Source organism: Aquarana catesbeiana, linkage group LG05 (assembly GCF_042186555.1).
Source record: "Aquarana catesbeiana isolate 2022-GZ linkage group LG05, ASM4218655v1, whole genome shotgun sequence".
Classification (NCBI taxonomy): Eukaryota; Metazoa; Chordata; class Amphibia; order Anura; family Ranidae; genus Aquarana; species Aquarana catesbeiana.
Window position 1 is genome coordinate 589,918,309 of NC_133328.1, and position 144,179 is coordinate 590,062,487.

General features: G+C 44.4%; 1 protein-coding gene across 1 annotated transcript; it reads left to right on the forward strand.

Annotated features, from left to right (window-relative positions):
- Positions 1-18,314: 18,314 nt before the first annotated feature.
- On the forward strand, positions 18,315-110,433 carry TRHR (thyrotropin releasing hormone receptor). Its single transcript, XM_073632154.1, has 3 exons — positions 18,315-18,869; positions 28,788-29,731; positions 106,034-110,433. The coding sequence occupies exons 2-3, from the start codon at positions 28,943-28,945 to the stop codon at positions 106,457-106,459; spliced, it is 1,215 nt and encodes a 404-aa protein (XP_073488255.1). The 5' UTR covers positions 18,315-18,869; positions 28,788-28,942; the 3' UTR covers positions 106,460-110,433.
- The last annotated feature ends 33,746 nt before the right edge of the window (positions 110,434-144,179 follow it).

Sequence of the window (144,179 nt, forward strand, 5' to 3'; positions counted from 1 at the left end):
GGGTCTGGGGTCAAAAAGACCTCAGATCTCATATTTACACTAAAATTAAATAAAAAAAAGAAAAAGAAAAAAAAAAAGTCATTTAAAAAAATGACATTGAAAAAATGTGGCTTTAAAATGTATGGGCGGAAGTGACATTTTGATGTCGCTTCCGCCCTGCAGTGTCATGGAGATGGGTGGGCGCCATCTTCCCCTCACTCGTCTCCATGCACAGCTAGGGAAAGGACGCGATCACCAGTAAGCGGCGGAGGGCACGGGATCGCGGCGGGAGGGGGGCCCCTCTCTCGCCACCGATAAAAGTGATCTTGCGGCAAATCCGCCGCAGAGACCACTTTTATCTTGTAGCCGGCCGAAAACGGGGTTACTGGGGTTATGGCAGCTACCTGCTGCCATAACAACGATATCCGCCACCAAAGTTAGGACGTATATGTACATGCGGCGGTCGGCAAGTGGTTAAAGAAACCTGTCCCGAGACCATTCATTTTAATCTTCCCATAAGATTATGTGTGTATTTGATGTATTTTGTGCATGTTATTTACCTGTTAAAGCCTCCGTCGTGTTTACATCCAAAAGCCTTGAGAGTGCTGGGCACCACCATATCGGATGTGAAGTCAGTAGCCCCAGCAGACACATAGTTGACACTCTGTAGCAACCTATCTTACTCATTTACCCCTAGAGGAAAATTCTTGCTAAAACTAATTAGAACTACAGTTTACAGTACATTAGCATGATCACTTGATTGTAGAATGTTTTAAGTATAAGAATAAATAATATGGCATACCTAGCATATATGACACCTTTGGAAGATATTTTTTTACATCCTCCTACTCAGTACAACAACGTTTTTCATAATAATCTTAAAATAAAAGAATAATAATAACAGAAAAGAAATTCAGACTGTAAGCATTGTGGTGGCCCCTAACATTAGGGGTCAGTGTAGAGGTGCTCTCTTACCAGTGTCAGCTGGTGAAGTTTTAGGATGGGGGGGCACTAGACCCCACTCTTCCTTTTTGACCCCTCCCATCTGGCAAAAATGGGCGTGGTTTCAGTGAAATTGTGAGTGTGACTTAAATGGGTGTGGCTCTGAGGGGGTGTTGTTAGCGTCTGAGATGAATGAGGGATGGAGGGAGAGAGGAATGGAAGCACAGCAGGCCCAGATCCTACACAACAATATAAATATGTGTATTCCAGAAAGTTTAAAACTCAGCAGATAAAGATACTCCAAACACCTGGTGTTAGCGCTTCAATCATCCCGGCACCATGGTTGTTATGGTGTCAGGATGATTGAAGCGCATTATTTCTATTTGAAGTACAAACTTAAAAATCAATCCTGTAACCCTTTAGTTGCAAGGCTAATTATGCAGGTTCTATCACAACTTCTGATATAATTTGTTACAATCTTCCCTCTACACTCTGCCTCATGCTGATATGACTCTATGTCCCCTTCTCCCCTCCTTGTCTCCTTTTTGTCCAACTCTTTGAGCGATATCCTGAAATATGAATGTCTTAAATCTCTCTGATACTACCTTTTTGCTCATATATTTGTGATGTATATTGCAGAATTGTTGATAAACGTTCTATTACAGTTTGATTTTTTTCATACATTTTTTTCTTCTTTTTTCCCTTTTAGATGTTACTTGTTTCAACTATTTCTGATTTTGGCTTTCTGTCTCTGAAGCCTGCAGTGGAGATCCTTTGGGCATCACTTCTTGAGCTCCTTTGGCGTGCCGGTGTTGCGGGCTATACATGCGGCCGGGTAGCCTCAGTCTAGTCCCGATCGGGACCGACATTTGTGGCTTTTGTTCGCTATTTTGATATATTTGTACTTCATTGATGCCTGGCCATTAAGGCATTAAGGCGTTCTATCCATTTTGTCTCATGCTGGAGTATTCTCCTGTCCCAGTCCCCTCCCCTTGGATCCTGTGGAATAACTGCCAAAACAATAAAATAAGCAACCGAAGTATCAAATCTATGGCATAAATCAAGATGTTTACTTATAGGACTGAGCACCCTCCCATTGGCAGATGAATAGATGTTGTCTTTAATTCTCTGTCATAACTTGCGTATTGTTTTTCCGACATAGAATATCCCACATGTACATGTCATTAGATAGATTACCCCCTGAGTACCACAGTCAGCCCGAAAGTGTGAGTAGAAGAGTTCCCCATTGGGTAATTTGAGTCTCTGACCTGAGGAGACCCAAGGACATATGGCACAATGTCCACATTTGAAAATTCATGAGGAGTAGTTCGGGTCAAACATGAGTTACACGGCTCGAACATTGGCTGTTCGCCTGTTTGCCAAATAGCGAACAATTTGGGATGTTCGCGGCAAATTTGAAAGCCGCAAAACACCCTTTAAAAGTCTATGGGAGAAATCAAAAGTGTTAATTTTAAAGGTTAATATGCAAGCTATTGTCATAAAAAGTGTTTGAGGACCTGGGTCCTAGCCCAGGGGACATGTATCAATGCAAAAAAGTTTTAAAAACAGACGTTTTTTCGGGAGCAGTGATTTTAATAATGCTTAAAGTGAAACAATAAAAGTGAAATATTCCTTTAAATTTCGTACCTGGGGGTGTCTATAGTATGCCTGTAAAGTGGCTCATGTTTCCAGTGTTTACAACAGTCCGAGAGCAAAATGACATTTCTAAAGGAAAAAAAATTATTTAAAAGTACTAGCGGTAGCACCGGCTGCTATAATAAATTGTCGGGTCTCTGCAATACTCCCCGAGCCCCCCTCTCCTGAACCGTACCAGGCCACATGCCCTCAACATGGGGAGGATGCCCCCATGTTGATGGTTATGTAACGGGTGACCCCGCCCGCCTCTGACACCATGGGGAAAGCCATAGGGAAGTCCCCGTGAAGTCTCTGTGCGTCAGAAAGGGCGAGGTCACCGGGTGGCCCCACCCTCAGTTATATAAGAACTGTCAGAAGAACAGAAGCGTCACACTGCGGGAACCCCCCATGGATGCGGATCGTCCGATGAATGAAGTGGGGAAGAAGAAGCCGGAGGAAGATGCGGACGAGTTTTTGGGGGGGCTACCCCAAAGCACCCTCTCAATCTTGAGGGCATGCGGCCTGGTACGGTTCAGGAGGAGTGAGGCGCTCTCTCATCCCCCCTCTTTTCCTGCAGCCTGCCAGGTGGCGTGCTCGGATAAGGGTCTGATATGGATTTTTGGGGGGACCCTGTCACGGAACGCCCCACACTCCGCTTGAGTGCTTCCGTCATATACCGCTTCCTAAGTTCTGGAACACGAGTCCAATGGATCTGGCCATAGGAACCCCAAGAACTAGACAACACCAGTCTTGGAGTACATCAGAACTACCTTTATTTTGAGATCTCACAGACCTTTATACAGCAGGGATGACTCAAAGCTAACCTAATTAACATGACCTAATTTACTACAAAATGTACCCAGACCAGATGACAGTCTTGTGGGCACCGAGCTTCACACATTAATACAATTAACAATACAAACAACAATCTCCCCCTCCTCAGCCTAGACCATTCGTCTATTAGCCAGTGCTGGTGGCTAATGTGATCAGCTCTCTCAATTAACATAAACACATGTTGATAACACCAGCATCTCCTCACAGGATGTGTCCCAACAGAATGAATCAGTCTTATCAGCGGGGGCTGCTGGAGGAACCCCCCCTCCCTCTTCAGGGACACAAATCTACAGTAAGGAGTCCCCATACAATATATACATGACTGAGTCCGATTAATACAGTTCAGACTGGATTTCTCATTCACCTCAAATGCTAGGGCCCATAATCGGTGGGCAACAGGCTTGCATACAGTCCTCTCCAACAGCCTCTGCTCCGGCCAGGTCCGTGACAGACCCCATGCCATCTTTTCTTTTAATTTTGGGGCAGGGTTCCCCTTAAAATCTATACCAGACCTGGTGGGTCTGGTATGGTTTTTAAGGGGGACCCCCCCGCCATTTTTTTTTAAATTTTGGTGCGGGTTTCCCCTTAAAATCAGGTCTGGTATGGATTTTGAGGGGGACCCCCACGCCATTTTTTTAAAAAATTTGGGCGCGAGGTTCCCCTTAATATCCATAACAGACTTGAAGGGCCTGGTATAGAATTTTGGGGGAACCCCCAAGCATTTTTTTTAAAAATTTTGGTTTGGGGTTCCCCTGTGGGGGAATCCCATGCCGTTTTTATCAATGAACTTTTATGTGTATTGCCGGACGGACAATTCATTATAGCCGCGAGTAGTTTTAAATTGCTTTTTTTTCCTTTAGAAATGTCATTTTATGCTATACCACGGCCCATCAGCTACAGTACGTACCAATGGATGCCTCTCAGGGAAGTTCCAATTGTCTCGAGGCACGCGACAGGGGTGTCCCCTTTCCCCGGGTCTATTTGCTCTGGCAGTGGAGCCCCTGGCTATATTGTTGAGGGGCGACCCAGGGGTAAGGGGTCTTCAGGTGGGACCCATTGAGGAGAAGTTATCACTTTACGCGGACGATGCTCTGCTTTATTTAGCGGATGCGTCATCCTCTTTGCAGACTGCACTCAATCTGATTGATCGATTCGGTGGGTATTCGGGGATTCGCATTAATTGGGACAAATCGATCCTATTCCCGCTCCATCCCTCGACCCCAAGGGTACCACACCCACAGCTTAAATGGGTAGATGATTTCAAATATCTGGGGATAAAAATTAGCGGTAAAGTTCAAGATTATATTGACAACAATTTACGTCCACTCATGACACAGCTTACGGCTAAATGCTCTGCTTGGCGTTCCCTTCCATTGACTCCGGTTGGCAGAGTCAACTTGCTAAAAATGATTTACCTTCCCAAATATCTATATTACCTTCGCAATACACCCATACCCATCCCTGGGACCTTTTTCCGGAGGCTGGAGAGCCTGTTAATACACTTTGTCTGGGCTGGGAGGCCACCCAGGGTGGCCAAGCAGATCTTATATCTCCCTCTCTCGGGAGGGGGATTGGCGCTACCGAATTTCCAAATCTACTACTGGGCCGCAGTTCTGGTCACGATTCGGTGGTGGTTCTCCCAGCCCACGCAAAATCCCGTGGTCACTCTGGAGGCAGCCATTCTTGGTTCCTTTGCTGCCTTGAGTGACCTCCCGTTTCGGGTTCTCAGGGCCAGTTTGTCCATGACGACCCTGATGCGTACCACTGTAAAGGTTTGGCAGGAGGCTAGGAAAATATATGGGAAACAAAATTGCATTTCACCTCACATGCCCCTGTGGGGCAATCCTATGCTACCCCATTTTTATACTTTACCGGACCCCTCTCTTCTGGCAAAAAAGGGAATTCTTACACTAAAGCATATAGTCAAGGATGGCAGGCTTATGACTTTTCAAGCCCTTAGACAATCATTTGCTATTCCTGCCTCCTTCCAGTTTAGATACTGGCAGCTGAAGCACGCCTTTGAGGCTCAGTTCCCTGCCCCCCTCACTCTGGAACCGGACTCTATTGAAAGGCTCTTGACTTCCAGCGTGATGGGGAAGCCCCTTTCCACACTATACCTGACAGTGGAGTATGATGCCAAACTAACTAAAACCTGGAAAAAGTGGAGGGTTAATATTCCCTCGTTAGATGAGGAGGAATGGAAGGAGTGTTTAATATCTTACATTCCTTCCATGATCGCTGCAAAAGATAGGTTCATACAATTCAAGTTCCTGCACAGGGCGTACTTTACTCCACAGAGGTTGGCGCGCATTTACCCTCAGAGAGACCCCAATTGTCAGAGATGCAGACAGGAAGTGGGTACTTTCTGGCATATGGTCTGGTCGTGTCCCTGTCTCCGACTCTTTTGGTCAGCGGTGGCATCCACACTGAGCAATGTCATAGGATCAGACTTGCAGGCGGATCCCCAGATACTACTGCTCAGTCACTTGGAGGATGTTGTGGGTGATAGGTATAGCAAATTGTGTCTAACCTTCGCATTGTACTATGCTAGGCGGGAAATTCTATTGCGGTGGAAAATGGTAGAACCTCCTACCCTGGCCTCGTGGATAAGGTCTGTGAATAAGGTACTCCCTCTGTATAAATTAACGTATAAAAGTAGGCAATGCCCGGGGAAGTTTGATAAAATCTGGTCGTCCTGGGTCGACGCCTCCGGAGACCCTGATCCCCCCACCCCATAAGCAGGATGGGAAAAGTAATGGAAGCTATCCTATACCTCACGTCTCTTCTCTTTATGCCTGTTTTCTTTCATCCCGCTCCTTCTCATGCCTCCCCCCCCCCCCTCTCTTCCTTTCTTCCTCTCCCCCGCCTCCCCCCCCCCTTTTTTTTTTTTTTTTTCTTCCCGCCCCCCCCCCCCCGCTTCCCTCCCCCCGCTGTCCCTACCAGGTTTAGTTGAATATTGGGCCACTCATTTTATACTATCAAAAATGTATGAAGATTTGAGCTTTGAGAGGTCTGGTTGAGTGAAACTTCTGATGTTTGCACGCCTGGAACTCCTGATAAATAATGGCTATTGTTTAAGTGTCAATTTTACTGTTTTTTTTTTTATTCTCACTACAATGTCTGTATTGAATTTTTATATTGTACTGCTGATTTGTTCAATAAAAATTTTCTGTTAAAAAAAAGAAATGTCATTTTGCTGTCAGACTGTTCTAAACACGGGTAACATGCGCCACTTTACAGGCATACTATAGACATCCCCCAGGTACGAAATTTAAAGGAATATTACACTTTTGTCGAAGGTAGAGATACTGCACTGTCTAGTGAGCCATTCTGAATAAGGTCCTGCTGCAGCTTAAATGTGAGATACACACAATATAATAATTTCAAAAAGGTAAGCTGCGCAGCATGAGACTATAAAGATATGGTAACATATGCCCACATATAATCAATGTCCATATCAGATGGAGGATATGATCACTCCCAATCAAATGATAAAAACACCAAAATACAGGGATCTAAATGTAACCATGTGAATCAAAATAATTGAACGTAAGTGCAATAAAAATTGGTCACACAACAAATATCAGAGCTGAGAATTTTGGTGTTTTTATCATTTGATTGGGAGTGATCATATCCTCCATCTGATATGGACATTGATTATATGTGGACATATGTTACCATATCTTTATAGACTCATGCTGCACAGCTTACCTTTTTGAAAATATTACACTTTTATTGTTTCACTTTAAGCATTATTAAAATCACTGCTCCCGAAAAAATGTCCGTTTTTAAAACGTTTTTCTGCATTGATACATGTCCCCTGGGGCAGGACCCAGGTCCCCAAACACTTTTTAAGACAATACCATGCATATAAGCCTTTAAAATTAGCACTTTTGATTTTTTATGTTCGTGTCCCATAGACTTTAACGGTGTTCGCGTGTTCGAACAAATGTTTTGCCTGTTCGCATGTTCTGGTGCGAACCGAACAGTTGGGTGTTCAGCCCATCCCTAATGAGGAGGCACATAATGACTTTTAGTCAGTTTGTCACAAAGAGAGGTCGCCCTTTTAAAGACAATCTCAGGGTGATCACTAACGTATTTGCTCAGGATGGGGTCCTCATACAAAATGTGCCAGTGTTTATCCAGCACATTCCGTAGCTGGTATTGTTGATAGGAATATTGCGTGATGAATTTTACAGTAGAATGATCATCTGGCTTAGTTTTGTGTTTGTAAAGTAGGGTATTTCTAGATTGTTTAAAGGCTTTGTTGAAAGCTTTACATAGAAGTGATTTAGAATATCCCCATCGAAGGAGTCGATCACTTAAACAGTCTGCATGATATCTAAATTCATTGTCATTAGTACAGTTCCTTTTTAATGAAATGTACTGGGCATAGGGAGTACTCCGAATGAGTGTCGGTGGATGAGCGCTGGAGGCACGCAGAATCGTGTTTTCGGCTGATTCCTTACGGTGAAGTGTGGTAGCAAGGCAATTGTCTCAATCTTTCAAGATTGAGAGATCAAGAAATGAGATTTTGTACAGGTCACTCTTTACTGTGAATTTCAAATTATAAGTATTTTTGGTGAGGAGATCAACAAAGGTGTCTAGAGCTTGCTGTGAGCCTACCCAGATAGCAAATATATCATTGATATATCTTAGCCACACCAATACATGACAGGTGTGGCTACTGAGTTCCTCATTTGAAAAGATGTCTCGCTCCCACCCTCCCAGGTACAGGTTTGCGTAGGCCGGGGCACAACACGTGCCCATGGCCACGCCCTGTACCTGGAGGTAGTGGGAGCCATTGAAAATGAACCAATTATGTGTCAGAATAAAGAAAAGTAGTTTTAGAAGAAATTCACTGAAGGGCCAACAGTGGTAGTCTTCTTCTCTGAGGAACGTGTGCACCATCCTGACACCCTGCTCATGAGGGATGCTAGAGTACAACGCCTCAACATCCAAAGTCACGAGCAGGGTGTCGGGAGGGACCGCAACTCCCTCAACGTGTTTGAGAAGATCTAACGTATCTTGAACATAAGAGGGGAGTCGAGTAACATATGGGGTCAGAAGAAAATCAATAAATATACTGGCATTCTCAGTTAATGAGCCTATGCCAGAGACGATAGCATGACTTGGAGGAGCATGTGTGTTCTTATGAATCTTTGGTAGCGAATAAAATGTGGTAGTTCGAAGAAACTTGGTGTCAAGGTATGCATGGGTATCCTGATCAATCAAGCCCGCATGGTAAGCATTTCCTATTAGGGATTTGTATTCAGTGATAAATCATTGGGTCAAACTAGCTGCAATTCGACGATACCAGGACTGATTGTTGAGGATATCCATGCACATGCTGACATATTGATCATTGGTCATTAGTACGATATTGCCACCCTTATCTGCCTGTTTAATGACTAGATAGGGGTGGTTACATAATTTCTAAATAGATTGTAGTTGGTCAAAAGATTTTTTGGCATAGGGTCCTGTCATGAGAAGGTCTACCCGTTGGTGGCGCTATCGGTCTCTTGGATCGCAGTACCAGTGTCCATCAGCAGGTGTCTTCCAACACCTAGGACCTGCAGTAAGAGGTCTTTCCTGCTGGTGGCACTGTTGCATCCTCGGGCCGTAGTACCGGCGTCAACCAGCGGGTGCACTCTGGCAGTGTGGAGCAAACAGCTCACACTGCGCTCAGCTGTAACGTGAGGTCAATTACCACAGCCTTACAAATACCCGGCAAGCCCTCATAGGCTTGCCTTGGTATCTCTCTCTCTCTCCCTGCGTTCTGACCTTGCTGCCTGTTTGACCTTGAGCCTGCTATCTGCCTTGCCCTGATCTGATCCAATCCCTATCCTGAGGCCTTCCTAGTCCTGTCCCTTCTGTTCCTGGCTCCCTTGGATCCCTGCCCTGAACCCCATCCATCCATCCTCTCCTTGTCCTGTTCAGGTTCCCGTCCTTACCCTTCTGCTGACTTCCCTGTGTATGACCTTGGCTTGGCTTGTTTACGATTACGGTATCTCCCTTTACTTATATATATATACATTGTTGTTTGTAGTGGGTTGTTGTGTGGGTTTTTGCACTGTTTGTTCCTGTCACTTATCACTTGTTAATAAAACACCATTTCACTTACATGTGTTTCTGGTCTCCTCTGTGCAGTCCACACAGTCTGGTCTACTAGTCTCCTGACAGGTCCAGTGTAAGTTGTCTCAATTCCCCAATTGTAGCCATCAAAAAGGCCCACACTTGGTAGTTAAATCAGGAAATTTTCTAGATTTAGGTTTAAATTTCGTGGCAGGTCTAGATCCTACAGCTGGTAAGGGACTAGTGGTATCAATAGCAGATGTTAATGATTTTGAGGTATCACTTTCCTCCAATAGGAGGATAAGGTCTCTGAAGACCCGGAACTCATACGTGAAATGTTTGATACTTTCAGATAGATCCCTATCTTGTTTGGAATTAATTCGATCATGGTCAAAAAGAAATTTGTAAGTAAGCTTTCTACAAAAAAGGTAGACATCTTTAATAGAGTCGTATTTGTCCAGCTGGAAAGTAGGGCAAAAACTTAGACCATATCTTAAAAGATCAAAATCCGTTTTAGAAAATATATATGGAGTAAGATTAATGATATCGAGTTCTACGTGTGCGAAATCCTTGTGGGAGGCATGGGAAAATTTGAGGGTAGTGACCCCATAGATGCCAAGTGTTGATCAAGTGTGCTCTGTTTTGTGGGAATCAACAAAGGTGTCTTAGGATGCGGTACAAGAAGTGTCCTACTTACTAAGGAACGTGTAGAAGAAGTGTCAGTGCCTGAATTGGCACCATTGGTGAGATTCGTATTAGAATCAGATGGATTGTGTAGCAGGTTGAGTGCCTGTGCTGCTACAGATCCTAAATGCGAAGTTGTGTGCAAATTCGGACCCATTCGGGTCTGTTCAGAATGTGCTCTCGAAGCATGTGAGTTATGTTTAGTGGCTTCTTCCGGACGTTTTTTGGGGTGGGGAGTGAATGGTTGACTCCCATTAAGTCTTCTTTTACGTGCTCCTAAATTAGGGTTAAATCGTGTATTAATGGGTTGAGAAGGAGTTTGGTGAATATATGAGGAAGAAAGGGAGGAATCAGATTCAGTATCCTCTTCCCTAGAAGAGTAGCTTGGGCCATAGTTGGTAGGTTTAGTGCCTTGTCTAGTCATTTTATTTGGTGGTGTCAAATGCCAAGGGTAAGCATAGCCCTCCAAGAAGGCCATTTTATTTCTATACAATTTGGTTTGATTTTTCGAAATGATGTCTTTGTTCAATCTTGTCAGAGGAGGTCTCAGAATGTACAGGCTTTTGGGTACTCTGGTGTGCGCCGGTTCGTGCCGGTCCGCATCGGCGTGCGCGGGCGCGCACCCGTTCGCGCTGTTGTGCGGGTGCGCGCCTGGGTGATCGGCGCGGGCGCGCGCACGGTGCTTGGTGCCAATCGCTCTATTTAGTCTGCTGAGACCTTCCGCTCGGTGCTGTCCGATCTGCAGTTCCCAGTTCCTGAGTTCCTGTTACCTATCTGCTTGTTTGATCTCCTTGTGACCCCGGCCTGTCTTTGGATTCTTCTCTGTTATCTGCCTGCACCTGACCCCGGCTTTCCTTGACCACGAATCTGCCTGCTCCTTTGTACCACGTTGTCCGGCTGCTGCCAACCCTGCCTGTGACCCAGACTTTGAGCTTGCCTGTTCCTCTGAACCGTGCTGACCGCTTGTTGCCAACTCTGCCTGTGACCGGACCTGCCCTTTCTGCTCCTGCTCTGCACCGGCTGCCTACGCCCCAGCCTGCTAAGGACTTCCAGACCATTTGCATCAGGATCCTGGGCCCTACCTCCCCAAGTCGCCCGCCAGGCTCTCTTACCACTCTGCGCTCCTGTGCCTTCTGTTTACACTACCAGGGGCCGGGAACCAGATACGTACGAAAGGCCTCCCCTGCTACATCGGGTTCGTCAGTCAGGTACGTGCAAGTCTGACAGTATCGGACAGCCATGTCCGAGCCCGAGCAGGGGTCCTCTCCCATGGAGGAATTATGCAGACACCTGGCGGGTCTCACACAAGCTGTAAAGAGCCTTCAGGAAGGCTATACTAGGCTGGAAGAACGAGTCCAGGTGCTGTCCTAACCTGCTAACCCTCAAGCTGCTTCTGCTGCTGGACTCTCATCTTCCCCCTCCGTGGTTATGCTTCCTCCTGAGCCAAGGGTTCCTACACCCGACAGATTTTCCAGTTAGCGTAGTAAGTACCGATCCTTCCGCAATGCCTGTGGACTTTACTTTGCTCTGCAACCACGTACCTTCTCCTTGGAGGCGACTAAGGTGGGCTTCGTGATTTCTCTTTTGTCCAGTGAACCACAGACCCAGGCCCACCGTCTCCTGGAACAGAAGTCAGCATCTCTAGACAACCTGGATGCATTCTTTGCCGCCATGTCTCAACTATATGAGGACCCCCAGTTGAAAGCCACCGCTGAGTCCGCCTTGCATGCCCTACAACAAGGGCGTAGACCTGCAGAAGATTATGTCCTGGAATTCAGGCGTTGGAGTTCGGACACGGATTGGAACGAAGCGGCCCTGCGTTAGTAATTTCGTATGGGCGCGGGTTGGATTATCACAAATGTTTAAAGGACCTTATCAATCTGTCCCTTTAGATAGATCGGCGCCTCCGGGAGCGCCGCTCCGAAAGATCCACCAACCAATCCTGTCCCACCTGGGTCCTCCCAAAGGTCCCTAGTGCTACCAGCTCTGTCGGCCCAAGCCCTCATGTACCACCTACCTCGGTCCTTGATACCCTGGAGCCGATGCAGCTTGGCCTTCTCTGACCATCTCTCACACCAGAAGAACGGCGACGGGCCAACAATCTATGTATGAACTGCGGGGAGTCAGGTCACTACGTGAGATCTTGCCCTAACAAGACACGTAAGTCCCTTTAACCTCTACTAAGTGTGCATCTGCCTTGCGTAACCCCGCTAATCATCTTGCTCTCCCCATTGTTCTACAGCTTCCAGGACAGGATCTTACAGTCTCGGTCATAATTGACTCCGGAGCTTGCAGCTGCTTCATAGACCTTACTTTTGCCGCTAATCACCGCATTCCTCTCCAAGCGAAATCACAGGGACTTGCGGTCCACCTCGCTGATGGTTCCACCCTTAGCTCTGGTCCCGTCACCCAGGAAACTATTCCTCTGCTGGCCATCATGAACACTCATCACCGGGAATTCCTTCGTTTGGATGCTATCTCTTCTCCACTTTTTCCTATTATTCTGGGAATGTCGTGGCTACAGGCTCATAATCCTAGTATTGACTGGGTCTCCGGAGAAATTAAGTTTTGCTCCAGCTATTGTCAACAGTGCTGTCTGCACAGTACCTCTGCAGAATCCCCTCAACTCATGTGTCTGGACATTGACACCGAATCGCAGCAGGCGATTCCCGCATCGTATCGGGACTTTCTTGATGTCTTCAGTAAAAAGGGGGCGGAAACCCTTCCTCCTCACAGACCTTATGATTGTCCGATAGAACTTTTGCCTGGATCTGAAGTTCCCTTTGGAAGAATTTTCCCGTTAACAGAGCAGGAGCTGGACACTCTTAAAACCTATATTGATGAGAATCTAAAGAGAGGGTTCATCCGTTCATCCACCTCACCGGCTGGGGCCGGCATTTTCTTCGTGGAGAAGAAGGATCACTCCCTTCGCCTTGTATCGACTATAGGGAACTGAATAAAATAACCATCAATAATCGTTATCCCTTACCTCTTGTGCCCGAACTCTTCCAAAGACTAGGTTCTGCAATAATCTTTACTAAACTTGATCTCCGTGGTGCCTACAATCTAATCCGCATCAGAGAGGGAGATGAATGGAAAACTGCTTTCCGTACCTGGTTCGGGCACTTTGAATATCTCGTCATGCCCTTTGGTCTGTGCAACGCGCCTGCAATGTTTCAACACTTTGTTAATGATATTTTCCGTGACCTCCTGGACTTATATGTAATAGTATATCTAGACAAGATTTTGATATTTTCCTCTTCAGTCTTTGAACATCGCAGGCATGTCCGAAATGTATTAACCCGGCTCAGGCAGCATGGACTTTATGCCAAATTAGAAAAATGTGAATTTGAACGCCAATGCATCCAGTTCCTCGGCCTAATCATTGCTAGCGATGGCATTAAAATGGATCCGCAAAAAGTGGCAGCTATCCTAGACTGGCCCGCTCCCTCCGATAGGAAAGGGGTCCAACTCTTCATTGGCTTCGCCAACTCTTACCGAAAATTCATTAAAGGCTTTTCTGCGATTAATACTCCAATGACTGAACTAACAAAGCAAGGGAACCGATTTTGTTGGTCTACCGAGGCGCAATCTGCCTTTGATAAACTTAAGGAGTTATTTACCTCTGCTTCCATCCTGAAACATCCAGACCCTGCCTTACCCTTCGTCCTTGAAGTGGACGCTTCAGAGGTTGCAGTAAGGGCAGTACTCTCTCAGCGGCAAGGTGCCAAGGCCCTACTCTATCCAGTGGCCTTTTTCTCACGGAAGCTTTCCACTGCTGAGAAAAACTATGACGTGAGAGATCGAGAGCTTCTGGCCATTAAGGCTGCATTGGAAGAGTGGCATTATCTTTTAGAGGGTGCTGCACACCCCATTTTGGTCTATACCGACCACAAAAACCTTGAGTACTTGAGAACAGCCAAGAGACTGAGACCTCGGCAGGCAAGGTGGGCTCTGTTCTTCTCTAGATTCCAGTTTCACATCACGTACAGACCTGGCTCCAAGAATATTAGATCTCCTTGTGACCCCGGCCTGTCTTTGGATTCTTCTCTGTTATCTGCCTGCACCTGACCCCGGCTTTCCTTGACCACGAATCTGCCTGCTCCTTTGTACCACGTTGTCCGCCTGCTGTCAACCCTGCCTGTGACCTGGACTTTGAGCCTGCCTGTTCCTCTGTACCGTGCTGACCGCTTGTTGCCAACTCTGCCTGTGACCGGACTTGCCCTTTCTGCTCCTGCTCTGCACCGGCTGCCTACGCCCCAGCCTGCTAAGGACTTCCAGACCACTTGCATCAGGATCCTGGGCCTTACCTCCGCAAGTCACCAGGCTCTCTTACCACTCTGCGCTCCTGTGCCTTCTGTTTACACTACCAGGGGCCGGGAACCATATACGTATGGGAGGCCTCCCCCTGCTACATCGGGTTTGTCAGTCAGGTACGTGCAAGTCTGACAAGTCTATTTAGATACTCCTTGAGTTCCTGCCATTTTTTATCAAATTGTACATGATTTTTAACAGACTCTTGTGTCTGAAGGGAGATGAGTTCCTGGTCTAAAGATAGAAGATCCGCTTTGTATTGTGTAAATAAGAGCTTGATCAGTTCAGTACTACATTTGGTCAGTTCCTGTTCCCACTCATGTTTGTACTGTATACACTGCCTGCACTGTATTAGAAACTGTACTACAGCTGCACTGTATTGTGTACTGTGTACACCACCAGAAGTGTAGTAGAAACTGTACACACTGCATTAGATACTGTGTACACCACCAGAAAAGTAGTAGAAACTGTACACACTGTATTAGATACTGTGTACACCGCCTGCACTGTATTAGAAACTGTACAATGGCTGCACTGTATTTTATACTGTGTACACCACAGAATGCACTTTATATATAGGCTACACTGGATGCAGAATATATATATATGCAGGAGACTATATATATATATATATATATATATATATATATATATATATATATATATATTAATACTCTGCCTGCACTGACTGAATATCGAGGAAACACTATAGTCTATGCTAAGTGCAGAGTATATATATATATATATATACTAGACTGACTATATATATATATATATATATATATATATATATATATCCAATACACTGCCACTAACTGAATAACCTGCCTGCTTTATCTAAATCAACAAAACAACACTACACACGGCCACCGTGTAAGCAGCCTTATATAGTGTGGGGCGTGGACTTGACTTTGGTCAATTATGCCTCTCTTAGCAGAGCATGCTGTGATTGGCCAAAGCATGCACTTGACCTCATCATACAGCAATGCACTGCGACCTCGCAGTGCATTATGGGGTGTTACGCGACGTTCAAATTTTCCACAAACGCACCATAATGTTGCTGTTCGGCGAACGGGCGAACACCCCGACGTTCGAGTCGAACTTTTGTTCAACCCGAACATCGACCTCATTCCTACTCTCAAGGAACCCCTAGCAACCTCAAGAGGAACCCTAGTTAAAGATTATATTACCTCAACATTTAATATTCCTGATATGTGCCTGCTGTACCATGTACTTGTATGAAAAAGTATCCTGTTCTCTTTGTATTGCTGCCTTTGCAGACATCTCAAGTCTCACGCGAGCCGCGGGAGTCTCCCGCATTTGGTTGGGGGCTCCCATCAGTATCACCAGAAAAGCAGCTTCATTATTATCCCATTAAAGAAGGAGAGAATGTGCGCTGCATTTCGATATTTCATAATTTGCCACGTCACGATTGTTAATTCTCCATTACAGTTTTAGTAAATCAGTCCCATTGTGTTCATGAAGTGGCTAGCGAACAGAAGCATGTACCCACTGGTCGGAGGAGTGAGGGGTATCTAAACTATATTGTCAAAAGTATTGGGATGCCTGCCTTTACATGCACATAAACTTTAACCCCTTCCCGACCAGCTGCCGCAGTTATACTACAGCAGGTTGGCTCCCCTGGGCGAACCATCACAGCTATACATTGGCTCGCCTTTTGACCACTAGGGGGCATGCCGCTGGAGCCGATGCGCGCGCCCGGCAGTCGCGATGACCGCCGGGCACCCACAATCGCTCCACACAGAGACAGAATGGAAATCTGTCAATGTAAATAGACAGATCTCCGTGCTGTCAGGGGTGAGGAGAGTGATCTGTTCTTCATACTAAGTATGAACAATGATCTCCTCACCCAGGTCTCCTCACCCAGGCAGTCCCATCCCCCCCACAGTTAGAATCACTCCCTAGGTAATTCGGTTAACCCCTTGATCGTCCCCTACTGTTAACCCCTTCCCTGCTAGTGACATTTACAAAATAATCAGTGCATTTTTTATAGCACTGATCGCTGTATAAAAGTCAGTGGTCCCGAAAAGGTGTCAAAAGTGTCTGATCTGTCCGCCATAATGTTGGCGCTGATCACTGCCATTACTAGTAAAAAAAAAAAATAATAATTAAAATGCCATAAATCTTTCCCCTATTTTGTAGACTCTATAACTTTTGCGCAAACCAATCAATATGCGCTTATTGTGTTTTTTATTACCAAAAATATGTAGAAGAATACATATCAGCCTAAACTTAGGAAAAAATGTGCTTTTTTTTAAAAAAAAATTGGGGATATTTATTATAGCAAAAAGTACAAAATATTGTGTTTTTTTCAAAATTGACGCTCTTGTATTGTTTATAGCGCAAAAAAATAAAAGCCGCAGAGATGATCAAATACCACCATAAAAAAGCTCTATTTGTGGGGAAAAAAGGAAGGTCCATTTTGTTTGGGTAGAACATTGCACGACCCCACAATTGTCAGTTAAAGCGACGCAGTGCCGTATGGCAAAAAATGGCCTGGTCATTGAGCTGCCAAATTTTTTCGGGGTCTGAAGTGGTTAATGGCATCTCAGTCTTAGTCCGTAGGGTTCAATATTGAGTTGGCCCACCCTTTGCAGCTATAACAGCTTCAACTATTCTGGGAAGGCTGTCCACAAGGTTTAGGAGTGTGTCTACGGGAATGTTTGACCATTCTTCCAGAAGCGCATTTGTGAGGTCAGGCACTGATGTTGGACGAGAAGGCCTGGCTCACAGTCTCTGCTCTAACTCATCCCAAAGGTGTTCTATCAGGTTGAGGTCAGGGCTCTGTGCAGGCCAGTCAAGTTCCTCCACCCCAAACTCACTCTTCCATGTCTTTGAACCTTGCTTTGTGCACTGGGGCGCAATCATGTTGGAACAGAAAGGGGCCATCCCCAATCTGTTCCCACAAAGTTGGGAGTATGAAATTGTCCAAAATGTCTTGGTATGCTGATGCCTTAAGAGTTCCCTTCACTGGAACTAAGGGGCCAAGCCCAATCCCTGAAAAACAACCCCACACCATAATCCCCCTCCACCAAATGATTTGGACCAGTGCACAAAGCATTTCTAACATCAGTGCCTGACCTCACAAATGCGTTTCTGGAAGAATGGTCAAACATTTCCATAGACATACTCCTAAACCTTGTGGACAGCCTTCCTAGAAGAGCTGAAGCTGTTATAGCTGCAAAGGGTGGGCCAACTAAATATTAAACCCTACGGACTAAGACTGGGATGCCATTAAGGTTCATGTGTGTGTAAAGGCAGGCGTCCCAATACTTTTGACAATATAGTGTATGTCTGCAAAGGACCAATACAGTATTTTGCTCACTAAATCCAAGTGTACAGACCCATTCTCACTCACTGAATGCAGAGCCCAAACACACCTACCCTAAATCTAACCATTAATATCTACTAATGACATGATCAGTTCTTCCATATGAACACTGGTATTATTCAAAGAAGTATTCTTCATTTTTATATTGTAGTAATAATAATAATAATAATAATAACTCTGTATATGCATGTTATCATTATTATTATTATTATACACGATTTACATAGCTCCAACAGTTTACGCAGCACTTTACAATGTAGAGGGGGGACAGCACAGTTACAGTACAGTTCAATACAGAAGGGACAGGAGGGCCTCGCTCGTAGAGCTTACATTCTAAAGGGAGGGGGTGGTGGTACAAAAGGTAATAGATGCGGGGAATGATTTGATGGGGGTGGGTTATCATCACCGATTACTTCCCAGCGATAGCAAATACTGCATTTTATTCTAGGTAATAATATCTTTTTTTTCCCCTCTTTTTTATACGAAACCTGTTATTAATCAAAGCGGTGTTTTACAAAGCTATGTTCTGATGTTTTCTCTCTTTACTAATCATATAGCTTCATTTCACTGGTGAGTGCTGTAGAGGAAGGTGGGGAGGAAAGGGGTTGGTGAGGAGGCTGCAATTCCTCATCACTCTCAGCCTTGTGCCAATGGGGTTTGTTTCCTTTGGCCTCTGTGCTGATCAAATAAATGACAGAGCTTTTTAAGATCTGCCAGAAAGCCAACTAGCATTCTATAAGCTGCTGCTGCTGTTTAACTGAGAGCTGAAGGGTAATTTCCAATCTCCGCTTCAGAGGACCTCTGCGACAATGAAGAGTCATCGCAAGATCAGTGAACTGTTGGCTTAGTTTCTTGTAACTGTTACCTGCAAATGATGTACTTTTTCTGCTTGTAGAAGATAATGGAGCTGGGAAGGATTTAAAAGACTACAGTGTGTCGGGGGATGCCTGGTGCTTGCTGCAGCTGTGTTCATGTGAATTAGCTTACTTTCTAAGGGAAACCCTGGAGTGAGCGTCTGCCAGGAGACTAATAATCCGCTGAGCTCTTTGGAGAGGTAAGACTCAACTCTTTTAAGTGAGAGCAGGTAAAACCGTAGCTATCGATAAAATAAATAGATAATGGGGGCTTATTACTTTTTTAATTCAGGATAAGAGCTGTAGATTGAACTTTATTGTCTGAACTTAAAAAAAAATGGGACATCGGTCCCGATAATACTATAATATATAATAATATAATATTATATAATATAATACTATAATAATATAATAATAGTATTGGAATGTATTCTAGACTGGTAATAAATATGTTAAATATACTAAATTATAATAAGTAAATTGGAGTAATCTTTAGCAATCAAGGAGATTTCAATTTTATATCACATCTGTAAGGTGGCTTACTTTTTATGCTATGTATAAAATATTTTTATTATATGTAAATTGGAGTAATCTTTAACAGCCAATGATATTTCAATTTTATATCAAATCTGTAAGGCGGCTTACAATTTTCTATCAATTTTGTAAGGTGGCTTACTTTTTTTTTTTAATAGTAAAGTCTGAGGGCTCATTCAGATTCATGTGTTGCAGAAACGCACATATTGGGGGTTATTTACTAAAGGCAAATCCACTTTGCACTACAAGTGCACTGAAAGTACACTTGGAGGTGCAGTCGCTGTAGATCCGAGGGGGGCATGCAACGAAAAAAAAAAAAAACAGCATTTTAGCTTGCACATGATTGGGTGATAAAATCAGCAGAGCTTCCCCTCATTTCAGATCTTCCCCTCAGATCTAAAGCGACTGAACTTCCAAGTGCTCTACAAGTGCACTTGTAGTGCAAAGTGGATTTGACTTTAGTAAATCAACACCTCATCACGTGTTATTGTAACGCACGCCACTTTGTGCATTGCACTGTGGGTCTGTTCACTTAGAATGCAACCCAAAGCAAAAATAGAGTAGTGGCAATGCAATTTAGCTGCAGCGCAGCACAACGCACATGACGTGCCCTGCATTAAAAGAAAGGGTCATCAACATTTGTTGCTCTATTGCCCTGCAATGGTCGTCCATCCAATGTGAACTAACGTAATGCACATCCAACATATGCGTTAATGCATCGCAACAGACTGCAAAAGTCTGAAGCCCGCCTAATTGTATTTGTGGGTCTTTTTTTTGATGATGGTATATGCTTTTTGTTGGCTTTGATCAAAATTCCTGTAGGAAAGCCCATAGAAAACAGATTGCCTTTCTATTTCCTTCATTATTTTTGTCCAATTTCCCAAACTGCAAGTAATATAAACCAAAGTGATAATTTATTTATAGTACATACGGTACATTCCTCTGGATGTAGGAATTTTGCAACCTGTTTGTTTCCTACAAATTGGCCAAAAGTAGTTGAACACAATTCCCACACATGCTTCTGTTTTTCTTACAAATCAAAATTAGAAATTGGACTGAACTGTTTGTGGGCACCTTCATATTGGTAGATAATGTGCTTTGTAAATCCTCTTAGTATGAATAATCTGGAAGAGTATGAAGACACAGCTAAAGGAGGCTACAGCTACCCAAGGGATTTGTAATAGTTTAACGGTGCTACTGAAATCGCTAAGAGTAGCAATCCATAACTACACAGCTGTAACAAATAGGTACCAATCGTGTAAAGTGGGCAAGTACCAAATAGCAAATAGTAACAATTAATCTCACACTGTCATACTATGTATATTCCAATTGTGTGCAATAGATTGCTAATAATGCTATTTGCATAGCTTATATGATAGATGGCCAGTTGTTATATCTGTGTGGTGGTCATACGCTACTTGTAATGACTAACTGCAACTGATTATAGTAGCAAGATTGAGGTATTAGAAAGAATTTAGCAATATTGAGCTATTAGCTTTAACTTAAAATCTCTGCTAGTCATTGAATCCCAATGGGGTTGATTTACTAAAACTGAAGAGTGCAAAATCAGGTGCAGCTGTGCATAAAAGCCAATAAGCTTCTAGTTTTTTTTTTTTTTGTTAAAGCTTACTTGAACAAGCTGAAGTTAGAAGTGGATTGGCTACCATTCACAACTGCACCAGATTTTGCATTCTTAAGCTTTATTAAATCAACCCCAATGTGTCATATGTGAGCAGGCATAATGGCTAACCCACACTGTAATCTGAAGGAGGAGTACAGAACCTGTTAATTACAACAAGACCAAACAAAGAAGTCCACCTTGTTGAAGGATGATAATTTCACTGTCAGTGACCGGTAGTCTGTGAAGACCAATTTAATGCTATATTTGGACGAGGGTAGCATTAAGAGTTGCTCTAAAACAGTCTTTCACAACCTTTTTAATGTGGAGGAACCCTTGAAATAACTCCCAAGGAACCCCTGCTGATAATATCTACAGCTCACTGATTATTGGTATGAAGGTCAGTGGTAAGAATGCTCCTTACATTTGTGGTCAATGTGAATAACCCCCCCCCCCCCCCTTACAAATAGATAAAAAGAAAATTACTGTTAGTGATTACTTATCTGAGAGGTAGAAATTGCTCATTGTGAGGAACCCCTAGCAATCTCTGGAGGAACCCTAGTTGAGAAAGGCTGCTCAAGAATCTGCTAAAAGTTGTTCGCTATGGAGCTTATTTAGTTCAAATAATGATAATAGTGATGTGCAATCCACAGTGACAGTGAGGCTTAAAGTGATACTAAAGTCTTGTTTTTATTTGTTTTACAATAACAAACATGTCATACTAACCTGCTCTGTGTAGTATCTTGCTATGGGGACACCCAAGCCAAGTCGCTGCTCTACGTGTCCATTCAGACATGGAGCTGTGCCTCTGCCCCACCCCCTCTCTCTCCTCATTGGCTCACTGACTTTGACAGCAGCGGGATCCAATGGTGCCCATTTCTGTGTCTCAGCCAATCAGAAGGGAGAGTCCCAGGCAGCTGAGTCTCTAGTGCAACATCGCAGAACCAAGATGGGGCTCAGGTAAGTATTAGGAGGGCTGAGGGGGGCTGAGGGGGGCTACTGCACACTGGAGGTTTTTTTTATCTTAATGCATAGAATGCATTAAAGGGGTTGTAAACCCTTGTTTTTTGTTTTTTTTTAAATAATAAACACATCATACTTACCTCCACTGTGCAGTTCGTTTTGCACAGCGTGGCCCCGATCCTCTTCTGGGGTCCCCCAACGGTGCTCTCAGCTCCTCCTCACATCGGTAAACCACCTAGGAGAAGCGCTCTCCCTGGGGGCTACCTTGTGGGTGCGCTCCCAAGTCCAGCATTTGCATCCATAGAGACAAAATCACTGTGGATTGCTGCACATCACTACTATCATTATTTGAACTAAATAAGCCCCATAGACTCAGCCCCGCTCCCTGTCGCCCGTGTCATTGGATTTGATTGACAGCAGTGGGAGCCAATGGCTGCGCTGCTATCAATCTATCATAACAAAAGCCGAGAACCCTGGGCAGAAAGATACAGCGTGTTTCTGCCGAGGGAACGAACAAGCTCAGGTGTGTAAAACGGGGGGCTAGGGGGCCAATCAGTGTCAGAAGTATTTTCACCTTAATGCATAGGATACATTAAGGGGAAAAAATCACGAGGGTTTACAACCCCTTTAAGATAAAAAAAACCTTCTGCTTTTAGAACCACTTTAAAGTATATGTGAATATGTGGACCCTTACCTTATAAAACAACCTATTCAGTTTAAAATAGAAATGAAAGGCAAAACATTTATATATATTATAAATATATTTTTCTTTTTTTGAAGTGATCACATAATCTCTGTTCTCAGCAACAAAAGAGGCTTAGAGAGGTGGGGGTTAAGAAACAGCAGTAAACTGATCTTCCCAGTGAATGATTGTGGGGGGGGGGTGGAGGCGTGTGAGCACAATTCTGATTATTGGAGGACAGGAAGGCTGCACTCTCAGCACACCCAGAAAACTGACCACACTGGGATAGATCTGCTCTCATGCCAAGCGTGGTCAGTTTGAATTAGGAAAGCAGACTGGCAGGAACACCAGGTATATCACACAAAGGAGGCAATACTTTTTCATACAAGTACATCCTAGATTGAAAGCCCCTTGAGGGTAGGGACTGATATTAATGTATAATATACAGTATATGTAAACCGCTGTGTAAATTGATGGCGCTATACCGGTAATAAATAAATAAATACACAGGACAGCGGACACATATCAGAAATATTACATTTTGTAGTAATTATTCTTTAACCTCCCTGGCGGTTCTCGAGTGTGACTCGGGGTTAAAATTCAGGACCATTAGCGGTAACCCCGAGCCACACTCGGGATTACATCGCAGGATCCTGGTGTGGCTTTACTTACCTTGTCCCCGGGATCCTGCGATGTCACCCGCAGTGTCCGTGGGCTCTGTCTCCTCCGAAGCCTCTCCGTGCCAGGCTCCGTTCCCTGCGAGCGGCGCGACGCACAGGGGCGGAGCCTGGCGGCAAATTCAAAAAAGTGTAAAATCATAACACAAACAGTACTGTAATCTTACAGATTACAGTACTGTATGAAATTATTTCACATCCCTTTTGTCCCCAGTGTTTTGTCCTATGCCCTGCATGCAGTTTTATGTTATATATACTGTTCTTTCTGCCTGGAAACTGGAGATTGTCCATAGCAACCAAAAAGTGTCCCTTTACATCAAAAGTGGCTTTAGACCAGCTAGAAAACAGCGATAGTAAATTAGAACACTTGCAGAATTGAGCGATAGTGAATCGTGGGGAAATTTATTTTATTATTCATTTTTTTTTTTTTTAATTATTTATTTTTTATATTATAATTTATGTTTTTGTGTTTCAAACTTTATCATACCCGGGATATCTACTAGACTCTTGTTTGGACAGATATAAGTGAGTTATTGTTAAGAATTACAGACCTACAATATAAAACGCCAAATTTCCATGCAAAATAATTGTACCGCTTTCAGCACCTAAAATCCGAAATAATCATACCGCCAGGGAGGTTAACCACCTGCTGACCACTCACAGTAAATATACTGTACGGCAGGTACAGGCACAGTCATGCACCTGCACTCCGGCTGATTCTTCCGGGTTGGGCGGTGCACATGAATGGGACGCCTGGCGACTCGTGCTGTGATTGGATACAGCACGAGTCTGGCAGCTGATTTCAGTCAATGATTTTGGCTGAAGTCAACTGATTGGCTTTGTTCAATCACACATAGAGTTCTGTGTTTATCAAAACACAGAACTCTGTGTACAGTGAACAGCAATCTGGCTGTTTCTTCTCCCTGCTAAATAGCCAGGTAGAAAAGTAAATGCAGCACACATTACATATTGTTAAGCACACAGTGAACCTGTTGATTGCCCCTAGATGTTAACCCCTTCCCAGCCAGTGTCATTAGTACAGTGTCAGTGTACAAAATTATCATTTATCACTGTATTGGTGTCATTAGCGATGTCAGTGTCAGTTAGTGACTATCCCAGATAGTGACTGTTAGTGCCAGATTATCCGCCACCTTATCACAGTCACACTATAAGTCGCTGTTTACCTCCATTACAGTATAGCGTCTATAGCTGTGTAAATCCCAGTATATATATACCATCGTTTGCAAAAGCTATAACCGTCGCACAAACCAATTAATATACACATAGCAGAATACATTTTGGCCTCAATTTATGAAGAAATCTCATTTTTTTAATTGCATATGTTTTCCAACGGAAGTTAGAAAATATTGGGGTTTTTTTTCAATATTTTCTGACTTTTTTGTTTATATAATAAAAATAAAAAAACCCAATGGTGATTAAATACCACCAAAAAAAAGCTCTATTTGTGTGAAAGAAATGCTAAAAAATGTATTTGCGTACAGTGTTGCATGACCGAGCACTTGCTAGTTAAAGTTGTGCAGTGCTGAATAGCAAAAAATAGTCTGGTCATGAAGGTGGTATAACCTACCCGAGGTCAAATGATTAAAGGAGGGAACACTGCAAGTTTATAATTTTTTGCATTAAAAAGTCCAATCAAAATTGATACCTAAGTTCTTTGTAGATGCCTGAGAATTAAGTTGCCTGACAGTCCCTTATATCTCTTAGGGACTCTAATGGTGAGATCTGAGTTCCCAGATCTGCACTCCTGCTGTGGCTTTTGTGGAGTTACAGTAGTTATTGGTTTTATGGAATATGGCAGGAAGTGTTAGAAAAAGTAAAGTTGGGCAGGAACACTCAAAACTCTGAGGTGGACAGGAACAGGGTTATGGCAGGGAGATGTCACTTTTGGCGTATCCAACACATACAAAAAGCCACTGGCTGGCATAGCCTATCAGGTTCCAGCTCTAACTAAAATATCACCTGGGCAGACTGAGTCTATATAACAAGAAATATTAGTAATAATTGCACAGTTTAGGACATTTATTTCAGCACTGGTAATGGCCAATAAGAGTTGACACCGTGTGCTACAGGGTGACTACTGAGCATACCAATCACCTAAGGGTTCCCACAGTTTTCTATTTTGGAAACTTTGCCTTATTCAGTAGTTTCTTTTCATTCATGGCCCCCAAATATCTACTCTTGATCCACAAACCTAGGAACTCAAGTTTAGACATCTTACCACCAGAATTCCTGTGAATATAACGAAAACACCTTGAGATTTACCTATCCAGCAAACACTAAAAAATATGAGTTATTAGCAAATTAAGTGTACAGCAGCATGCCAAGGTTTACACAGTAATCCACAAAGTAACTGCCATCCTCTGTTCTCCCTTAAAAAATGTTCTGTATATTTGAGGTGCATATTTTTCTAGATTTTAGACATAAAACCCATTTTATAGGTGGCCAGTTCCATGAATAATATAAATCTTCATGTGTGAAGTGTGTGGACAACATACATCTAATGTACTTATTTTTTGCACTTGTCCATCTGTGGTATAAGTCTAGGACTCAATTTCTATAAAAATGTACAACTGTGCAAGACTGAAAGTAAGGCCAGGGTTCAGCTTTAGGATTTCCCTTCACTTTTCTTCTGACAGTCAGATATACAGTAAGGAGAAAGTTCCCTTATTGGGGATATAAACAGCTTGGCAAAAACCCTAAACCAGTCTTTCTCAACCTTTTTAGGAACCTCCAAAATAACTTTACAGTCTCAAGGAACCCCTGCCAATAATTACGATATCTACAGCTCACAGTACTTAGTGTGATAGTTACTGGGAAGAATGCTCCTTACATTTGTGATTATTGTGAAGGATCACCCTTATAGATAGCTAAAAAGGTAATTGGGTTCAGTGGTATCTTAACTGAGAGTCACAAAATTGCTCATTGTTCAAGGAACCCCTAGCAACCTCTAGAGGAACCCTAGGCTTGCAATAAATGATGCAATTATGCAATTTTCTTTCCTTCAACCACGGTTGAAGGAAAGAAAATTGAGTGATTCCCCCATCAACACAGTCAGTGTTGATTGGGGAAATCCCTTCTACTGCGTTATTTTATTCTGACAGCAGGAGGTTAGCCCCACCATCAGAATACAACGGTCACTGTTGGCGGCTGGTTCCGTAGATCATTAGATCTGGTTCGATAGATCAACAGATCGCCTTCAGTACAAGCAGCCCGCCTATACATGGATCGAAATTTGTCCAATTCCGGCTGAACCGGCTGAATTTCAATCCGTCTATGGCCTGCACTAGAGTTGAGAAAGGATGTTCTAAACTAAAGCTTCATTGAAAATGTATTTTTTTTATTGAAGAGTATCTCTGTTGGGGAATTTCCTCACATTCTCTTTTTTTGGCACCCATCAAATAGACAGAAAGTGGAAAGATTTTCCTTCGCTCCCTGTTCTGTTACCCATTTAATATTAATACAAATTTATGAGAAATCTTTCAAACTGAGAGTAAAAATCTAATAGTGGAATGATGTGTATGTGCTTGATTTCCATGTGTATGATTGTGTGTATGTACAGTATCTCACAAAAGTTAGTACACCCCTCACATTTTTGTAAATATTTTATTATATCTTTTCATGTGACAACACTGAAGAAATGACATTTTGCTACAATGTAAAGTAGTGAGTTTTACAGCTTGTATAACAGTGCTTTCTCCTCAAAATAAGTCAACACACAGCCATTAATTTCTAAACCGCTGGCAACAAAAGTGAGTACACCCCTAAGTGAAAATGTTCAAATTGGGCCCAAATTGTCAATATTTTGTGTGGCCACCATTATTTTCCAGCACTGCAATTAACCCTCTTGGGCATGGAGTTCACCAGAGCTTCACAGGTTGCCACTGGAGTCCTCTTCCACTCCTCCATGACGACATCACAGAGCTGGATATTAGAGACCTTGCACTTCTCCACCTTCCCTTTGAGGATGCCCCACAGATGCTCAACAGGGTTTAGGTCTGGAGACATGCTTGGCCAGTCCATCACCTTTACCCACAGCTTTTTTAGCAAGGCAGTGGTCATCTTGGAGGTGTGTTTGGGGTCCTTATCATGTTGGAATACTGCCCTGCGGCCAAATCTCAGAAGGGAGGGGATCATGCTCTTCTTCAGTATGTCACAGTACATGTTGGCATTCATGGTTCATTCAATGAACTGTAGCTCCCCAGTGCCGGCAGCACTCATGGTTGCCTCCACACACGCTTGACACCATCTGAACCAAATAAGTTTATCTTGGTCTCATCACACCACAGGAGATGGTTCCAGTAATCCATGTCCTTAGTCTGCTTGTCTTCAGCAAACTGTTTGCGGGCTTTCTTGTACATCATCTTTAGAAGAGGCTTCCTTCTGGGATGACAGCCATGCAGACCAGTTTGATGCAGTGTGCGGCGTATGGTCTGAGCACTGACAGGCTGACCTCCCAGTCCTTCAACCTCTGCAGCAATGCTGGCAGCACTCATATGTCTATTTCCCAAAGACAACCTCTGCATATGACGCTGAGCACATGCACTCAACTTCTTTGGTCGACCATGGCAAGGCCAGTTCTGAGTGGAACCTATCTTGTTAAACCGCTGTATGGTCTTGGCCCCTGCGCTGCATTTCAGTTTCAGGGTCTTGGCAATCTTCTTATAGCATAGGCCATCTTTATGTAGAGCAACAATTCTTTTTTTCAGATCCTCAGAGAGTTCTTTGCCATGAGGTGCAATGTTGAACTTCCAGTGACCAGTATGAGAGAGTGAGAGCAATAACACCAAATTTAACACACCTGCTCCCCATTCACACCTGAGACCTTGTAACACCAACGAGCCACATGACACCGGGGAGGGAAAATGGCTAATTGGGCCCAATTTGTATATTTTCACTTAGGAGTGCACTCATTTTTGTTGCCAGCAGTTTAGACATTAATGGCTGTGTGTTGAATTATTTTGGGGGACAGCAAATTTACACTGTTATACAAGCTGTACATCCATTACTTTACATTGTAGCAAAGTGTAATTTCTTCAGTTTTGTCACATGAAAAGATATAATAAAATATTTACAAAAATGTGAGGGGTGTACTCACTTTTGTGAGATACTCTATATGGGAATGTGTTAGGTGTCAGCAGCTCTCATTAGATTCATTAAATATTAATCGCAGTTGCTCGCAAGACTTTATATATAATTGGACTTAATTTTTTCTTTAACTCTGCCTAGAGTGTAGCTTTACATTTTTTTACATCTGATATCACCCAAGTGTCAGTGAGATAGCATAATAATTACATTTTATGTGTGTTTGGCTCTTAGGTTCATTATTATATAACAGCTTAATAAGAAGTGTATGTTTCAGGAACAACTGGGAAGAAAGCACAGGCGCCATTCTGAGTGTAGAGGGTTAGATCATTTAAGCAGAATATGGATACTGGTACTCACAAAGGTAATAGGGTAACAGGCATTTAGCACATCAGTGCAATGGTTTCCATGAAGCTGTACTGTCAGGATATGTTTCACATCAGTTGAGTTAGTCCATGATTTGTATACTTTAACTGCAAGTGTACTGATATCTGAGCTTTCTATAATGCTGTCACTGATTCATGGTTACTTTTCCCTACAGGAGGACAATTAATGAAGCAGGGAAAAAGTTGCTGGCTTCACAGGCATTACCTCTGACATAGCCTAGAGGGCACAAGAGATAAAAAGGAACCATCCTTATAAGATAACTTACCAAAGGATGGTCTTTAACCTAAAAGCACCTCCAGCTCTGTGAACATGGAAAACCATACCTCCACTGCACTCAATGACACAGCCCTCCAGGACAGAGAATGGATTGGTCTGGAATATCAAGTTGCCACTATATTCCTGGTGGTTGTAATCTGTGGACTTGGTATAGTTGGAAACATTATGGTGGTTCTGGTGGTTCTAAGGACTAAACATATGAGAACCCCAACTAATTGTTATCTCGTTAGCCTTGCTATAGCCGATCTCATGGTCCTGGTGGCAGCAGGGCTTCCCAACATAACTGACAGTCTCTATGGCTCATGGGTATATGGATACATGGGATGCCTGTGCATTACTTACCTTCAGTATTTGGGAATCAATGCTTCATCTTGTTCCATAACTGCATTTACAATTGAAAGGTACTTGGCAATTTGTCACCCAATCAAAGCCCAGTTCCTGTGCACTATTTCCAGAGCAAAGAAAATAATTGTGTTTGTCTGGGTCTTCACATCCCTCTATTGCATGATGTGGTTTTTCTTACTTGACCTCAACACCACAGTCTACAAAGATGGCCCTGTTGTCAACTGTGGCTATAAGGTCGACCGGAGTTACTACTCTCCGATCTACTTAATAGACTTTGCTGTATTCTATGCTGTGCCAATGACATTAGCAACTGTCCTGTATGGACTTATTGCAAGAATTCTGTTTTTGAACCCTATACCGTCAGACCCCAAAGACAACCTGAAAACTGGGAGAGGTGAATCAACAAATCAGAACAAGACATACAACTCCAAAATGTCTACTAGATGTTCTAATAATACCATATCCTCCAGGAGACAGGTAAATAGTTTCCATATTATATTGACTGTGTTTATATAATGGTTCCAAGCTGAACAGTAGGGAGAAATGTACTTCAAATGGCTTGCTCCACAGTTACACAAAGATAGACAGAAAGATCAATACCAGACAATATACCATAAAGTTATGACAATTCCTACATATTCTCATACAGATTACACAATAATGGTCTTCTTTAATAAAGAATGGGACTTTTTAAAGCGGTAGTACACTTTTGAAAAAAAAAAATGTTTCCTCCTGCAAGGCAATATCATAATGCGTTAGAATGCATGGCATACTAGCACATTATGAAAGACTTACCTTGAAAGAAGCCCTCCAGCGTCACGCTAACACCGCTGCAGAGGCTTCCATCTTCACCAGATCTTCCTTCAAGGTGGGCAGACTGCAGCTGCTTAAATGGCTGAGCCATGATGATGAGTCTCGGCAGTGACACACAGCTCTGAAGGAACGGCACGGGTATGCCACTCCTTCAGAGCACATGCGGCAGTGATGTCACTGGCTACTGCTTGCTTGAATATCTTCTAAACGGTGCATGTTTAGGAGACATTCATTTTATCTGCTGAGTTTACTACCGCTTTAAGCAGCAATCCTTAAAGTGGACCTTTTGGTAACTTTACAATTCTGCATGAATGGTTCCCTGACAAATCATAATATACAGGAACAGTATCAGTTTTCAAAAAGCTATTTCTTTTATAGGTAAAAATCAGTCCTTGATTTCCAGTCAAGTGACTGTTCCCAAGCTGTGAAGTTGCCATCAGTCTGCTGCAGGCAGGAGGAAGTATTTCCTTGTCTTCTTCTCCCCTGTGATCAGACTGCGGCATTGTAATTTTCTAGTAAGCCACAATGTGAGAGGCTGCAGTGAATTTGTGAACACAGCCAAAGACTGCATAGACTCCAGGATTTACATAACTGGGTCATTTCTAAAGGATGGATATTAGCGTCCAGTACAAAAGTTCAGTCAAATAGAAGTGTTTATTGAATGAAGGTATCTAATGAAGCTAACATGTTTCAGGGGAAATACCTATCCCTTTCTCATGATGAAACACAGTTCGGAGACTTATGTAAGGACTTCATCCAAAATTTTAAACCTGGACTTATTTCAGACTGTCAGCATAGTTACATGTCTAACTATACCAATAGATCCAGGCAGTGGCGTCTCCAGCTTTCAAATTTAGGGGGGGCACATGGGGGGACAGGGACAAAAGTAGGGGGGCAACTATAAAATGCATATATATATATATATATATATATATATATCCTGGGGCCCTTTACTACGACCCCACAACGGGCCCTTTCACATGTTCTGCAGTGAGCTCCCTTCCTACTGTATTGGGGTCCCCCAGGGTGGCAGAAAACAAGAGATATATGTCACCAGCATATCAAGAAAATATAAGGATCCAAAGCAGTGGGAGAACTATCAGGGTTGCAAAGGTTGTCTTGCCTCCGGGCCCTGGTGTTCTGCCACTGTGGGGTTCCCAGCCTCCTCTTGCTGTCCTGCCCCTGCTATTGACAGCGCTGGTCTGGCATCTCTTGGAATTTACAGGCTGGTCCTGTCCTAAGGACGGGAGAAATCAGTCTGTTTTTTCAGTAACTGAAAGTCCTGGTGGAGTCCTTCCTGCAACTCGCTCTTCTCCCTGCCAATGAGGATACAGGTGAAGGAGCAGATCAGGCGGCCGTGGTTGTGTGAGCGCTCGCATTATGCAGTGTCAGCGAGCAGAGGGAGGGGGGAGGAATCACCCGCAGGAGCTGACTGGGGACTCTCTCCCTCTTAGACATTGATTTTTTGTAAAAAAAAAAAAAAAAATTTTTTTTTGGGGGGGCACATGGTGGGGCACAGCATAATGTTGGGGGGGTCAGGGCCCCCTCTGGCCCCCCCCCCTAGGGTCGCCATTGGATCCAGGTTTGACAGTGGTCCCCTCATGAGTCCAGTCATACCCACGATTTCAGCCCTGAGGAAAGAGAAGGCATTTCTCCCAAAGCGTGTTGGATTCATCTAATACCTTTATTCAATAAACACTTTCATTTGACCTTTTTGTGTCATGTTTTTTTTGACCTGATGAAGGGGCCCTGAGTGCCTCCGAAATGTTGCACTTTGTCCATTGTGATGTGATCATTCTTTAATAAACCTTTCAGACGATATTGGGTGATCTGTGGTGTGCTGGTGAATTTATGCAGTGAACCTTTGTGCTGGGTGCTGCTCAATACCCAACCCAGAGCTTTGCCATTCACTGAGTTTTCTCCAAGTGACCATTAAAGAGGTAGTAGTCCCAGACCAGAACAAGGTCTATCTACATGGCAACTTTACTGCACATCAGCCCCAGTGAAGAAGGACTAATTTATCCAACCATATCAATACCTCACTCCTAATAGTACAGTGCTATCACACCTACACACCAGCTGTGTCATTTCTGAGGCAACCTCACAGTGCAGAAAGTAGACACAGACCCTGGTTGATGCCTGAACAAAGATGGCAGCATCCTTGAGAGAAAAGCAGATGAATTGTCAGGGAGAGTACAGTGATCAATAAAGGCAATAAACTCCTGCAATGCCGTGTACACGCGATTGGAAATTCGACCAGCAAAAGACCAATGAGAGCTTTTGGTCGGAAAACGCGACCGTGTGTATGCTCCATCGGACTTTTGGTGGCGGAATTCCCAATTTTTCTCAGTTTTTCGGTCGGAAAAAGTTCCTATCCGAAAATGCGATTGTCTGTACGAATTCCGACATGCAAAATTCCTACGCATGCTCGGAAACAATTCGACGCATGCTCAGAAGCATTGAACTTCATTTTCTCGGCTCGTCGTAGTGTTGTACGTCACCACGTTCTTGACGGTTGAAAGTTCAGAGAACTTTTGTGTGACCATGTGTATGCTAGGCAAGCTTGAGCTGAATTCTGTCGGAAAAACCATCCAAAAACCATCCGACGCAAAATCTGCTCGTGTGTATGCAGCATTAGTGTTACGCTTACACTTGGCTAAGCATACATGCACTTAAAGTATATCTGTTGTCAAAATGTAAAATCATATACAGTATTCATTTCCACATTGTATTTAAATTATTTATAGTTTGCTCCTATGAATCTGAATGATCTTGAAGTTTGTAACTTACTTTGTGAAGACCAACTGTACAAAAAAATGGCAACCACCCCAACCTATAACTTGCCTTTGCCATAAGGTACACATGGAAGTTCACACATCGCAAACAAACCAAAGATTTCCTAGCACACTTACCAGCCAGTCCTGTCTAAAAGCGTGATTTAAAAACAGAGGGTTTTGTTTGCACACATTTTCAAATACATGTGTAAGTCACAGTGCCCATGTCAAGGGACTTCTGTATATACTGTGTTCCTAACTCTAAAATTTCCAGAGCCTCCATAGTAGGAGCACATATGACAATGGATGGGTTAAGGGCAGGTGTGCCTGGAGGAAGCCCACCCCTCCTTAAATGCACAGGGATGCATGTGAAGCTCAGCAATAGCACAATGGCAGCGAAGGCATCCAGTATATCCCTGTACCCAATTCAACCAACTGTACAAAAAATGGCAACCACCTCAATCTATACTTAGCCTTTGCAGTAAGGTGCACATGGAAGGGCAAAGCACATTACAAACAAACAAATAGTTTCCCAGCACACTTACCAGTCAGCCTACAAAAAAATCAAATTGGCCCTGTCTAAAGCCCCGTACTCACAGGCCGAATGTCGGGAGATATTGGCTGGTTAAAAAAAAAAAGGCCAACATTTGGCCCGTGTATACAGCACCCTGACCAACAGAAGCCAGCTTCTGTTGAACGAGCATGCTGGAAAACCAGAAGCTGACTGACTCCTGATTAGCTCTCTCAGCCAATGCAGAGAGCACCGATCAGAGTGTTCTGGCGGGGGGCATCCCCCTGTCAGAACACAACAGCTCAGCAGGGGAGATCATTGTACTAAATTTGCATAGTTACTACAATGGCTCCGACCGGAGCCGACAGTTTTTTAATTCAACCTGCTAGGTGTGTACCGGGCTTAACAGTTTGCATTAAAAACAGAGGGTTTTGTGAAGATCCCCACACATTTACTACCTTGAATTCTGTGACAGGTAATCATTATGTCCTGTGAGTAGGCACTGCTGTGTCACACATTTCACAGAGCCCGCCTTCTGAACTACAGAGGAGCTGAGAGGAGGAGTTTCAGGAGGAGAAGTCAGTATAGGAATCAATGCTTGGAGGCCGTAAGGTACCATGGGATATGTAGTCCTTAGAAATTGAATGTAAACAGCAGGAGAGAAGCTGCAAATCATACAGGGAATCCAGGAAGTTGTGGGAAGAGATGGCCAGCAGACAGCAGCAATCACAACACGAAAGAATATTTTTTAAGTACGCTTGTATCGATTGTCAATAATAACTATTATTTGTATTGTTATTACAAACTGATGTTATAAAATTATAAACTCCTTTAACACGGCAATAAAATATCTAATGTTGGGTCCACTTTATGAATTAGCAATCTATATATTGAATATAATGGTTGTATAAGGGTTTCTGAAGTGATGCAACCAGTTTACCATGTGTAGCATGTGGAGCTAACAATCCCTAATAGAAAACTGGAAAAATGTATGATGTTTAATAGAAATCATGAAACTTCTGCTAGATAGAGTTGTGGTTTATGGTATTGTAGCAAGGTCCCAGGCCTCCTTTGATCCAATGAGAACCTCCAGGGCCAGAGATAGCTGACATCCTTCTGTATATGGTAGGTTGTATGGCATAGTGGGTATAATGCAAGGTAGACTGATTAGGCGTCAGACACTTCTTGAATGCAAAAGAGATTTTATTTCTCTTAACAGGACTTTGGGAGATAATTAGGACCAGGGCACCCTTAGGTAGTTGCAAGTTCAATTGGCAGACTCTGAGACTTTAACAGGAGGACAGCCATGCAGGGAAAGGCATCCAGCAAGACGCCACATCTGCATGTGTAAGAATGCTGTCACCTATGGCAACAGTCTTTAACAGTTCCTAACACAAAGCGTAACAGTTCCTTCGCTTTCACTACAATCACTTCTTGTAGTTCTCCAGCTCACTGAGCTCCAGGTCTCTCACTAGACTAGACGATTCACTGCCACCGAATCCCTTGAGCTCCTCCAATCTTTGCGGCAGTATCTTCCTCAAGTGTCGCCCCCGCTTCTCTGCTGGGTCCCTAGCTGGGCACTCAAGATACCTCTCAAGCTTCACCCCACTGGCTTGCTCGGTCCCTGGCTTGACACACAAGGCTGCTCTGCAAGCGTCCCCTCCACTGGTTGGGTCCCTGGCTTGATACCCACTGAAGTTTCCAGATTCTTCAACATCCCCAGTTGGTGAGAATACTGCTCCAGTACTTGCTTCAGTTACTCACTGTGGTCCCTGGTAATAAGGCGGATAGTCCCTTACTGGTGACAGCTTTCCCTCTACCTCCGACCACGACAAGTTCACCGGCCGGCAGAACCGTCACTTCTGGTTGGACTGCAAGCCGCAATCCCAACCCTGTGCTGCTCTCTTGCTTCTGAACAGCCTAGCAGCCAGATGTGCCCGGGATAGGCCCAAACTCCGGCCTAGCAGCCTGGGGCAACACAACACACGTCCACCCAGACAGCTGTCTAGGTCGCACAGAACACTGATCACCTGACTCCACCCAAATATATAGGTTCTCCCAGCAGGCCAAGGGATTTAAGAAAACCTCTGCCCATTGGCTGAGATACCCCATATACCCATAATCTGACCTTGCATTGCCCTTCTCATATCTAATGCCACCAGGTACCCCGCCACCTAGCAGCAAAAGAGAGAAGTGCAGCAATTACAGACTTAGAGTGAGAGTGAGATCAATTGATCCTCAACAAGTGGCCAAGGCAGCTATACCTGGCAGGTAAATTTAGGAGCAACCCTGCCTAAACCCCAGGGTGCTACAGTATAAACATCCCTTTTGGTTATTCCCCCACTATAGGTTTTTACTGGGTTAACATGTCTTTTTCTCCTGGAAAAACAAAAGATAAACGTGACACACGTATTTCACCCCTGTTTGACATGAACACGCAGGAAGGCCAGGCAATGAGCCTGAGAATGACAATGAAGAAATACGTTAAAGCGGTTTTAAACCCAAAAGTAAACATTTATTATATTGCAGCTTACCAATTCTTAGATATGGTGGCTGCATTACTTTTCTTTTCTTTATTTTCACCTTGTGATCCAACAGTAAGTCTGTTGTTTTTCAAAAGAACATGTTCTGCAGGTGTAGCAGTTACAGGGTTGAGACAAACCATTTAACACTGACAGGGGTGCTTACAGTGATCAGCATTTATTTATGAAAAGCCTTTATCCTGAAAGGAAAAAAATCTTTGCTGTGACTGCTTATAAAGTGTTAGCTGGAGTTCAGCTTCAATTTGTTAGTGTATATAAATCTGCTAGTACATCTAACATTCCCCTCCCCACAGACTGACAAAGCTGTTGTCCAAAGGTGCCGCCTGTGCTCCTTTATCCACAGTGAGAGCGCTGTAATACAGGAGGTGTGCTACTGGCAGATCACCAGGTAAGAACAGAAGAGTAAAAAGGCCTAAAAAAAAAAATGGATGCAGTCACCACATTTAAGGATTGGTAAGCTGCAATATATTACATTTTTGGTTTTAGGTTTAATATCGCTTTAAAACAAAAACAAAAAATTCTGTCATAGGTCTATCGAGGTGCAGGAGCACAACAGTAGAATATCATGAACTTCCAACAGAAGCCTCAGGAAGACTGATGAAAAAGAATAAGACAAGAAAATAACTTTTGTAGCTATAATTATATCCTGGAGTGTGGCTGCAAAACCGCATAGCAGCATCAATATCCTCAACCAGCTACATAAGCCAAGGATGAGGAGACACAGAAAGGAAGAATTATTTTACAGATCTATGGAGTCTACTGCACGTGACTGCTCACTCAGCACAGATACAACTAACTGTGGACTGAGAAATGTTTGAGCATCTCTGAAATCAGAGACAACCATCAGCAGGGCAGCACAGTGGCTTAGTGGTTAGCAATCCTGCCTAGCAGCACTAGGGTCTTTGGTTTGAATCCAAACCATGACACTACCTGCATGGAGTTTGCATGTTCTCCTGTGCTTATGTGGGTTTCCTCCGAAGACAAGATAGATGGCAAATTGACCTTAAGGCCCCTTTCACACGAACGATCCGTTCCGGTCCGCCTGTCAGTTTTTTAGGCGAACCTGAACGGACCCTCCATAGATCTCTATGGAGCGTCGGATGTCAGCGGTGACATGTCCGCTGACATCCAACCCGCTCCGATCCGAAAAAGTGTAACGGAGGAAAAACCTACTTTTCCATCCGTTTTCAGATCGGATTGGGTGACGACGGACTCTACGGTCCGTCATCATCCGATCCCCCCATAGGGGAGAGCGGGGCTCTGACAGGTCCGTCGCTGCACACTGTGCAGCAACGGACCTGTCATCTGCCTGCTTAGCGGGGATCCACGGAGCGATCCCCGCTGAGCGGATGTTCACAGGGCGGATCATCATGGATCCGTCCCATGTGAAAGAGCCTAAAGTATAGCTGAAGGCAAAACTTTTTTTTATAGTTTTGGATAGAGTGGAGATGGATTAGAACCCCTGACAGTTTTTATTGCTCTCTGTGCCCACGTTAAGGGGATTCACCCTCTCTAACCGCCCTGTTTACCATTATCATTGAAAGTGAAAGGAAATCCCAAATTTTGGGTTGTCCCTAGAAAAGTAATAGATGGGAAATATTCCAATGGGAATACTAGTTCCCCAAGGAATTCCATTAATTTGTTGGGATTTCCTTCCATTTCCTGTTTGGCTATGGGGCAGAAAGTAATGAAAAATCTCCGCAATAGAACACAGATGATGAAAAAAAATAATCTGACAGAGGTTATACCCCTCCCCTTCTCTATCAAAAATGAAAAAAAAGTTTTGCATATAATTTTACTTTAAAGGTTAAGTTTACCTTTTTTTTTTTTTTGTACAGCTTCCCTATGTACTAATATACCATTGATACCTCTGTTGCATAAAAGAAAATGGTTTCCCTATATTCTAGGGCAGGCCTCGACCTCCAGTCTCTTCTACTGAAAACTCCTTTATGACTTCCTGGAATACGTTGCTGGTGGGGGAATCTTTTGTTGCTGGGGGTGGATCTTTTGTTGCTGGGGGGATCAGTTGTTGCTGGGAGGGATCTACTGTTGAGATAGGGGTCTACTGATTTTGGCGGCGGGGAGATCTGTTTGTAGCTGGATAAGTATTTTGCTGTGGGTGGTCCATTGTTGCTGGGGGGTCTATTGTTGCTGGGGGGGGGGGGTGTCTATTGTTGCTGGTTGCAGGGGATCTATTTTTTTGCTTTTCTTGTTTTCGTTAACAAATTCCGTACACATTACTTAGTACCACAAATGTTACTTGGTTCTGTATTCTCTAAAAGGGGCAGTACTGGGAGGTACCTTACCGCCTCAGTTCCCGGTACAGACATTTGTGATGTTCTCCAGCTGTTCAGTACCCCGCTCTGGCATTCTGAACTATTATGTAAGTAGGGGGATGGATATTTTCCCTCCTACTGTTCCCCTTTTTGCTCTTTCTTTCTTACTTTCCCAGACACTGGGGTTAATATACGATCATCATTTTATATACTGTACATATTTTTTTTCTGCAGAAGTGTCTTGTGCATCTGCTCTTGATGAAGCGGTATAATCCCCCGAAAATCATCAAGCTTTTCAACATGCATACGTATATGGCTTGATCCATGATGAAATTTATGCTTTGCAATTCTGTATTATATGATACTATATATAGAGCAAAATTGGCTTATGATAGTATACACTATCCAGTATCATATAAACCACGCTATATCAGATGTCATGCATTGTTTCATGGTCATTTTATCAATATAACACTTACATTGTAAAATTCATTATTGGATATACCATGTTGTGTATACAATTGTCTATTAAATGTTTTTGCTTCTACATCCAGTTCCTTTATGTGCCTCATTCAAAGTCCCAATTCCCCTCCTCAGTACTGGGAGGTGGGTATGGGTTGGAGCCAAGGAATGGTGCTCGGAGGTGGGTAGAGGCGGAGACAAGGGATGACTCAGAAAGGGGAAGTTCCTGTACTTATCCTCTGAGAAAAAAAAGCCTTGGGTAAAACACACCCTATTCTGTGATGCAGTATGTAGTGCATGATGGGATATAAAGTTTTCTGGATGGTCACATGATGCTACATGAAGTCAGGGCTCAGGATGCATTTTTTGAAATTTTGAACAGAGAAGTGCAGACTGAAGGCTGCCATGGGCTAGGTAAATGTGAGATAAGCACATTGAGATGGCTTGGGCAGAAAATACATTAGAAAAGGCTTCTATTCATTATGAAAAGTGAAATTCTGCCTGAAAAGGTGAACTTAGTTTTTAATGTGCATATGTATGTGAGATAGGGACCTTAGACCCTAAGCTACTTGAGGGCAGGACTGATGTGAATGACCAAAAATTCGTAAAGGGCCGTGTAAATTGTTCGCTCTATATAAATACCAATAAGAGAAAATTCTGTTATTGAGCTCACATGATGACAAAGAGCAACACAAAAGTTTTTATTCAGTGGGGGAGTAGCTCTTTACCTGGTGTGCCCGGTTTCAACTTGTTGCCCACGAGTTTCCGTCATGCAGTCTCCAATGCTATCAGAACACCCCAAGAGGCAGGAACAGTGACACTGGTGCTACAGACCTGCAGATAATGTGAGCTTTTTTTTGGAACCATTTACTAGGCCAACCTTCTCTTCAACATCATCATGACTTGTGAACCTGTTACTATACATACATATTGAGTTGGATTTACTAAGGGCAAATAGACTGTGCACTTTGCAAGTGCAGTTGCACACTTTTTTAAATGTCAATGTGGTAAAGCTTTACTTTGTAAGGAATACCCAATCAGGTCCAAGGAAAATAAGAAAAAAAGCATTTTGCTTGCACATAATTGGATGATGAAAATCAGCAGAGCTTTAACACATTTACTACGTTCTGGGGAAAATATATGTAACTGCACGTGCAAAGTGCACAATCTATTTGCCTTTAGTAAATCAACCCCATTGTCTCTCTAACAGTCAGATACGGCAAGCCATAACTAGCATTAAAGTGGAATTCATTATGCCTACAGAAACAGCTTACACAAGGCCAACCCACAATCACAACTACCAACACCAAAACCAAGCATGAGGGTTTATATTTTAAGCAGTGGCGGCCCATCCATTAAGGGCGCCACTGCCCCCCGCCCCTGCCCCTAATCTCCATGCAGGGTGCTGGACGCATGGCTTTCAATGTGGCTTTTTTTTTTAAGCACGTTATTAGAGCCGGAGGCTCTAATTGGCTTAAAAAAGGGTGGGCTCGGGGCACTGTGCCCTGAACCCACCCACTTGTGTTACATTAGCCAAATTAATATTCGCTAATGTCTTTCTGCTTTTCCCCCCTGGCCTAATAGGAAGCCGGTCCTGAGACCCGATTGGCTGGGAGTCTTAGGACAGGTCTTAGGACCCGCCTCCTGTTCGACCCGGAGGAGAAGTAAGGACCTCGGCAGTCTTTCCTAGCCCTACCCCAGATTCAGCAGAGCATCGCCACCTCGTCCTCCTCCCTGCATTTCTTTTGGCAGTAAAGTAAGGCCATGGATCTCACGTGCTGGGGAAGGGGGGGTGTTAATGCAAGAGAATCGCAGCCTATTGAATGTCGGGGGGTGGGGGAATTGTGTAGTGCAAGTGGATTGATCAAGAGGCATGGGGGGTGCTAGTGTGAGTGAGGGGGCCGAGTCTGCTTGCTGCCCCCCCCAAATGTTGACCACCAGCCGCCACTGGTTTTAAGATTTCAAAAATTAATGAAGATTTTAAAAAATTATGACAGTTTGATATATTACCACTAGCATTATAAACAGCGACCTGTTAGACTTTAAGCACAAAAAAAAAGAGAAAGCACCATGGCTTACTATCCTGATATAGACTCTGCACAGTCTCCCTGTTCCTTTAAAGCATGTTATACAGCACAGTGCTTGAGCTGTGTAATTTGGCCCCCTGTATCACCAGAAATACTTGGCTAATCCCGCCTGTTTCTGCCCTCCCCCCTGTAAACTGACCACTATTTATCATGGCTGCTGAGCCCTGACACCATGGTCAGTTGACGTGTCTCCATCATCCGCAGTTCTCCTCTCTGCTCTCCTCTGTCCTCTCCCCTCCTTGCCTGTCTGTCAGCTCATGACAGTGCCGCTCGGCTCCCCACCCCTTCCCTTCCTGCTGCTATAAAAACTATGTTATATTAATACCATCTCATCTGTTAAATAACGATATGTGTCCCAGTGTCTGCTCTATATAAAAACTATGTTGATTTCTACTATATCAGAGCTTCTCCCAGTGCTCACGTGACTGCTCGTCTCTCTCTCCTCTCCTCCCCTCCTCCCGGCTGGCATCAGTTGGAGTTCTTGGCCCCTCCCACTGTAGCTGTTAGCCTGGGAGAGGAGAGTGACGAGAGCACCGGGAGCCACTCTGATATAATGTAGAAATCTGCATAGTTTTTATAAAGCACAGACACTAGGACACATATTGTTATTTTTTTTAATATAATTTTTTATTTAAAGATGAGACACAGATACAAACATAAAGACAACTTCGCAATGCATATAGACTGTAATGAACACCTCAGGTATAACAACCATACAAAACAGTTGCATGTAAGTGAAGGTCGCAATTCGGTCAGACTCCTACCACTCGCTGAAGTTTAATATAGGGTAAACATAGACATCTGTGCCCATCACTTTTTGTTTCTTTTTTATTGAGAAAGAGAAATAGGAAAGGGAACTAGAGAGAAAACTAGGGAAAGAGGGCAGGGAGAAAGAGAGAGAGAGGGCAAAAAGATAAAAAGAAAAAAAAGAGATACACAAAACCCTCAAGGGAGGGGGGGGCAATTACCCCCCAGGGAGCCCAGATCGGTAACGCTGAACTGGCGATGGGGATCTTAAACAGTGGATCCTGTCATGTATTGGTGGAATTCGTCGGAGAAGCCAAAGAAGTTCCAATGAAACCATCTGAACTTATGTTCCTCCGACTTATCTCGCAACGCAGGAGGTCAGATCTTCCATTGCTCAATGTCCTTCACCCTTGCTAACCATTAGGCTACCGTTGGTGCAGACTGTTGCTTCCAAAGAGGTGGGATGCTGGCTCGAGCAGCATTAAGGAGATGCTTGAGGAGGGATTTATGGTAACGTTTCCTTGATAAGGGGGTTAGGTTAAGGAGAACCACCGCTGGGTTGCCCTGAAGGGAGATGTCCATGAGTTTCTGTATGAGCTTTAGCACTGGCTGCCAAAAAGTTTGGAGCACAGGGCAGTCCCAAAAAATATGTAATAGGGTGCCTGCGTGTAAGCCGCACCGCCAACATCCATCAGTTTGTAGAGGAAATATCTTAGCCAGCAGGGAAGGAGTTCTGTACCAGCGCATCACTATTTTGTAAGAGGTCTCTTGATATTTGCTGCATAGAGAGGATTTCTGTGCGAAAAAGACTATGTGGTCTTTTTGGGGTTCTGTGAAGGTGACTTGCAAGTCTCTCTCCCATTTTGCTAAGAATGGGGGCCTTAGTGGCCTGAAGGTCTAACAAGGATTTGTAGGAGGTTGATATGGACCTCCGGATTGGTCCCTCACCCAAGCAGAGTTTCTCAAAAGAGTGGAGCTTTCTGAAAAAGTGGGTTGGTTTGGGCAGTGAGCCGGGAAAGTGAGATAGTTGGCTGATCCTCCAGTGATCCAATGAGAGTGGTGCCTAACCTGAAAGCAAGTTCTCCGTAGTTAGCCAACCTGAGGAACGCAAGAATGAGGAGGCCCTCATGAGTTCCTGTGGGGCTTGCGAGAGAAAGGACGGGTCTGTGAGGCCAGGTATAAAATCCGGATGAGCAATAAGTGGCGTTAGTGGGGATGGGAAATTTTTTAGTGAGGCTAAATGGAAAAAACCTTTTCAGTTCCATAAGAGTTGGCCCATTCAGTGGGTGAATAATCAAGTGGGTGGCGGGAGTTTTTCCTGCCCAAGATAGACCCACTATGGGGGGTCCTGGCTGCCTCCTGTTCCCGCGACACCCAGAGCTTCAGATCACTGTGTCGGCACCAGTCTACAGACCTGGCCATATGTGCCACGGTATAGTATAGGGCTGGATCTGGAAATCCAAGACCGCCTTTAAGCTTTGGTCATAGTAGCAGTGCTCTGCCGAGACGTGGGTGTTTACCCCACCAGATGAATCTGATGAATATTGAATGCACGGCGTGAAATAATGTCTGAGGTATCTTGACGGGCAATGCCTGCAATAAATACAAAAGTCTGGGCATTGCATTTATTTTAAGTATATTGCAACGGCCGAACCAAGAAAGGGCCAGAGAGTACCACCTCCCAAGATCAGCCGTGAGCGTAGATAAAAGGGGCTGGAAGTTGAGGGCAACAATGTCTTGTAATTTTGCTGAAATTTTCGTTCCTAGGTATTGAATTGAGCGAGCAGCCCATTTGAATGGGAAGAAGGGGCGTAGGTTAGAAATGGTAGAGTCTGACAAGGAAACACTTAAAGCCTTTGATTTTTGTAAATTAACCTTAAAATTAGACAGGGTGCCGTAGCACTTCAGCTCCTGTAACAGGGATGGTAAAGAGGTGAGGTGCTCGGTAATGTAGAATAGAAGGTCGTCAGCATAAGCGGCAACATTGTGTTGACATTGGCCCGACTGGATGCCTCTAATGGACTGATTGCCTCTGATATGGCGCAGGAAAGGTTTTAGGGAAAGGACGAACAGCAGTGGAGATAGGGGGCAGCCCTGTCTGGTGCCATTCGAGATAGAGAAAGGGCTAGAATCATAGCCATTTACCCGAACAGTCGCTGTGGGATTATCATAGATGGCCAATATCCATGACAGGATGGGATCTGGCATACATATTGTTATTTAACAGAGGGGATGGGATGAATTTACTTTAGTGGTTTTACAACCACTTTAAGTGTACAATTAGTATAAAGAAAAAAGAAAACTTATTGATCTGCCAAAAATCTTCTAATCTGTTAACTTCCTGTGCTCTCTGGCTGTGTCGCATTATCATCAGTTAGAATTGTTTTCAGCTAATTCTACCATAGAACACCTTCCCATATTTCACTATGAAGAAGAGTGCAGGTATTGTTCTTTAGTCCCATCCTGGGGTGACAAAGCTACAGTACAATGAAAGAGTGCTATCAACCTAGAACAAAAAGTGTGTTACTGGCAGGATCAAAAGTTTAAAAATTAGAGAATAAAAGTATGAAAAAAAAATCAATACAGTCTCTACATCTAAAGACTGGTGAGGTGAAAAATATTACATTTTTAGAAGCATTAGATTGTTTTAATACATGCTTATGTGTGTGACTTCCTAAATTAAATCCACATCAAGAGTATGAAGCAAGCATAACCACAAAAAATTGATTTTGCATATAGGTGAATATCTTCAGTGAACATTTTGCAGTTTAACTGTGTAATTCAATGTCTCACCCACCAGTGGCTAAATTGAAAAAAAAAAAAGTGCTTACCTTTGTGTAAAATCTTTGGAAAAATACACAGCATGGTCTGTATTCATCAGTCAACAGTGGTCTATAGGACTGGCAAGGACTTTGTATTTGCAAGTTAATATTGTCTGATTAGAGAAAAAAGTCAAAAAACGAAATTGCTGCCTGCAGAAAAACAATTATCACAGAAAACTAAAAGTTGAATAGTAAAGTGTATATCTGGTCAAAATAAAACCAAGAAAAACATATCTAATACATCTCCGGGGTACATGTACGATCTTCCATGTTCAGCCCTTAATTAAAAAAATTGAAAGAGAAATGATTGATCTGCCACAAATCCAGTGTGCTCCTAGCTGAAGGGGACTAGATTTTATAACTGAAATCCAGGGACATCCTACTGAGCACACCCACTTTTAATGGGGTAGGCCAGGTGCAGAGTCAGAGGCAGGGCTAATTGTAGCAATTGTCAAAAATAGGCAATGCACATGACGGGTAGTTCAGATGACTTACTACCCCAACTCAAAATTGTACCTACCACTCCCACTTATTACTAAATAAAATATAAACATTATTAAATACTCCAGCTCCAATCCGCATAACTGGTTGCCGGTCCCTGATGACCCCATCTTCCCAACTTTGGAATCTGTGGTACCTCTAAGTTAGATTCTGTCCCCAGCCGCCAAATACCGCCTCGATGACTTGCTAACTGACCACAGACCCCTACCATCTTACTACCCTGTAGTCTAGACTGGACCCGACCAACCGGGAGGACTCCATACCTGAGATGGGTCCCACCATTTTCTCAAATACCTCATGTTGTATACCCATCGTCAAGGACCCAACCGCCACAGCAGCACAAGTGTGACACCTTACACTTGTGCCCACCGCCACACAAGAAATGCCCTCTGGATACCATCCTGCAAGCCCAAAGCCCATAGGTCAATCCCGACTGCATTGAGACCCCTCTCAGGTACCTTCATGTATCAATCTACAGCTCTAAATGCCTGACAACCACCCCGCCATTACGGGCAATAAACCTGCCCACCTCCTTATTCACCTTTATATGGGCCTTTTCAATCGATTGGCCCCTCTCTATGACCTGCGGGCCACAATGTCTGACCACACAAAAATCATGTCAGAAAAAGAGGACCTCAATCGAAGGAAATTCCACTGGATATCCTTAAAGACCTGCTTCAAGGGACGTAGTCCCAAATAATGGCTTCCCACCAAAATGTCTGGTGGCTGGTCAAGACGTGAAAAACGATGGATCTCTGGTATAACTCTGTGCCACATCATCCCAGGCACACCAATCCATCTAACCCTACCCTCCCTCTTGCCACACCCGGCTGCCTGCCCTCTGGCCTGACTTTCGACCTCTTAGCCCTCAAAAAACATATGAATGTCCCAATATCCAGATGAGACATCGTGGGGTATCTGAAAAGACACAATAAGAACCTTGCACAGAAAGAAACACAAAACATAAATACCAGAAAGACAAAACACACAGATGTGGTAGAAAATTCACAACAAGTGGGGACGAACATATATAGGATATCTAGTGGATTCCCATCTACCAATGTGCTTTATCACTTCCTCAGGAAGGTCCCACCGAAACCGCCTCAGTGGCCGCTCCTATGAGAAACGAATGTGCTGCATAATCCCCCGCCCCTAAGCATTTGCGAAAAAATGCAGTGAATTGGAACAGGAATTGGACAGAAATGAGCCATCCAGGTCAACGAATAGTGCCCCATCCACCTTCGGGCGAACTCGCAGAAACTGCCCCAATGCTGTTACCGGACAGAATTGAGTGCAGTTGCCCTTGAACAATTGCACTTGCACCCCTCTCCCCAACTGATCGGTTTTGGATCGCCTGATCCAAATCTTAACTGATGAGTCACAACACTGAGCGTCCCCCAACCTAAGGCCCCCCCACCACCCGTTTTGAAGGGGAAACCAGTTCACTGATCCTCAAAGTCCCAAAGAAAGCCAACAAAAAGGCCGCCCGGAAGAGAATCCACTCAAAGCCTGAGGAACAGATCTTTTGTTAACTAGCAAGAACCGAACCCAGAACTTGGAAGGAAACCGAGCGTCTGGAATCCTTGTTGGTACTAACCTTACGGTAACCTTTAAGCGCCTGGTGAACCACAAAGGACTTAAATAAAAATGTAATAAAAATGCCAGGGCAGCCAGTTTCCTGACCATCATGGACCTGGAGACACCCCGCTTGTAGTTACTGCAGATGAAGAACAACACCCAGGATGACATATCCATTCCATCCGATACCCAACTTACCTCCTCCAGCAAAGAGAACCATTCTTGCCAAACATTGGAATTCGCCGCCCAAGTTCCAGCACTGAGCGAATCCCGTATCCACCCAGCGGCAAGTCCAACGCAATGTCCCACAACTGTTGAGGACAGGGCACCCCCAACTGTTCCGCCTCCAGTGCTAGAGCATGGAAATTGTCCCATTGAAAACGAGACAGAGCATCTGCTAATTTGCTGGTAGCCCCTGGGATATGCACCGCATAAATAAAAGTATTCATCCTCAAACAACTTAACACTCGTAACAATTGAACTACAGGAGGAGAAGAAGCCGATATGCTGGTAATGGCCGACACCACCCCCATGTTATCAACACTTTCTTGTTCCGAAAGGCCTCTCCCCAAAGCTCCACTGACAAAACTATGGGAAACAGCTACAGCAGAACCAAGTTTTTAGGGAACCCAGCCTACCAACAAGCCGCTGGCCATGGTTCTGCACTCCATTGCCCTTGAAAGTAAGCGCCGTACCGACCCTGCTGCGTCTGTGAAAAGGACCAAATTTGCATTGCTGACCGGTCCAGACTGCCACAGCGAGTGACCATTAAAGGATTCCAGAAACAGGTCCCAGATCCGAAGATCATCCTGTAGAGCCCTGGACAGCCTCACATAGTGACTGGGGACCCGGACGCTGGATTCGGCCGCCGACAACCTCCAACAGAAGATTCGGTCCATGGGAATAATTCTGCAAACAAAATTCAGCTTGCATAATAATGATTGCAACTCTTTTAATCAAATCTTCCGCGGGCCACTAGCCTGACTCACTTCCTGCCTAAGAGCCACCAATTTATCATTAGGCAGTCTACATTCCATGGCCACCGAATCGACTCTGTGGTTGGTCCTTCAGTCTTGTCTGCCTCGAACGGAATACCAAATACCTTGGCTAGGTGCTGCAACATGCCTAGTAATATCCTGCAGCATCTGGACTCCGGTGGACCAATGCACAGGAAGTCATCCAAATAATGGATGATCGAGTTCACCCCCGCTACCTCCCTAACGGCCCGTTCCAGAAATGAACTAAAGGCTTCAAACAAGGCACAGGAGATGGAACAGCCCATCGATAGGCAACGATCTACAAAGTAAGACCCTTGCCAACAACACCCTAACAAGCGAAAACTTTGGGGATGTACCGGCAGCAGCCGGAATGCCGATTCAACACTAAATTTTGCCATGAGGGATCCCTTACCATACTTCCTAACCCAAGAGATGGCAGCATAAGCACACAAACCTACAGACAGGAAAATCCCGCTTCAGGTGTCTGATCCACAAATCTCCTCCCCGGTTAGGTGCAGGTGCTGGCTCAGTATGCAAGTGGCATACAAAGAAAAATTGAATCCGGATGGCCGCACTCCAACGATAATATATTTATTGGTAAAAATCCATACAGTAGCGATCTACTTCATCCGGATTAAATTTTTCTTTGTAAACCGCACAAACCTGCGGGTCAATACCATCATTCACGGATCCGCACTTGGGGTAAGAAAGATGGTGAATCATCCTAAACTGCCTCAGCTACTTCTTTGGAACCACACCCAGCTCTGGTAACGGCGGATCAGGAAATGGGCCCGCCATGCGACCCAACGCAACTTCCTTAAACAGCTTGGCCGACACCACATCCTGATGCAAAAGCACCGACCGTAAATTCTCGGAAACAGGAGGAACCTCCTGCACTGCACTTGGAATGCGAAAACCTTCCCTAAACCCTGACTCCAAAAGGCCCGCCGCCGCTCTATCAGGATACCTACTTAGAAAAGGCAGCATCTTTTCCAGCCTCACTGGCATCATCCTTTTTCCAGTGGCATCACCGGATTGACCCTTTCCCTGTTTAAAACAACGCATGAGGGGATGGGCTGCACCCTGAGGATTTGTGCTTGTATCTGCACGAGCTACCAAACCGACATGTTCCCTCATTAAACTGCCAGCAGACCCCCTTTCTCCTAGGGACCGGCGATCCTGAGGAGGAAGCTCTGCCGACTCCCCTGGGAAAAAACTGACCCATAGCCCTGGACGAAGTCATCAACTTCATCCAGAGACTGATATCTTTGTGATCCCACCGGATGGAGGGACGAATGGCCTTCTCGTCATAACGGAGCCATGCTAGGCCCCCATACACCCTGTGCGCTTCACTGATGGCCTCTAAGTAGCAAAAGAAAAGCCAAACAATTCTATGGGGCTTTTTCTCCTATCACGCTCGCAAAGATCGCAAACAATAACCAATTTGTAACCAATTTGCAAACATACGTGAAATAAGCCGATACCTCCTCTTTTCTTCCTCCTCCTTTTTGCTTTCATTCGGCTTCACCCGATCTAAGTTTAATTTTTCAAGCGGGAGCAGAGAAAATATTTCCACAAACTTGTCCTTCCAAATCTTTTCCCAAACCTCAGGTTTTAGATGAGCCCCCATCAGTCCCTCGAAGCACAAGTATACTTCGCACCTCGCCGCGTCTGCCAAGCGGACTCTTTCCGCATCCTTGTCTTTGGTCGCCGCCACTGGGACCACTTCTGCAACGTCCTTATCCGTCTGCGTGCCCGTGACCACCCCCACCAGCTCCTTCTGTGGGGCAGTACCAACTGTGGCAGGAGACTCCCTAACCTGAGGGGGGAGCCCATGGCCTAACCAGGGCAGAGTCCTGCGACGCTCCACTCTCCAAGTGGCGCAGTAACTCCCGCAGGGAATCCCATAGCCCCACTTCACCCCCCCAGCCCCAGGTACCCCCCTCTGTCCCATGGGACACTGCTCACTCCCACCCCCCACAGTAACACTATGCATTGGAGACACCATATTAGACATAGAAGAGACAGAAAGAACAGCTGACTTACCAGGCTGCAATGGGCGAGAAGACCCTCCAGCCGCTGATCCCGACACCCCCGCAGCCTACCAGGGGATCCACCGTCAGCTCCCCCTCCTACGAGCTGCAATTTTCCACCATGATTTATGCCTCCAACTGATGTGCCTCTACTCCACCCCCACAATACTACCACAGGGCTCCCCCCTTCTCCCCGGGACTCCTCCAATCCGGTAAGAGCAAGTTCCTTTAATTTGACCAGCATCTGACTTAACCTATCCCTGTCTGGTAGTTACTTCCACCCTGTCATGTATATCCTGCGCTTACATTTCGAGTAAGTAAAGCATGAAGTACAGGAGACAGGAGTAAGTAATCCCCCTCCCCCACAGAGGTCATGAGTGTGTAATGCACAGAGTGCAGGAGTCAGTAAAATGACTAATGCAGAGAGTGCAGAGGTCAGCAATAAGTAATGCAGAGAGTGCAGCGGTTAGCAGAAAGTAATGCAGAGAGTGCAGATGTAGCACCCTGATGTTTAGGCAGGTGTAGTTACCTTGGCTCATTGTTAGGGATCAATTGAGTTCACACTAAGTCTGGAATTGCTGCACTTCTTTCATCTACCGCTAGGTGGCCGGGTACCTGGTGACATTAGATAAGACAAGGGCAAAGCAAGGACAGATTAGGAGTATATGGGTTATCTCAGCCAATGGGCAGGGGTTTTCTTAAATCCCTTGGCCTGCTGGGAGAACCTATATATTTGGGTGGAGTCAGGTGATCAGTGTTCTGTGGCACCTGGACGGCTGTCTGGGTGGACGTGTATTGCCCGAGGGGCTGCTAGGCTGGAGTTTGGGCCTATCCCGGGCACATCTGGCTGCTAGGCTGTCTAAGGGCCTATCCAGAAGCAAGAGAGCAGCATAGGGTTGGGATTGCGGCTTGTAGTCCAATCAGAAGTGACGGTTCTGCCGGCCGGAGAACCTGTCGTGGTCGGAGGTAGAGGGGAAGCTGTTGCCACTAAGGGACCAACCACTTTATTACCAGGGACCACAGTGAGTAACTGAAGCAAGTACCGGAGTAGTATTCTCACCAACCAGGGATGGTGAAGAATTGGGAAACTTCAGCAGGTGTCAAGGCAGGGGACAAGCCAGCAGAGGTGACGCTTGCAGAGCAGCCTTGTGTGCCAAGCCAGGGACAGAGCACGCCAGTGGGGTGAAGCTTGAGAAGTATCTAAGGACCCAGCAGAGAAGTGGGGGTGAGGCTTGAGGAAGATACTTACAGTAAGTGAGGATTAGAATAGCTCAAGGGATTCGATGGCAGTGAATCAGCAAGTCTAGTGAGAGAGACTGGGAGCTCAGTGGGTTGAGAACCTACAAGAAGTGACTGTAGAGAAAGTAAAGGAGTTTGTTACAACTTGTGTTAGGAACTGTTCTAAGACTGTTGCCATAGGAGACAGCATTTCTACGCATGCAGATGTGGTTTCTTGCTGGATGCCTTTCCCTGCATGGCTGTCTCGGAGTCTGCTAATTAACATTGCAATTACCTAAGGGTGTCCTGGCCCTAACCCTCTCTCCCAAAATTCTGTTCAAGAGAAATAAAATCTTTTTGCATTCAAGAAGTGTCTGGTGCCCATGAATCTATCTTACATTACACCCATTATGCCTTACAACCCACTCTATACAGAAGGATGTCAGCAGCTCTTGGCTCTGGAGGTTCTCATAAGACTAAAGGAGGCCCGGGATCTTGCTACACAGAGATCAGCAGAAAGTAATGCAAAGAGTGCAGAGGTCAGCAGTAAATAATGCAGAGCGTGCAGCGTTCAGCAGTAAGTAATACAGAGACTGCAGGGGTCAGAAGTGTGAAATGCACAGGTCAGGAATAAGTAATTCACAAAGTGCAGAAGTCATGAGTAAGTAGCACACAGACGGCAGAGGTCAGGATTAAGTAATGTAAAGAGTTCAGAGATGAAAAATAAGTTGAGCACAAAGTGACTCTGCAGCCACGCGCCAAACCCCCCCCCCCCTTCCAACACAATCACCCACCCCAACACACACCCTCAAAATTCCACCTTCTAGCACAAATTCATAAATTATCCCCTGAATTCCCCCCCTCTTCTCCTCAAAGCAAGACCACAGGAGATAAAGGGAATATGCCCTGGGTGCCTATCACTAGTGATCACTGGTGGTTAGTGGGACAAATGCTCCTTAATTTAATAGTCGGCTAAAAAACATGATGAGCTCCATGGCAGCAAAGATGGCTACAGTAGTCATCCACAGGTGACTCCTCTAACTTCTTTGGGAATGCTGGTCTTTTAAGGCTAGCCCAATGGCACAATAGTAAAGCAAACACGAGAAGCCACCAACAGGTTAATAACATGAGTGAACAGGCAAAGTATTACTTTGTGCACCTGTTATGCAGAGTACTCCCTGTGGGGAGCTCAGGGTATGCATAGTGGCTGCATGGAGCAAGGCACAACAATACCCAGCAATGCAGCATTTACTTGGATACAAAGCATTTTTAATTTGAGCTCACCCAACCTCCGCCATCTGACTGTAAACACCAGCACAGCGCTGGTGTGCGTGTTTAGGTGAGACTCTGCTGACACCCCTGCCCACTTCACATGGACCCAGCAGACCCTAGACAAGAGTGTTAGCTATGAAAAAAGCCGCTCTGAGGACCAGCAGTGAGGCTCACTGGAATATGGGTAATTTATCCGAGACACCAGGGAACGCATCCAGCCTAAACCCACATGCATGGATGGACGTCCAGCCCTTTGGACCAGCCAGGTAGAGGAGCAGTCCTGCACATAGGAGGAAAAAGGAATAACTATTGTGTCATTGTGCCAACCCCCTCAAAAGACCAGCATTTCCAAATAAAGATAGAGGCATCACCTGTGGATGACTACTGTAGCCATCTGTGCTGCCATTGAGCCTTCAGGAAAGATCATTGGTGTCTGTGGTAACTTATCTGAAAGGCAGAAATTGCTGAAGGAGCCCCTAGCAACCTCCGGAGCTATAGGGACCATTAGATTGTGAAGTCTAATGCTTCACAGCTGGAGACAATGAGGCAAGTCTCTATGGCATCTGATTACCTTGTACTGATGCACAACTGCTGGTACCCAGAGCAATCTCCAGAACACTGCACAGTCACGGAGTTTAGTTTAGGGTCTTTATGCACAAGTTCCCAGGACAGCTGCTACCTTCCAGCTTCTTCTCGACACAGACCAGCCCTCTCTAAACCAGATCCTTTGTGGTGAGGTTCTGCAATCAGCTCCTAGAAAAGTCCATCCACATCCTCAGCCCTCTAGAGCAGCTGTTCAGTCCATGGGCGGCCTGAGGGCAGCAGCCCCTCCAGTTCTGGAACCTTCCTAGGGAAAAGGAACACCGCTTTCCAATGCTTCAGACTATTTATCACCATTCCAGCCCCCTTCTGGACACTCCTCTCCAGGGATTAGCTTAACTTGATAAATATTCTGGCTGGTTATTATTAATCTCCTGCCCTAAGTTCTGGAAGCTTCTTCCAGAGGCAGGAGAAGCAATCAAACTCCCAACCTGTAAAACCCTGAACAGATCAGGACAAATGATCATTGCTCCCTTGATTGCAGAAGGAGCCAAAACTAACTTTACAGTACCTAGCATTCTACACTAGGAGGGTGCTACATTAGCAAGAACAATGCACAGAAAACAGAGTTAGCCATGGTCACATCTTTACAAATAATTCATCTACTGTACTTAATACTAAGCCATTTTTGAATAAGATATTTTTCAATTTCTTGTAGAGCAAAATGAAAAGCGTGAAGAAAAATTTGATTTAGGATTTCCATAGTAACCTGTTTCTGAACCAAGTTCGTATGAATAGGAAAATTAAAATATGAATAAAGGTAGCTAAAAGCAAAACAGAAGACCCAATATTCACAACTATAATTGCAACTAAGAAGTGAGAACATGCTTGTCGATAGTTATGTGGCTTCCATAGAGCAGAACAAATGTAATTATGCCATCAGCACCAAGTGTAGTGCTCTGCAGCTTCCAATATATTTTCAGTGCTGTAAGTATGGAAAGAAATTCTCTACGTAGTACTTGAGATATGCTCTTGTTTACCATTTAACAGGTAGATACAGACAAGTCCCCGAGGCTAGCAAAGCAAAAACACATACAGATGTGTTGGAATGAGTTTTGGAAAAATGTCCCAAAGTAAGTAAAATAGCTTAAATTTAATAGGTTTTGCCAGATACTGCTGAAAGTACACAAGTGCCGCAGGGTATGATGAAGTCTCTGATGTAAAATGCGGAAAATCCAAGAACTTAATAAGTACTTACAAACATTTTTGTAATGGGTTACTGCATCTCATGATTTAAAATTATATTTCTACATACCTTCCAACTTTTTGAGGGGCACTTTTTAGCACAAAGTATGTAGGCAATGGACCCATCCTCACCAATCCCTGGGGACCAAGAAAAATAAATATGCAAAAAACGTTTGGTTAAATCCACATGTTCTTATTTTTTTAACACTTCTTTTCCTTTACTGACTGACTGGCTTTTCAAAATAATATAAAAACAATAAATGCAATTATTTATAGGTAGTTTTTATAGAGGTCTATACTTCAGACCAAAATGAGGGACAAGTGAGGAGGATAGAGGGATTGGGCTTTAAAAGAGGAACAGTTCATTCTAATGAAGAATACAAAAGTATATAATACTAATAATATATACCGTTTACGGCTTTGTTCCAGTCTGTGGCTACCCTGTTTCCCCGAAAATAAGACCTAGCGTGATTGTCGGTGATGGCTGCAATATAAGCCCTACCCCCCCAAATAAGCCCTAGTTAAAGTCCTTGTAGGTCTTATTTTCAGGGTAGGGCTTATTTTTGGGGAAACAGGGTAGGGCTTATTTGGGGGGGTAGGGCTTATATTGCAGCCATCACCGACAATCACGCTAGGTCTTATTTTCGGGGAAACAGGGTAGACGCTGGAAGTGCCGGATCGTGGATCAGGTCTACCGGTGGGACAAGAGGGAGGCGGTGGGAGGGAGGAATGTCCCCTCGGCGAGTGGCGGCGGGAGGGGGGGATGTCCCTTCCTGCTCCTCCGGGATAACAATCAAGCGGCTTTTAGCCGCATCGGTTGTTATCCCTGGGAAGCCGATCGCCCACTCTAAAAAACGTCACCGGCTGCGGGCATCATCTCGGTATAACTCCCGAAAGCCGAGGCCGCATATATGCGTACGCTCGGCGCAAAGGAGTTAAAGCAGCATCAAATGTAGATGTAAACATTTAAAAAAAAAAAAGAAAAAAATGCCTCTTTCTCAACTAACAAATCAAACTGAAACACACACATGTATATACAGTATATCTGTAAAGAACATAGAATACAGAATGTATTAACTTTTTTTAAGCCTTTTAATAAAGTACCATAATTTGCGCTTTAACCATTTCAGCCCTGGAAGGATTTGCCCCCTTAATGACCAGGCCATTTTTTGCGATACGGTACTGCGTCATTTTAACTGACAAGGCGACGCTGTGCCCAAAAAAAATTGACGTCCTTTTTTTCCCACAAATTGGTATTTGATCACCTCTGCGGTTTTTATTTTTTGCGCTATAAACAAAAAAAGACCAACAATTTTGAAATGTAATAACATAGTGTAAAATGGCGGGCTTTAGGTTACATAATCTAACGTTGAATGTCCAATATATCAAAAACCGAACAAACAGTGATTTTGTTTTCATGGTACAAATCAGCACAAACAAATTGTATAATTGTTTTTAAAATGTAATAACATGTGGTGCAAAGTGGGAGAGGTTTCATCAACTATAATGAGCAATATCTCTGAAACCAAACCAGCACATACGTTCATTTTTGCAGCACAAATCGGCCCAGATGCAGTGCAAATGAATGCATCTTTATTTTTAAATTTTAATAACATTGGGTGCAAAGTGGGCGGGGCTTGATGTTACCTGATCTGAATTTGAATTCCGATATCTCAAAAACCGAACCGGTTGAAACATTCATTTTTGTGGCACAAAATAGTTTTTAAGCAGCTGGCAGTCCCTCACCCTGCATCTTGATTGCGTTCTGCCTCATGCAGTAAGCGCAAACTTTGCGTGCGCACAAGTTATTTATCTCAATAGGTGTGTATAATGGACGTATATCCATTTATTATAAATATATTAATCTGCAAAGTAAAATAAACATTTTGGATGGTATGTTAAGCAACATTGAAAGCATGTGAATGATAATTTATTCACTCTTACCTTTCAACGCATTGCATGGCTTTGTAGTGACTTGTAAAAATTCTTGTCAGTGGTGGCACTCTTTTGTCCTGATGGGCCTCAAACATATGGGAACTGCCTTGTGCAGGCTTTCAAAGTTCCAAAAGACGTCAAACTCTTTAAAATGTACAGCATCAGAACTTGTGCGGTTGAACGTTTGACAAACACATGCGTGCCGCAATTTCAGTCAAATGAAAACATAATTTTTTTTAAGTAAATGTAACTCAATTAGAATATGGAAATGCACATACCTTAAAAGTTTTGTCTAGATTACTCAATATTATACATTGTTTTTGTAAATGTAAAAGGTGTGTTTTAAGAACAAATGAAAATTAAGTAAGGTACGTAAAATATCAAAGTAGATTAAATAACATTTATTTTTATGTTGAAAATTATAAAAATGTTTATGTTAAAATTACAAGTCAACAGAATCATTTTTATCAGTGTATCCCATTCCTCCATCTCTCCGTCTGTGGGTCTGTCTGTATTCAGCACTTGCCACAAGTCATCCAAGCTAAAAAGCATTTCCAGTTTAAACTTCCACAGCTGGTAATTGGCATTGTTCAGCTTTGCAATTGCAAACTTCACATCTGAACCACTTGCCATCTTTCAGTAGCTTGTATACAGTATTCACTGACTTGCTGTACTCACTGTACCAAAAGAAAAGTCACTTATATAAACTGACAATATATATATATGCATTATACCCTTCTACCCATCAGGTGGCACTGCAGTGTTATAATGTGTATTTTCTGTGGTAATATAATAACAGGATGTATTGTCTGTCTCTAAGCATGCATTTGTATCCTCCTTGTTCCTGTTTCTGTTCCCCATGATGTAAAGACATAATTTAATATTCTCCATAAAAGTAAAGCTGTTTGCTGTATCCAAGAAGCCTCCAAAGCATAATTATCCAATAACCTGCATAATACCCTTGAGATATTGTTTAATATTGTTGCCAACTAGGGATGAGCCGAACGCCCCCCCCCCCCCCCCCGGTTCGGTTTGCACCAGAACTTGCGAGCAGGTAAAAAATTCCATTAAAGTCTATGGGACACGAACATGAAAAATCAAAAGTGCTCATTTTAAAGGCTTATATGCAAGGTATTGCCATAAAATGTATTTAGGGACCCGGGTCCTGCCCCAGTGGACATGTACCAATGCAAATAGAAGTTTTAAAAACAGCCGTTTTTACGGGAGCGGTGATTTTAATAATGCTTAAAGTGAAACAATAAAAATGAAACATTCCTTTAAATATCATGAAAGGGGGGTGTCCTTAGTATGCCCGTAAAGTAGCGCATTTTTCCCATGTTTATAACAGTACTACAGCAAAATGACATTTCTAAAGGAAAAAATGTCATTTAAAACTACTTGCGGCTATAATGTATTGTCGAGTCCCGGCAATATAGATGAAAATCATTGAAAAAAACGGCATGGGTTCCCCCTCCCCCAGTCCATTACCAGGTCTGGTATGGATATTAAGGGGAACCCCACACCCAAATTTAAAAAAAAAATGCGTGGGGGTCCTCCCAAAATCCATACTAGCCCCTTCAGATCTGGTATGGACTCGAACATTGGGGCTCATCCCTATTGCCAACCTACAAATCAACTAAGGAAACAGGTCAGCTTATAGAGGGATTTAAAAGATAACTACTTTCATAATATTGTTTAAAGCAGAGTTCCACCCAAAAATGGAACTTCCACTTTAAGTGATGGTGACCACCTGACATGCCACATTTGGCATGTCGTTTTTTTGGGGGGGAGCGTATACCCTCTTTTTAGAGGCATCCAGCTCCCACTTCCTCCTGGAAGCTGAAAGGAATTTCACCTCTCCCCCCTCCCTCCCTGCAATCTGCTGGGACACGTCACAGGTCCCAGAAGATTGCCGGCCATTTACAGCGCGCAGTGTAGCTCGCACATGCGCAGTGTGTGCCCGGCTGTGAAGCCACAGCCGGGCACCCACAGTTGCAATGCCGGCACTGCAGAGAGGAGGGGGAGAGGAGCGGGGCTTCATACGCCCGCATCGCTGGACCGCGGGATAGGTGAGTGTCTGATTATTAAAAGTCAGCAGCTACACTTTTTGTAGCTGCTGACTTTTAAATGGGTGGAACTCTGCTTTAAGTTACACTTACACCCCCCAGTTATACTCTAATATTAGTTTATACAAAACAAAAGAGAGACTCTTTCATTGTAAAGATAAATTGGATATTCCAAGCCGTATTGAACTCCTATAGGTTAACCAATCATGTCCTTCAAGTCCTCATCTTCTCAGATTCTCAGACCACTGTCCACAATTCATCTTTCTCTGCTATGAAGATGTCACTGTCTGCTTCACCACGTCTTTTCAAGACTGAATTGTGGACAGCTGCAGCAGAACTGTCTGTGACTCTGAGAAGATGAAGGTTTGAATTAGATGACTGGTTAGACTGGCCAAGTTTTTTTCCTGCAACCACGGGTTTAGTGGAAGCCATCCCCGCCGTGAAAAGATGATGGTGCTTATTGCTAGCGGTTATGCCAGCCGGTAGCGATAATTGCAAGTAAAATCCAGCAGGCTGGTTGTACCCAAGTTGATGGATGGATCAACCTTGTACATTCAGCCTGCCCATACATAGTTCAAATATAGGCCAGTTCTTGCTGAACTGGCCGAGATTCAAAAAGTGTATGGCCTGCCGTAGAAGATCTATGAAACCTGTGGCAAAATACAGCCTGCAATAGCACTCTTTCACCTTTTTATTAACTTAAAGTGGTTGTAAAGGCAGAAGGTCTTTTATCTTAATGCATTCTATGCATTAAGATAAAAAGCCTGTGTGCAGCAGCCCCTAATACTTACCTGAGCCCCATCTAGATCCAAAGATGTTGCAGGAGTGTCTCAGCCCTATAGGACTCCCCTCCTCATTGGCTGAGACAGCAGCATGGCGCCATTGGCTCCCGCTGCTGTCAAAGTTAGTCAGCAGTATAAAAATAAGTTGCGAAATAAACAATCACACTTAAAGTGACACAAACTGAGAGTAACAAATATTGCAATGATGATCATTCAAACAAATGTCCATATGCACAGTTAAATTCGAACGGTGATGAGTGCATAAATTGATTAATATATGGAGAGATGAATATAGATGAACAGGAAAGTCCTCTAGGGTTGTGTATTCCAATGTCCATCACCATTCACTGAGGAAAAGGTTTGAATGGAAAGAGGAAGACGGGACTGAATCTGAAGAAAGAAACTCTATAAGTGGGAACGCTTACCAGAGCAGAGTCAAACGCACAAGCAGATTGAGCCCTCTGCGAGGACAGGATATCTTCGGATGCCTCTGAACCCTCTGCGTCTTCAATGATGAACAACAATCGCTTCAGCGAGATGCGGAAAAGTGAGCCTTTAATACTAAAAGAACGAACAGTGACATCCGAAAAATAACATATACAGAAATATAAAAAGCCGGCTAGTTGAAGACAAACACCCGTGTTCCGGGGTCACATGTGGCGTCAGCACAAAGCTCTGCCCTACATGTTTCGTATTACCTTACGTCTTCCTGGGGCACAGGTGATGTGCTGATCCATCACTTAAATATCATAAAACTACACCCAAGCCTCAATTTCATCTTGGGCGCCATGTTGTGACTCTAAGATCCAATGCAACGCAAACAGGAACCAGCCCTCGATCCGAAGTTCGTGACGATCGCATACTAACAAAGAGCCAGAGAGGTAGATGAATGCAATGAAAATGATAGTAATAAGTACACATAACTGGTCAGGACTTATGATGCGATTTAATCGCATACACACATATATAGCACTATTTTAGTGCAAATTTGATAATTATTATAAATGTGGAATAAAAAAAGGAACTAAAAAAAAAACAAGAACAGTAGAATAAAAAATAGTGGAATAAAAAATATATCAATGAACATCGCATCGAGGTTGAGCCCTCTCCTGGGTGCATACAATGGTAAAAACATAAAAACACTAACATTTACAAAATTAGTAATCTCAAAAAACACAATTTCATAATTTCTCAGGAGTTATCAATAAAAGTATTGATTCACGCCTCTTTGGCCCACCTCTCCAGGATAATCTAAGCTTGTCCTCTAGATAGTGTCTAGACACAGGATGGCCCTTAAAGCCTCTCCTAATGTTCCCTATGTGTTCGTTCAACCTGACCTGTAGTGGGCATACAGTACGGCCCACATATTGAAGCCCACGTGGGCAGGTCAGCAGATAAACGACACAGGTGGTAGAACATGTTATAAATGATTTAATGGCAAAAGTATGATTAGTACTTGTAGAGGTAAATTGTATAGTTTTCCTGCCTCTAATAACATTATTAGAGCAAACCGCACAATTGTTACATCTATAGAAGCCTACTAGGTTCTGAAAGAACATTGGCTTATTGATAGGCGGATCACAGACACTGGGTGCCACGAGTTGTTTTATTGAATGAGCCCCCCTAAACACCACCTGTGGCTTCTCAGGGAGAGTGGTACCTAACACATGGTCGTTTTTGACTGTATGCCAGTGTTTACGTATGAGTTTTATAATGGAAAAATGCTGTTGGGAATAACCCGTAATAAAAGAACATGAACAATTATTAGAATTCTGTGTCGATACTGCAGGTTTATCTGCCAATAGAAGGTCATGGTCCATCATTCGTACTTCTGTAAGTGTAGAGATGTCATAACCCTTATCCATTAATCTATCTGTGAGGACTTTAGACTGTGCATCAAAGTCCTCAATTCGGGTACAATTCCGTCTCATGCGTATAAATTGGCTCTTGGGAACCGAATTTAGCCATGAGCTGTGATGATAGTTGTCCCACGATATAAAAGAATTTTGATCGGTAGTTTTGAAGTGAGTAGACATCACCAATGTATTACCTTCACTACGAATAGTCAAATCTAGAAAGTCAATTGTACATTGACTAGCTACATATTTTAATTCTATGCCTCTGTCGTTAATGTTTAGACTGGCCATAAACATTTGTAGGGATTCAAGGGTGCCATCCCATAGGAGGAGGACGTCATCGATATACCTAGCCCCAAAGACTAATTCTGGTCTTCTATTGGCATAGATGACATCCTCCTCCCATTTCCCCATGAAGAGGTTGGCCAAACTGGGTGCAAACTTTGCCCTCATGGCCACCCCCTTTCTTTGAAGGTAATATTTATTACCATGCCAGAAAAAATTGTGCGTAGTGGCATACTCAAGAAGTTCCATAATGAACCTTTTTTGCCTCCCAGACAGAGTGAGTCAGCCAATAAGAAGAGAAAGGGGCAGGGCCAGGCCACGGCTCCATCTCTGAATGGACACATAGCTGTGACTTGGTTTGGGTGCCCCCATAGCAAGCTGCTTGCTGTGGGGGTACTCAACAGGAGGGAGAGTCCAGGTGCACCGAAGAGAGTACCCGAGAAGAGGAGGATCTGGGCTGCCCTGTGCAAAACCACTGCACAGAGCAGGTAAGTATAACATGTTATTTTGTAACTAAAAAAAATAGACTTTAGTATTACTTTAAGTGCTCACCTCTAACCGGTAAGTTTGGTTCCATTGGGTGGAGTGTTTTCAAGGTGGAGCACTAACTGAAGATGCACTCATTTTGATTATAAGAAGCACTTTGCAAAAAGTCTGTCGGCACTTTGTGATTAGTGTTTATAAAGCACACTTTTTTTTATATCATTATTGATATATAGTATTGTAATATTTATTTTCCACCTTCTATCTTTAGTTTTAGTTAGGGATGAGCCGAACACCCCCCCCGGTTCGGTTCGCACCAGAACCAGCGAACGGACCGAAAGTTCGCACGAACGTTAGAACCCCATTGACGTCTATGGGACTCGAACGTTCGAAATCAAAAGTGCTCATTTTAAAGGCTAATTTGCATGGTATTGTCCTAAAAAGGGTTTGGGGACCCGGGTCCTACCCCAGGGGACATGTATCAATGCAAAAAAAACTTTTAAAAACGGCCGTTTTTTCGGGAGCAGTGATTTTAATGATGCTTAAAGTAAAAAAAAAAAAAGTGAAATATTCCTTTAAATATCGTACCTGGGGGGTGTCTATAGTATGCCTGTAAAGTGACGCGTGTTTCCCATGTTTAGAACAGTCCCTGCACCAAATGTCATTTTTAAAGGAAAAAATCTCATTTAAAACTGCTTGCGGGTTTAATGTCATGTCGGGTCATGGCAATATGGATGAAAATCAGTGAGACAAACGGCATGGGTACCCCCCAGTCCATTACCAGGCCCTTTGGGTCTTGTATGGATATTAAGGGGAACCCCGCACCCAAATTAAAATAAGGAAAGGTGTGGGGCCACCAGGCCCTATATACTCTGAACAGCAGTATACAGGCGGTGCAAACAAGACAGGGACTGTAGGTTTGTTGTTAAGTAGAATCTGTTTGTAATTTTGAACATTTTTAACGTGTTTAGCTCCAGCCAAAAAATCTTTTCTAAGCTTTTTGGAAAACATAGGTAAGGGTTATCACCCCTGTGACATTTGTTTTGCTGTCTTTCCTCCTCTTCAGAAGATTTCACCTCACTTTTTTGTCCCAATGAAAAATGTTTTTTGAAAATTTGGGTTTTTTTGTGGAACAAGGATTGGAAAGCATCAGTGGAAAGGAGAAATTGTTTTCCCATATTAACTCTTACAGGAGAGAATTTCCCTTCCTAGGGGTAGATTTCATCTCACTTCCTGTTGTCTCCTTCCGTTTGCAAGTAGGAGTCGTTTGTAAGTTAGATGTTTGAAAGTAGGGTCCTGCCCTATATACTCAGCAGAAATTTGGGCCTTAGGTGTTGCTGTGGCCACAACACTGTAAGCCCTCACAGGGCCCTGCTGTGAAATATTAGATCAAGAATTGTAATTACATGCCCCTGTTGAACAGGAGCTGAAAAATTAGGCCTTAGGCACTGGTGCTGGTGCCACAACACTGCAACCCCTCACAGACACTCTAGTTGGAACGCAGGAACGAGCCCTGCTGCAAAGTATTGCTTCAAAAATTGTAATTACACGCCCCTGTTAGACAGGGGCAAAAAAATTGGGCCTTAGGCACTGGTGCTGGTGCCACAACACTGCAACCCCTCACAGACACTCTAGTTGGAACGCAGGAACGAGCCCTGCTGCAAAGTATTGCATCAAAAATTGTAATTACACGCCCCTGTTAGACAGGGGCAGAAAAATTGGGCCTTAGGCACTGGTGCTGGTGCCACAACACTGCAACCCCTCACAGACACTCTAGTTGGAATGCAGGAACGAGCCCTGCTGCAAAGTATTACATCAAAAATTGTAATTACACGCCCCTGTTAAACAGGGGCTGAAAAATTGTGCCTTAGGCACTGGTGGTGGCGCCCAGAACCAAAAATGTTCTTACAACCTATCAGCGTGATGATTGAGGAGGAAGAGGATAATTACTCAGGGATAGTCACTCAGCATCAGCATAGGCAGTCTTTGAAGGGATCTGAGATTTCAAAAAAAATTATTCGGTTACATCAGCATCAGGTGCTTGGTAGCTGGTGGTGATCCAAGACTCATTCATTTTTATGAAGGTCAGCCGATCGACCGAGTCGGTGGACAGACGCACCCTGTGATCGGTTACCACGCCTCCAGCAGCACTGAATGTGCGTTCCGAAAGAACGCTGGATGCAGGACAGGCCAGTAGCTCAATTGCATACTGTGCAAGCTCTGGCCAGTGATCCATCCTCAAGACCCAGTAACCCAGAGGATTTTCGGTGGGAAAGGTGTCCAAGTCTGATCTTGCCCCTAGGTATTCCTGCACCATGTAAAACAGACGCTGGCGATGGTTGCTGGAACCGATCATACCTTGGGGCTGCGGACCAAAAAATTGTCTGAACGCATCGGTCAGACGGCCACCTTCTCCACCGCTCCTTCTTTGACTGACCGAAGCCTCAGCAACACGTTGTCCAGAAACAGGAGTTTGTAACCTCCCAGTCTCTGGGAACGCGTTGCACAGACCTTTTTGCAAGGCCTCCCGAAGATGTTTCATCCTCTGCTCCCTCTGCGATGGCAAGATAAGGTCCGCAACCTTACCCTTGTAACGTGGATCAAGGAGGGTTGCCAGCCAGTATTGGTCCTTCTCCTTGATACCACGAATACGAGGATCCTTACGCAGGCTTTGCAGGATCAGGGAGGCCATGCAGCGTAGGTTTGCTGAGGCATTCGGTCCGGAGTCCTCTGGGTCACTAAGAACGACATGGTCCGCAGCCACCTCCTCCCAGCCACGTACAAGTCCATGTGTTTCTTGGGACTGATCCCTTAAAGACTGCTGCTGATGCTGAGTGCCAGGCTCCACCTCCATACTGACACAATCTTCCTCCTCCTCCTCTTCCTCCTCCTCCTCTTCCTGTGTGATCGGCGGGCACGCAGGAACACTGTCTGGATAAAGGGGGCCTTGAGAGCTAAGGAAGTCCTCCTCTTCCTGCCTCTGTTCTGCCTCAAGTGCCCTGTCCATTATTCCACGCAGCGTGTGCTCCAACAGGTGGACAAGGGGGACAGTGTCACTGATGCATGCACTGTCAGTGCTCACCATCCTCGTGGCCTCCTCAAATGGTGACAGGACAGTGCATGCATCCCTGATAATGGCCCACTGGCGTGGGGAAAAAAAACCAAGCTCCCCTGACCCTGTCCTGGTGCCATAGTCGCACAGGTACTCATTGATGGCCCTCTGCTGCGTGTGCAGCCGCTGCAGCATGGCCAACGTTGAGTTCCACCTGGTGGGCATGTCACAGATTAGGCGGTTCTTGGGCAGGTTAAACTCCTTTTGGAGGTCCGTCAGCCGAGCACTGGCATTATATGACCGGCGGAAATGCACACAGACTTTCCTGGCCTGCCTCAGGACATCCTGTAAGCCCGGGTACCTGCCCAAGAACCGCTGCACCACCAAGTTAAGGACGTGAGCCAAACAGGGCACATGGGTCATTTGTCCCTGTCGGAGGGCAGAGAGGAGGTTGGTGCCATTGTCGCAAACCACCATTCCTGCCTTAAGTTGGCGTGGCGTCAACCACCTCTGAACCTGCCCCTGCAGAGCTGACAGAACCTCTGCCCCAGTGTGGCTCCTGTCCCCCAAGCACACCAGCTCAAGCACCGCATGGCATCTTTTGGCCTGCGTACTTGCGTAGCCCCTTGAACGCCTACGGAGCACCGCTGGTTCCGAGGAAGAGGCCATGGAGGAAGAAGAAGAGGAGGGGGTGGAGGAGAGAGGTGTGTCACAATCAGCATTTTGGAGGCGTGGTGGCGGAACAACCTCCAACACTACTGCACCTTGTCCTGCATCCTTCCCAGCTGCCAGCAGAGTCACCCAATGCGCCGTGAAACTTAGGTAACGTCCCTGTCCATGCCTGCTGGACCATGAGTCAGCGGTAATATGCACCTTACCGCTGACCGCCCTGTCCAGCGAGGCATGGACATTGCCTTCCACATGCCGGTAGAGAGCCGGAATCGCCTTCCGTGAGAAAAAGTGGCTTTTGGGTACCTGCCACTGAGGAACCGCACATTCCACAAACTCACGGAAGGGGGCAGAGTCTACCAACTGAAAAGGCAGCAGTTGAAGTGCTAGCAATTTTGCCAAGCTAGCATTCAACCGCTGGGCATGTGGATGGCTGGGAGCAAACTTCTTTCGGCGGTGCAGCAGCTGGGGCAGGGAAATTTGCCTGGTACAATCTGACGTCGGTGTACCAAAATCAGATTGCCCACAAGTACTTGGCTGTGACACACCTAATTCTACACCTTCATTCCTCTCACTGCAGGTCTCAGAGAGGACTGAAGGTCTAGTGGGGTTGGAAATCTCAGCTGATGAGGAGCAAGGAGAGATCCTCTTTGTTCTTTGGTGTGGGTCTTTTAGATACGCTTGCCAACGAACTGCATGGCAGGTCAACATATGTCTGGTCAAGCATGTGGTACCCAAGCGGGAGATGTTTTGGCCACGCGAGATACGCTTGAGACATATGTTGCAAATAGCAGCGGTGCGATCTGATGCACTCGTCTCAAAAAAGGCCCACACCAAAGAACTTTTTGAATAACGCGCAGAGACTGCAGCGCCCTGCACATGTGGAGCTTTGGGGTGTGATGCAGTCAATGTGCTGCCCTTAGGCTGGCCCCTGGAGGGCATCCTGCCTCGTTGGTGATGTGCCGCCGCCTCCTCCTCCTCCTCCTCCTCTTCCTCCTCCTCCTCTCTCCTATCAGGCACCCACGTTGAGTCAGTGACCTCATCATCCCCTCCCTCCTCATCACTGGAGCAAACCTGGCAGTATGCTGCAGCAGGGGGAGCATGACTGCCAGATTGCTGTCCTTCTTGGGCACCCCCTCTGTCCGTGCTCATGTTACTGCCTTCATCGAGCTCAGTATCGTCATCAGAGCCTTCCAAACGCTGGGCATCCTCCTGGAGCATGTACCCAACACTGTGGTCAAACAGTTCGAGGGAATCCTCATGAGGACATGGTGGAGCTAGGGAAGGAGTCACTGATGACATTGAGCTGAGGGAAGAGGCCGCTGCTTTGCCAGACAAAGCACCCTGGGCATGGGTGAGAGAGGATGAGGAGGATGAGGACGGCTTGGTCATCCACTCGACCAAGTCTTCCGCATGTTGCGGCTCAACACGGCCAGCTGCCGAAAAAAAGGCCAAGCGTGTCCCATGGCCACGTGCTGATGAGGATGCACCGTCTCCACGACCAGCACTAGACACAGAGCCTGCTTGCCCTCTCTTATTGGCTTGTGACTGTCTGCCTCTCCTTCTTGGCCTTCCAGACATACTAATGGCCTGTAGCTGCACTAAGCTGGGATAGAACACCTGTAATTTTCTTCAAGTAGCTTTATATACTGTAACCAGACAAGCCTGCCTGTCAGTAGGAAGATAACAGGAACGGATCTAGCTGAACACTGTGAGCAGGACGCACTGTACTAAATGTAAATAGTCTAGCTGCCTGACCGTGGTACTAATAGGATCAAATAGAACACCTGTAATTTTCTTCAGGTAGCTTTATATACTGTAACCAGACAAGCCTGCCTGTCAGTAGGAAGATAACAGGAACGGATCTAGCTGTACACTGTGAGCAGGACGCACTGCACTAAATGTAAATAGTCTAGCTGCCTGACCGTGGTACTAATAGGATCAAATAGAACACCTGTAATTTTCTTCAGGTAGCTTTATATACTGTAACCAGACAAGCCTGCCTGTCAGTAGGAAGATAACAGGAACGGATCTAGCTGAACACTGTGAGCAGGACGCACTGTACTAAATGTAAATAGTCTAGCTGCCTGACCGTGGTACTAATAGGATCAAATAGAACACCTGTAATTTTCTTCAGGTAGCTTTATATACTGTAACCAGACAAGCCTGCCTGTCAGTAGGAGGATAACAGGAACGGATCTAGCTGTACACTGTGAGCAGGACGCACTGTACTAAATGTAAATAGTCTAGCTGCCTGACCGTGGTACTAATAGGATCAAATAGAACACCTGTAATTTTCTTCAGGTAGCTTTATATACTGTAACCAGACAAGCCTGCCTGTCAGTAGGAAGATAACAGGAACGGATCTAGCTGAACACTGTGAGCAGGACGCACTGTACTAAATGTAAATAGTCTAGCTGCCTGACCGTGGTACTAATAGGATCAAATAGAACACCTGTAATTTTCTTCAGGTAGCTTTATATACTGTAACCAGACAAGCCTGCCTGTCAGTAGGAATTTAACAGGAACGGATCTAGCTGAACACTGTGAGCAGGACGCACTGCACTAAATGTAAATAGTCTAGAAGATAACAGGAACGGATCTAGCTGAACACTGTGAGCAGGACGCACTGCACTAAATGTAAATAGTCTAGAAGATAACAGGAACGGATCTAGCTGAACACTGTGAGCAGGACGCACTGCACTAAATGTAAATAGCAGGAACGGATCTAGCTGAACACTGTGAGCAGGACGCACTGCACTAAATGTAAATAGTCTAGAAGATAACAGGAACGGATCTAGCTGAACACTGTGAGCAGGACGCACTGCACTAAATGTAAATAGCAGGAACGGCTCTAGCTGAACACTGTGAGCAGGACGCACTGCACTAAATGTAAATAGCAGGAACGGATCTAGCTGAACACTGTGAGCAGGACGCACTGCACTAAATGTAAATAGTCTAGAAGATAACAGGAACGGATCTAGCTGAACACCGTGAGCAGGACGCACTGCACTAAATGTAAATAGCAGGAACGGATCTAGCTGAACACTGTGAGCAGGACGCACTGCACTAAATGTAAATAACAGGAACGGATCTAGCTGAACACTGTGAGCAGGACGCACTGCACTAAATGTAAATAGCAGGAACGGATCTAGCTGAACACTGTGAGCAGGACGCACTGCACTAAATGTAAATAGCAGGAACGGATCTAGCTGAACACTGTGAGCAGGACGCACTGCACTAAATGTAAATTGCAGGAACGGATCTAGCTGAACACTGTGAGCAGGACGCACTGCACTAAATGTAAATAGTCTAGAAGATAACAGGAACGGATCTAGCTGAACACTGTGAGCAGGACGCACTGCACTAAATGTAAATAGCAGGAACGGATCTAGCTGAACACTGTGAGCAGGACGCACTGTACTAAATGTAAATAGCAGGAACGGATCTAGCTGAACACTGTGAGCAGGACGCACTGCACTAAATGTAAATTGCAGGAACGGATCTAGCTGAACACTGTGAGCAGGACGCACTGCACTAAATGTAAATAGTCTAGAAGATAACAGGAACGGATCTAGCTGAACACTGTGAGCAGGACGCACTGCACTAAATGTAAATAGCAGGAACGGATCTAGCTGAACATTGTGAGCAGGACGCACTGCATTAAATGTAAATAGTCTAGATAGAAGATAACAGGAACGGATCTAGCTAAACTGAATACAGTGTATATATATATATGCAACACCTGGGATGCATATATATACACAATACACTGTAAGTGCAGCTAACTGACTGACTGTTCTGCCTAATCTATCTAACTCAAATCAAATGACACTGTCTCTCTCTCTCTCTCTATCTCTCAGCACACCGGAACACACACTACACAGGGCCGCCGTGCAGGCGGCCTTATATAGTGTGGGGTGTGTACTAAATCCCCTGAGCCATAATTGGCCAAAGCCACCCTGGCTTTGGCCAATTACAGCTCTCTCTACTGACGGCGCTGTGATTGGCCAAGCATGCGGGTCATAGTGCATGCTTGGCCAATCATCAGCCAGCAATGCACTGCGATGCCGCAGTGAATTATGGGCCGTGACGCGCCACACGAATTTAGCGCGAACGGCCCATAACTTTCGCAATTCGGCGAACGATCGAACAGCCGATGTTCGAGTCGAACATGGGTTCGACTCGAACACGAAGCTCATCCCTAGTTTTAGTATGTAATATCAATATTTAGTTACAGTGCTCTATATATACTGTTTATATATCATACCTCCCAACCGTACCTGAAAGGGGGACGCAAATGCAGGCAGAATCCCGCAGGCTGAGGCTGGTTTTCTCACTGTGTGTGAAAACCTTCTTTGATTGGATCTCCTGGCTGCTTTTGATATGGTGATTGGCTGCAGCTCATAGCAATCAAACTGTACTGGCCACTCACTCTGTGCTGTGGGAGCAGGGTCAGTTGCCGATCTGTGCTGAAGACGAGGAGGCACTATCCAATGGAAGAGAGCAAATGAGTGTGTGCCTTATAGAAAAGTTGCTGCAGTTACACTGTTGCAGTGTCCTGGCAGATGGCAGATGGATCTCTGGTGAAGCCTGTGCCCAGAATCGTATCAGATAATTGTAAGACAAAAGCTGGGCTCAGGCTGCAGACACAGATCACCACCAGTTCTGTCTGCTTCACCTGTACAGGACTCTGCAGCAGGAGATAAGGACAGTGATTGTGCTGAGAACAGGGTAAGCTTTCTTTGTCTCAATCTGAATTGCACTGTTTTATGCTTTCTCTCCTGAGCTCTCTGTCCACCCCCATTCATTCTGAATCCTGAGGTCTTCCTGTCCAGTCCCCCCTCCCATCCTGCTATCTCCCCATCCAATCCTGCAATCTCCCCGACCAATCCTGAAAACTCCCCATCCAATCCTGAAAACTCCCCATCCACTCCTGCAATCTCCCTATCCAATCCTGCAATCTCCCCGTTCTTTCCAGCGTTCTCCTCGTCCAATCCTGCGATCTCCCCGTCCAATCCTACGATCTCCCCATTCTGTCCAGCATTCTCCTCGTCCAATCCTGCGATCTCCCGTCTCATCCTGCGATCTCCCCATCCCATCCTGCGATCTCCATCCTAAAGTTCCAAAAAAATGGAAGATCGTTCATCGGACAAAATTTTTCTTCCGATTTTCATATCGTGTGTACGGGCCTTAAGTGTCCCTCATTGTCAAGTTCAAAAGTTGGGAAGTATGTATATATATTTCAGTCTTAAGTCTTTTTTTTGTCTTCTAGCCTTTAGTATTTTTTTAAGTCATGCAGCTGCTAGCTGCATTTAGGGATAGGTTTTGAGTGCAGACTATATTTCTTTTGTTTACCCTTTTTGAAAATGTCAGTGAGCATTCTGAAGACCCAAGAAAAAAAACACAGCAGGCTTACATCAAAAGCCATTCAGAAAACAATAGCAATCACGGAAGTACAGTTATTAGGAGAGCCACTTGAAAAAAAGATCAATGTCACAATGAAACTGTTACTCAATGGGTAGACAATTATAGGCAATATTTAATGTTTGACTAGAGTGCATATTTCAACAACTGCTACATCCAAGGTTGGATTTCAATTTTGCATGGCTACTAACAAGTTTCCATGCTGATTTTCTATGTTTTCCAGGGCAGACTACCCCAAAGAAAATGTTTCTGTTGCGCTACGATCTGCTAGTAAATTGCCTTTACTGAGATTCAATATGTTATCTGTGAATATACCAGAAATGAGATAGGTTTCAGTTTTATAAAGAACATTCATTACCAGTTCCTGAGCAATTCTAGACTTGTCATCTCTCCCCAGGGGTTTAGGTTTGTTTCTAGATTTTCAAACTCTACCTTTTTAATTTTATTCTTCTTTTATCTTTCTCTTTGCCATGGCACTTTTATCTTTGTCTCTTATCTCTGCTGTATGCTCTGGATGTAACCAACCATCTAAGCAGGTAATATATCACATGTTTTACTCATATGACAATGAAAAGTATATTTTATTGAAACGCACTGCAACTACAGTGAATTTGCCAAACATAATACAATACACTGTCTGTTATTTGAAGATTACAATGAGCTATCAAAATGCAAATATCTAGATTGTGCTTTTATAACTTGGCTTTTCTGATGCAATGGACAATTCACAAAGCTGGAACACAAGGATAGGAATCGTTGTTTTCAGCCATGGGACTTAATGTAATTTTCAAATCTTATCAGACTCAGCTGAAAATAACTGTCACTTTTTTATACTAGGATCCTTATCCTGGAGTGATAGATTTGTGAATTGAGCCTCATGTCAGAAAAGAAGACTGTATCAAGTATTTTATTTTATATCATGTTAAAGCTTCAAAATTCAAAAGCCATAACAATATGGTTAAACAGAAAATAAAGACAACCCAGGGGGATACCAGTTGTAGCCATTTGTTTGAGAGTTACATTTTTCATTAGTTATCTATAATATATAATATTATATACAGTTGTATGCAAAAGTTTAGGAACCCCTGACAATTTCCATTATGTCATTTATCAATATTTGGGTGTTTGGATCAGCAATTTCATTTTGATCTATCAAATAACTGAAGGACCCAGTAATATTTCAATAGTGAAATGAGGTTTATTGGATTACCAGAAAATGCGCAATATGCATCAAAACGAAATTAGACAGGTGCATAAATTTGGGCACCTCAACAGAAAAATCACATCAATATTTAGTAGAGACTCCTTTAGCAGAAATAACAGCCTTTAGATGCTTCCTATAGCCTGTAATGAGTGTCTGGATTCTGGATGAATGTATTTTGGACCATTCCTCCTTACAAAACATTTCCAGCTCAGTTAGGTTTGATGGTTGCCGAGCATGGACAGCCCGCTTCAAATCACCCCACAGATGTTCAATGATATTCAGGTCTGGGGACTGGGATGGCCATTCCAGAACATTGTACTTGTTCCTCTGCATAAATGTCCGAGTAGATTTTGAGCAGTGTTTTGGGTCGTTGTCTTGTTGAAATATCCAGCCCAGGCGTAACTTCAACTTTGTGACTGATTCCTCAACATTATTCTCAAGAAACTGCTGAGTGGAATCCATGCGACCCTCAACTTTAAGCAGATTCCCAGTACCGGACTGGCCACACAGCCCCACCTGCATGATGGAACCTCCACCAAATTTTACTGTGGGTAGCAAGTGTCTTTCTTGGAATGCTGTGTTCTTTTGCCGCCATGCATAACGCCCCTTGTTATGACCAAATAACTCAATCTTTGTTTCATCAGACCACAGCACCTTATTCCAAAATGAAGCTGGCTTGTCCAAATGTGCATTTGCATACCTGAAGCGACTCCATTTGTGACGTGTGTGTAGAAAAGGCTTCTTTCGCATCACTCTCCCATACAGCTTCTCCCTGTGCAAAGTGCGCTGAATTGTTGAAGGATGCACAGTGACGCCATCTGCAGCAAGTTGATGTTGTAGGTCTTTGGAGGTGGTCCGTGGGCTGTTTTTGACCGTTCTCACCATCCTTCTCCTTTGCCTCTCCAATATTTATGTGGCCTGCCGCTTCTGGCCTTAACAAGAACTGTGCCTGTGGTCTTCCATTTCATCACTATGTTCCTCACAGTGGACACTGACAGCTTATATCTCTGCGATAACTTTTTGTAGCCTTACTCTAAACCATAATGTAGAACAATCTTTGTTTTCAGGTCATTTGAGAGTTGTTTTGAAGTCCCCATGTTGCCACTCTTCAGAGGAGAGTCAAAGAGAACAACAACTTGCAATTGGCCACCTTAAATACCTTTTCTCATGATTGGATGCGCCTGTCTATGAAGTTCAAGGCTTAATGAGCTCACCAAACCAATTGTGTGTTCCAATTAATCAGTGCTAAGTAGTTACAGGTATTCAAATCAACAAAATGACAAGGGTGTCCAAATTTATGCACCTGTCTAATTTCGTTTTGATGCATATTGCGCATTTTCTGTTAATCCAATAAACCTCATTTCAATACTGAAATATTACTGTGTCCTTCAATTATTTGATAGATCAAAATGAAATTCCTGATCCAAACACCCAAATATTTATAAATGACAATCATGGAAATTGTCAGGGATTCCTAAACTTTTGCATACAACTGTATGTAGCAGGCATTTTGTAATGCAATTTCTTCTTTTGGCCACAAGATGGAGACAGAGAGATGCTGACTTGTCCTTCCAGAACATTCGGAGACACAAAGCACACTGGGAAAAAGGGGCGTTTCAGGAAGTGCTGAGGTGATTGAGGAGAGGGAAGTGCTGAGGTGGTTGAGGAGAGGGAAGTGCTGAGGTGATTGAGGAGAGGGAAGTGCTGAGGTGGTTGAGGAGAGGGAAGTTCTGAGGTGATTGAGGAGAGGGAAGTGCTGAGGTGGTTGAGGAGAGGGAAGTGCTGAGGTGGTTGAGGAGAGGGAAGTGCTGAGGTGATTGAGGAGAGGGAAGTTCTGAGGTGGTTGAGGAGAGGGAAGTTCTGAGGTGGTTGAGGAGAGGGAAGTGCTGAGGTGGTTGAGGAGAGGGAAGTTCTGAGGTGGTTGAGGAGAGGGAAGTGCTGAGGTGATTGAGGAGAGGGAAGTTCTGAGGTGGTTGAGGAGAGGGAAGTGCTGAGGTGATTGAGGAGAGGGAATTTCTGAGGTGGTTGAGGAGAGGGAAGTGCTGAGGTGATTGAGGAGAGGGAAGTTCTGAGGTGGTTGAGGAGAGGGAAGTTCTGAGGTGGTTGAGGAGAGGGAAGTGCTGAGGTGATTGAGGAGAGGGAAGTGCTGAGGTGATTGAGGAGAGGGAAGTTCTGAGGTGGTTGAGGAGAGGGAAGTTCTGAGGTGGTTGAGGAGAGGGAAGTGCTGAGGTGATTGAGGAGAGGGAAGTTCTGAGGTGGTTGAGGAGAGGGAAGTGCTGAGGTGATTGAGGAGAGGGAAGTTCTGAGGTGGTTGAGGAGAGGGAAGTTCTGAGGTGGTTGAGGAGAGGGAAGTGATGAGGTGATTGAGGAGAGGGAAGTTCTGAGGTGGTTGAGGAGAGGGAAGTGCTGAGGTGATTGAGGAGAGGGAAGTTCTGAGGTGGTTGAGGAGAGGGAAGTGCTGAGGTGATTGAGGAGAGGGAAGTTCTGAGGTGGTTGAGGAGAGGGAAATTCTGAGGTGGTGGAGGAGAGGGAAGTGCTGAGGTGATTGAAAAGAGAGAGAGAGACAGGTTTTCCACACAGCACTACAGAGAGAGTGCTGACAGAAGATTTAAAGAGGGCTGTCTGAGGAGAGTGAGGAGAGCGGTCTGAGGTACCAGCATCAGATTGAGGGGAGAGACACACGCTGACACCAGGGACTGTGTGACCCAACAGAGGGAGAGAAAGCCACATTTCTCTTCAGACTACAGGGGAGAGTTACCGTGAGGAGAGGGGATAGAGAACAGGAGTGGTGAGGTGATGGGACTGTGTGGTGGAACTCCACCTAAGAGAGAGAGCCACGCTGTCTACCAGCATCTGAGAGAGAGAGACACACACTTTTCCAGATACTGCTGCCAGGAGGAGGATAAAGGAGCCAGAAACAGTGTCACTCACACGGTCCTACACCGTTCAGCCCAGGGACCCTGCTCAGCAACTCAGCGCCATCTATCCCAGTGAAGACAACCCGCGCACCGCTTCAGGGATCACTGAAAGGAAATAGTAGGTATTCTGGATCACCACCCTTCTTGTAGGTACATCAACAGGTCCCTCAGATATATGGAAACACTTTATGAACGAGAGGCAGGTTGTGTATTCAAAAAATGTCTGAGTTTATTGAGCTTGAAACTAGCTTATATTCAGTATAGAACAAAGGAGGGGGAGTGGTTAGTTTAATGCATATGTATCTAGGGTTATGCAAGTTTGTTACCTGATATATATCTGTCAGGGGTTAGATAGGACATCTGGTCAGGATATACATTCCGAGGAACAGGTTTGACCGCAGTGAGCAAATGAAGGGGGAGATACTGTGCAAGCATTCTTACACAAGTTTGAACTTACACAATAAGGGACTTTATCCCTTTCATGACTAAGCCTATTTTTGAAATTTGGTGTTTACAAGTTAAAATCTGTATTTTTTGCTAGAAAATTACTTAGAGTTCCCAAACATTATATATTTTTTTTTTAGCAGAGAATCTAGAGAATAAAATGGCGATTGTTGCAATATTTTTGATCACACGGTATTTGTGCAGCGGTGTTTTAAACGCAAATTTTTGGAAAAGTGACACTTTCATGAATTTTAAAAAATCCAAACAGTAAAGTTACCCAATTTTTTTGTATAATGTGAAAGATGATGTTACGCCAAGTAAATAGATACCAAACATGTCACCCTTTATAATTGCACGCACTCGTGGAATGGCGACAAACTACGGTACCTATGAATTTCCATAGGCGACGTTTTAAACATTTTTTACGGTTACAAGGTTTGAGCTACAGAGGAGGTCTAGGGCTAGAATTATTGCTCTCGCTCTGACGATGGTGGCGATACCTCACATGTATGGTTTGAACACCGTTTACATATGCGGGCGCAACTTCCTTATGTGTTTTTTCTTCGCTGCGCGAGCTCGCGAGGACAGGGGCACTTTAAAAAAAAATTTTTTTTTTTTTTTATTTATTTTATTTATTTTTTTACTTTATAAATTGTGTTTAAAAAATTTTTTTTTTTTTTTTTACTTTTATTGCTGTCACAAGGAATGTAAACATCCCTTGTGACAGTAATAGGTGGTGACAAGTACTCTTTATGGAGGGATGGGGGGGTCTAAAAGACCCCCCATCCCTCCTTTACACTTCAAAGTATTCAGATCGCCGAAAACGGTGATTCTGAATACTGTGTACTTTTTTTAATTCGGCGCCATTGGCAGCCGAGTAAACGGGAAGTGACGTCATGACGTCGCTTCCGCGTTTACAACGAGAAGGCTGGAACGAAGCCGCTCACAGCTTCGTTCCAGCCCGCCCCCAGCCGCCGAAGGCAGCCGAATAGACACCGGGCCTCCCGATCGCACGGGAGGCCCGGTAACAGCGGCGGGAGGCGGCGGGAGGGGGGGGATGTCCCCTCCCGCTCCTGCGGTATAACAACCGAGCGGCTTTTAGCCGCATAGCTTGTTATACACGGGTAGCCGATCGCCCGCTGTAAACAACGGTACCGGGATGATGCCTGCAGCTGCAGGCATCATCCCGGTATAACCCCGGAAAGCCGAGTACGCACATCTGCGTACGGTCGGCGGGAAGGGGTTATACAAAATGGTGGGGGTACAGTGGTGTATTTAGGTATTGTGCTGCCCTAGGCCTGACTAAACTCATGCACCCCCCCTAATTTAAATACGACCCACCCCTTGCTGCTGAGGCACACCCCTTCCTGTTTAAGACCCACCCTATCATCTGTAAACCACACCCCTTCCTCTTTAGGCTCATTTGGCACCTTTCAAGGGGGAGGGGGAAACAGGTACCTGTTTTTGACAGGTACCCTTCCCCACTCCCTGGAGGCTGCGCTGCCCCCTCTGAAGTTCGGCCCGCCTCCTCCTTCCTCCACTGGGGCATTCAGAAAGTGCAACGTGCTTCACACACGTGCAGTAGTGAACCGTCCGGTTTCTCTTACCATGAATGATGGTGGCAAAACCCGAGAGCCAATCCGAAAATCGGCTGAGATGTCGACATCGCGGGATCCCTGGACAGGTAAGTGTCCTAATATTAAAAGTCAGCAGCTACAGTATTTGTAGCTGCTGAGTTTTAATGTATTCACGGGGTGGGGGCGGGACTCCTCTTTAATGAGTTTGCATTGATTTCAGCATTGATGGAGCACTTTATTGCAATATCATGATCTGCATATTAATGCATTTTCACTAAATGTGGACTGTTTAAAGAGTTTGCATTGATTTTAGCATGCATGGAGCACTTTACACATGCCAGTGGCGGCTGGTGCTCAAAATTTTGGGGGGGGGTGCAAACAAACTAAAAAATTCAGAAAAAAGACATCAATTGCAGCCTCACTGTGCCCCATCAAACGCAGCCACTGTTCCATCAAATGCAGCCACTGTGCCCACCAAACGCAGCCACTGTGCCCACCAAACGCAGCCACTGTGCCCATCAAACGCAGCCACTGTGCCCCATCAAACGCAGCCACTGTGCCCCATCAAACGCAGCCACTGTGCCCACCAAATGCAGCCACTGTGCCCATCAAATGCAGCCACTGTGCCCACCAAATGCAGCCAATGTGCCCACCAAACGCAGCCACTGTGCCCACCAAACGCAGCCACTGTGCCCACCAAACGCAGCCACTGTGCCCATCAAACGCAGCCACTGTGGCCATCAAATGCAGCCACTGTGCCCATCAAACACAGCCACTGTGCCCCATCAAACGCAGCCACTATGCCCACCAAACGCAGCCACTGTGCCCACCAAATGCAGCCACTGTGCCCATCAATTGCAGCCACTGTGCCATCAAACGCAGCCACTGTGCCCATCAATTGCAGCCACTGTGCCCATCAATTGCAGCCACTGTGCCATCAAACGCAGCCACTGTGCCCATCAATTGCAGCCACTGTGCCCATCAATTGCAGCCACTGTGCCATCAAACAGAGCCACTGTGCCCCATCTAACTCAGCCACTGTGCCCACCAAATGCAGCCACTGTGCCCATCAATTGCAGCCACTGTACCATCAAATGCAGCCACTGTGCCCATCAATTGCAGTCACTGTGCCCATCAATTGTAGCCACTGTGCCCTCAAACGCAGCCACTGTGCCCTCAAATGCTGTCACTGTGCCCCATCAATTGTAGCCACTGTGCCCTCAAACGCAGCCACTGTGCCCTCAAACGCTGTCACTGTGCCCCATCAATTGTAGCCACTGTGCCCATCAATTGTAGCCACTGTGCCTTCAAATGCAGCCACTGTGCCATTAAATGCTATCACTGTGCCCCATCAATTGCAGCCACTGTACCCCATCAATTGTAGCCACTGTGCCCTCAAACGCTGTCACTGTGCCCCATCAATTGTAGCCACTTTGCCCTCAAACGCTGTCACTGTGCCCCATCAATTGTAGCCACTGTGCCCATCAAATGCCAACACTGTTCCCATAACACTGATATAATTTATTAAATGACTTTACCTGCTGTCCTGGGGGATTCCCTTGTGCTTCTCTCTCTCCTCCTGACGTCACTGCCAGATCTCGCCCCAGTGTCGAGTAGAAGCAGTGCAGAGGAGGGTAGGAGGAGCATAAGGCTCCACCTCTGCCAGTCTGCGGCTGCTTATGGGGGCATGAGTCACACGCCACCCCCCGCATTAGAGAAAGTCCCGCCACCCGATTCCCTGCTCCCGCCCCCCGCACACATGCAGCCTACAGTGGCCACCTTGCTGTAGCGGGCGGCGCTACTGTGTATGGGCATGCTTGGCAGAGGGTGGAGGGGCGTGAGCTCTGCTAAGCACGCCCATACACACGCCCCTCCACCCTCTGCCAAGCACACCCATACACAGCAGCGCCGCTACAGCAAGGCGGCCGCCGTGGGCTGCATGTGTGTGGGGGGCGGCCGCGGTTGGTGGGAATCGGGTGGGGGGACTTTCTCTCATGCGGGGGCGGCTTTTTTTGCCACCCCCCGCAAAGTGCCGCCCTAGGCCTAGGCCTTGTCGGCCTAGGCCAAAACACAGCCCTGTGGGGTATACAAAATGGAGTCATGATGGTTCATTCATATTATTACAAAAGGCGCAGTTCGTATATTAGATTACAAAACACAAGGGGCTTTTTACATGATCCTTTCAATCACAAGACCCATCCAGGTGTCCTGTTGGCCGTTGTCCAATCACCCTTCCAGTTCAGCTACCAGCCATCCTGATCAGGGACAGGAGGTGATCCAGTGCTTTACAACATTGCCAGGAGCCTGAACCACCATTTGGGACTTCCGTTGTGTCATCACCCAGAGGATTGGTGAACAGGTGTAAACCCAACATCTTTGTTAGCACCTATTCTCCTTTCTACTGTCAGAGGATGCGTGTTTGGAGCTGCCACTTTTAGCCATTTTGTTCTTACAAACCACTACCTAACAGGATTTCCTAGAGGATTACTGTCTCACTTTTATTGATTAAACCTACTCTCTGTACAAAGGGCCCCAATGTTTGCAAGCAGAAGACACTAGTACCCTTCAACTCAGGACCTGTAACGTTACAGATCTGCGCTTACTGTACCTTTTAACCCATTTCTTCTTTCTGTATTGTTACTATCAATGGTGTTTTTGGCCCAGAAGGAGCTGAGAAGTTCATAGACCTTCTCTCCTCCCTCTCAGTGCCTGTGCAATGGACATATAGATTATTATGCTTTGTTTTCTATATTTGCCGTTGCTAAAATATTAGAGATTGTCATTTCTATTGTATTGATACTGTGCAGCAAGGTTCAACAGTGCTGTAAGTTTCCAAGTATTCTTTTCGTGATAATATATTCACCTCATTTATCACTACCAGTTGTGTCTGTTTGTTTCTGGTATCAATCTACAGCCAGGATATTGGTATTTTCTTTACTTGCATTCTTGAAAGTGTTTGCAGAAAGGTTATATCTAACCAGGTGTGCCAGAGCAGCTGAGGCCATTCTTGGAGTTGAGGCAAAGAACAAAGAACCCAAAATCACCAAGCAGCTCCTTCGGGGGTGACGCAAACCATGGGGGCTCGTCCGGGATATCCTGTTCTGCTACAAACCACCAAGACAACACCCTCAAAAGAATCAAGATGGAGCCTGTCAATGTGAGCCCAGAAAGTTCAGGCCAAGTAGCCTCGTCAGAAGAAGCTACCTTACCGACACTTGTAGCCATGATAGGGCCGGAATTCATTGCCGCCTTGGAAGAGTTTGTGGCAAAGTGTCAGAAGAGCAATCCACTATACACTGGGTTCGAATACCAAAAGCTGGAACCTTTTCTGGAAAACCGCGAGTTCCTATCAGTGAAGAGAGTTCCGAGGAATGGCTGCAGCCAGCGATGCAACCCTTAGATGAGTGGGACATCCCAGAGGCTCAGAAAAAGCAGAGAATCACAGAGAGTTTGAGGGAGTCAGCCTCAGAAGTTATGTGCAACCTGAAACTTAGGAAACAGGACTGTACTGCTCACAACTACTTAGATATCTTGCAAGACATGTTTGGGAGAACAGAAAAGGCCTCTGACTTTGTGTACCAGTTTGAGCATACCTACCAAGATGAGGGGAAGAAACTGTCTGAATACACAAGGTATCTTGAGAAGATAATTCACTAGATACTGCTAAAGAAAGGTATAGATCCCAGGTCAGTTGACAGGGTCCAGGCACAACAGGTTTTAAGGGGGCTCAGCCCTTAGATCCTATTATGATTCAGTTGAAAACCCAAAGATGTGGTGGAATTTTGAAGTACCCTAAATTAATCCAGGCGGTGTGAGAACAAGAAGCTCTGTTGGAGAGAAAAAAGAGAAACCTGAAGCCAGAATCTGTCACTGAGGTCAGAGTGATTAGTGCATCTAGTGATGACACAGAGATAGAGCTCTTGAAATCCCAGGTGTTGCAAATGATGGAGATGATGATGCTGCCAGCAGCCAGGATCACCCCACCAGCTAACGAGAATGTCTCATAGCCCAAGCAGACTTTGAACCCTACAGTCGTTTCTGCAGAGAAGCCTATGAGTCAAGTAGTCTGTCTTAATTGCGGAGGAGTGGGTCATTACCAACACAACTGCACAAGTCCGCTAACACATGTCATCTGGTTCCGAGAAGCCATCAGGAAACCTCTGAGGGCCCTAGTGAAGAAGCCAAACGGGTGCCCACCTACAGCAGTTAGGTCAAAAGGCAAAGACCCAGGGAAGCCACAGCGGAAGCCTAAAATGTCACAGAGGGCCCTCACTGCTGTTTCTGAATGACCAGACAATCCACTCCCATTGACCTCAAGTGCCCAGTCGCGGAGAGTCGGTGCATACCAGCCCTCTGGAGCCCAACAGAGACGCCAGCAAAACACGAATCACATCAAGAAGAGGGCGCGAATACAAACGTCAGGACAAAATAACTACCCTACTTCTGGTAGATTCACTGACAAACTAGTGGGACCTTATCCCATTGTGTCAAGTAGAAGGCATCTATACAAAGGCCCTTCTGGAGATGGGGGTGCAAGTTACCCTGCAATATAGAGACTTTTACGACTGGCACCTCAAACACTTACCCATATGATGGATACTTACCGGTCAAGTTGACTTTTGACCCCTCTGTGACCGAACCAACAGAAACGTTTGATACCTTAGCCATTGTATGCCCTCCCCCATCAAGAGCCAACAAGAGTTCTCTGATAATAGGAACGAACACAGACCTTGTCAGAAGGCTGCTCACTCCTCTTATATTGAAGTCTGACACCCCAACCAAAGGCATATACCGTATGCTGAGACAAGTGTATCAGCACCTAGTCGAAGAACAGGGAGCCCCAGCTGAAGGAGTGGAGAAGATTTGGTGATTGGACAGAAGTGAGAAGATACTACAACCTGGAGAGGTGGTGTGTCTACAAGCTTCAGTCAAACTCGGTTGGGAACAACTGGGCCCATTTATTGTCCTTGAAGCTGACTGCCAGGGAGAGGACACAGGAGTGGAGGTAATCCCAGAAGTCATATCAGTTAGGGCTCTGCAACTGAGTCATGGGAAGATCCCTGTCAGCATCCAGAATGTTATGGCCTCGCTGTTGAAACTGCGAGCCCGAATGCTGTTAGGACATGTAATTCCAGCCACCCCAGTCTCACCATCTGATTTGGAGAAGGGAAGAGAAGGACGGACTCTTCATAGAACAGTTTTACCCACAAAACACCACACTATCACCTGAGAGGAAAGAAAAGGTCAAAGCCCAGCTCCTGAGATGGCAGAATATGTTCTCGAAAAATGAGTTTGATGTGGGGTGTGCGAAAAATGCCCAGCACCGGTTTCGCCTTCAGGAAGACAAGCCATTCAGGGAAAGAGTCAGACAGATCCCTTTGGGGGGACCTAGAAGATTTACATGAGCAGATGGCAGAATTGAAGAGATCAGGCATCATCAGGGAGTCCAGGAGCCCTTATGCCCAGGGCCGTCTTTAGCGCAGGGCAAACAGGGCACTTGCCCTGGGCCCAATCTTTGTTGGGGGGCCCGCGCTAGCCGTGAATTAGGGCCCCGATGACAGCTTAGCAGAGCGCACAGAGGACATGGGAGGATGTATTCCGCACTAGCCAGCTGAGAGGGGCGGGGCCGGGAGCTCCACTTACGCTCTGACCCCGCCCACGTGCAGCCTGTGTACTCGGAAAAGAGCTTCTGTAGTGAGAGCCAGTGATCGGAGTGGGAGTGTCAGTGGAGCTTCCGGCCCCGCCCCCCTCTATACTGGCTGGTGAATACAGAGGTCTGGGGGCGGGGCCAGGAGCTCCAATGACACTCCCACTCCGATCACTGGCTCTGACTACAGGCGCTCTATACCCAGTACACAGGCTGCACGTGGGCGGGGTCAGAGCGTCAGTGGAGCTCCCAGCCCCGCCCCTCTCAGCTGTCTAGCGCGGAATACATCCTCCCATGTCCTCTGTGCGCTCTGCAAAGCTGTCATCGGGGCGACCATTCACGGGTGATGTGGGCCCCCCAACAAAGCATCAGTGGAGCTCCCAGCTGCTTTAGTGACAGCAGAGAGTGGAAGCCCCGCCCACAGTCCTGAATGTATGTAGTGAGTTTGGCTGGTCAGGTATGTCCTTACAACCATAAAATGCCTGAATGTTTAAACCCTGAGCTGTGTTATTTAACTGTAAAGCTGTGCATTGCTGAAAGTTCTCTGACCATCACCTGTATAATGTCCGCAGTCTCTGATTGTCTCCTGCAGTATTTCCGCAGTCTCTGATTGTCTTCTGCAGTATGTCTGCAGTCTCTGGTAATCTCCTGCAGTATGTCCGCAGTCTCTGATTGTCTCCTGCAGTATGTCCGCAGTCTCTGATTGTCTCCTGCAGTATGTCCACAGTCTCTGGTAATCTCCTGCAGTATGTCCGCAGTCTCTGGTAATCTCCTGCAGTATGTCCGCAGTCTCTGGTAATCTCCTGCAGTATGTCTGCAGTCTCTGGTAATCTCCTGCAGTATGTCCGCAGTCTCTGGTAATCTCCTGCAGTATTTCCGCAGTCTCTGATTGTCTCCTGCAGTATGTCCACAGTCTCTGATTGTCTCCTGCAGTATGTCCACAGTCTCTGGTAATCTCCTGCAGTATGTCTGCAGTCTCTGGTAATCTCCTGCAGTATGTCCGCAGTCTCTGGTAATCTCCAGCAGTATGTCCGCAGTCTCTGGTAATCTCCTGCAGTATGTCCACAGTCTCTGGTAATCTCCTGCAGTATGTTCGCAGTCTCTGGTAATCTCCTGCAGTATGTCCGCAGTCTCTGGTAATCTCCTGCAGTATGTCCGCAGTCTCTGGTAATCTCCTGCAGTATGTCCGCAGTCTCTGAGTGTCTCCTGCAGTATGTCCGCAGTCTCTGATTGTCTCCTGCAGTATGTCCGCAGTCTCTGATTGTCTCCTGCAGTATGTCCGCAGTCTCTGGTAATCTCCTGCAGTATGTCCGCAGTCTCCAATTGTCTCCTGCAGTATGTCCGCAGTCTCTGAGTGTCTCCTGCAGTATTTCCGCAGTCTCTGATTGTCTCCTGCAGTATGTCCGCAGTCTCTGATTGTCTCCTGCAGTATGTCCGCAGTCTCTGATTGTCTCCTGCAGTATGTCCGCAGTCTCTGATTGTCTCCTGCAGTATGTCCGCAGTCTCTGATTGTCTCCTGCTGGATGTCCGCAGTCTCTGGTAATCTCCTGCAGTATGTCCGCAGTCTCTGATTGTCTCCTGCAGTATGTCCGCAGTCTCTGAACCTCTCCTGTAGTATGTGTATTAATGTGCCCCTTTACTTGCTCAATTATTTGGGATTGCTCCACTGCTCAGTGAGAGGTAATGATGTGCATGAACCTCTAGCAACCAATCAGCAAACAGTAGTGATCTGCTTTAATCTCTAGCAACCAATCAGTAAGTGCTAATGATGTGCTGTAACCCCTAGCAACCAATTAGTGAGCGCTAATAATGTACATTAACCTCTAGCAACCAATCGGCAAGCAAAAATTATGTGTTGTAACCTCTAGAAACCAGCCATTGAGCAGTAATGATAGGCTGTAACATCTGGCAAACAATTGCAATCGCTGCGTGATCTGCTGCAGTAAACAGATTTTGAGTCTACCTGCTATTTTTTGTATATCTCAGAATGGACGGGGGGCCCCAAGAAAATGTTTGCCCAGGGCCCAATCAAAATTAAAGACGGCCCTGCTTATGCCCCCCCAATAGTGGTGGGGTGGAAGAAAAATGGGTCCCTGAGGCCGTGCATCGATTATCGGGCACTCAACAGGAATACCATCAATGATCAGTACACCACTCCAAGGATAGAAGATATCCTGCAGAGCCTATCGGGGGCAAAGTGGTTCAGCGTGCTGGACCTGAAGAGCAGGTACTATCAAATCCTCATGCACCCTGAGGACAGGGAAAAACTGCTTTTATCACCCCAGTAGGGCTCTTCAAGTTTGAGAGGATGCCTCAAGGTCTGTCCGGTGCCCTAGCAACATTCCAGAGACAGATAGAGAAGACAGTAGTAAACATGAACCTAATCGAAGTGTTGGTGTATCTGGACGATATCATTGTCTTCTGCAAAACTCTTGAAGAACATGAAGAGCGTCTGGAGAAGGTTCTGAGGAGACTCCATGATGATGGATTGAAGCTGTCCCTGGAAAAATGTCAGTTTTACCAGCCTTCAGTTAATTACCTTGGCCATGTTGTCTACGCTGAAGGAATAGCTACTGACCCCCAGAAGCTGGAAGCTGTTACCCCTTGGCCAACGCCTACCAATGTAACTGAGCTTAGGTCATTCCTTGGTTTTTGCTCATACTACAGGAGATTAGTTGAGGGATTTGCTAGAATAGCCCACCCCCTTAATGAGTTACTGAAGAACAAGGATGAGAATGACGACCCAGACCTAACGAAGCCGGTCAAACAACATGGAAGGCCTAGGAAGCCTCGGGAGTCAATCCAAGAACAGTGGACCGTGTGAGTGGAGTCTAACAACTGCTCCTGTTCTGGCCTATGCCAAACCAGCCAAGCCATATGAGCTGCATGTTGATGCCAGTCGAGATGGGCTGGGCTGGGCAGGGTACTGTATCTGGAGCACAATGGACACCTGCGGCCTGTTGCTTATGTGAGCCGAAGTCTTGCACCTGCTGAGAAAAACTACCTACTCATGAGTTGGAATTCTTGGCTCTGAAGTGGGCAGTGGTGGACAAGTTCAAAGACTACTTGTATGGTGCAGACTTCATGGTCAAAACTGACAACAACCCACTCACGTATATATATACTCACCACAGCAAAACTGGGTGCCACCGGGCACAGGTGGTTGGCCGCCCTATCAGGGTTCCGCTTCAGCTTAAAATACCACCCAGGAATAGGGAACAGAGATACTGGTGCCCTGTCAAGGAGACCCTATGACTTGGAGGTTTCCTCTGAAGAGTGGACACAACTGACTCCAGAAGGGATAGAAGCCTTGTGTCAGTGAGCAGAACATCAGACCAGAGGAACAACTGGGGCCGAAGCCATCGGAGTCTCAGTTTCAGGTATCCCCAAATACTACTGTGATTTGTCCCAGGTCAGGGATAACGTCCTACCTATGCTTTCAGATAGGGACTTAAGAAAGGACCAGATAGCAGATCCCTTCTGTAGTTTAACATTGAACCAATGCCCAAATCTGCTGCTAACTGACTCTCCAACAGGAGAACGACTAGTACACAAGGAATGGGATTAACTGCAGTTACACAATGGGGTGGTCTACCGAAGGGGCCCCTCAGATTATCCTGAAGTTAAGTGGCAGCTATTCTTACCAAGAAAGCATACAGAAACTGTGCTGACTGCCTTACATGACAATCATGGCCACCTAGGGCCTGAGAAGACATTCAAACTGGTGTGAGACCGGTTCTATTGGCCCTGTATGCGGGCTGAAGTTGAGGGATACTGTCACTCCTGCATACAGTGTATACAGAGGAAGACTCTGCCCCACAGAGCTGCCCCAATGGGCCATCTTCAAAGTCAAGGACCACTGGAATTAGTGTGTATTGACTTTCTGTTTCTGGAGCCTGACTCGAGTGGACAGGAAAATGTTCTGGTGGTGACCGACCACTTCACCCGGTACGCCCAGGCATTCCAAGCTAAAGACCAACAAGCATCTACAGTGGCCAAAATTCTGGTAGAGAAGTTCTTTGTCCACTATGGCCTACCTCAGCATATTCACTCTAACCGGGGAGAGACTTTGAGAGTAGACTCATTAAAAGACTGTTAGACCTGTTAGGTGTTCAGAAGTCAAGAACCACCCCCTACCACCTTAAAAGAGATCCCCAGCCAGAACGCTTTAATCGCACCCTCCTGGATATGCTTGTGACTCTTTCTCCCTTGATGTAATGACGTGCGGCGCCTGTATGTCTATTAGCGCCGCACTCGATCATGCCCCTTTGAATACTATATTAAGCCGCACCGGACCGTGAGACACTGACACTGTCCTGGTCGGCGGCGGCTCTATTCCTATGGATGAGCATCATGTCCTAAAGAGCAGTGGGTGGTAGCCTTGGATTCTTTATGGTAACTTTTCCCTACCTTTTTTTGTTTGTGGAATTGCAATATGCTGAGGGCACAATTTGCTGCCTGTCATCGTTGCTTCTCCTTGCACTCACAGACTATGTAATGTAATATGCTGAGGGCACAATTTGCTGCCTGCTATGATTACTTTTCTTTTTCACTTGCAGACTCTGCTTTTGTGAAGTAATCACCTTCTCAATAGATCCATCAGAGCTACCTATCCGTATAGGGCGGTTTTTTCTCCCCTGTGCTTTTTGGCTTTGTTTCCACCCATTTTTTGCTAACCTCGAGGTTCTGTGCTATTATCGGGGTAAGACATACACATTTACTCATTTTGTGTTTTGCTTGGATACAGACCCATATGGCAGTTAGACAGCCTTGTGTCCACGCTATTATTATTTTATTTTATTTTATTTTTCATATATAGATATTGGTCTACCCTTTTTGTTCCTTTTTAGATACCAATCTGCTTTCCCTCTAAGACATTACCATCCTTCCTCTGGTGAGCCTTGCCGCTTTGGCGTCATACAGGTGGACTAGTGTGGATAAGGTGGGGCCAGCCATACGCCCCGTCTTCCTTTGGCATTTCGGGGTGCTTATGATGGATTTGCCTCTGGGACCTGGCAGTGAGCTTCTTATATTGAATATGCTTGGGTATGTTGTATCTTTTGATGGGTTAACTGGACTAAATGGTCTAGGATACAAGCAATTCCTGTAATGCATACGATTTCTAATTACTTAAACTTATATTCTATTATGCAGTGTGACTCTTCCCACAAGTTGCCCCTGATGAAGGGACTTTCTATTCAGTCCAGAAACGCATAGGCCCACATGGAAGATTGCACGAATATACATTCGACTACTACACCAGCATATTTATATTTCTTAGCGGTTTTATACATTATTTGATTTATGTGTGTATTTCTTTATTTTTGTACATTTGTATATCTGTATCAATAAAATTGTTTTTTACTACTCCGTTGCCGTTAAAGTCCCACCAACTATCTGAGGGGGTTATCTTTTTTCCTTGTATTAGGGATGGTGGCAACCTCTATGGCCTAATTGGATGGTATCTCTTTTTTCATCTTACGGCTAAAAAAAAGCATTGGAGCAGGCACATTGCAGCTATTGTACATGCCGATAATAGCACTCAAAACTATGCCACGGGCTATTCACCATATAGGCTGTTGTTCAGTAGGGAAGCTCGATTTCCGGTGGACTTAGCATTTGGCACCTCTTTAGATCATACCTCAGTGGTGTCACACGGAGGATATGTGGCCTGCCTGAGGAAGAGTCTGAAGACAGCATATGAGAAAGCCCAGGCTGCATCAGACACCCGGGGCCAGCGAAACAAGCGAAACCTAGATCTAAAAAGGTGAGAGTACATGATTTTCAGCCTGGTGACAGAGTGTTACTGAGGAACTTGGGTGTCCCAGGGAAACACAAACTGGTTGATCGGTGGAAGTCACAGCCCTACATAATCTGCAAGCAGCTGCCAGGATTGCCAGTATACCACATTCACCCAGAAGGAAGCACAGGCCCATTAAAGACCTGGCACCGGAATCATCTGCTACCTTTATCAGAAGCAGTTCGTATACCTCATCAACCAAATCAACAGCCTACTCAAACCATCTCTTAGGAATCACCTCCAGTAACCAGGTCCCAATCCTTGCAACCAAACATGGATGCAGAAGACAGTGAGGATAAAGAAATGGGCATGGATTGGCTGTGGCAGTCTACTCTGGCAGAGACTGCCACTCCCCTTTAATCCTCAGGCCTGAGGCTCCAGAGTTCACCCCACAGAGACAACTCTTGGCAAGCCAAGGAGACTTTCCGAGTTCCCCAACTGTAGAGGATGCAAAAGCTCTTCAACCTTCTATTGTGGAAGAGGAAGAGGCTGCTATATCAGAACTATCTGAGCCCAAAGAGCAAAGGGAAAAAGAACAAACAATTCACCCACCAGAAAGACTGACTTATGATACTCTAGGTGAAAGTTCTGAGGAAGCTATCTATACCTCTCAAAGAACTCACAACACGCCGACCCTTCCCACTACATGTTTAGTGGATGGCGACTCCAACTCACCCCCTGGCACATCTAGGTGGGTCATCCCAATATCAGTGGCTTGTGGGCAAGACAACCTCACCTCTTATGACAAATGATGGGAGGTTCCCTTGCCAGGTTCATATGTGCATGCCAATTGCTTGTTTTCTTACATGTACTAACCTGTTTTTGCCTCCCATTGTATTTTGAAAGCATGTAACAGGTTGTGGACATTATATGTTGATAGACTTTGTTCTTCCTTTGGGGACCAAAGGTTCTTTGGTGGGGGAGTATGTAGCAGGCATGTTGTAATACAATTTCTCCTTTTGGCCACAAGATCGAGACAGAGAGATGCTTACTTGTCCTTCCAAAAAACTCAGACACAAAGCACACTGGGAAAAAGGGGCGTTTCAGGGAGTGCTGAGGTGATTGAGGAGAGGGAAGTAGTGAGGTGAGAGAAAAGAGGAAGAGACAGGTTTTCCACACAGCACTACAGAGAGAGTGCTGACAGGAGACTGAAGAGAGGGAAGTGCTGAGATGATTGAAAGAGAGAGAGACAGGTTTTCCACACAGCACTACAGAGAGAGTGCTGACAGAAGATCTGAAGAGGGCTATCTGAGGAGAGTGAGGAGAGTGGTCTGAGGTACCAGCATCTGATTGAGGGGAGAAAAACACGCTGACACCAGGGACTGTGTGACCCAACAGAGGGAGAGAAAGCCATGTTTCTCTTGAGACTACCGGGGAGAGTTACCGTAAGGAGAGGGGATAGAGGACAGGAGTGGTGAGGTGACGGGACTGTGTGGAGGATCTCTACCTAAGAGAGAGAGAGCCACACTATCTACCAGCATCTGAGAGAGAGAAAGCCACGCTTTTCCTGAGACTGCTGCCAAGAGACTGAGGATAAAGGAGCCAGGAACAGTGTCACCCTCACCGTTCAGCCCAGGGACCCTGCTCAGCAACTCAACACCATCTAGCCCAGCGGAGGCAACCCACGCACCGCTTCGGAGATCACAAGACCCATCCAGGTGTCTTGTTGGCCATTGTCCGATCACCCTGCCAGTTCAGCTACCAGCCATCCTGATTGGCCGACAGGAGGTGATCCAGTGCCTTACAACATTGCCAGGAGCCTGAACTACCATTTGGGACTTCCATTGTATCATCACCCAGAGCATTGGTGAGCAGGTGTAAACCCAACATCTTTATTAGCACAGTACAGACACTGCATGCCAACACCTATTCCCCTTTCTACTGTCAGAGGATGCTTGTTTGGTACTGCCACTTTTAGCCATTCGGTTCTTACAAACCACTACCTAATGGGATTTCCTAGAGGATTACTGTCTCACTTTTTATTGATTAAACCTACTCTCTTTACAAAGGGCCCCAACGTTTGCTAGCAGAAGACACTAGTATTGTATTGGTACTTTCAATGGTGTTTGTGGCCCAGAAGGAGCTAAAAAAGTTGATACACCTTCTCTCCTCCCTCTCAGCACCTGTGCAATGGACATATAGATCATTATGCTTTGTTTTCTATATTTACCATTGCTAAAATATTAGAGATTGTCATTTCTATTGTAAATTTCCAAGTATTCTTTTTGTGATAATATATTCAACTCATTTATCACCACCAGTTGTGTCTATTTGTTTCTGGTATCAATCTACAGCCAGAATATTGGTATTTTCTTTACTTGCATTCTTGAAAGTGTTTGCAGAATTTTTATATCTAACCAGGTGTGCCAGAGGGGCTGAGGCCATTCTTGGAGTTGAGGCAAAGAACAGAGAACCCAAAATCACCAAGTAGCTCCTTCAGGGGTGGCGCTATATGTATAATAATAAGTTATTTATGTGCGTTTTCTAACAAGGAACATGATATAAATAACAATGAGAGCTCTTCCAGCCAGATGGTTTCTGATTGTCACGCTAAGTCTTTGTTCTCCTTTCTGTGCATATTTTCTTCTCAGCTTCCTCTGTTCTTGGTCCTCCCAAACTACTAACTGCCCTCCAGAGTTCACACATAGAGAAGAGCAGAGACATTTTGACAAAGTAGTTTTTTAGTAAAATTCCAGAATTTGCAGTTGGAAAAAAAATTGTCAAAGCAAAAACTTGGTCCATTCATTCAGCTGTTTAGGTGAAATCTGCTTGAAAAAGTAAATCAATCTACTTTTTTTTCTTTATTTAGGTTGTATATTTTAGGGAAGGGTGTATTTCACTTAGTTTAGATAATTTCATTTCGTTTTTTTTGTTTTTTACTTTTTACACTGTATGTTTATTTCTATGTAAAAAAAAAAAACCTGATTACTAATGAGGGGGCACATGAATAGATGCAAGGAGCTTCTGTAACCCTTAGGAACCATTTTAAGCCCATTGAATTAGGACTCTGTCATGAGAGAAGTATGAAGGCTGCTATTGCTGGCCGCCTACTGAGAATACCAGTTGCCTGGTATTATGCTTACACATGCTCTGAGTGAGCAACAGATTTGAAAAAAGCAATCGCATTTGGATTTCTGATGCTCCATTACAGCATGAATGTTGCAGGACAATGACTCAATGCATTGGAGCAAGACAAGGCCAGGCAACCATAATTCTGAGAAGGAGGCCAGCAATACTACACCCAATACTTCTTTCTTGACAGAGTTAAGCACGTCCTGCCCGGCCTATAGCAGATTGGCGGCTGTGAGGGGGTTTCATCATTGTTCTGAGTGGATGTCATATGATGTCCTACAGAACAAGTCACTCATGCGCGCCCAGCGGGGCGATCAGTGGTGGGACACACCGCATCTCCGATCACAGTAAAAAGTCCATGACATAGCTGTGTCCATTGTCTGTGGTGGTTATCAGCATTCCTCTCCTCACACTGACAGCTCTGTGAGGAGAGGAGAGCCAATAAGCGGCTTTCCTCCCAGGGGAAATCTCCTCTAATTATCACTGCAATGATTATCAGTGCAGCCCCGCCAGTGATGGCCATCAGTGCCTACCAGTGATGTCAATCAGTTCCCATCAGTGCTGCATTTAATGCCCATCAGTGCGCATCATTGCTGCCCATCAATACCACCTATCAATGCACATCAGTGCCTCATCTTCAGTGCCACCTATCAGTGCCCGTCAGTGCAGCTTCATCAGCGCACACCAGTAAAGAATAAAAATTACTTATTTACAAAAAAAATTAACAGAAACTAAGAAAACTTTTTTTGTGTTTTTGTTTTTAGTAATTTTCTAGCTAGTTTAGCAAAAAACAAAAGACCCCAATGGTGATTTAATACCACCAAAAGAAATCTCTATCTGTCTCAAATATGTCCTTTGGGTACAGCATTGCATGATCGCGCAATTGTCATTCAAAGTACGACAGCGCTAAAAGCTGAAAATTGGCCTGGGCAGGAAAGGGGTGAAAGTGCCCGTATTGAAGTGGTTAAAGGATAAGTTTACCTTAAAAATAATAATTGCACATATTTTTTCAGGTAAGTGCATTTATTTTATTTTTTTACTGGAGCCTGCAGAGCATTGCACCTGTGATCAGCAGACAGCAGGTGCAGTGGCAGGCTCCTGCACAATCTTCCTCTAGTTTTGTGACCATATCACCATACGGGCTTTCAGTTACAAAGCTAGAGAATTAATGCAGTACGAGTGTATTGAGCAGCACATTCACAGTCCATTAAGACTAAAAGTATGTTTGCCACGGTGGCAGATGGTACTTTATTAATTTGCAGAACTGTGTGAAATAATAAAATGTTTTCAAAAAGTGACAGCAGGTGCCGGGAGAAGAGTGGGGAGTGCTGGTGGCGGAAGGTGGGTGCATAGGAGCATGTTACATGTTAAACCCTAAGAATGAGTATAAAATGTAACACGCTCCTAAAGATGAACTTAAAGCAGTTGTAAAGGTTTGTTTTTTTTTTTAAATAACAAACATGTCATACTTACCTCCTCTGTGAAAGGGTCTTGCACAGAATGGCCCCGATCCTCCTCTTTTGGGGTCCCTCAGTGGCGCTCCTGGCTCCTCCTCTTCTCAAGTGCCCCCACGGAGAGCTGCATTCCATGGGGGCACTCGTGCGGGCGAGCTCCTGAGTCCTGCTGTTGCGTTCATTGACACAAACAGCAGGACTGGGCCCCAGCTCCCGTGTCACTGGATTTTATTGACAGCAGTGGGAGCCAATGGTTGGGCTGCTAATAATCTATCAAATGAGGACCCAAGACAGCGGCTGGAGCTGCTGTGCTTAACCCCATCGCTGAAACGATCGGGTTCAAGTAAGTAAAGGGGGGGCTCTGGGGGGCAGCTACAGAACTATAGAAGGTTTTTCACCTTAATGCATAGAATGCATTAAGGTGAAAAACCTTGAGGGTTTACAACCCCTTTAACCTTTAAAAAACACTCAAAATCTCTCTAAATTCGCCTTCCCTATTAACTCCAATGCATTTTGCCAAATTTCACTGAAATCTGAAATTTTTTGCTAAAATTTTGGGGAAATTAAAACTCCTAATCTCAATCATCACTATTTACATGCCTGAACCAGCATCCTCTTTATGAACTCCAGCCGCAGAGGTGTGACTGAGCATGCTCAACTAGCTGCAGGCATTGGCAAGCCTTTTAATTGGTCCAGCTCCTGATAAGACTACTCGTGACAATCTTTATGGTCTTTGTGTTCATTAATTTTTATTGGGAGTATGACTTTTTTTAAACTTAGTTGCTCTTCTTGTTTTTCCCGACATCTCTTATGCTCAACCCGCCCTGCTACCCTTTGTAATAAGAGACCATGTGTATACCCTTATTCTGGTTTTCAAATTTGATGGATACCCATAACACTTCTCTAACACTTCTCAATAACATTACCATCTCACCCTGTGGCACCAATGCCATCCTGCTGGATATGACACTGGCCCTGGTCTTCTACCAGCCCAATTATTGGTACTCTTCTTTAGCCTATCTAACTATCACCTTCCACTATCAAAGCCATCAAAGGGACTTCTTGAAGTACACCCATAAGTTACCAACCCCACTATTCATAGGGGCTTTGCTAAAGTTTAAGTACTCCCAGAGCCTGGACCATGGTGAGGGTCTAGCTCCAATGTGCTGGTGGCTCTGAGTATCCTCTTGACTTCTCTGCTTGGATTCAATCTGACATCACTACGAACAAAAAAAATAGAAGAATATAAAGAGAAATTCTGGGGAGGATGACTTGAATATCATGTTTCATTTCATTAAATTTTTTAAGGCCATGCTCACTCTAATTTGGGGGAGTTTCATCCCTTGGTCATACTTTGACGTCTCATTTAATTGAATTGTTAAATGTTATTACTCTATGTGTACATTAGAACTAAAAAAAAGCATCTGTATAAAAAGTTTTTGAGCTCTAATCATGTAGGCTGAGCCTGAGAGGTGCAATCTAGGAGAATTATGTTCATCAGTCCCCCCCTACCCCAGTAATCACTCACATGGACTGAACATTTTACTAGACAACCCTGCCAGACAACATGGCCAGATCAGTGAGTTAATGTTTTAACGCCGCAGTTAAGCATTACAGTTTGGTAACCAACTCAACAACAACCTGCTGATTGTACAATGCAGGACCATAACCATACTGATAATGTTATTACTCTACTCTCTTTTCTTGTCAGCGAACTACCAGTGTTAGATTGGTATCACTGGGAAGCACAATGATACCACATTTGGCTCTCTATTTTGCTGTGCAGGGGATTACATGAAGCTAGTTTAAGTAAAAATTCAGAGGCTTATACTAGGTTAATTCAAACATACATTTAAGGCTTATTAAGTATTTTATTATCTGCCTAGAGTTCAGCATGAATGTTTATTGCTGTAGTGGATAACATTGGGAAAAGCAGGACAAGCATTGGTTCAGATATTGATATGATGGTTATTTTCAGCTCCAGTTGTAATCAAGTTTAATGAAGCTTGCCATTGCTGGCCTCTCGTGAAAATGCTGGTTGCATGCAGGGCCAGGCCACAGCAGGAGAAGCATCTGTCTACAGTGTCATGCTGCATGGGTGAAGTTAGAGCAGGACCTCTGCTGCCTCTGGCACCTTACCCTGTACCCCCACTGGCCCTGTCTCTGACAGCCAGCAGTTGGGATGTGGCTGGGAGAGGATAGAAACACTGGACAATGTAGAGAGGTTAGAGGTGTCCCCAGATGGGCTGACACTGAACCCCTATCAGGAAGAAGAGTCACCACAGGAAAGGACAGGAGAAGGAGGAAGTCAGTGGAGGAATAAGCTGGACAGCTCAATATGGAGCAGTGCTGGGGGTTCAACCTGGAGGAGTTCTTCAAAGGAGAGATGCTTAAGGAGATGAGAGACCCTGTACTGCTGTGTGTACTGTAGAGGCTTATCCCATTTCATTACACTGTGAGACCCCATCTTGTATGACTATAAAGTAGGACCCTCTACAGCTTTGCACCAAGGGCACCATATCATACTATGGGGCCTCTCTCCTGTCACTGCCCCATCATTCTCTTACAACAGTACTCCACTTTTTCCTATTACTCTACCCCCCCTCTCATCCCACTATCCTCTTACCCTGCTCACCATCACCTGCACACCTCTTGCTGTCCAGTATCCCCTGAAACTTTGAAGGCCTATGACTGTAAGGACAGCAACCTCATATGGGAGAGAGGGTGAGTGCCAAACACTTGGTTATAGTTCAAATTAAAATTTCAGTTAATCCGAATGTTTTTATTTTTTTAACTGCTTCATTCCTCTTTTCTTTATTTTTTTACCATTAGCATGTAAGTGCACACCCTAAAAGATGCATTAAAGATGGTGCAGCCATAAGACCGTACAGTAGAAGAAAATATTACAGCGCACACATGCAAAAAAGACATTTACCTCCAGCAAGGCTAGTTTAAAACACTTAAACATTTTCAAAAAAACATTATAAAAATATGGGGATTTGGTCACACCATATTGCTATATGGTGCTAAGCCCACTTACTGCGACAAAGTACCCCATGATTAGTGGGTCCTACACTATCCATAGATTGGGAGATCCAAGCAGTCGCCCAAGCAAATTGCCCAAAGCAGTCGCAATTTTTTCCTTATGTCTATAGCTTCAGTTCACACAAACAGGCTGTGTTAAGGGTGTGCTGAGAATAAAATAAGATATGTTTTATTTTTACAGCACAGAAGGAAAAAAAATAATAATAAGCATTTTAATTACACTCTGCAAGGCACAGCAACACACGTTCACACCTCACAGCAGCGCACACATTATATGCATCATAACGCACAATGAATGGTGTGAACGAGCCCTAAGTATTTTAAGTTTGTATTTATTTGTTTTTTTCGTAAAGCATAAAAAAATCTTATGGGGGGGATGCAGTTTTACATGCTTGCCTTGGATGCCAGAACACCTTGTTCTGTCACTGGTTGCTTGATTGCTATTGCTTACTTCAGTCTTCTCAGTCAGGGAATCTGAAATACTTTTAAACTGTACAGACCATTGACAACAGATATGAGATATGATTTTAATTTTTATGAACTATACAGAGCCATCTGACTTCTCTCACCATCACCTGCATCCCTACTGTGAATGTCCAGAGATGGGGAGAAGAAATAAACAAAATAAGGGAAACATTATATTAAAATTTTGATCCTTGGTGCTGGTCCCTCTGATCCTATTGCCCTATGCACTGGCCTACTATTGATCCATCTGCGCTAGGCACTGGCCCACCATTGATCCATCTACGCTAGGCACTGGCCAACCATTGATCCATCTGCGCTAGGCACTGGCCCACCATTGATCCATCTGCGCTAGGCACTGGCCTACCGTTGATCCTACTGCCCTAGGCACTGGCCTACTGTTGATACTACTGCCCTAGGCACTGGCCCACTGTTGATCCTATTGCCTTAGGCACTGGCCTATTGTTGATCCTATTGCTCTAAGCACTGGCCTACTGTTGATCCTACTGCCCTAGGCACTGGCCCGCTGTTGATCCTATTGCCCTAGGCACTGGTCTGCTGTTGATCCAACTGCCTTAGGCACTGGCCCATTTTAATTTTTTATCTTAATAAATTAATCATTAATCATTTTAATATACTGCACTCAAAGCGCCGCTGTTCTCCACATTATACACCTACTGTTGATCTAGCTGCCCTAGGCACTGGTCCACTGTTGACCCAACTGCGCTAGGCACTGGTCCACTGTTGATCCTACTTTCCTGGGTACTGGCCTACTGTTGATTCTACTGTCCAAGGCACTGGTCTACTGTTGATCCTAGTGCCCTAGGCACTGGCCTACTGTTGATCCCACTGCCCTAGGAACTGGCCCATTGTTGATCCCGCTGAACTAGGCACTGGCCCACTGTTGATCCTACTGCCTTAGGAACTGGCCCACTGTTGATCCTAAAGCCCTAGACACTAGCCCACTTTTGCCATTATGGTAAATAGAGTACAGTAAAACCTTGGATTGCGAGCATAATTTGTTCCTGTAACACGCTTGTAATCCAAAGCACTCATATATCAAAGCGAATTACCCCATAAGAAATAATGGAAACCCAGATGATTTGTTCCACAACCATTTATTCAGAAGTCCTTCAGTTTATAGTCCATATAAAAAAAGTCTAGCAATGTTACCAGGTTGTGTAACCATAAAATGTCCATCCACAAATGGAAGCCTCCACAAGGGGATTAGAAGCAAAATCCAGCAGGAGCTACAGAGTATAAAAGAGAAGAGAGTTACCTCTAAGTGTAGCAATATGGTTACATTTAATGAAGGTACAACATTTAGCAACTCACATTGTTGATGATTAAAACAGGCACATCTAAGTATGCAGGCATCCGGGGTAAAGCTGTCCACAGAGATCATCCTCCGCACCGCCAGCTCTTACTGCTGTCAGTCTGCAATTGTGACTGGGAAGACTACCCTGCAGTAGAAAGATCTGAAAGCGAGGCTTGAAGAGCTCGTGGAGCTCAGCGGGGAAGGGATGAACTTGATGGCGGTGAGGAGGATGGTCTATGTGGACAGCTTTACTCTGGATTCCTGCATACTTAGATGGGCCTCTTTTAATCATCAACCGTGAGTTGATAAATGTTGTACCTTCATTAAATGTAACCATATTACTACACTAAGAGGCACCTCTTTTCTCTTTTATACTCAGCTGTGACATGACGCTACTTGTATATCAAGACATCGCTTGTTTATCAAGTCAAAATTTATTTTAAAAAAGGGGTTGTCTTGAAAAACACTCTCAGACCAAGTTACTCTCAATCCAAGGTTTTACTGTATTTCTTTTATGAAAGGTTTACTTTACTACAGCTTCAGGTTCTTCTTCCCCAGTTGACACTGTGGCTTTAAGTATCCCATGGGGGCATAGGATCAGCTCACTGTTTACACTGTCGAGGTAGCAGCCTTTATGAATCTGCAGCTTTTTCCAACTGAAGGATAATTAAGTGTGACTGTTTCTTTCCCTGAAAATTACAGTGAAATCTGTGAAATTATATTTGTATTGGTTAGTGATATAAATGAAACACCTAACTGTACATACAGCCAAAGAAAAAAGGATGATAACGGCATTAATTCTGCCTTGTGCTGAAGCGTTTCACTATGGTGGGTATAAATGGAAGGAGATTGACAATCAACAGAACTTTTTACCTTTTATCCTTCTACTGCTGTAGTTTAAGAGTACTGGGATCATTATGGGTTTTACCAGCCTAAATTGCTTTGCATCTTTCATGATAATGCTGTTGGGGATGCAGATGAGGCACTTTATCTATACTGAGCTATAAAAAAAAAGAAAGTGTGCCCAGGATCCCATCAGATGAGGTATTTTCTCACTATTGGTTGTAAGGGATCAGTAAAGTGTTGGCAGGTGTTAGTGCCCCTTTACGTTTTGTGCCTGCAAAATGGGTGCAAAATACAGTGGGTGTAGGTAGTGCCCCTATAATAGCCAACTGTGGCTGGGGCCCTGGGAAAGAGGGGTATGGGAGCAGGACACCCCAGCACAGCACCATGTAGAGCAGCATCTTGTATGAGAGAGTGAGAGTGCCCGGCTGAGCAGCACTGCTAAGTGGGACAATTGTACAATTCACAAAGAATAAATAGAGACACCTTGCCTACCCTGACCTTCAATTGCAGGTCTGTGGCTTGGTTCTGGAAGGCCTTGGGGCTTGAGACTCGAGGATCGAGGATCTCTATGGTGAGCTGAACCAGCTCTGTGGGGCTTATTATGAAATGTTATTATGAGTGGGAAAATGGTTGAATCCAGATGACTAGAATTCTGTACTGACTTGGAATCACTGTCAGAACTCTGGATGTAATGTTATGTAGGGATGAGCTCGATGTTTGATGATGGGCCAAACCATGCACCATGCTTTGGTCAATCACAGCACGCTCTGCTAAGAGAGCCATAATTGGCCAAAGGCAGGGTGCCTTTTGCCAATCGTGGCTCAGGGGAACTAAGTCCATGGCCCACACTATATAAGGCTGCTTACAGAGTGGCCATGTGTAGTGTTGTTGGCGTGGACAGAGAGATAACTTGAGTTAGATTAAGCAGGTTATTCAGTTAATGGCAGTGTATTTGAGATATATATATATATATATATATATATATATATATATATATATATATATATATATATATAATGCAGTGCAGGTGGTGTACACAGTATCTAATACAGTGTGTACAGTTTCTACTAATGTGGTGTTGCAAAACAAAAAATACATCATGTCCGGAAGGCCACCAAGGAGAGGCAGACGCTCACAGGCCACTAAAAGAGGGCAAGCAGCCTCTGTGTCTACAGTCAACAGTGGTGGTCATGGACATGGTGCATCCTCTGTAGGTGGTCGTGGGGCACGCTTGTCCTTTTTTGCTGCTGCTGGCCCTGTTATTGAGCCACAACATGCAGAAGAGTTGGTGGAGTACATAAGGAAGCCGTCCTCATCCTCCTCATCCTCTGTCTCCCAGGCTCAGTGTAGTTTGCCTTCCAACGCAGCTGCCAAAGTGGCCTATTCCACCGGCTCCTTGTCCACAGTCATTCCTTCAGTAGCCCCACCACCATGCACGGAGGAGTCCACAGAACTATTCGACCACAGTGTCGGGTACATGCTGCTGGAGGATGCGCAGCGATTTGAAAACTCCAATGTTGGTTTACAGGTTGAGGAAGGGAGTAACGTGAGCCTAGAGAGAGGGGGTGCCACAGAAGGACAAGAAACTGTCAGTCATGTTCCCCCAGCTGCAGCCTACTGGCAAGTTTTCACCAGTGATGGGGAGGGAGGGGATGATGAAGTCACTGACTGTACTTGGGTGCCTGAGAGAAGAGAGGAGGAAAGTGAGGCGGAGGAGTAGGCACAAGTCCTACGAGGCAAGATGTCCTCTAGGGGGCAGCTTAAGGGCAGTCACCCTATTGCATCACATCGCAGAGCTCCTCAGGTGCAGGGCGCTGCTGACTCCCCGCTGACTTTTAAAAGTTCCTTGGTGTGGGCCTTTTTTCGACACGTGTGCAGCAGATCTCACCGTTGCTGTTTGCAACCTATGTCTGAAGCAGATCAAGCGTGACCAGAATAGCAGCCACTTGGGCACCACATGCTTGACCTTACATATGACAACCTACCATGCAGTTCGTTGGCAACAGCACTTGAAAGATCAACATCAAAGAAAAAGGCAGACTTCTCCTTGCTCCTCATCTGGGATCTCCAACCCTACTATACCGCCAGTCCTCTCAAAAACCTGCACTGAGAGGAATGAAGGTGTAGCAATAGGTGTCCCAAGTACTTGCAGTCAATCTGCTAGCAGTATACCACCAATTGATTTTAGCAGGCAAATTTCTCTACCCCAGTTGCTGAACTGTAAAAAGAAATTCGGTCCCAGCCATCCACATGCTCAGCCCGGTGACAGCTGAAGAGTCATCAGTTGTTAAGGATGCGGTGGCTGGCTTCGTGGCCCTCTGCTTAACAACCAGCTATCCTTCACACAAAATTGGAATGGGTCGATCATTTTTCGACTGATCTGAACTCGAATCGTTCCAAAAATTTGGAACCTGTTAGAAAATAGTGAAAAGAAACTAAATGAATTCCAAAATGAATCAACGAAGCAAAATTAGTAACATAATGATTCTATCAGAAACTAAATGAAATGCATTTTTCTATTCTGCACTGTCTACTGAAACCACTTCACTTCGCTGCCCGGCCAGTAACAGTTCTCTGATGTCATCACTTACAATGCAGGATCAGCAGTTCTGCTATTTATGGGAGGGTGGTGAAGGCCCACCCACATTCCAAAGCATTCAAATTTCTTCCCCCTATCCAAACAAGCATTTCATCCATGCAGTGTGGTGGGGACCCCACTGCATAAGTAAATAATTTAACAGCACGGCTTTAAGAATTAAGGGTCAGGGGTTAGCGTTTTTTTTTTCAGCAAAATGTTAAAGCTTAGGTAAGCGGTAATTGTTGGTGGGGATAGGAGTTAAGTACTATTTTAGTATTCAGGTTTATTATTAAGCCGGCCATAGGCTCAGTATTGACTGGACAAGATTCGATCCATCCCCAGGCAGAATGGTTGTACTGAAGTCAATATATCGACTTCAGAAAAACAGCCTGTCAGATTTTTGCATGCAATTACTGCTATAACCGCCAGCCGTAGTCATTGTGTTCTGCCGGCAGGGAAGTCTCCCTGCTGGCAGAACACAATAGCACTGCGAGAGGGATTCCCCCTTAACATGTACTATGTTGATGGGGGAAATCATCTATGGCTTGCCTTAGTGGTTCAGGTGGGGAAGGGGGTGCCTCACACATACACAGTAGGGAGCTGGCTGTGAGACATCACAAAGTCACAGTCAGGTCGCAAATCCAAGATGGCAGCTCCAGAGAAAACCCAATGAAGAATCAACCGTGGGGAAGATAACACTGGACTCCATGGGCAGGTATGTGTCTGTTTCTAGTCAGCAGCTATAGTATTTGTAGCTGCTGACTTTTATTTTTTATTTTAAACCAGAGTGAAGTTCCTCTTTAAATACTATGCATTTGACTGCAGTAATGCAGTACTTCTGAAATCCAAGTAATTAGTCTTTTTAAACATGACCCCTGGAAGCTTATTATTTCAGCTTGTGACAGGGTATGATGCTGAAAGTCACTAAATGCACAAATTACTCAAGCAATGATTAGCTCTCTGTATGTTAAAGAAACTGGCAGACTTTATTGTACACTGTACCATATGCCCCAGCATTTGATTACCTCTGCTGATTTGATGATTAGCTGGTTTTAAGGAGCTATCCCAGTGATCTGTAGGTCCTTGCCTAATGAATTCTTTCAGAAGATTCATACTATAAGCGATTTAAAGATGCCTATAAAGAGATGAAAGTGGTTGGCTTTACTGCTTAGATTATTAAAAGCTGCCTATTTTCATTAACGCTAGACTGAAAGTCCAAAACTTTCACATAAGACTTAGCTTTTGCAGGTTTGATAACAGTAAACTGTAATTACGTGCAACAGCAGCACACATTGGGGAATTAGTAATTGCTTATCTCTCCACTTTCTGAGATGGGTGTGCTTTGCCAAGATGGTACACCAGAGCAAACATGCATCCAATCCTCGTCAACTCTTTTCCACCCTTAATTCCCTATTTAACCCTCTGCTACCACCACCCACTAACGTACCTACTGCCCAGGATCCAATCATTTCAAAAACAAGATCGATACAATTTGTGGTGAGATCTTCAGTATCCAGCTTTCTTCTCCAGCCAGCATACCAGGTCCAACACCATGCTCAATGCCTTTTTCCTTTGATCCTCTTACCACTGAGGAAGTTGCCAGACTTCTTTCTGAGGTCCACCTCACCACCTGTCCCCTGGACCCTGTCCTCTCACAAATATTATGGTTCCCTTCCTGCTTTGTCCTACACTCTCTAACCCACATCTTCATTCCTCCTTCTCCACTGCCACCTTTTCCTCCCCACTCTGACATGCACTGGTTACCCCCATATTCAAAAACTCCCCCCACTGGACCCCTCCTGTTTGAACAACTTAAAGTCCATCTCTCTCCTGCCGTTTGCCTCCAAACTTCTTGAAAGTCTTGTCCACAACCATATGAGTTGCTACCTCACTGATAGCAACTTTCTTGACCCCCTACAGTCTAGCTTCCACTCACAACATTCTACTGAAACTGCTCTACTAAAACTCACTAATGACCCACTAACTTCTAAAGTCAACAGCCATTACTCCATACTCATACTCTTGGATCTTTCTGCTGCCTTTGACACAGTTGGCCAAATACTCCTCCTCAATAAACTCCACCCCCTTGGCCTCGTCCTCTCCACACTTCCCGAAACATTCTGCTCTCTAGCTCCCTTTTTACCTCCTCCCATGCTCACCTCCAAACAAGACTTCTCCAGGAACTCCCTACCACAGAATGTCTGGTTAGTTCCTACCTTGTCCGCCTTTAGCAATCCTTGAAAACTCATTTATTCAAGGAAGCCTACCCCTCCTCCACCCAAAAACTGTGCTTCAGCCAACTTCCCCTCCCTTTAGATTGTAAGCTCTATGAGCAGAACCCTCCTATTCCTTCAGTATTAAACTGTATTGTAATTGTACTGTCTCCCTTTATTTTGTAAAGTTCTGTGCAAATTGTTGGCACTATACAGTGCCTTGAAAAAGTATGTATTTTGGGGGGGGGGGTTATGTGATAGACCAACGCAAAGTGGCATATAATTGTGAAGTGGAAGGAAAAAGATAAATGGTTTTTAACATTTTTTACAAAAAAAATCTGAAAAGTGTCGCGTGCATTTGTATTCAGCCCCTTTACTCTGCTACCCCTAACTAAAATCTAGTGAAACCAATTGCCTTTGGAAATCACCTAATTAGTAAATAGTGTCCATCTGTATGTAATTTAATCTCAGTATAAATATAGCTGTCCTGTGAAGTCCTCAGAGGTTTGTTAGAGAACCTTAGTGAACAAACAGCATCATGAAGGCCTAGGAACACACCTGACAGGTCAGGGATAAAGTTGTGGAGAAGCTTAAAGCAGGCTTAGGTTATAAAAAAATATCCCAAGCTTTGAACATCTCATGGAGCACTGTTCAATCCATCATCTGAAAATGGAAAGAGTGTGGCACAACTGCAAACCTACCAAGACATGGCCGTCCACCTAAACTGACAGGCTGAGCAAGGACAGCATTATTCAGAGAAGCAGCCAAGAAGCCCAAGGTAACTCTGGAGGAGCTGCAGAGATCCACAGCTCAAATGGGAGAATCTGTCCACATGACAACTATTGGTGACAGCATCATGTTGTGGAGATGCTTTTCTTCAGCAGGGAAGCTGGTCAGAGTTGATGGGAAGATGGATGGAGCCAAATACAGGACAATCTAGAAAAGAACCTGTAATGCCCTGTACACACGACCGGTTTTCCCGTCGGAATAAACTCTGAAGGTCTTTCTGACGGAGTTCCGACGGAATTCTGCTCAAGTTGTCTTGCATACATACGGTCACACCAAATTACGACCGTCCAGAACTCAGTGACGTACAACACGTACGATGGGACTAGAAAACGGAAGTTCAATAGCCAGTAGCCAATAACTTCCGTCTCGTACTTGCTTCAGAGCATGCATAGTTTTTGGTACGTCGGAACAGCATACAGACGAGCGGTTTTCCTGATAGGAATTGGTTCCATTGGAAAAATTTAGAACATGTTCTCTTTCAAGGTCTGTCAGAATTTTCGACGTAAAAAGTCCGATGGGGCATACACATGATCGGAATATACAATGAAAAGCACCCGTCGGACTTTTTCTGTGGGACATTCCGCTCGTGTGTACGCGGAATTAGAGTCTGCAAAAGACTTGAGACTGGGGCAGAGGTTCACCTTCCAGTAGGACAATAATCTTAAACATACAACCAGAGCTACAATGGAATGGTTTAGATCAAGGCACATTTATGTGTTAGAATGGCCCAGTCAAAGTCCAGATCTAAATCCAATTGAGAATTTGTAGATTGTGTGTAGATGAGACATCTCTGTAGATGTGCAAAGCTGGTAGAGACATCCCCAAAAAGACTTGCAGCTGTAATTTTAGCGAAAGGTGGTTCTACAAAGTATTGACTCAGGGGGATTGAATACAAATGCACGCCACACTTTTCACATATTTCTTTGTAAAGAATTTTGAAAAACATTTATCATTTTTCTTCCACTTCACAATTATGTGCCACTTTGTGATGATCTATCACATAAAATCCCAGTAAAATATATTTACGTTTTTGGTTGTAACATGACAAAATTTGGAAAATTGTAAAGGGTATGAATACTTTTTCAAGGCACTGTATAAATCCTGTATAATAATAATATTAATAACAATGTACATTATCCATAGCTGATAATAACAATTTACCTAATCCATAGCGGATAGCACATAGTAGGCACCTCCAGCTTACTGCATGTCAGTTCCATTTGCCGGCACGCCTTGGATCTTGGATCTCAAATAAAAAGTTCACTTTTTATTTGAATATAAAAGTTCACCCCTTAATCAGGCTTATAGTCTATACATTACACATCAACACCATGCCTTGAGTATGTTTAAAGGGTCAGCATGTCAGAAAATTATATTTCATTTATTGATGAAATGTGGTGTGCCGGATAATCTGCTGATCTTTTGGGTACCTCCACAGTGAGTTGTTCCTTCTAGTTTCTCCTCATTTCAAAATCTCACTCCTGCTAGAGCATGGCATTCCCAGGTTTTGTCACTCTTTCAGTCTCCTTAATATCAAATACATTTCATGTAAACAGCTGGAGAGTTAAAGCACCAGTTTCTCTGAAACTCGTCAGCTGTACCCTGTGTTATGGTCCTGCACATGTTCATACACTGTGTGATTTTTATGGCTCAATTGAGAGTTGCACTTTGTGGGTACCCACTTTTTATGGATTTTATCATTTAATAAATTGTCATTGGTAATGCACTAGGATGTGCGCGGCTTCAATTTTGTCTTTTTTGTAGTTTCCATCGGATCACCCCGTCTGAGGAAGGCAGCATCCACCCAGTCTTAGGATACTGATGTCCCTGTTGCCCTTCACTTTAGAAGACCCCTTAGCGCTGGAAGTGACTGTTTTTTTATTTTCTTGTTACCACTAGTCTACTCTGCAACCTAATGCAAACTTAGTTTGCCGCTTAGGCTCTGTTGAAGCAGGGCGTGTATAGATCTTTGAGCATCGGCTGCTGGGAGTGAGTGCTACCGCGGGATGGAGCTCATCCCAGCTCCTGCTATGGCTTATACAGAAAGAAAGGATTCCTATAGCTGCACATCCATGCAGTCCCTAGACTTCAGCCAGGTCATGCCCCCAATGCATTTCGCTCCGCTCCTTGGAGCTTAGTCACGGGGAACCACTTACCACTAGGCCACTCTCTTGCAGTTGGAATCCACAATTAATTGATTATTCTTCATTATGGACAATGTACTCAGGTAACATGACCCCCAGCTTTTAATCATGTAGTGGCTGTAGCATTTGGAAATCCAGGTGGAACATTTTACCACGTGCGCCTTCCTTAATTTAACTTGATAGGAATTGTGCCAGACAGAAATGTTAGTATGGTTTAGACTCCCCTGTATTTAGCATGCTTTATTTAATTATGTTCTTGACAGTCCTTTTTTTCCCTTGTTTTATATATACAGGTTACAAAAATGTTGGCTGTCGTCGTGGTTCTGTTCGCCTTCCTCTGGATGCCATACAGGACCCTGGTGGTTGTGAACTCCTTCCTGTCCAACCCCTACCTTGAAAACTGGTTTGTATTGTTCTGCAGAATCTGCATTTACCTAAACAGTGCCATAAACCCTGTCATCTACAATCTCATGTCACAGAAATTCCGAGCCGCCTTCAGGAAACTTTGCAAGTGCAACAAAAAGCGTTCAGAGAAGCCTGCAAATTATGGAGTGGCACTTAATTACAGCGTTATCAAGGAGTCGAGCAATGGAGGAAGCCCTGATCATTTCAGCACTGAGTTGGATGACATCACAGTAACTGATACTTACCTGTCTGGTACAAAGATGTCCTTTGATGACACCTGCCTACCCGCTGATGTCACATACAGCCGGTCATAGCCAGTGGCCAGAAAATCATAGCCAGATATTGATTAATACAAGGGAAAGTATAATCTTGTCATGTTATTTCACTGGACAGAAAGATTTTTCTTGTTCGTTAGAAGATTAAAAATGAATACTTTCACAATTTGTTGGGAGGAGCGTAAAAAAGGTAGACGGCCTACAAAACCTTCAGATGTATCTCAAGTTAAACCTCTTTTTTTAGTTTTGAATCGAGGAAGGGCTAGATCCACTATCAGGTATTTATTGATCTCTGTTTCTTCATCAGTGAGATCTCCCTGCCCCCAAAAATACAACAGGAAGTGAGAGTAAATCTTTCCATAGTTAATGTTTTGATAGATGTCACCAGAACAGGTGTCCCTATTAGAAGATCTAGATTCCTTCCACTCCTATTTTGGTGACAGGTGTAACATTTTGGATTCTACTTCAATTTCTCCAGGTGACAAAGGTCTTCATGACAAATACTGAGGTTATATCTCCTGAATGGGGACACAACATGAATTGGAACTCAACAGAGCTTCTAACCCTTTCCCACTCAACCAAAATTAAAAAAAAAAAATGTTTTAGCTGGGGTTATTCTAAAATGTAGAGGACAAACCTCCACTCCTCACTTAAACGTCAATCCCAACTGCAGCCAAACATTTAGTTTTGGTTAGAGCAGGGGAAAGTTATATGTTCTGTCATGTTTTATTGCCATTTAAGTCCCTGCTGGGGAGATTTTACCCAAATTTAAAATAAGACAGAAGTTTCAAGACCTGCTCTATCCAAAGCTAAAACAAATGGAGTTGTTTTTAATGATAATCTGACCTCCTCTTAAAATGAAGATGAAGCAACACGGAGAGAGAATCACCAGAGGAACTGGTGCTAAAGCAGATGTTTTACTAAAAGAAAAAAAAATGTTAGGAGAAAGACCTCATTCAAGTCTATGAGGAACTTGAGAACATTCTGGGTCAGAGCAGGCCACCACTGTCCAGTAGAAGTAAATTAACACCTTGGAAGGGGATGTCTATGTTAAAATAGATTAAGTGACCATAGAGGGTGGGCTGGTGGTTTTTCTGGACAAAAGTGAACTGTAAAATATCTTCTGAGATTCCATTAGGCCCATGATGGCACACTTATGGTGCAGTTACTGGTGACAACTCATCAACACCAGAATCAAAACCTCAGAACTGCCTTTAGAACATTTACAGAGTAACTTCACTTATGTTTAGAAATAAATATTCCCAGCTGGGTGATTGATGTACATTGCAGTGATTTTAACAAACTTTGTTGCAGAATGCTCCCTTTTGTTATTCTTAAGAAATAGCTGTTTGTTTCTCTGTGTCCATGTGTAGAGTAAATTTGTTTTGGAGTGATTTTAGAAATACCAATCAGCATCTGCAGGGCTCTAATGAGGAAAGTGGCTGGGCCTGCATCCCTTTAGACATGATTTCCCTTGGGGAGTATCTCACCAAAGCACACATACGTAGCACAGTTTACTTATACTCCTGACATCTTATGGATCTTACAAGTAGAGCAGGGTGCCAGAATCATGTAACTCCTGCACACAGAGAGTGAGAGAGTTACATCATCAGTGGCCACCCAATGGCAGCAGAAATAAGACACTGGGCCAGAAGAAGACTGGGAGGAAATGGCAGAGGTGGCCTTGGAGTAACAAGGGGGTGCACATACGGGGGCACAGGCTTGGAAGTACTCATCAGAAGAACCTACAGTGGATTTATTCAAATCCATCAGGCTAGGTTCACATCTGTGCAGTTTTTAGTGCTTTTGCAGATCTGCAAACATTATTTCCTATGGGTCCTGTTCACATCTATTTTCTACATCAGTTTCCTGTAGTGTGTTTTTGGAATAGTCGCAGAGACTTTTTTTTTTACATGCAGCACAGTGCATTTCTGGGTCCATAGACTTTAATGGAACCACATTAAAATTGCATGTACATTCATTTTGGTAGGGCCTTGTGTTTAACCACCAGTCTCCTCCTACAAAAAAAATGCAGCAGCATGAAAACGCATCAAAAACATGCCACAAAAAGGCATAAAAACGCATCAAGCGCACACACATGGATGTGAACCTAGCCTGCCTTATAGTTTTCCTGTAAAAAAAAATGGAAGTGCTTGAACCTCAAAGAGACATTTAAAGACCAAAACTCTAAATACATTCCAGGGCCATCAAAACAAAAGATGTGCACTGTGCAGTCTTACTACTGATTTTGCTAAGAAAGCAACCACATCTTGAGAATAAAAGCCTGTCCCCTGCCAGAATGCTGTAGATAAGGACCTTTGCAAAGTGGTCGCTTTTCAGAATTTGAAGACACTCCCTGCGGAAGGGGGCATGTGCAACATCGGCAAAGATTCTGTTGCTTCCACATGGAGAGCAAGGGTCCTTCTCTACAGCATGCTGGCAGTGGACAGGCTTTTCTACCTAGGCTGTGGCTGCTTTCTGAAAAAAAAAAGACAGCTTTGTTCACCTTTTGTTTTTCTTCATCTGGAACATATTCAGCTGATCAAAATGAAATTGGGCTTTAATGAATTGATAATGAATGCATAAGTAGACTTTACTAGGTTTTCCTTTTTTTTCAGTCTTAAAGCAAATATTTCTCTATGGCATTATTAATTCACAATTTTAGTTATTGTCTTGATTTTTTTCCAATTGCAAAATCTGCGAGATGGCAAAATTTTAGGTTGCTCTGGGCTTCTGACAATATTACCTAAACAATAGTGAGTTCAGTGGAGGCTTTGATGGCAAGATATAACAGTTTTCATCTGTAGAGGAGCATGACAAAAAGCTACAATGGGCTTATTAAAATAACTCAAAGAGCATTGTGCAGAAGCCCTCAGCAACAACCAATAATAGGACAATCATCTTTTGCACATTATCATAGCAATGCCTTACGGAGTAGGCTTGAGCCCAAGTTCACATCGTTGCGGGTTAGAAAGTTGAACTCACATCATTTCAACCCGGCAATGCAGTCCGACTTCGGGAGCAATTTGAAGGAATCTGTGTGGGTTCCTGCACAGATGTCTATACAAATCGCACCCCTGAAGTCACCAAAAGTAGTACAGGAACTACTTTTGGGAATTGGTGAGAAGCCGCAAAGTCGGTGCTGCACCGATTCGGATGGTACCATTGCCGGCAATAGCCGCCGATTTGGAATGCGATTTGCCAAATTGGACCAATGTGAACCTAGGCTGAAAGTGTTTTTACTAACTCTGTGTTGTTCTCCACTGAAACAAACTGATTTAAAACAGTACAAAAGATGTGTATGTTACATACATACATATACTTGGGGTTTATTGAGTCTCTAAATAGATGTATGAATTTATATTTATACATAAATGTGATAAGTGCTATGAAATATATTGGCTTGTTTTTATAGTTCTGTGGTTATTATTACCTATTGCTCATGTCATTTTTTTTTTTTGGTCAGAGTATTTCTGGGGAAAAAAATATGCTTTTATCATCAGCTGTGATTACTTTGTAATGATACTATTTGCTTTTTGGTGCAATTTATTTGTGAATAGAACATTCTGCCAGTGAAAAATAATTGTATTTAGTAAATCAACAGCAGGTTGTTTGATGTTTCTTTTTATGTCTAAGCAATGTTACCTCATTTACCCGCCTTTAAATGCTTCAAAAATATTTTTATGATAAATGTTGTTCTATTTTCTGCTTTTTGTAAATGCCTGGAATATAGGTTTAAAGCCAGAATTACAGATACAGTACACGGTATCACTAAAAGCTCTAAGAGGTCCCATTTGGATAGGAGGTTTAAAGTGTATTCAAACCCAACAAAAATAGAATATATTGCAGCTTACCTGTCCTTTGATGTGGTGGCTGGGTTGGCTCTTTTTCATTGTTTTTCCTTGCTTTTCCCCTAGTAATTCTTTCAGTAACATACACTCACCGGCCACTTTATTAGGTACACCTTGCTAGTACCGGGTTGGAAGCCCTTTTGCCTTCAGAACTGCCTTAAGACCCCTTTCACACTGGGGCGGTTTGCAGGCACTATTGCGCTAAAAATAGTGCCTGCAAACTGACCCGAAACAGCCACTGCTTTGTCTCCAATGTGAAAGCCCCGAGGGCTGGTGCGCTGGCAGGACTGCTAGCAGCATCTTTGGAGCAGTAACGGAGCGGTGTATACACCGCTCCTTCACTGCTCCTGCCCATTGAAATCAATGGGGCAGCACGGCTATACTGCCGGCAAAGCGCCTCTGCAGAGGCGCTATGCGGTGGCTTTGAACCCTTTCTCGGACGCTAGCTGGGGGGTAAAACTGCCCGAATACGCGGCTAAAACGACGGTAAAGCATCGCTAATAATAGCAGTGCTTTACCGCCAACGCACCTCCCGCCCCAGTGTGAAAGGGGCTTAATTCTTCGTGGCATAGATTCAACAAGGTGTTGGAAACATTTCTCAGAGATTTTGGTCCATAGTGACATGATAACATCACGCCGTTGCTGCAGATTTGTCGGCTGCACATCCATGATATGAATCTCCCTTTCCATCACATCCCAAAGGTGCTCTATTGGATTGAGATCTGGTGACTGTGGAGGACATTGGAGTACAGTGTCCTCATTGTCATGCTCAAGAAACCAGTGGTGAGATGATTGGAGCTTTGTGACATGGTGCATTATCCTGCTGGAAGGAGCCATCAGAAGATGGGTACACTGTAGTCATAAAGGGATGGACATGGTCAGCAACAATACTCAGGAAGGCCGTGGCATTGAAAGGTTGCTCAATTGGTGCTAAAGTGTGCCAAAAAACCCCCCCCCACACCATTACACCACCACCAGCCTGAACCGTTGATACAAGGCAGGATGGATCCATGCTTTCATGTTGTTTATGCCAAATTCTGACCCTACCATCTGAATGTCACCGCTGAAATCGAGACTCATCAGACCAAGCAACACTTTTCCAATCTTCTATTGTCCAAATTTGGTGAGCCTGTGTGAAATGTAGGCTCAGTTTCCTGTTCTTAGCTGACAGGAGTGGCACCCAGTGTGATCTCCTGCTGCTGTAGCCCATCTGCTTCAAGGTTGGATGTGTTGTGTGTTCAGAGATGGTAATCTGCATACCTTGGTTGTAACGAGTGGTTATTTAAGTTACTGTTGCCTTTCTATCATCTTGAACCAGTCTGCCCATTCTCCTCTGACCTCAACAAGGCATTTTAATCAACACAACTGCCACTCACTGGATATTTTCTCTTTTTTGGACCATTCTCATTAAACCCTAGAGATGGTTGTGTGTAAAAATCCCAGTAGATCAGCAGTTTTTGAAATACTCAGACCAGCGTGTCTGTCACCAACAGCCATGCCAAATTCAAGGTCACTTAAATCCCACTTTCTTCCCTATTCTGATGCTCAGTTTGAACTTTGGCAAGTTGTCTTCACCACGTCTAGATGCCTAAATGCATTGAGTTGCTGCCATGCGATTGGCTAATTAGCCATTTTTGTTACCAATTGAACAGGTGTACCTAATAAAGTGGCCGATGAGTGTATTTCCTATACTAGGGTGACACCCATTCCTCCACTGTATCTATGGAGGAGCAGCATAGTCTGCTCTCGAGATTTGGACTACAAACATATCCTCCTCACTTCATTTTTATCACATGGGAATGGTGAGATGGTATTTTGCAGAAGATTGCAAAGGAGATAACATTGTTTGAGATTTAAATTCAGTGCACAGGAAGTGACAAGGACACGGCTGGCAAGATCAACAGATATTTTCTGTACTTGCTGAAAGTGTATTTAGCCTGAAAAAAGAAAAGAAACCAAACACAGTCACCACATCTAAGAACATGTAAGCTGCAATATGTTACATTTTTGTTCTTGGGTTTAGATATAATGTAGTACTACCACCATGGCTTAGAGGATAAATAAGAGTTCATCCCTTTCTCTAATTTCAATATCCCAACCAACAAATGCCAGGAGTACTACCTATAATGTAATAAGACATTGAGATCACAAGGTGGGGGGGGGTCCTCAATAAAGTATAACTAAAGTCATAGCAATGGGGTTGATTTACTAGTACTGGAGAGTGAGAAATCTGGTGCAGCTCTGCATAGAAGCCAATCAGCTTCCAGGTTTTTTGTCAAAGATTAATTGAACAAGCTGAAATTAGAAGCTGATTGGCTACCATGCACAGCTGCACCATATTGTCGTGTCCCAGTTTGAAGATTTACCTCCCTGACTCACCTGTTATCACCAACAGTAAAAGTAAAAGAAAATCCCAAATTTTGATTTGTCCCCAGAAATGGAATAAAGTGGAAATCTTCCAATGGGGACACTAGTTCTGGTGACCCTGATGACAACCACTGATTCCTTCAATATGGAGGGATTTCCTCTCACTTCCTGTTTTGACTATGGGGCAGGAAGTAAAGGGAAATCTCCTCAATGGGACACAGATGGCAAAAAAAAAAAAACTGCCAGGGGTTATAACTCTCCCCTTTTCTATCCAAAATGAAACATATTTTTCCTTTAGTTCTACTTTAAGAGCTCTATAAATAAATTATGGCATATTTAAAGTGTTTGTAAACGATCACCTTGTAAAACAACCCATTCATTTTAAAATAGAAATCAAAAGCAAACAATTTTTGTATAGATATAAAAAAACATTATAAATACCTTTTTTTTATAAGTCATCACATTCCCTCTGTTTTTAGCTGAATAAGAGCTGGAGGAGGAGAAGCAGCAGCACACTGAACTTCCCAGTGAATGGCTGTACAGGGGGGGGCGTGTCAGGACAAGTCTGATTATTGGAAGACAGTACACTGAGTTCCCAGCACAGCTAGAGAACTGACCACGGTGTGTTCTCCTGTTTAGTGTGGTCAGTTTTTAATAGGAAAGCCGAGGGATTACAAGGAAGCAATACAAAGAGAATAGGATACTTTCTCATACAACTACATGGCACAACAGGCACATACCAGGAATAGGAAATGCTGGGGTAACAAACACTTTAACTTCCTCTGGCAGCAGCCATTTTAACACATAGTTATGGACCCTTTTTGCATTAAGTTTTACTTTGTACACATAACACGGGGTCTTTGGAATTGTTCGAGTGACTTGTAATCCTTAGCTCATGCAACACTAACAACTTTCTAGCAGCTACAAATTTCTCCCCTTATTTTCTCTGGACATTTGTAGTTTGTAGTAGTACAAAGTTGCTGATGCATTTGACTACAATATGAAAATAGTGTCTGGCTTTGAAATAAAAGCATAAAGGAGCCAGCACTTCTAGAAATGAAGTCTTGACAATCTTTATTCCAGTATGACCATGTAAAACAACGGTGAAGGCACACAATATAAAACTACACATATACAGTATATACATATGCAATAAAAAAAAAAAAAGATGGGCAATCCACTCCCTCTAATTAGATGATATCATCAATCGAGGTAAAATGGGAAACATGAGTCGTTTTATACTGTGTGTTGTGCTGTGAACAAGGCTCCTGCCGAAATGCGTTAGCCTTCACCGTTGTTTTACATGGTCATATTGGAATAAAGATTGTCAAGACTTCATCTCCAGAAGTGCCAGGTCCTTTATGCTTTGATTTCATTACTTCGGTTTGGGATGCTGAAAGGATGTCCTGAGCCAGAGCACCTGGATTGTGTGTGCCGTTCATTATCCTACTAACCGCTACACTGTTCAGAGCGGTGTTTTTCTTGTGCTGCACAGTGTCTGTTTTTTTTTAATTTTTGGATTCAGCATTGTTAGAGCTGTTCCAAAAACAATTGAGAACTGCCTGTGATTTTTTTTTTTATTTGCACTAACATCCAAATTTTGGATGTTAGAAGTTGGAAGCTTTTGGGGTGTACCCCCTTCTTTAACCACTTGAGGTCCGGGCCACAGCCGAATGACGGCCACAGCGCGGACCTCAATTTCCAGGAGACCATCATGGGACGTCCTCCCCTGTGCACGAGCACCGCGCGCACCCTGCAGGGCGCGCGGTGCGGGCGCTGTGATCACCGAGTCACGGAGACTCAGATGATCACAGATCCGAGTAAGGGGCTGATCCCGGCCCCTTACCATGTGATCAGCTGTCAGCCAATGACAGCTGATCACATGATGTAAACAAAAGCTCGGTAATCGGTTTCGTTTTCACCTCACGCTGACAGCGTGAGGAGAAAAAAAAGCCGATCACCGGCTTATGTTAAAGGGACATCGGTCCCGAAGAGAAAGGAGGCACATATGCCTCATCTGAGCCTACCAGTGCCATCTGTCATTGCCACCTGCCAGTGCCACCTATGAATGCCCACAAGTGCCACCTATCAATGCCTACCAGTGGTGCCAATCAGTGCCACCTAGCAGTGCTGCCATCAGTGTAAGCAATCTGTGCCCATTATTGCCACCCATCAGTGCCCATCACTGCCACCCATCAGTGCCCATCACTGCTACCTATCGGTGCCCATCAGTGCCGCCTCATCAGCGTACATCAATGAAGGAGAAAAATTACCTGTTTGCAAAATTTTACAACAAAATATAAAAAATATATATATTTTTTTTTAAATTCGGTCTTTTTCAATTTTTTTAACAAAAAAAAAAAAACTGCAGAGGTGATCAAATACCACCAAAAGAAAGCTCTATTTGTGGGGAAAAAAAGATAAAAATTTCATTTGGGTACAGTGTTGTATGACCGCGCAATTGTCATTCAAATTGCGACAGAGCTAAAAGCTGAAAATTGGTCTGGACAGGAGGGGGGTTTAAGTGCCCAGTAAGTAAGTGGTTAACCACTTAAGGACTGAGCCTCTTTTTGAGATTTGTTGTTTACAAGTTAAAAACATTTTTTTTTTTTGCTAGAAAATTACTAAGAACCCCCAAACATTATACATTTTTTTTTCTAACACCCTAGAGAATAAAATGGTGGTCGTTGCAATACTTTCTGTCACACCGTATTTGCGCAGCAGTCTTACAAGCGCACTTTTTTGGAAAAAAATACACATTTTTGAATTAAAAAATAAGACAACAGTAGCCCAATTGTTTTTTATATTATGAAAGATAATTTTATGCTAAATAAATTGATACCCAACATGTCACGCTTCAAAATTGCGCCTGCTCGTGGAATGGCGACAAACTTTTACCCTTAAAAATCTCCATAAGCGACGTTTAAAAAATTCTACAGGTTGCATGTTTTGAGTTACAAAAGAGGTATAGGGCTAGAATTATTGCTCTCACTCTACCAATTGCGGCAATACCTCCCATGTGTGGTTTGAGCACTGTTTTCATATGCAGGCGCTACTCATGTGTGCATTTGCTTCTGCACGCGAGCTCAGCAGGACGGGGGAGGCGTTTTTTTTTTCTTATTTATTTTACCTTTTATTTTTTACATTGTTCTTTTAAAAAAAAAATGTGTCACTTTTACTCCTATTACAAGGAATGTACACATCCCTTGTAATAGAAAAAAAGCATGACAGGACCTCTCAAATATGAGATGCGGGGTCAAAAAGACATCAGATCTCATATTTACACTAAAATGCAATATAAAAAAAATGGTCCTTTAAGAGCTGTGGGCACGTCCCTTCCGCCCTGCATTGTTATGGAGATGGGTGGGGGCCATCTTCCCCTCACTCGTCTCCATGCCCAGCAAGGGTGAAGATCCAATTGCCTCCGCTGCTACCGATGGCTCCGGTAAGCGGTGGAGGGCACCAGAGGACGGCGGGAGGGGGGGCCCTCTCCCGCCGCCGATAAAAGTGATCTTGCGGCGAATCCTCCGCAGAGACCACTTTTATCTTAAATCGGACCGCTCACTGAAGAAGAGTTACATACATAGTTACATAGTTACATAGTAGGTGAGGTTGAAAAAAGACACAAGTCCATCAAGTCCAACCTATGTGTGTGATTATGTGTCAGTATTACATTACATATCCCTGTATATTGCGGTCATTCAGGTGATTATCTAATAGTTTCTTGAAGCTATCAATGCTCCCCGCTGAGACCACCGCCTGTGGAAGGGAATTCCACATCCTTGCCGCTCTTACAGTAAAGAACCCTCTACGTAGTTTAAGGTTAAACCTCTTTTCTTCTAATTGTAATGAGTGGCCACGAGTCTTATTAAACTCTCTTCTGCGAAAAAGTTTTATCCCTATTGTGGGGTCACCAGTATGGTATTTGTAAATTGAAATCATATCCCCTCTCAAGCGTCTCTTCTCCAGAAAGAATAAGTTCAGTGCTCGCAACCTTTCCTCATAACTAAGATCCTCCAGACCCTTTATTAGCTTTGTTGCCCTTCTTTGTACTCGCTCCATTTCCAGTACGTCCCTCCTGAGGACTGGTGCCCAGAACTGGACAGCATACTCCAGGTGCGGGCGGACCAGAGTCTTGTAGAGCGGGAGAATTATCGTTTTATCTCTGCAGTTGATCCCCCTTTTAATGCATGCCAATATTCTGTTTGCTTTATTAGCAGCAGCTTGGCATTGCATGCCATTGCTGAGCCTATTATCCACTAGGACCCCCAGGTCCTTTTCCATCCTAGATTCCCCCAGAGGTTCTCCCCCCAGTGTATAGATTGCATTCATATTTTTGCCACCCAAATGCATTATTTTACATTTTTCTACATTGAACCTCATTTGCCATGTAGTCGCCCACCCCATTAATTTGTTCAGGTCTTTTTGCAAGATTTCCACATCCTGCGGAGAAGTTATTGCCCTGCTTAGCTTAGTATTGTCTGCAAATACAGAGATTGAACTGTTTATCCCATCCTCCAGGTCGTTTATGAACAAATTAAATAGGATTGGTCCCAGCACAGAACCCTGGGGAACCCCACTACCCACCCCTGACCATTCTGAGTACTCCCCATTTATCACCACCCTCTGAACACGCCCTTGTAGCCAGTTTTCAATCCATGTACTCACCCTATGGTCCATGCCAACGCACCTTATTTTGTACAGTAAACGTTTATGGGGAACTGTGTCAAATGCTTTTGCAAAATCCAGATACACCACGTCTACGGGCCTTCCTTTATCTAGATGGCAACTCACCTCCTCATAGAAGGTTAATAGATTGGTTTGGCAAGAACGATTCTTCATGAATCCATGCTGATTACTGATAATGATATCATTCTTATTACTAAAATCTTGTATATAGTCCCTTATCATCCCCTCCAAGAGTTTACATACTATTGATGTTAGGCTAACTGGTCTGTAATTCCCAGGGATGTTTTTTGGGCCCTTTTTAAATATTGGTGCTACATTGGCTTTTCTCCAATCAGCTGGTACCATTCCAGTCAATAGACTGTCTGTAAAAATTAGGAACAACGGTCTAGCAATCACCTGACTGAGTTCCCCAAGTACCCTCGGATGCAAGCCATCTGGTCCCGGTGATTTATTAATGTTAAGTTTCTCAAGTCTAATTTTAATTCCGTCCTCTGTTAACCATGTAGGTGCTTCCTGTGTTGTGTCATGAGGATAAACACTGCAGTTTTGGTTACTGAAGCCCCCCGATTCACTCGTGAAGACTGAGGAGAAGGCGGTCTGACGTGAAGACGGAGGATAACGGGGTTATGGCAGCTAGCTGCTGCCATAACAACGATACTCCTCTTCAAACAGCTGACATATAACGACGATGGGCGGTCCGGAAGTGGTTAAGGTCCAAGCAGTACTTAATTACTCAAGTTGAGTAGTGATGGGACCTTGAAGAAGGGGGTACAGCCTGAAAGCTTGTCTTGGAAATCTAAATGTTAGTGCAAATAAAAAAAAAAAAAAAAAATCATGGACAGTACTCAATTGTTTTTGTTGTAAGTGCACTAATACGGCTCCAATCACCTCAAGGACGTTAGAAATGTTCCATACAAATGTTCTGCCCACTAATGTGCTGTGTCCACCAAGCTATTGAGATAGGGTCCTGCCAAGAGCCTCCATCAGAATAGGAGAAGCATAACTCATTTAGGGGGCCTGGGCATAAATCTGTCAGAATGGGACATTGCCATCATGAATTTACCTCACCCACCATGCTGGGTCAGAGATACTGCTAGAACAGAGGAAGGTTTTCAGGTAGCAAATAAAATAAATCTCAGGATGGCAATTAATTGAGTATTTTCATAAAAAAGTTTTTTACTGACACTTTACCTTACCAAAAGGGATTAACTATTTACTGTCGGTAACCCTGTATCTAAAGTGCAATAAGTTTAATGGGAATGTAGAGAAAACAGAGATGAAGATGCATGTGAATTAGCAATTAGTGTTTCATTTTTGAAATGCTTAAAGCGACCCTGATGCAGTATGCGCTAAAGCCACTTCATGTGACGCTCCTCTGAGTGTGTTGGATGCCTGGTCCTCTGCTGAGCACTGTGGCTGCTTCCAAGGGCAATGCAAAAAAATAATAGTGACTTGGGGCTGGCAGATGGAACCCCAACACTTGACTGAGGACCTGGAATCTGATACTCATTGAAGTTTTTCAGAAGTAGAGAATTCTTGGAGCACCGCAGCTCATAAAGAGAGTGTAGACTGGATCTTTAAATTGTAGCCTTTCCTTCCAATATTTAATTCTGTGACAGGGTCTCTTTAAAAGTGTAAAACAGAAACCTGTTATTTGCCAAATTTTGGTAACATAGCAGTAAGGGGCTCGGGGTATTATGTTGTTTGGTTCCTCATGAGTTTTTCTAGTCTCACCTCTAGAACTGCCACTAACAATTACAATGATGGGTGGCACAAACAATGATAGAGAAACCAAGGAACTGAGTAAATACCAGGGCTTTTTTTAAGGGGGAACTTGGTGGAACTCAGTTCCACCACCTCTGGATCAGACCCTTGTGGGGGCCTGCTCACCACAATCACTTGTAAACACAGAAGTCCAGTTTCTGTGTTTACAAGTGACAGCTCTGCACTCTGTGTGTAACCCCCCTGAACTCTGCACTCTCTATGTAATACAATCCTGGTATTTAATGCCCCTTTATGACCCTCCTACTGTTCGTGAAATTTGACTGACCACACCCACTATTTGATGTGATTTGGGGGGTGAGTGTGGGAGGAGGGGTTTTGGGGGGTCGTGGTTGAGTTCCAGCACCTATTGTTTGAGAAAAAAAGCCCTGGTAAATACCAATACAAAAGTAAAAACCACATTAAGGTTGAATCTCTAGCCTCTTCCACTGTAATGTCAATAATGAGAACCATGCTGTAAATTAAAATTCAATTGCATACTGAAAACATTACGTGCTGCTCCTGTTTATTCTATAATAAATGGCTCATTTAATACTTTAATGATTCAAAGAACATAAACCTACAGTATATGAAGCAAACTATAGCAGCCAATCAAATGTCATATTTTATGAGTTTAGAGCAGCTTGAACAAATAAAGATTCATTCTGAATGGTATCTGCACCTCCTTTGTACTGTATGTATGATCGTGTCACATCAAAAAATATACGTGTCTGGGTGGAGAAAATGTTCAAAGGTGATAATCTGTGATGTTCCATATAAATTGTTCCTCTATATTGTAACATACAGAGTTGTGACTTGATGCGATTCTACAATCTACAGTGCCAATGCTTACACTTCTCTTTCATAAGGCCTGGAATTTTTATATGTTTGTGCTGTGTAATAAAATCTAGAAACACCATTGTTTTGGGTTGTATTTAATTCTGTAAAAATGTATACTGTATAAGAACCAATATAATAATTGAGCCTTCTCTATGAGAAACTCTATGGGGTTGAGTTACTAAAGGCAAATATGCTGTTCACTTTGTAGGGGGAGTTGCACTTTGCAAGGGAATTTCCCTCAGAGCTGGTCCAGCCCACCCCCCCCCCAAAAAAAATTAAAAGCCAGCAGCTACAAATACTGTAGCTGCTGACTTTTAATACATGGACACTTGCCTGCCCAGGGAGCCCGCGATGTCGGTACCCCAGCTGATCTTCGGATCGGCTGTCGGGTGCAGCTGCCGCCATTCCTGGTAAGGGAACCTGGCAGTGAAGCCTTTCGGCTTCACAGCCGGTTCCCTACTGCACATGCGTGAAGCGCGCTACAGCGGGCTGAAGTGGTTAATGTGGTGAAATTTTACTTTGCCAATAATACCTAATCACGTGTGTAGCACTACCCCTGTGAGGGCCGCTTGTTGAATCAGTACCCAAGTAGTTACCCTGAACTTGCAAGTCCTCCGACACCTCTGACAACCTGGGTTCAGACATTTTTAGCTTTAACCAAGACAATTAGAAGCACATACACAAATCAGGTAAAACAGCTGAACTTTGTTTACTGAGGCAATAAAGACATTAAAGTTAAATGACATAAGCTTGTTTCTTATAGCAGTAATTCTTGAAAAGTACTGCTGAGGACAAAGACAATAATAGCAGCAAAAAATAACTGATGGCAGAATATAAATAGCAATTAGTTGTAGTCAAAACCCTGTTTAGACAAATGAAACCTATGGGAACAGGCAGAAAGAGGGCAGAGGAATGACCTTTAGCTATAACAGACCACTCCCTCCTGTACCGCAACTCACGGGTCCAGATAAAATATAATATTTTATGCAATCCAACCCAAACGGCTCAATTTGTAAAACTTTAACCTGCTCCTTTAAGATGTAGATCCCAGATAAAACACCGCCTTTCTGGCACTACAAATATCAATCCCTTGTAAGGGAGGTTAGGTGTAGTCCATTTGAAGAAGTGAAATCCTTGAATCTTCACTTAGGTGATTTATGTCTGAGGATGTCCTGAATGGCAGAGTAAAGAAACTTAGGCTGATGTATCCAAGCAGGCAGGGGATGAAAAATGTGTCTGTGATATTCTGACATAAGATGAACACTGTAGCTGCTTGACCAGGTGTACAGTAAGTGTGGCACAGAGTTCTACAGGTGTGCATGCAGTGTCTCTATCAGGAGAGGATGGGCAGGTGCCCACTCATCGATCCCTGTGACTGGTGGTGTTGAAGACAAGGTGTGAAGGCTTTACAGCGACTCCTTCAGGGTCCTGGCTCAGGGGATGGAGTCTGACCCTGTGTTGCGCCGCGGCCCAGCTGGATCTGGTGTGGATGGAGCAGGAACGGCCTTTAGGCTGCTGCTGAGCAACCAGATGAGGCTGGCAATTGATGCACCTTTGAATGCACACGCTATGACTCTCTCTCTCTTGCACAGGCTGCGACTCAGCCACAGCACTGCCGACACAGAGTCCTTGCTTGCAGATCCAGACCGGGGTCCCAAGAGAGAGATCCGGCCCACTCACAAACCTTTTATCTCCACTCCCAGCATCCTGTTCTTCTCCCCCAGTTGGCTGGTATTTGTAGTTCAAAACAGTTCATCTGAAAGCAAATCTTGACTCCCTGGACTACACGTCCCAAGATGCTTTGCTTTACCCTTGGAGCTCAGTCACTCTATAGTCAGGATGTGACAAAGCAGAGTCCAGGATGAACACTAGGAAAAAAAAAAAAAGCTTCACAACAGGGATGCTGCACAGTGTCTCCTGAATGCAGGTAATAATAGCTGGCTCTTGGCTACACGTGCAAGGTAAAAAAAATGCATTACAGTTGAGGGGTGCCACTTGCAGTCCTATGGTTATGGTCAGATTATTGTCCTGGTAATTGCCCAATCTGTAAGTATAGCCTGATTAATGCATTGATGCACTGATTGTGTATGTAGACTAATAAAGGCGGACTCTGTGTTCCCAGTTTGCTTCTGTTTCACTGATTGTAAGTAAAGTGCCTTTCTGAAGTGCCAGAAGTTGGAGAGCTCTGATTGTTAAATGTAATTAAGGCAAACAAGTCTGTTTTCTTCAGGGAATTTACTAAAGAACCAAAGACACTAGCTGTGACTGGTTTCATATTTTTCTGGTTCTGAAAAGCTCTCAGTGGTCCTTAAGTGTCCGTTCACATGTCACCAAGTGATCTCTCCATTGACAATAAACAGAGCTAAATGACTAGATGTACTGGATAATCAAATAATCCGGAGTCGTGACCTAGGAACTATGCTACTTTTAGAGCTTCCAAGATACATCACTTACATCCTTGTCTTTTACGTAAAAACATCTATTACATTACCGGTTTGGTGTATCCTCTGTGCACTATGTATTGCATGTTAGAGGCAGCTAGGGATATGGTGGCGTGTTTATGAAAGACCCATTCGACCTTGGAAATGTTCACTGACCGCTGTTTTCCTTGCAGGATTTCCAACATTACCTTGGAATTTATAGTCCTTTTAAATTTATTTTTCTAGAAACAAAGTGCTGCCCTACCACAATTAATAAATAAAGTTATTAAAATAAAGCCATCCATGTGTGAAAAATTATTTTCAAATGAAGAAAGTCCCACTTCTTCATTTGAGCAGATGGAAATGTAATAAATCAAAGCCGGCACCTCTTGAAACAGACAACCACCAAAAAGGAGAGATGTGCGCTTACCTTATGGCAAGGACCTTCTAATAAAAGAAAGGTCAAATAGGCCATTTTACACATATTTCTCCAAACCCTCCATGTTCCTAATTGGCATCAGGTAGACACCGGATTATTCCGTATCATCAAATATATGCATATAGGGAAAGACACACTATACAGTATAGTGTAAAACTTTTTAAAACCACTTTATTGCGATTTAAAATAACACTCACATTACTTCGCCACTTCCCGTCCCAACTTTCTGTGGTTATACGGGGAAGATGCCTACATCTGCAGGCCTCCCCCCCCGGTATCGTTTTTTCAGAGCCGGAATTGGCTTTGATCAGCTGGTCGTATTAGTAACCCGGAAGTGATGACATGACATCACTTACAGCAGTGGTTCTCAACCTTTCTAGTGCCGTGACCCCTTGATAAAATTTCCCAAGTTGTGGGGACCCCTAACAGTAAAATTATTTTCGTTGGTCACGTTTGCTGGCACAGTGGCGGCGTTTGCTGGCACAGTGCTGACAATTGATGGGCACAGTGGCTGCACAGTGGGACGTTTGCTGGCACAGTGGCGACAATTGATGGGCACAGTGGCTGCGTTTGGCACAGTGGCAACAATTAAAGGGCACAGTGGCTGCGTTTGCTGGCACAGGTGGCGACGTTTGCTGGCACAGTGGCGACAATTTATGGGCACAGTGGTTGCGTTTGGCACAGTGGCAACAATTAAAGGGCACAGTGGCTGCATTTGATGGCACAGTGGCTGTGTTTGATGGCACAGTGGCTGCGTTTGATGGCACAGTGGTGACAATTGACGAGCACAGTGGCTGCATTTGATGGCACAGTGGCGGCGTTTGCTGGCACAGTGGTGACAATTGATGGGCACAATGGCTGCATTTGATGGCACAGTGGCGGTGTTGCTGGCAGTGGTGACAATTGATGGGCACAATGGCTGCATTTGATGGCACAGTGGCGGTGTTGCTGGCAGTGGTGACAATTGATGGGCACAGTGGCTGTGTTTGATGGCACAGTGGCGACAATTGATGGGCACAGTGGCTGCACAGCGGCAACGTTTGCTGGCACAGTGGCGACAATTGATGGGCACAGTGGCTGCGTTTGGCACAGTGGCAACAATTAAAGGGCACAGTTCCTGCGTTTAATGACACAGTGGCGACAATTGATGAGCACAGTGGCTGCATTTGATGGCACAGTGGCGGCGTTTGCTGGCAGAGTGGCGACAATTGATGGGCCCAGTGGCGACAATTGATGGGCACAGTGGCTGCACAGTGGCGACGTTTGCTGGCACAGTAGCGACAATTGATGGGCACAGTGGCTGCATTTGATGGCACAGTGGCGGCGTTTGCTGGCACAGTGGCGACAATTGATGGGCACAGTGGCGACAATTGATGGGCACAGTGGCTGCGTTTGCTGGCACAGTGGCGACAATTGATGAGTACAGTGGCTGCATTTGATGGCACAGTGGCGGCGTTTGCTGGCACAGTGGCGACAATTGATGGGCACAGTGGCGACAATTGATGGGCACAGTGGCTGCACAGTGGCGATGTTTGCTGGCACAGTGGCGACAATTGATGGCACAGTGGCGACAATGGGCACAGTGGCTGCACAGTGGCGACGTTTGCTGGCACAGTGGCGACAATTGATGGGCACAGTGGCTGTGTTTGGCACAGTGGCAACAATTAAAGGGCACAGTGGCTGCGTTTGATGGCACAGTGGCGACAATTGATGGGCACAGTGGCTGCATTTAAAGGCACAGTTGCAGCGTTTTAATGGGGGTTTTTATTTTCAGATTTTTTCAGTTTGTTTGCGCCCCCACCACTTATTTATATATAAACGTCCCGGTTGGTTCCTCAAAAGTGGTTATTCCGTGCCAGTGCTAGATACACAAAGTGTATAGCACCCAAACATGTATCTAGCACTGGCACGGAATAAACACTTTTGAGGAACCAACTGGGACATTTATATATATATACGTTTATATATATATAAATGTTAAGTAACATAATGAAAAAAATGTTATCTTGTCAGCTTCTCCTGTGTGTCTGACTTACCAGATGTCACAGTGACACAGGTGTTCTTCTTCAGGTGTGTCGTTGCCTCCCTCTTGGTACACTCATCCACAGCAAGCGGACTTCGGTGGGTGTAACAAGATGTCCGCTTGCCGACTTCTAAGTCTAAGCATTACTGTGGACGAGAGTACCAAGATGGCGGCGACGGAACGTCACTTCCGTGCAGTCTCTCCTGTGCAGGAAGTGACATCTCGCTGGCCGAGACGGACGGACTCCGGCAGTAACTTCGGGTCCGTCTCGGCCAGCATCTCAGGCAGCATCTCGGCCAGCATCCGCGACCCCCTGGAGAATCGGCAATCGACCCCCCAGGGGGTCGCGACTCCCAGGTTGAGAACCGATGACTTACAGTTTATTCGGAAACCATCGGTGCCATTTCTTAAAAATCTAAAGCATTCAGAAACACTGATCTTGGTGTTTTTGAATGCTTTTAATTACAGAGGAGGGATTTGGGGTCTTATAGACACCAGATCTCTCCATAAAGAGGACCTGTCACGTGCCTATTGCTGCTTAGATGTTTACATTCCTTGTGACAGCAATAAAAGTGATAAAAAAATAAATAAAAAATAAAGCAACAGTGTAAAAAAAAAAAAAAAAAAATGTCTAAAAAAAAGAAAAAAAAAAAATGAAAGTGCCCCTCTCCTCCCGTGCTTGCGCACAAAGGCAAATGCATGCTTAGGTCCAGCACACACTCAAACAGCGATCGTCCCACACACATGAGCTATCACCGCAAACGTCAGATCATGGGCAGCAATTCTAGCACTAGACCCCCTCTGTAAAGTAAAGTAAAAACCTGTAAAGGCTTTTAAAGCGTTGCCTATGTATTGTAAAATTGACGTTGTTTGTCGCCATTGCTCAGGGGTGCGCAATTTTAAAACCACTTCGCATCCAGGCCAATTCTGACACTTCGCTCCTACATGTAAAAAATCATCATTTCTTTGCTATAAAATTACATAAAACCCCCAAACATTATATATGTTTTTTTAGCAGAGACCCTAGAGAATACAATGGCGGTCATTGCAACTTTTTATCTTGCACGGTATTTGCGCAGTAATTTTTCAAACGCGTTTAAAAAAAAAAAAAAAACAGTTTCATGCTTTAAAAAAAAAAAAAAACGGCAAAGTTAGCCAAATTTTTTTGCATAATGTGAAAGATGAAGTTAGGCCGAGTAAATAGATACCTAACATGTCACGCTTCAAAATTGCACACGCTCGTGGAATGGCGCCAAACTTTGGTACTTAAAAATCCCCATAGGCGACGCTTTAAAAATTTTTATTGGTTACATGTTTTGAGTTACAGAGGAGGTCTAGGGCTAGAATTATTGCTCTCACTCTAACGTTCGCGGCGATACCTCATATGTGTGGTTTGAACACCGTTTCCATATGTGGGCGGGACTTACGTATGCGTTCGCTTCTGCGTGCAAGCTCATGGGGACAGGGGCGCTTTAAAAACATTTTTTTTTTTTTATTGTTAATTTTACTTAAAAATTTTTATTTTGACACTTTTAAAAAAAAAAAAAAAATTGATCACTTTTATTCCTATTACAAGGAATGTAAACATCCCTTGTAATAGGAATATGACATGATTGGTCCTCTTTACAGTGAGATATGGGGTCAATAAGACCCCACATCTCACCTCTAGGCTGGGAAGCCTGAAATAAAAAAAAAACAAAAAAAAACGATCACCGCTTCCCAGCCGAGGCGGCACCGTTTTTTTTAATGCAGAGGCCGGGCGTGACGTCATAGCATCGCGCCCGGCCTCCGAACGATCATAGAGACTCCAGGGGCCATCTAGTCCGCCAGAAATCTCTATGATTTACATCCGGCGCCGGCGGATCCGTTCTCTCCGACTCACCGATCGCTGAGGTGAGTCGGCAGAAGCACCGGAGGGCGGCGGGAACCTGCAAAAGGTATACTTATAGCCTACACAGCCCCGGCGTCTGTGAACGTTGAAGCACGTCAGCACCACATTAAGCCCCGCCCCTCCCTCCGACTTCCCACTGCGCCCCCTCACTTTTTTCAAAAGGAACTGCTTTCCCGCACCAGCGGGGCTCTGATCCGACTGGATCGCCATGGGGGGGGGGGGGCTGGTGTGGAGGAGAGCTGCTGGAAAAAAATGCTGTACTATGGCGGTGGCGGTGCGGCATACCGCCGACTGACCCATGCTACTACAGCCTCCTGGAGTCAAACCAGTCCAGGTGGGGGATTCTAAAAGAAAAAGCCCCCCTTCCAACGTCTTTCCTGGGGCTAGGGCTGGAGGAAGCGTGCAGCTTGTAATGACATAGCGAGACTGACAAGCGTGGAATCAGGTACGTGCTCTTGACAGCCCCCCGGTGGGACTTTAGGCATGACAACATTTTACTTAAAGGAGAAAACCCATAAGAATTAGAAAATTCCTTAGGAATCTCCACTTACTTTATCCAGCTGTAGGGTTCTGTGGTAAACCAGACAGACCCAATCTTCACCACTCATGGTGGGCTCCGTTTAAAACACCTTCAGGGACCGGGGCCCCTTTTTATCGAGGGATCTACGCCCCTGGACCCATAAAGCACCCCGCCAGGAAATATGGCTGAAAAAACCAAGCACTGGATCCCGGGGTCCAGCTCTCTAAAAAGAGAAGCGTTACAGGCAAAACCTCGTTTCTTCCGACACGGGGCCCGGGTACCATTCAATTCGGCCTGGAATAGCCACTTTGAATGGAACCGGTTGCATAGCTTAAAACTATGGAAATGTGGCTCTCGCAAATGTTATTAAACATGTGTGACCAAGTGTAGATGAGTGCAGATGTGAATATACAAAGCAAAAAACATGTAAATAAAGTCCAAATAAATGTGCTGAATGTTCTGATCCGCAATGGGAAAAAAAAAACAACTCTTGAAGTGCAATGGACCACAAATGCTCTAGGACTATTCAGGTGCAGAAACGCCACCCCCACCTGTGTCTCCACTAACCAAATGGCGATGACTCCCAGCTTTGCAGTCTGGGGGTCACTTCAGGCTTATGTGATGGTATCCAGAGAAGCTCAGGAGTGGTTTAGAGATGGATCCGGACGCTGCTCACGGTGTGCGTTCCAGAAACTAGGAAGTGCGTTCCAAGGAGCAGGAAATGACGTCAGTGACACCGGAAATACGTATTGACGTATCCATCTCTAATCCCTTTACATGCTTGTTTTTATCAACTATTTTGTAAGTACCCATTTGTATATGGAATAAATCCCTTTTCAAATGGTACTTTTCACTATTTGTTCCATTTTTTTTATCCTTTTTTGGTGCCTGGTGATTCTGCTGAGAAATTCCAACAAGAAATCCTTTGATCTGATGTGCACAACACCACTCTTGAGCTTCTCTGGATACCATCACATAAGCCTGAAGTGACCCCCAGACTGCAAAGCTGGGGGTCATTGCCATTTGGTGAGTGGGGACACGTGGGGGTGGCGTTTCTGCACCTGAAAAGTTCTGGAGCATCTGTGGTCCATTGCACTTCAAAAGTTTTTTTTTCCCATTGCGGATCAGAACATTCAGCACATTTATTTGGACTTTATTTACATGTTTTTTGCTTTGTATATTCACATCTGCACTCATCTACAATTGGTCACACATGTTTAATAACATTTGCGAGCGCCACATTTCCATAATTTTACATTTCTAGTGAGTAGCACTTTGTGTGTGGCAGCTGCTTTAGTTTTCTTTTTCACTGTTTTTTCACCATTCAGCGCAAATTTTTAAATTTGAAATTTTATATTATTCACGGTTGCATAGCTTGCCCCAGCAAAGGAATATTCCAGTGGAGCGCAGCACAGCACAGCTTTACTCGTGACCAACACCTAAGACACTGGTGAAAAAAACGGAGCTACTCCCGGTAAGGGGAGGGGTTATATGGGGAGTTGAACTTCCTGTCTAGGGTGTGCCAGTGTCCACCACCTGAAGGTGCCTATATAACCCATACAGTAATTACTGTGGCTCTGTGTCCCTTGATGTACAATAAAGAAATACTGATTGTTACATGTGAACAAAAAGTGCCAGAAAAGGCCCGGACTGGAAGTAGATAAAAAGCAAATGCACATTCACAGTATGAAATTTCCGTAACAATGGCGTTTACCATCACTTCCGGTTGACGTGATGACGCAAGCACGGGAATTCATACTGTGAATGCATGTTTGTTAAGTAATGTGAGTGTTATTTTAAAGCACAATAAACTGGTTGTAGATGTCTTTTATTTTAACCACTTGCCGACCGCCTCACGCATATATACGTGAGCAGAATGGCACAGGCAGGCAAAATCACGTACCCATACGTGATTGCCTTCCCGCGGGCGGGGGGTCCGATCGGACCCCCCCCCCCCCCCGGTGCCAGCGGCGGTCGGCATTTGGCTAGGAGCGATGAGAGACGAGGGGGAGACCATCCGATCATGGCCCCCCCTCGCGATGGCTCCCAGCCAATGAGGAACATCCCCTGCCTGTGTATAGTACACACAGGCAGAGGATGTGATGTCATCTCTCCTCGGCTCGGCAGTTTCCGTTCTAGCGCCGAGGAGAGAAGACATGTAAGTGCACAACACACACACAGTAGAACATGCCAGGCATACTTTACACCCCCGATCCCCCCCCCGATCCCCCCCCAATCACCCCTCCCCCCTCCCTGTAACACTGACACCAAGCAGTATTTTTTTTTTTTTTTCTGATTACTGCAGGGTGTCAGTTAGTGACAGTTACTGTGGTGGGACAGTGAGTGTTACCCCCCTTTAGGTCTAGGATACCCCCCTAACCCCCCCTAATAAAGTTTTAACCCCTTGATCACCCCCTGTCACCAGTGTCGCTAAGCGATCATTTTTCTGATCGCTGTATTAGTGTCGCTGGTGACGCTAGTTAGGGACGTAAATATTTAGGTTCGCCGTCAGCATTTTATAGCGACAGGGACCCCCATATACTACCTAATAAATGTTTTAACCCCTTGATTGCCCCCTAGTTAACCCTTTCACCACTGATCACAGTATAACCGTTACAGGTGACGCTTGTTAGTTCGTTTATTTTTCATAGTGTCAGGGCACCCGCCGTTTATTACCGAATAAAGGTTTAGCCCCCTGATCGCCCGGCGGTGATATGCGTCGCCCCAGGCAGCGTCAGATTAGCGCCAGTACCGCTAACACCCACGCACGCAGCATACGCCTCCCTTAGTGGTATAGTATCTGATCGGATCAATATCTGATCCGATCAGATCTATACTAGCGTCCCCAGCAGTTTAGGGTTCCCAAAAACGCAGTGTTAGCGGGATCAGCCCAGATACCTGCTAGCACCTGCGTTTTGCCCCTCCACCCAGCCCAGCCCAGCCCACCCAAGTGCAGTATCGATCGATCACTGTCACTTACAAAACGCTAAACGCATAACTGCAGCGTTCGCAGAGTCAGGCCTGATCCCTGCGATCGCTAACAGTTTTTTTGGTAGCGTTTTGGTGAACTGGCAAGCACCAGCCCCAGGCAGCGTCAGGTTAGCGCCGATCGTGCTAACACCCACGCACGCACCGTATCCTCCCTTAGTGGTATAGTATCTGAACGCATCAATATCTGATCCGATCAGATCTATACTAGCGTCCCCAGCAGTTTAGGGTTCCCAAAAACGCAGTGTTAGCGGGATCAGCCCAGATACCTGCTAGCACCTGTGTTTTGCCCCTCCGCCCAGCCCGGCCCAGCCCACCCAAGTGCAGTATCGATCGATCACTGTCACTTACAAAACACTAAACGCATAACTGCAGCGTTCGCAGAGTCAGGCCTGATCCCTGCGATCGCTAACAGTTTTTTTGGTAGCGTTTTGGTGAACTGGCAAGCACCAGCGGCCTAGTACACCCCGATCATAGTCAAACCAGCACTGCAGTAACACTTGGTGACATGGTGAGTCCCATAAGTGCAGTTCAAGCTGGTGAGGTGGCAAGCACAAGTAGTGTCCCGCTGCCACCAAGAAGACAAACACAGGCCCGTCGTGCCCATAGTGCCCTTCCTGCTGCATTCGCCAATCCTAATTGGGAACCGACCACTTCTGCAGCGCCCGTACTTCCCCCATTCACATCCCCAACCAAATGCAGTCGGCTGCATGAGAGGCATTTTCTTTATGTCCTCCCGAGTACCCCTACCCAACAAACCCCCCCAAAAAAGATGTTGTGTCTGCAGCAATCGCGTATATAGGCGTGACACCCGCTATTATTGTCCCTCCTGTCCTGACAATCCTGGTCTTTGCATTGGTGAATGTTTTGAACGCTACCATACACTAGTTGAGTATTAGCGTAGGGTACAGCATTGCACAGACTAGGCACACTTTCACAGGGTCTCCCAAGATGCCATCACATTTTGAGAGACCCGAACCTGGAACCGGTTACAGTTATAAAAGTTAGTTACAAAAAAAAGTGTAAAAAAAAAAACACATACAAAAATATAAAATAAAAAAAAATAGTTGTCGTTTTATTGTTCTCTCTCTCTCTATTCTCTCTCTATTGTTCTGCTCTTTTTTTACTGTATTCTATTCTGCAATGTTTTATTGTTATTATGTTTTATCACGTTTGTTTTTCAGGTCTGCAATTTTTTATACTTTACCGTTTACTGTGCTTTATTGTTAACCATTTTTTTGTCTTCAGGTACGCCATTCACGACTTTGAGTGGTTATACCAGAATGATGCCTGCAGGTTTAGGTATCATCTTGGTATCATTCTTTTCAGCCAGCGGTTGGCTTTCATGTAAAAGCAATCCTAGCGGCTAATTAGCCTCTAGACTGCTTTTACAAGCAGTGGGAGGGAATGCCCCCCCCCCGTCTTCCGTGTTCCGTGTTTTTCTCTGGCTCTACTGTCTCAACAGGGAACCTGAGAATGCAGCTGGTGATTCAGCCAGCTGACCATAGAGCTGATCAGAGACCAGAGTGGCTCCAAACATCTCTATGGCCTAAGAAACAGGAAGCTACGAGCATTTTATGACTTAGATTTTGCCGGATGTAAACAGCGCCATTGGGAAATTGGGAAAGCATTTTATCACACCGATCTTGGTGTGGTCAGATGCTTTGAGGGCAGAGGAGAAATCTAGGGTCTAATAGACCCCAATTTTTTCAAAAAAGAGTACCTGTCACCACCTATTGCTATGATAGGGGATATTTACATTCCCTGAGATAACAATAAAAATGATTTAAAAAAAAAAAAAAATATGAAAGGAACAGTTTAAAAATAAGATAAAAAAGCAAAAAAATAATAAAGAAAAAAAAAAAAAAAAGCACCCCTGTCCCCCCTGCTCTCGCGCTAAGGTGAACGCAAGCGTCGGTCTGGCGTCAAATGTAAACAGCAATTGCACCATGCATGTGAGGTATCACCGCGAAGGTCAGATCGAGAGCAGTAATTTTAGCAGTAGACCTCCTCTGTAAATCTAAAGTGGTAACCTGTAAAGGCTTTTAAAGGCTTTTAAAAATGTATTTAGTTTGTCGCCACTGCACGTTTGTGCGCAATTTTAAAGCATGTCATGTTTGGTATCCATGTACTCGGCCTAAGATCATCTTTTTTATTTCATCAAACATTTGGGCAATATAGTGTGTTTTAGTGCATTAAAATTAAAAAAAGTGTGTTTTTTCCCCAAAAAATGCGTTTGAAAAATCGCGGCGCAAATACTGTGTGAAAAAAAAAAATGAAACACCCACCATTTTAATCTGTAGGGCATTTGCTTTAAAAAATATATAATGTGTGGGGGTTCAAAGTAATTTTCTTGCAAAAAAAATAATTTTTTTCATGTAATCAAAAAGTGTCAGAAAGGGCTTTGTCTTCAAGTAGTTAGAAGAGTGGGTGATGTGTGACATAAGCTTCTAAATGTTGTGCATAAAATGCCAGGACAGTTCAAAACCCCCCCAAATGACCCCATTTTGGAAAGTAGACACCCCAAGCTATTTGCTGAGAGGCATGTCGAGTCCATGGAATATTTTATATTGTGACACAAGTTGCGGGAAAGAGACAATTTTTTTTTTTTTTTTTTGCACAAAGTTGTCACTAAATGATATATTGCTCAAATATGCCATGGGAATATGTGAAATTACACCCCAAAATACATTCTGCTGCTTCTCCTGAGTACGGGGATACCACATGTGTGGGACTTTTTGGGAGCCTAGCCGCGTACGGGACCCCGAAAACCAAGCACCGCCTTCAGGATTTCTAAGGGCGTGAATTTTTGATTTCACTCTTCACTGCCTATCACAGTTTCGGAGGCCATGGAATGCCCAGGTGGCACAAACCCCCCCCCCCAAATGACCCCATTTTGCAAAGTAGACATCCCAAGCTATTTGCTGAGAGGTATAGTGAGTATTTTGCAGACCTCACTTTTTGTCACAAAGTTTTGAAAATTGAAAAAAGAAAAAAAAAAATTTTTTTCTTGTCTTTCTTTATTTTCAAAAACAAATGAGAGCTGCAAAATACTCATCATGCCTCTCAGCAAATAGCTTGGGGTGTCTGCTTTCCAAAATGGGGTCATTTGGGGGGGTTTGTGCCACCTGGGCATTCCATGGCCTCCGAAACTGTGATAGGCAGTGAAGAGTGAAATCAAAAATTCACGCCCTTAGAAATCCTGAAGGCGGTGATTGGTTTTCGGGGCCCCGTACGCGGCTAGGCTCCTAAAAAGTCCCACACATGTGGTATCCCCATACTCAGGAGAAGCAGCTAAATGTATTTTGGGGTGCAATTCCACATATGCCCATGGCCTGTGTGAGCAATATATCATTTAGTGACAACTTTGTGCAAAAAAAAAAAAAAAAATTTGTCACTTTCCCGCAACTTGTGTCAAAATATAAAACATTCCATGGACTCAACATGCCTCAAAGCAAATAGCTTGGGGTGTCTACTTTCCAAAATGGGGTCATTTGGGGGGGGGGGGGTTATGCCATCTGGGCATTTTATGGCATTCAAAACTGTGATAGGTAGTGAGGAGTAAAATCAAAAATGTACGCCCTTAGAAATCCTAAAGGCAGTGATTGGTTTTCGGGGCCCCGTACGCGGCTAGGCTCCCAAAGAGTCCCACACATGTGGTATCCCCATACTCAGGAGAAGCAGCTGAATGTATTTTGGGGTGCAATTCCACATATGCCCATGGCCTGTGTGAGCAATATATCATTTAGTGACAACTTTTTGTAATTTTTTTTTTTTTTTTGTCATTATTCAATCACTTGGGACAAAAAAAATTTATATTCAATGGGCTCAACATGCCTCTCAGCAATTTCCTTGGGGTGTCTACTTTCCAAAATGGGGTCATTTGTGGGGGTTTTGTACTGCCCTGCCATTTTAGCACCTCAAGAATCGACATAGGCAGTCATAAATTAAAGGCTGTGTAAATTCCAGAAAATGTACCCTAGTTTGTAGGCGCTATAACTTTTGCGCAAACCAATAAATATAAACTTATTGACATTTTTTTTACCAAAGACATGTGGCCGAATACATTTTGGCCTAAATGTATGACTAAAATTGAGTTTATTGGATTTTTTTTAGAACAAAAAGTAGAAAATATCAATTTTTTTCAAAATTTTCGGTCTTTTTCCATGTATAGCGCAAAAAATAAAAACGGCAGAGGTGATCAAATACCATCAAAAGAAAGCTCCATTTGTGGGAAGAAAAGGACGCAAATTTTGTTTGGGTACAGCATTGCATGACCGCGCAATTAGCAGTTAAAGCGAGGCAGTGCCAAATTGTAAAAAGTGCTCTGGTCAGGAAGGGGGTAAAACCTTCCGGGGCTGAAGTGGTTAAAGACTTTTTTTATTAATTGTGGTAGTGCAGTACTTTGTTTATAGATGTAATTTGCTGTGATAAATATCTCAAGGTGTGCTTGCAGCTTTTAGGATCAATGAGTTTTCACATGTAATGCACAAGCGTGGCTTTCTTTTTTATTTATAAAATGTATTTTTCTGTTAGATAGTTTTCATTGACAAAGCATTTCAAAAATTTCAAGAGTTTCATAAGTATTAATGCACTTATTGAATTATTGTGATAATACAATAAAAAATATTTTTTTTTTAGACAAAAGAATTTCTTTTGGTGGTATTTAATCACTGCTGTGTTTTTTTATTTTTTGCTAAACAAACAAAAAAATACCAAAAATGTTGATAAAAAAAAAGTTTTTCTTAGTTTCTCTAATAAAAATTTTTAAATAAGTGACTTTTCTCTTTCACTGATGTGCGCTGATGAGGTTGCACTGATGGGCACTGATGTGTGCTGATAAGGTGGCACTAATAGGCTGCACTGATGGGCACTGACAGGCAGCACTGATGAGCCCTGACAGGTAGCACTGATGGATACAGATTGGTAGCACTTGTGGACACTGTTGGGGCTGCACTGATAATCAAGACACCGATGATCAGTACCCTGATTATCAGTGTAGATGTCCCCTGTGTGGATTTGCCGGCTATTGGCTCCCCTCCCCTCCTCACGAGCTGTCAGCATGAGGAGAGGAATTCCGATAACCAGCAAATCCTGTTTACACTTTGATCAGCTGTGATTGGACACCACTGGTCACATGGTAAAGAGCCGCTGTGATTGGCTCTTTACCCCGATCTGTGATCAGCTGTGATCAAAGACGCCCTTCCGGCAATGTAAGCCTGTGCTGTAGCTGTCTTTCGGCTGTAGCGCGGGCGGTAAGAGGTTAATAGCATAAGGCAGAAGTGATTGAAAGAAACTTACGAAAGGAAGAAATTAGGGTGAGAGTATGGGGACGTGTGTGTATGGGGGGGCTGGGTGGAAAAGTGGCTTGTGTGGGCACCTCTAGTTCTTGTAGAGTGCTAGGATGCTGAATTAGTAGTGCCTGTCGTACTGTGTACTTGTGTTAAAAGCATTCTGTTCTCTTAGTATTGCTTCCTTTGAGTGAAATACTTGGTGATCCTGCCAGTCCCTTTGCTTCCCTATTACAAATTGACTGCACTAGGCCACGAAGCACATCCTTCCCAACGTAGTCAGTTTTCTGGCTGTGCTGGGAGAATAGCCTGCCTTTCCTTCAATGGTCAGACTTCTGCTGACACGCCCCCCTGCATAGCCATTCACAGGGAAGATCAGTGTGCTGCTGCTTCTATACACCCCTAGCACTCTAAGCCCCTTATGCAGCTGAGAACAGAGATTATGTAATCACTCGAAGGTGAACCTCTGCCACAGTCTCAAGTCTTTTGCAGACTCTAACAAGTTTGCTTCTAAGATTGCCCTGTATTTGGCTCCATCCATCTTCCCATTAACTCTGACCAGCTTCCCCGTCCCTGCTGAAGAAAAGAATCCCCACAACATGTTTCACGGTGGGGATGGTGTGTTCAGGGTGATGTGCAGTGTTAGTTTTCCATCACACATAGCGTTTTTCTTTTAGGTCAAAAAGTTCAATTTTGGTCTCATCTGACCAGAGCACCCTCTTCCACGTTTGCTGTGTCCCCCACATGGCTTCTCGCAAACGGGACTTCTTATGACTTTCTTCTTGCCACTCTTCCATAAAGGCCAGATTTGTGGAGAGCACGACTAATAGTTGTCCTGTGGACAGATTCTCTCATTTGAGCTGTGGATCTCTGCAGCTCTCCCAGAGTTACCATGGGCCTCTTGGCTGCTTCTCTGATGAATGCTCTCATTGTCCAGCCTGTCAGTTTAGGTGGACGGCCATGTCTTGTTAGGTTTGCAGTTGTACTGTACTCTTTCCATTTTCAGATGATGGATTGAACAGAGCTCTGTGAGATGTTCAAAGTTTGGGATATTTTTTTAGAACCTAACCCTGCTTTAAACTTCTCCACAACTTTATCCCTGACCTGTCTGGTGTGTTCCTTGGCCTTCATGATGCTGTTTGTTCACTAAGGTTCTCTAACAAACCTCTGAAGGCTTCACAGAACAGCTGTATTTATACTGAGATTAAATGACACACAGGTGGACTCTATTTACTAATTAGGTGACTTCTGAAGGCAATTGGTTCCACTAGATTTTAGTTAGGGGTATCAGAGTAAAGGGGGCTGAATACAAATGCACGCCACACTTTTCACATATTTATTTGTAAAAAAAATGTTAAAACCATTTATCATTCTCCTTCCACTTCACAATTATGTGCCACTTCGTGTTGGTCTATCACATTACGTTTTTGGTTGTAGCATGACAAAATGTGGACAATTTCAAGGGGTATGAATACTTTTTCAGGGCACTGTAAATAAATAAATATATATATATTTGCTTGGAAACACAAATTGCTAATCAGCGCTTCACATGGCAGCAACTCAATACATTTAGGAATCTAGACGTGGTGAAGACAAGTTGCTGAAGTTCAGACTGAGCATCAGAATGGGGACAGAAGGGGAAGTAAGTGACTTTGAACGCAGCCTGGTTGTTGGTGACAGATGGGCTGGTCTGAGTATTTCAAAAACTGCTCATCTACTGGAATTTTCACACACAATCATCTCTAGGGTTTACAGAGAATGGCCCGAAAAAGAGAAAATATCCAGTGAGTGGCAGTTGTGTGGAAGAAAATGCCTTGTTGATTTCAGAGGTCAGAGGAGAATGGGCAGACTGGTTTGAGATGATAGAAATGTAACAATAACTCAACTAACCATCAGTTACCACCAAGGTATGCAGAATACCATCTGTGAACACACAACACATCGAACTTTAAAGAAGATGGGCTACAGGAGCAGAAGACCACACCGGGTGCCACTCCTGTCAACTAAGAACAGGAAACTGAGGTTACAATTCGCATGAGCTCACCAAAATTGGACAATAGAAGATTGGAAAAATGTTGCCTGATCTGATTAATCTCAATTTTCAGCTGCAACATTCAAATGACTGGTTCAGAATTTAAACAACATGAAAGCATGCATCCATCCTGCCTTGTATCAATGGTTCAGGCTGGTGGTGTAATGGTGTGGAGGATATTTTCTGGGCACACTTTGGGCCCCTTAGTACCAATTGAGCATCGTTTAAAAACCACGGCCTACCCGAGTATTGTTGCTGACCATGTCCATCCCTTTATGACTACAGTGTACCCATCTTCTGATGGCTCCTTCCAGCAGGATAATGCACCATGTCACAGGGATCAAATCATCTCACTACTGGTTTCTTGAACATGACAATGAGGTCACTGAACTCCAATGTCCTCCACAGTCACCAAATCTCAGTCCAATAGAGCACCTTTGGGATGTGGTGGAAAGGGAGATTCGCATCATGGATGTGCAGCCGACAAATCTGCAGCAACTGTGTGATGCCATCATGTCACTATGGACCAAAATCTCTGAGGAATGTTTCCAACACCTTGTTGAATCTATGCCACCAACAATTAAGGCAGTTCTGAAGGCAAAAGGTCCAACCCGGTACTAGCAAGGTGTACCTAATTAAGTGATGTATTTATATATATATATATATATATATATATATATATATATATATATATATATATATAACACACACAGTATCTCACAAAAGTGAGTACACCCCTGATATTTTTGTAAACACCTGAAGGACTCCAAGATGGTGAGAAATAAGAATCTCTGGTCTGATGAGACCAAGATAGAACTTTTTGGCCTTAATTCTAAGCGGTATGTGTGGAGAAAACCAGGCACTGCTCATCACCTGTCCAATACAGTCCCAACAGTGAAGCATGGTGGTGGCAGCATCATGCTGTGGGGATGTTTTTCAGCTGCAGGGACAGGACGACTGGTTGCAATCGAGGGAAAGATGAATGCGGCCAAGTACAGGGATATCCTGGACGAATACCCTCTCCAGAGTGCTCAGGACCTCAGACTGGGCCGAAGAATTACCTCCCAACAAGACAATGACCGTAAGCACACAGCTAAAATAACGAAGGAGTGGCTTCACAAAAACTCCGTGACTGTTCTTGAATGGCCCAGCCAGAGCCCTGACTTAAACTCAATTGAGCATCTCTGGAGAGACCTAAAAATGGCTGTCCACCAACGTTTACCATCCAACCTGACAGAACTGGAGAGGATCTGCAAGGAGGAATGGCAGAGGATCCCCAAATCCAGGTGTGAAAAACTTGTTGCATCTTTCCCAAAAAGACTCATGGCTGTATTAGATCAAAAGGATGCTTCTACTAAATACTGAGCAAAGGGTCTGAATACTTAGGACCATGTGATATTTCAGTTTTTCTTTTTTAATAAATCTGCAAAAATGTCAACAATTCTGTGGTTTTCTGTCAATATGGGGTGCTGTGTGTACATTAATGAGGAAAAAAAATGAACTTAAACGATTTTAGCAAATGGCTGCAATATAACAAAGAGTGAAAATTTTAAGGGGGTCTGAATACTTTCTGCCCCCACTGTAATCATAAACTTAATCAAGCCAGGGTCATACACGAGAGATCAGATAGAACAGAGAGCAGGACGGGACAGGGAGAGGACAACAGGAGGAACAGATAATTCTGCAAGACAGGGGTCCAGGGATGGATGCAGGGTTCAGGAACACAGGACACAAGGTACAGGTACAGGATTCAGGAATACAGTTCAAGGCTCAAGGAAAATACCAAGGCAAATGTTTGAGCATCTGCCGGGTATATATACACCTTCTGCAATCAGTCTCAGGTGACGCCTGACTGCAGGAGATGATGTTGGCTCCAACTGCCAGGAGACACCCGCTGGTGGACACCAGTACTGCGGCCCAAAGATCTGACAGTACCACCAGCAGGTGAAACCTTTCCTGACACCACCTCACTCTACTCCCCTGACAGAACGGGATCTGTTTGTTTACACTGGCAGATCCCCATTCTACCTCTCTGTGGAGCGATCGTGGGTGGCCGGCGGACATCGAGTCCACCGGACCCGCTGATTGGCTCCCCCGCTAGCAAATGGGCATGCACGCACGCCCACAGACCCCTGTGTACGCACCCGATGTACAATGATGGCGATTCACCCAGGAGAGCCAACCTGCCACAGTACAACAGGTTTGCAGGATAACTGAAATACATCACAGGTGATATAATTTGCTGATCAGTGATTGCAGTATTCTAGTTTGCATCTCCCCAAGGTAATACTTAAAATCTGGCATATTACTTGGTCCTGAGGTTAGGAGTTGAGCACCACTGTTGTAGGAGGAGTTTTCATTCTCCCCTGATTGTCCTATGAGCCTGCAGGGCCCCTGACCCTCTGTCTGGACAGTGCTGATTGGCCCTGTGCTGATCACATTCACTCTCCCAAGAAAAAAAAAAAAACTTTAGCATCACACACCAAACTGAGCGTGTGCAGAGTGCCCCCAAGGCTCTGTACTATTAGGAGACGGATTGGGGACTGTGGAAGAAGGAGAGGATCAGAGGAGACAGAATGAACAGCCTTTTTACACAATGCAGAGGATTAATCCCTTAGGTTCCACAGTGAGTTTAATAATGCCCCGTACACACGGTCGGACTTTGTTCGGACATTCCGACAACAAAATCCTAGGATTTTTTCCGACGGATGTTGGCTCAAACTTGTTTTGCCTACACACGGTCGCACAAAGTTGTCGGAATTTCCGATCGACAACCACGCGGTCACATACACCACGTACGACGAGACTAGAAAAGGCCGGTTCAGAACCAAGCGCGGCACCCTTTGGGCTCCTTTTGCTAATCTCGTGTTAGTAAAAGTTTGGTGAGAGACGATTCGTGCTTTTTCAGACTCGTGGCTTTCAGATCGTTTTCTGCCGTTCAGTTTGTGCTTGTGGGTTTGTATCTGCTCTTCAGTGCATGCAAGCAAGTTCCGCGTGACTTTAAGTAGTCATTGTATTCTTGTTCGTTCGTTACTGGTTTTCAGGTCGCTCTTCACAGGCCTTGCTGTTCTTCAGTGCGTTCTGTTACTTCGTTCTGAGCAGCCGACCGTTTTCTAGCCATGTTTCGTATGCGTACTCCTCGTAGAGTTTGTGCTGTGCGGGGGCTTGGTGTTGGGGTCCTGACCTTGACACAAGTCCAGTCCATGAACAGGGTGGGGAGGAGTTCATGGACCAAGAATTGATTGCTTCAGCGTGACCAGTTCTGTCATATGCCTTTGCTCCGTGAGATCCGTGAGAATAATCCTGATGATTTCAGGAACTTTCTCAGGATGACGGTCCCCGTGTTTCACCGTCTGTTGGCTTCGCTGACTCCCTATATCAGCAAGCAGGATACCTGCATGAGGCAAGCCATCACTCCGGAGCAGAGGTTGGTCGCTACCCTGCAGGACTTGAAGTTCTCGACAGGCATCTCCCCCCTGGCTCTGGGGATCATTATCCCAGAGACCTGTTCTGCCATCATCCAGGTCCTGCAGAAGGAGTATATGAAGGTAAGATTTTTATCCTTTTATATCACATTTTATTGTATTGAATGTTTGCTAATATATTGTATTTCTTCCCTCATTCCCTAATTACCATGATTGTAATATGCTGTGAATGTCCCCTTTGTCCTCATGCATGCTGGATTTTTATGTAATTATTATTTTACGTCCTTCATACATATTTGCCCTTCAATAACCTCTCCAGCATGGTGTCTCCTGCCCTATATTCACCGCATGTAGTCACTTAACAATGTATTTTATCAGCTCCATAGTAGTGCTTTACCCCAAACACCCCCTAAAATGTTTGGAAATGTTATTTTTGATTTAAATTCAGGCAGAGTGCCAGAGGGTTTTTTTGTGGTGTCCCCAAATTTTTTGTAACCCTCCCTCCCCCAACTGCTAAGTCAGCTGATCCCAATTCTCTATCCTCAATCATCTATCTGCTGACTTTGCCAAACCCATACACACTATACCCACCTCTTTACTGGTCAGATTTATGGATGAATTCCCCAAAGCATGTAGTGCAAGGGCCTGCCTGTATACTTTCCAATGGTACTGTTTAAAGTTTTTGTATCCTACTATTATCTTGATAGGTAATATCAGAATGTTCAAATGTGCTCAAATGTGTACAGTGTGTATTTATATCTTTGTATTATGACACTTCTTACCTGTCCAGTGGTCTGCCAATAGTGTAACTAAGGAGGGGCTGTTCCAAGTAATACCCTGTATTTAGGCATTCATCTCTCAATGAAGTGAAGAGGGTTACCTGTCCAAGAGTTCCCCCCCTATAATGTTAGAAATGGCCCATGAGAGGGGGGGAGGGGGAATATGATAGGTGTACCTTATACTTTGTTGTTGTTAAATTCCCCTTAGTAAATGCTATCTGGAGGTTGCCCCATAATGTTTGTGTATAATCTGCTTGCCATGTATCTTTGAAAAAATAGTAATGTTTATTGTTTTTTCCTCAACAGTTTCCTTCAACGCCACAGGAATGGCAGACTGTGGCCTCCCACTTTGCCCAGCGGTGGGACTTTCCTAACTGCGGAGGGGCAATTGATGGGAAACACGTCCACATCGTCCCACCACCCAACTCGGGGTCGTACTATTATAATTACAAGGGGTTTAATAGTATAGTGATGTTGGTGGTGGTGTCGGCTAATTACGAGTTCTTGTATGTGGACATGGGGAAGAATGGCCGAATGTCCGATGGTGGAGTGATCGCCCAGACGGAGTTCTACAGGCGTCTCCAGAATGGCAGCTTGGACTTGCCACCTCCAGAGGACAATGTTGAAGGTCTCCCATTTGTGTTCGTTGCTGATGAAGCATTTGCGCTGGGGGACCACCTGATGCGGCCATTCCCGATGAGGACCCTCACCCTGGAACAGAGGGTTTTTAATTACCGGCTGGCCAGAGCCAGAAGAGTGGTGGAGAACACATTTGGAATCCTGGCCAGCCGGTTCCGATTATTTCTGACACCCATCCATATGGCAGAGTATAAACTGAACCATATAATACTTGCCTGCTGTGTTCTCCATAATTTTTTAAGAAAACATTCAGCCAACTATGCTGGCTCAGTTGGGCCTGAGGCCGGAATCCCAAATCCATCAACACTGACGGCGCTTGAAAGTGGCCGTCCTGGCTTGCCCTCCCTGAATGCCCGTGATGTCCGGTTACGCTACCTGGAGTTCTTTGCGGGTAGGGGGGCTATCAATATGCCAGACAATCTGTGACACCTTTTTCAAATAAAAAACAACCAAAAGAAATTCTTTGTGGACATTTACTGCTTGTGTTTGTTTTAGCTGACCCTGACAGAAATGTGTTGAGTGCAGAAAATGTCGTGATTGGGTAACCTTATAAAAAACACTGTTGGCTGGTACTTCCTAAATGCAAAAACACATTTCACTACAAGTGCACTTGCAACTGCACTGAACCTGCACTTGTAGTGCAAAGTGTATTTGCCCTTAGGAAATAACCCCCATTTTTGCATAAAACAGCAATTACATCACCCCAAAAGTGTTGTAGTGTTGAGACAATAATCCACACATTCTTGAGTAAGGCACTTTTTTATACCTGCACAATCACATGTGCATTTACGAAAGGATTTTAAAACAAACCAACATGTTTGTTGTATAACAATGTTTGCAGTAGCATTATCAAAAATCGAAATATCCATTTCAGATAAAACAGGCCTGTGTAAAACCAACAAGAAAGCCAAAAAACTTGAACTTACAAAGTTCACATATGGTAAAACCTGAAGGCTATATCAGACATCAGTATTTAGGAACTGGGTTTGATATAGCGTTTAGATGGGGGGAAATCACCCCTGGAAAAGCCAAATTTGGAAGATGCACATCAATTTACGAATGTCAACATGTGCTATCTACCATCAGGGGGGATCAAGGGACGTGTTTTGGGGGAGCAAGCCCTTCCTCAACGCTACTTTATAATTGAGGAAGGGGTTGCACCCCCAAAACGCGTCCATTGATCTCCCGTGATGGCAGATAGCACATGTTGGCACACTGTGTGCATCCTCCAAATTTGGCTTTTCTAAACATTGAAAAAATTTTGCTAAGATTGGACCACGATAAAACAGGTGATTTTGTGGGGTTTAAATTCGCCCCAAAACATCAATGATGTTATTATTTTTTTTAATAACATCACTGATTTGTTGCTGGATGTTTTGCAATTGGAGATTACACTCCATGATCTCCCCGATCAATATCTGGGCACTTTCAGATGTAAAGCGTTCTGGATCACGATCACCTAAAAAGAGATAAAGAACAAAAAAAAAGGTCTCAAAAATCTGCCACCATCCATCTCTTTTACCTGAGTCTGTGGTCGCAGACACTCACCTGTTGTGGTGCCAATCTCCACCACATCTTCTTTTTCCTCCTGCTCTTCTTCTTGGGTTGGTATTTCCCCTTCTTCCAGAGGGGGGGGGGGGGTCTCTGGTCTCCTGGGATGAGGGGTGTCCGAGTCTTTTCTCCCCTATGTAAAACAAAAATGGTATACTTAGCACACAGATATTTGATGGCAGAACTAGAAATAGGAAACATTGCTTGGAAGTGGGGTACAATTTTCTATTTTAGCCGAGTTCCAAGATGTATT

Coding starts and splice junctions, on each gene's coding strand:
- TRHR (XM_073632154.1), top strand. CDS start 28,943: ATGGAAAACCATACCTCCACTGCACTCAATGACACAGCCCTCCAGGAC. Junction 29,732..106,033: donor CCATATCCTCCAGGAGACAG/GTAAATAGTTTC, acceptor TTATATATACAG/GTTACAAAAATGTTGGCTGT.